The sequence below is a fragment of the Phasianus colchicus genome, chromosome 35 (genome assembly GCF_987193195.1).
Source record: "Phasianus colchicus chromosome 35, bPhaCol1.hap1.1, whole genome shotgun sequence".
NCBI classification, from domain to species: Eukaryota; Metazoa; Chordata; class Aves; order Galliformes; family Phasianidae; genus Phasianus; species Phasianus colchicus.
In genome coordinates this window covers 88,717-205,297 of record NC_143470.1, presented here as the reverse complement: position 1 = coordinate 205,297, position 116,581 = coordinate 88,717, and the positions used below count along the sequence as shown (strand labels likewise).

The 116,581-nt window shown below is 54.7% G+C and overlaps 8 protein-coding genes and 4 long non-coding RNA genes across 25 annotated transcripts; 3 read left to right on the top strand and 9 right to left on the bottom strand.

Moving 5' to 3' along the window:
* Nucleotides 1–12,182: 12,182 nt before the first annotated feature.
* Nucleotides 12,183–14,728, bottom strand: LOC149913642 (uncharacterized). 3 transcript variants are annotated; one of them, XR_016461039.1, is made up of 4 exons: nt 13,719–14,728; nt 13,297–13,640; nt 12,927–13,055; nt 12,183–12,715 (listed from the first exon to the last, which is right to left on the bottom strand). It is a non-coding gene; the product is annotated as an uncharacterized LOC149913642 (long non-coding RNA). The 3 variants fall into 3 exon arrangements; XR_016461040.1 differs by having other exon boundaries at nt 13,297–13,845; nt 13,989–14,728; XR_016461038.1 differs by having other exon boundaries at nt 13,297–14,728.
* A 3,590-nt stretch (nt 14,729–18,318) lies between these two features.
* LOC149913641 (uncharacterized) lies at nt 18,319–20,642 on the bottom strand. The gene is made up of 3 exons (XR_016460996.1): nt 20,609–20,642; nt 19,418–19,507; nt 18,319–18,775 (listed from the first exon to the last, which is right to left on the bottom strand). It is a non-coding gene; the product is annotated as an uncharacterized LOC149913641 (long non-coding RNA).
* Nucleotides 20,643–24,021: 3,379 nt separating this feature from the next.
* Nucleotides 24,022–25,031, bottom strand: LOC149913640 (uncharacterized). The gene is made up of 2 exons (XR_016461052.1): nt 24,864–25,031; nt 24,022–24,339 (listed from the first exon to the last, which is right to left on the bottom strand). It is a non-coding gene; the product is annotated as an uncharacterized LOC149913640 (long non-coding RNA).
* A 36-nt stretch (nt 25,032–25,067) lies between these two features.
* LOC149913639 (uncharacterized) lies at nt 25,068–29,903 on the bottom strand. Its single transcript, XM_090128977.1, has 9 exons — nt 29,046–29,903; nt 28,767–28,828; nt 28,178–28,331; nt 27,716–27,972; nt 27,432–27,517; nt 26,639–26,763; nt 26,013–26,127; nt 25,230–25,703; nt 25,068–25,161 (listed from the first exon to the last, which is right to left on the bottom strand). The coding sequence occupies exons 1-9, from the start codon at nt 29,158–29,160 to the stop codon at nt 25,068–25,070; spliced, it is 1,482 nt and encodes a 493-aa protein (XP_089985103.1). The 5' UTR covers nt 29,161–29,903.
* A 14,277-nt stretch (nt 29,904–44,180) lies between these two features.
* LOC149913638 (uncharacterized) lies at nt 44,181–48,474 on the bottom strand. The gene is made up of 3 exons (XM_090129234.1): nt 46,756–48,474; nt 46,345–46,421; nt 44,181–46,221 (listed from the first exon to the last, which is right to left on the bottom strand). The coding sequence occupies exons 1-3, from the start codon at nt 47,180–47,182 to the stop codon at nt 46,165–46,167; spliced, it is 561 nt and encodes a 186-aa protein (XP_089985360.1). The 5' UTR covers nt 47,183–48,474; the 3' UTR covers nt 44,181–46,164.
* A 10,838-nt stretch (nt 48,475–59,312) lies between these two features.
* On the bottom strand, nt 59,313–64,687 carry LOC149913637 (antigen WC1.1-like). 6 transcript variants are annotated; one of them, XM_090129034.1, is made up of 11 exons: nt 64,453–64,687; nt 64,276–64,332; nt 63,890–64,204; nt 63,685–63,720; nt 63,312–63,449; nt 63,051–63,146; nt 62,702–62,854; nt 62,271–62,489; nt 61,721–61,838; nt 59,504–60,741; nt 59,315–59,399 (listed from the first exon to the last, which is right to left on the bottom strand). In XM_090129034.1, the coding sequence occupies exons 1-8, from the start codon at nt 64,670–64,672 to the stop codon at nt 62,329–62,331; spliced, it is 1,176 nt and encodes a 391-aa protein (XP_089985160.1). In that variant the 5' UTR covers nt 64,673–64,687; the 3' UTR covers nt 59,315–59,399; nt 59,504–60,741; nt 61,721–61,838; nt 62,271–62,328. The 6 variants fall into 6 exon arrangements, with proteins under 6 accessions (XP_089985163.1, XP_089985162.1, XP_089985160.1 ...); XM_090129036.1 differs by having other exon boundaries at nt 59,314–59,399; nt 59,734–60,741; nt 61,721–62,489; XM_090129032.1 differs by having other exon boundaries at nt 61,721–62,489.
* LOC116239312 (T-cell differentiation antigen CD6-like) lies at nt 64,688–72,469 on the bottom strand. 2 transcript variants are annotated; one of them, XR_016460999.1, is made up of 6 exons: nt 67,741–72,469; nt 66,859–67,170; nt 66,345–66,653; nt 65,821–66,126; nt 65,355–65,672; nt 64,688–65,278 (listed from the first exon to the last, which is right to left on the bottom strand). XR_016460999.1 is itself a non-coding variant. In XM_090129038.1 (6 exons), the coding sequence occupies exons 5-6, from the start codon at nt 65,605–65,607 to the stop codon at nt 65,037–65,039; spliced, it is 495 nt and encodes a 164-aa protein (XP_089985164.1). In that variant the 5' UTR covers nt 65,608–65,672; nt 65,882–66,126; nt 66,345–66,653; nt 66,859–67,170; nt 67,741–68,218; the 3' UTR covers nt 64,688–65,036. The 2 variants fall into 2 exon arrangements, 1 of the variants encoding a protein (XP_089985164.1); XM_090129038.1 differs by having other exon boundaries at nt 65,882–66,126; nt 67,741–68,218.
* Nucleotides 65,729–66,967, bottom strand: LOC116239311 (scavenger receptor cysteine-rich type 1 protein M130-like). The gene is made up of 3 exons (XM_090128976.1): nt 66,859–66,967; nt 66,345–66,653; nt 65,729–66,126 (listed from the first exon to the last, which is right to left on the bottom strand). The coding sequence occupies exons 1-3, from the start codon at nt 66,965–66,967 to the stop codon at nt 65,729–65,731; spliced, it is 816 nt and encodes a 271-aa protein (XP_089985102.1).
* A 5,099-nt stretch (nt 72,470–77,568) lies between the features above and the next one.
* On the top strand, nt 77,569–80,616 carry LOC116239310 (ATPase family AAA domain-containing protein 2-like). 5 transcript variants are annotated; one of them, XM_090129226.1, is made up of 6 exons: nt 77,569–77,796; nt 79,033–79,170; nt 79,309–79,499; nt 79,636–79,743; nt 79,826–79,989; nt 80,495–80,616. In XM_090129226.1, exons 1-3 carry the CDS (start codon nt 77,677–77,679, stop codon nt 79,456–79,458), a joined length of 408 nt encoding a protein of 135 aa, XP_089985352.1. In that variant the 5' UTR covers nt 77,569–77,676; the 3' UTR covers nt 79,459–79,499; nt 79,636–79,743; nt 79,826–79,989; nt 80,495–80,616. The 5 variants fall into 5 exon arrangements, 4 of the variants coding, with proteins under 4 accessions (XP_089985352.1, XP_089985349.1, XP_089985350.1 ...); XM_090129223.1 differs by having other exon boundaries at nt 79,033–79,209; XR_016461022.1 differs by lacking the exon at nt 77,569–77,796 and adding an exon at nt 78,657–78,916.
* An 8,933-nt stretch (nt 80,617–89,549) lies between these two features.
* LOC149913636 (uncharacterized) lies at nt 89,550–91,850 on the top strand. The gene is made up of 2 exons (XM_090128975.1): nt 89,550–89,558; nt 89,690–91,850. Exons 1-2 carry the CDS (start codon nt 89,550–89,552, stop codon nt 90,962–90,964), a joined length of 1,284 nt encoding a protein of 427 aa, XP_089985101.1. The 3' UTR covers nt 90,965–91,850.
* Nucleotides 91,851–99,080: 7,230 nt separating this feature from the next.
* On the top strand, nt 99,081–105,458 carry LOC149913635 (uncharacterized). Of its 2 annotated transcripts, XR_016460998.1 has the most exons (7): nt 99,081–99,907; nt 100,244–100,338; nt 100,468–100,708; nt 100,874–100,964; nt 101,865–101,911; nt 103,690–103,989; nt 104,874–105,458. It is a non-coding gene; the product is annotated as an uncharacterized LOC149913635 (long non-coding RNA). The 2 variants fall into 2 exon arrangements; XR_016460997.1 differs by having other exon boundaries at nt 99,081–100,338.
* Nucleotides 105,459–107,568: 2,110 nt separating this feature from the next.
* LOC149913634 (uncharacterized) lies at nt 107,569–111,335 on the bottom strand. Its single transcript, XM_090128974.1, has 8 exons — nt 111,227–111,335; nt 111,009–111,070; nt 110,433–110,619; nt 109,977–110,233; nt 109,690–109,775; nt 109,072–109,196; nt 108,441–108,552; nt 107,569–108,121 (listed from the first exon to the last, which is right to left on the bottom strand). The coding sequence occupies exons 1-8, from the start codon at nt 111,333–111,335 to the stop codon at nt 107,569–107,571; spliced, it is 1,491 nt and encodes a 496-aa protein (XP_089985100.1).
* Nucleotides 111,336–116,581: the final 5,246 nt, after the last annotated feature.

Genomic DNA, 116,581 nt, shown 5'->3' with positions numbered 1-116,581 from the left:
TTATCTGGTTTCCAGTGAAACAAAAGCTGGACCACCTGCCATCTGTGTTCAGGCCCACCAGGCCCTCTTCCTACCAGTTCTCCATGTCAGTCATAAAGCAGCGTGCTCCCATCATAGCCCTAGTCCTGACTTGTAGCAGGTAAGGACCGTTATTCTGCACCATTACTTTTGCTCTGCTCGACGCTGGTGAGGCTGCACCTGGAGAACAGCGTCCAGGTCTGGGCTCCCAGTACAAGAGACAGCTGGACATACTGGAAAGAGTCCAGCGGAGGGCTACCAAGATGGTGAAGGGACTGGAGCACCTCTTCTACCACAAGAGGCTGAGAGAGAGGGGCTGCTCAGCCTGGAGAAGGGCAGCTCAGGGGATCCCACCCACGGCCACCAATCCCTGCAGGGAGGGGCACAGAGGACGGAGCCAGGCTGCATCCAGCGGAGCCCAGCGCCAGGACCAGAGGTTGCCACCACACAAAACAGCGCTCAGCTCCACGGAGCCGGGGCTTTGGAAAACAGGCACGGGAACAACCACTGCACGGGCGGAACCCTGTGGGCTGAACCAGGAGGGAGCAGCGCGCCCAGAGAGTTGATCTGCAAAAATCCTTTTTCCAGAGAAGCCGCGCCGAGTTCCCGCAACACGACGACCGCAGGCATCGCCGCGGGCAGCCGGGCCGGGGCCGTCCGGGGCGCGCGCGCTGATGACGCAATGACGGCGCGACCGCGGGAGGAAACGACCCCGCGCCCAGCACCCGCCCCGCTCGGCACACCGACCAATGGCAGAGCGGAGGAGGCGGGGCCGAGCGCGGGCTCTCCGCCAACGGCGGCCGCGGCCGCGGGCGCCGCCGCCGCCCCCGTCCGTCCCCCGTCGGAACGCAGCCGATCTCGGAGGGGGAACCGCGCCGTCCTCCGTCGTGGCGGCGAGGCGCTGCCGGGCTGCGAGAAGCGGCGGCTGACCGCGAGCGGCGGGACCCGCCCGGTGCCCGGGAGCGGCTCCCGGCTGAGCCGGGCGGCCCCGAAAGAGAGGGAGCGATCCCACGGATCGACTCGCGTTCGAGCCCGGCACGGAGTCCGGCGGGCGCCTTCGCTTCTCGCTCGGCTCCGATCGTCGGCGGCGCCGTGCTGAGCTGCTGCCCCGCAGCTGCCGTCTCCAAGCGCCGCTTTCCGTCTGTCCGTCTGTCCCCGCGCGGAGCTCCCGGAGCTGCGCGAAGCCGACGTGGAGCCGCTTCGTGTTGGCCCCGAGGAGGGAAGCTGTGAGGGGGGAACGATCGTTCGGACGGGAGCCGGCTGGGAATGCGGTCATTTCTCTGTGGGTTGCTCTGCGTGTTCAACGATTAAACGTTCAGCGTTCGTTTTGCTACGTCTCTGCCCGCGGTCGTTTCTGCAGCTCCACGAACCCACCGCGTCCAGTGCCCACCGCTGGGGAAGGACGGGGCGGCGCAAACGGCCGCGTCGTAGGACTGCGACCACCAGCCCCGTTCCTCCCCCCGCGTCCCCTGCCCTCCTCAGCACCGCGTGGGAAATGTTGGGGTGGGATTCTGGGAGAGCTGGGGCGGCTCAGCCTGCAGAAGAGGCTCGGGCAGATCCCGGGCACGGCCATCGGTCCCTGCAGGGAGGTGCGGAGAGCAGGGAGCCAGGCTGCGCCCGGCGCTGCCCAGCAGCAGGACCGGAGGCTCGCGCTGCAGCACAGCAGGTTCCCGTGCAATGCTGCCACCGCCGCGCTGCTGCTCCCTGCTTGCACTAGGCATGCTGCAGAGCACGTGCAGACGGTGCACGCCACAATCCCCCAGTATCCCTGTTCCACCCTTTCTCCAGCTCCAGACCCCGTTTCCACCTCACAGAAGCCCCGCTCACACCTTTCCCCCCGTGGATTCCCCACAACCCCCCTATCCACCCCCGGATTTTCTTTCCATCTCTAGAAGCTTCTCTAACCCCTTTCTCCCTCCCACGACCTCCCCTCTCCACCCCTGGAGTCATGCAGAAGAATCTGGAGATGTGCTAGAGGGGTTTGGGGCGTGCGGGGGGGGGCCCAGGTAGGTCCAGGGAGTCCAGGGAGTCCTTGCATTCATCCAGAAGGGTCTGCAGATGTCCAGGTAGGGTCTTGAGGGTGCCCAGGGGGTCTCCAGGATAGTCCCAGGGATCCCTTGAAGGACCTGGAAGCTCCGAGGATGGGCCCAGGAGTTCCCAGGAGCCACTGGGATGATCTGGAGATGTCCCACCAGTAGAGTCTGGTAGGGTCCAGAGAATCGTCATGTGAGGCTGAGTGGTCCTGGAGTCATCCAGAAGGGTCTGGGGATGTCCCAGAGAGAACTTGGAGGGTCCAGGGGATCCTCACGTTGATCCAGGGAGTCCTCGGATTCATCCAGAAGGGTCTGCAGATGTCCTGGAATGAGCCTGTGGGGTCCACGGAGTCCTCAAGTGGGTTCAGAGGGTCCTGTAGTCTTCTGCAAGGATCTGTAGTCTTCTGAAAGGCTCTGGAGATGTCCCAGAGATGTCTTGAGGTGTCTGGGGCTCCTGGACTCATCCAGAAGGGTCTGGAGATGTCCCAGAGGGGTGTCGGGGTGACCAGAGTGTCCCTAGTGGTTCCTGCTGTGCTCCAGTGTTCTCAAATGGGGATTTTCAGGACAACCTCACATAGTGACATGTTCTCAGTCTGCTCTGTCCCCGTGAGATCGCCACCAAAAATGTCTGTTTCCATTAAAATAAATACAGAATCACAGAATTGCCAGGGTTGGAAGGGACCTCAAGGATCATGAATCTCCAACCCCCCTGCCACACGCAGGGCCACCAACCATTCCACCTAATGCTGGACCAGGCTGCCCAGGGCCGCATCCAATCTGGCCTTGAACACCTCCAGGGACGGGGCATCCACAACCTCCCTGGGCAGCCTGTTCCAGTACCTCACCACTCTCTCCGTAAAGAATTTCCCCCTGACGTCCAACCTAAATCTCCCTTCCCTCAGCTTAAAACCATTTCCCCTTGTCCTGCTGTCACTCACCCTTTCAAAGAGTTGATTCCCCTCCTGTTTGTAGGCTCCCTTTAGGTACTGAAAGGCTGCAATGAGGTCACCCTGCAGCCTTCTTTTCTCCAGGCTGAACAAGCCCAGCTCTTTCAGCCTGTCCTCATAGGGACGGTGCTCCAGTCCCCTGATCGTGGCCCTCCTCTGGACCCTCTCCAACAGCTCCCTGTCTTTCTCGTACTGGGGGCTCCAGACCTGGACGCAGTATTCCAGATGGGGCCTCACAAGAGCAGAGTAGAGGGGAACAATCACCTCTCTGTCCCTGCTGGCCACCCCTCTTTTGATGGAGCCCAGGATCCCATTTGCCTTCCGAGCCGCAAGGGCACGCTGCTGGCTCATGTTAAGTTTTTCGTCTACAATACGTCAATTTTGTTCTATGTTGTTGTATTCTGTTGTATTTTGATGTGGAACAGCATCACGGCTGTTCCACATCGAGGTCACCCTGTGTCACGGTGTCACCTGAAGACAGTGACACTCAGTGCCATCCAGTGAAGGTGACACCACCAACCCCATGTCACAGCCCACGTGTCCCCCGACTGTCCCCAGCCCCCCTCCCTGAACCCCTCCTCGCCACCTCTTCAATGAGGATGTCACCGCGCTGCAGTTGTGCCACCATGGCAGGGGAGACAGCTGGGGACAGTCACGGACAGCCAGGGTGACAGCGTCACCCGGCTCCAGGAGCTGCAGGATGCTGATGGGGCTCTCGAGGTACGTTGGTACGGCCCCGGGTTCCACGGTTACAGTGACAGTGAGAACTTTGGGGACAGGCGGTTGTCCCAGTGTCACCTGGTGGCCTGGGGAGAGTTGTTTCCTTGGTGCCTAGCACAGGGGATTGGCGAGAAACATCCATTCCTGAAAGGAAGTGGGGAAAAAATACAACAAAATTGACATAGCTTATATTTTAATGGAAACAGACATTATTGGGAGCGATCTCATGGGGACAAAGCAGCCCGAGAACGTGTCACTACATGAGGCTGTCCTAAAATTCCCCATTCGAGAACTCTGGGGCACACCAGGAACCACTAGGGGACACTCTGGAGCACACCAGGAACCACTAGGGGACACTCTGGTCACCCCGACACCCCTCTGGGACATGGCCAGACCATTCTTGATGAATGCAAACACTCCCTGGACCCGCCTGGGGACACCCTGCATGCCCCAAACCCCTCTAGGACATCTCCAGATTCTTCTGCATGACTCCAGGGCTGGATAGGGGAGGTTGCGTGGGGGGGAAAGGGGTTAGTGAGGCTTCTAGAGGTGGAAAGATGGTCTGGAGTTGGAGAAAGGGTGGAACAAGGAAACTGGGGGATCTGATGAGCCAGAAGCCCTGTGATGCGGAAAGGGGGCCTGGGGGTGGAGAGAGGGGATTTTGAGGGGGAAAAGGGGAGAAAGAGGCTTCTGTGAGTGGAAAGGGGGTCTGGGGGTGGAGGGGTACATTGTGGTGGGGAATACTATGGAGGGGAACTTGAGGGGTTGAAAGGGGAAGAGGGGGCTTTTCAGGGCAGAAAGGGGGGTCTGGGAGTGGACGGGGGATTGTGAGGGGGAAAAAAAAGGTGAGTGGGGTCTCTACTGGGAGGAAAGGGGGTATAGGAATGGAGAGGGGGTGGCAGGGGAAATCTGGGGGTTGTGGGGGGCTTCTACGGGTTGGAAGGGGAGTCTGGGGTAGACCTCAGGGGAGTACTGGGGGGAGAAGAGGAGAGTGGGTTGCCTATGGGGTTGAAAAAGAGTTGGAGGGGAATTTAGTGGGCTGTGGAAGGGGAAGGGGTGAACAGAGCCTCTACAAGGCAGAAAGTGCATCTGAGGCCGGAGGGAGGAGTGGGAGGAGAGAGCCAGGCGTTGTGGGGGGCTTCTGTTGGGCAGAAAAGGAGTCCGGTTGGGGGGAATGGAGGTCCAAGTGGGGGAAACAGACTCCAGGGGTCAGGGAAGAGTACACGGGGGGGGTACAGGGGGCTCTAAGGTCAGAAAAAGGGGCCAGGAGGTGGGGGGAGAAGGGAGGACACGGGACCCTGGGGGTCAAAGAGAGGGGAATAGGGGAATAATCGGAGACTCTGTGGATCAGAATGGGGGAATTGGAGTGGGAGTACCTGGGGGAGGAGAGGGGATTCTGGGGGTCAGAATGGGGGAGGCACAGAGGGGAGGGGTGGAAGAGGACTACAGTGATCAGAACGGGGGAACTGGAAGGGGAGTAAACAGGGGGGGAGGAGGAGCAACCCCGGGGGTCACACGGAGGGACGGGGGGGTTGTGGGCGACCAGCGGCAGGGGGAGGGGAGGAGGGCAGTGAAACACAGGGGGTGGGGGAGGCGGGGAGACACAGGGCAGCCGCCCCCGCCGAGCGGAAGCCCCGAGCGGCACAGAGACCCCACGGGGCAACGCGGAGCGGCACGCGGCCCCCAACCCCCTTCACCCCGGCCCCCGCCCCGGTGCCCCCCCCGAACGCCCACCCGTCGAAGCCGAGGCGGCGCTCGGAGCCCCGCGGTGCCCCGCACCACTTCCGCACGGCCGCCTCCCGCTCGGGTCGCGGGGCTGATGACGTCACTCGGCGGGGACGGCGCAGGCGCCGCAGCAACGGAGCGGCGCAGGCGCGCTGAGGCGCCGTCGCTCCGGCGACGCCGTCGCGCATGCGCCGTCGCCGCGGGGCCGGCTTCGCGCGCTGCGATGAGGGAGGGCGCGCCGTCGCCACGGCAACGCGGCCTGCACGCACGGCCTGAAGCCGGAGTGGGGCTGGAGGGACGGCGGGGGGCGAAGATGAGTGGGGGGGAACGGAGAACCCTCAGGGATCTCCTGCGGAGCTGGGGGAGGGGAAGGGGAAGGGCGGAGCTCCGGGGATGGCGGCCCGGAGGGAGTGGGGCTGTGGGGTGGGAGATCCGCAGGGAGACGCAGTGGAACGCTGGGATCCGGGCAGAACGTGGAGATATGGGAAAAGGAGCACCGGGATCTGGACAACACGGTGAGAGCTAGGCTGAAAGGAAGCAGGGAAAGGAAGAAAGGAAAGTGAAAAAGAGAAGAAAGAAGGGCAAAGAAAGGGAAGAAAGACAGGAAAGAAAGAGAGAGAGAGAGAGAAAGGAAGAAGGGAGGAAGGGGGGAAGGGAGGGAGGAAAGGGAAGGGAAGGAAGGGAAAGGGAAGGGGAAGGGAAGGGAAGAAGGGGAAGGGGAATCTCCATCCCCTGTTGGACGCAGGGGGGAACGCAGCGAGCAAGGATCCGGATCAGGCTGAGGTACTCAGTGCCTTCTTTGCCTCAGTCTTTCCCAGTGAGGCGGGTTGTTCCCTGGGCACACAGCCCTTTGTGCTGGTAGATAGGGATGGGGAACAGAATAGGCATAACCCACGGCGAGATGGCTTTGGACCTGCTCCGAAAGCTGCACGCCCACAAGTCCATGGGGCCGGATGGATTGCAGCCTGGGGTGCTGAGGGAGTTGGCAGATGTGGCTGCAAAGCCGCTCTCCATCATCCTTCAGCAGCCCTGGCTAAGCGGGGATGTGTCCCTGACCGTCCCTGAATGCGTCCAAAAGACGTCTGGCTGTGGTGCTCAGGGACATGATTTAGTGGTGGGTTGTTAGAGTGAGGGGAGGATGGTCAGGTTGCGGTTGGACTCGGTGATCTTTAATGTTCTGTAGTCCCCCAGGTCCTGCAGGGCGGCGCTGCATTCACTGAGCAGCAAGGCGTGGTGCAGGGGATGTACCGCCTGTCCGGCGTCCGGCAGTTACGCCTGCCAGCTCAATAAAAGCTGTCCCTAAGATGCTGTGCTGTGCAGCTGTGGAGCCACACTGCTCCGCAACAGGTATAATGTGTCCTGATTAAAAAAATAATAATAATAAAATAAAAATTTGGAAATTGGGACAAAACACAGCAGCGTCACTTTAAAATGCAATTTGTGTTTTCATTGCCAGGGGTATTACAGCCCAAAGGTTATAAAGAAGTTCATATAAAGGAGGATAAAATACAGATGTTCCATACAGAAAAGCAAAGAGGAAAGGTTGTGAGGGGTTTCCCAATGAGAGGTAAGATTCCAGAAAGGGACGCGTACAGAGAACCCAGAGGGATACTGAGGCAAAGGTAACAGTGACTGCTACAAAACCAATGGTACAGAGAGAGAATTCCCTGCCAGGAGTAGCTCACAGTCCAGTGATAAAGATTCACAGCACTGGCTGCAAGCTGTGTTTTAATTAAAAACGCTAATTAAAAACAATCTGGATTTCTGAGTTAGCTGTACTTTTAGTAGGGGGGGATGGCTAAACGGTGCTGCAAAAGAGGGGTGCAAGAAGGGGCACAGCAATGGGGGGTTCTGCACAGAGGAAGCGATGCAAAGCCTCATGCAAACCGGAGGGCTAAGGGGGGTGGCAGGCTATTGGGGCCACAGCAACGAAGCGGGGGGGGCACAGGAAGGGAAGCAGGAATGGGAACTGGTGGGGGGAGGAGGAGGAAGGCAATATGGCCGAAGTGTGCAAGATGGGATGGTGTTTTTCACAGCAGGTGGAAGGGTGATGGGCTGTACACGTGTGTGTGGCACAGGGGGTGGAGCCGAGTGCAGTGGCCGAGTCCTAACTGGGCAACGTCAGGTGTCAGCAACAGCAGGAGAACTTGGAGCACTGCCTCCAACGAGAGCAGTGCCAGGATGGCAGCTTGGTGGTCCAAAGCTGCATAGTTTCTACTCTGGACCAGTAGTAGTGCAGCAGCTCATGGAATGTCGCTGGACAAATCAGGCCGTGCGCTCTTTGTCAATCCCTAATTGTGACTGTTTTTTCTTGACTGCAACTAAACTTGGGTGGAGCGGCTGTGGGGGCGGGGCCTCGGGGTGCTCTCTATTGCCATAGGGGATGGGATTGGGATCGGAATTGGGATTGGGGATGTGGGATTGCGATTGGGGTGAGGGATTGAGATTGACAGGTGGGTGATGGGCTTGGGATGAGGGACTGGGAATGAGATTTGGAAGTGGGAGTGGGATGTGGGCTGTAGGATGTGGGGTTGGGATGTTGACTGTGGGCTTGGAATGTGAGATTTGGCACTGAGGGTGCCCTCAGTCCCCTCATCAAATCATTGATGAAGGTGTTCAATAGGAGCAGCCCCAGTACTGAGCCCTGGGGGGCAGCACTTGTGAGCGGCAGCCAGATGGCAAATCCTGCTGTGTGTGTACAGAGTTGGTTGGGTCCCTGTCTGAAGACAAAACTGGCAGGACCCAAACAACGTGGGGGCAGAAGAGCCATGGCTTGGGAGCTATCTTTATGCCTTTCTGCAAGTCAGGCCCTGCTGCTCCTGCTTCACCCCTGCATGGGAACTGCCCCTGTCGGAGTCTCTTCTGGCCAGGGCAATTCCCCTCCGTCTACCCGTGCCTGCTGCCCATCCCCACAGCAATTCATGGTACTGGCAGCACAGGAAGCTGTGTGAAACACCCTCTGCATCCCGCTGCACAAAGGACTGCAGGGAGAGAGGAAGGCTGGGGCTGGTGGTGGCAGCAGAGGGACACGGCCATCTGTGGTGCCCCATCCTGCCCCAGAGGCAGGTATGAGGAGCTGGGGGCTGTGACAGGGCCCAAATGACTGCAGGCAGAGGGACACAGCAAAGGGAACACAAAGCTTTTAATAACGTATCATAGAAAACAAGGAGTCACAGTAAGGACGATAATCCTAAAATTCCCATCCCACAAGAGTTCATTGCCAGATGACGTCCCATCCCACTGCCGCGATGACTCCGGAGGACAGCTTGGTTCTGGAAAGGAGGGATGGGGCCGCTGGCGGTGCCTCTGGAACGCTGCCGCTGCTGCCTGGTGCTGTGGGGCCGGCGAGGAGCGCAGGGTTACGGGTAGCCATACTGGTCGGCTATGGCCATGTCTATCTCCCGCTGCACCAGGAACTGCACGGGGCCGATCTTCATCTGCTGGGCCGCCCGCTGCCGCTCCTCCTGGGCCAGCTTCTTCATGCGCTCCCGCTCGGGCCGCTGCTCGGCTGTGATGGGCAGCGACACCTCCATCACTATGGGTACCGCACCGCCGCCCGCCCGTGGCCCCACGCAGGACACAAAGTCCCCGGGGCGCTGCGGCCGAGGCTGCTGCTGGTGCAGCACTGGTGGTGGTGGTGGTGATGGTGGTGGTGATGGTGGGTCCCTCCGCAGCGGTGAGCTCCTCTGCGGGGACGGGCGCAGGCAGCTCGGCGCCGTCTTCTCGGCAGTGCCCCCCTTTTGCCCCGTGCTGCCTGGAGATGCCGGCGCTGCCTTGTCTGTGCCGCTGTCTTGGGGCCGGAGGGCAGCAGGGCCGGTGCTGGCCGAGGGTTGGGGCTGCGCAGAGGGTGGCTGGCGCACCGGGCCCACCACAGTCACCCTCTGCCCCAGCGGGTGCACGACCTGGATGGATTTACACAAGTGCACGCGCAGCTCGCTGGCAGTGCCCGCTTGCCCGCTGCTGCTGGCTCCTGCGCTGGCCCCAGACAGCTTCGCTGGGCACAGGCGCTTGCGGCCTTTTCTCTCTGCTCTTTCCCTGCGCGGCGGCAGCTTCCTTTTCCTGGCTGGAGCGCTGGTGGTGGGCTGCTCCTGCTGGGAGCTCTCCCCTTTCTGGGGGGTGCCGGCAGGCGCAGGGCGCTTGGCCCGCTTGGTGCTGCCCCTCTTCTTCTTTTCTGCCACCCGGCTGGGGACAGAGCCCGGTGTCGGGGGCGAGTGAGCCTGAACCTCCTGGGGCTCCATCTGCTGCACCTCCTCGGTGGGCTGTGCGCTTTGGGCTGAGGGAGGCGTGGTGACAGCCAGCGTGGTCGGCCGTGGACTGAGCCGGGCACTCGCAGGTGGCGTGATGGGGCGCAGCTGCGACAACCCACACTGCAGCTCAGGCAGGAACCCGGGGGATGGTGGGAGCCCCCAGAAGGGGTCGGCGGGCGTCCCGGAGGCAGGCTGTGTGCTGAGCTCTCTGCTGTCCCTGGGGTTGTCAGGGAGCTCAGCGACGAAGCATCCTGGGGCAGGGCTGCCGGGGTTCTCATGGGGGACCTCTACAGCTCTTGCCACGTCTGAAAATGCAAGAACATCCCCCAGAATGGTGATGATAGCCTTCCCGCACCCACTCTGTGCAAACACGCACCTGCAGCTCTGCAGCCCCCAAACTCACCGTTGATCCAAGACAGCAAACCCTGGATGTCCGTGATGTCCTCCAGCACATCCGAGCTGGTCGCCACTGCAGGGAAAAGCAACAAAATCCCAAAGAGTCAATGCCAGCTCACCCGTACCATGTTCACAGTAAGGGATCTAGGCTAAACATTGGCTTCCCACTATCAATCAGGACAGGAAAGGTAACCGTAAATCCCCGCACCATTCCACAGATGCACTGCTTTTGTCCCTACAACAACAGATTGTATGTTGATTTCACAGACACCAGCAGGCAGAGAAGTAGTGTCCAGTAAGCCCATGTCCCCCCGGGAAGCAGAAAGGTGCTACTTTGATAGCCCAAACACAAACTGACACAAACACTTCTCACTGCCCCTTCCTGCACTCCAAACGGATGCTTACTTGACATCGCCTACAGCACTGCAACTGCAATCTTCAGCTGCCTTGACTCCTGAGTTCTCCTTCTGGACAGGAACCCTACAGAAAGTATCAACAAGTGAAAAGTCACAAGGAAGAAGCATTGCCCAGCTTTCTTCTGCCATGCAATGTAGTCTCTGGAGGAGGGCAATGCTTGGACATCAGCTGGCTGCAACAGCTGCCCATCACTAGCTCCAGCTTGTGTCTGACTGCCATGGCTTCTGTCAGCAAGTGCCCCCCGGTCCCCTTTTCCCCCACAGCTGTGCTGATCGTCCATGTCCACAGCTGAGCAGCTGGCTCTCTGCCGTGACTGCAGCGCGGTGTGGTGAAACACCTGCTGGGTATGGCACACCAAGCAATCCATGGAGCAGTGAGCCACAAGTTGCACTCTGTGAAGTCTGCGCTCTGCTTCCTTGGAAAGGTCTGACATGAAGGGGGGGCTCGGCAGCAGTTTTCCAGGGGAGGAATGACATTTCATCATCCTCACCGAATCGTGGGATGGAATCTCAACAAGAACCCATTTCCTCTGGATACAGCCAGAAGGGCACTGCTGGAGCTGGGAACTCCTCCCCAGCCCAGCTTTTCTGCTGAGACACCTCCCGGCAACCAGCCAGCACCAAACCCAGCTCACCTGGTCACTGCTCAGCCCGAGCTGTGCCCAGCTCACACACACGCCGCAGCGCTGCTTCCAGTGGGCTCTCACAGGGTGATCTCTCTCAAGAAAAGCACAGAGCTCAGTCTCTGCGTGCAGCACGCTCACCAGAGCACCAGCTCTGCTCACCAGCTGTGGCACAAACGCTCCCACCCTGGCACCAACTGTGACCTCAGCGAGTGCCTGCATCGCTTCTGTGCTCTCATCACAGGCAAAGGGAGTGGTCACCTCCTAGACCCACGTTTTAGGAAACCAACGCCAGGGTCACCCAGTGGGGTGAATGGGGGTGATTGAATGGGGGTTAATTGAAGTAAAACAACAGAGAAGTGAAGATGACTCTTGTGCAGCCCAATGAAAACGCAGTATGGCCTCGTAGTGGTCAGAAGAGTCCCAGAGGAAGTAGTGGGAACTGGGAGGAGTGCACAGCAGTATGGACCAGAGAAGTGCAGTGTGGCAAAGTAAAACCCAGTGAGGACCAGTATGGGCTCAGAGTGGTCAGTGGAGGCCTATAGGAATGAGTAGAAACCAGTGGGAAGCACATCTGTGTGCCCCAGGGCCGGTGCTGGCCTCTGCCTCTGGCTTTGGGCCCCAGGGCTGGTGCTGGGCTCTCTGGCTGGAGCTGCAGACTTCAGGGCCGGCACCAGCCTCTCAGGCTGTGGCTTCAGGCCCGAAGCTGGTGCTGGCTTCTTGTGTTGTGGCTTCAGGTTTAGGCCCAGGACTCGTGCCAGCCTCTCTGGCCGGGGCTGGGCTTTAATCCCCAGGGTCGGTGCTGGCCACTCAGGCTGTGGCTTCAGGTCCCGTGGCCAGGGCCAGCCTCTCTGGCTCTGTTTGTAGGCCCCAGGGCCACTGCTGGCTTCTCTGGCAGCATCTTTATGTCCCAGGGCTGGTGCCAGCCTCTCTAACTGGGGCCGTGACTTTAAGCTCCTGGACTGGTTCCTGCCTTTTGGGCTCTGGCCCAGAGTCACCAGGGCTGGTACCAAATTTTAAGAAAACAACACGAGGGCCACCCAATGGCATTATCTGAAGTAACAAAACAGAGAAATTAAGATGCCTCTTGTGTAAGCAGCCTGGCTCATCCTCTCGCTCAGGCACCGCATGATCACACGCAGGAGATGTTGCCCCCAGGCTGCCCCCAGCTTGGAGACTGAAGGATTTGGGCTTCCAAGCAACCAGCAAGCATTTGGATGAGTCAGCCCTCTGGTTTTTGTGAGAACAGACTAGTCCACCCTGAAAAGCCATCTCGGCAAAGGCAGAATAGCTTTGTTCTTGGGCTGCAGCACTCCGTGGCCAGCGCTGCTCAAACACCGGGCCTGCATTTCTTCCTGGGCATCCACACGTGCTGAGTCTCCTGCAGCTTGCTGCAGGGGTTGTGGCTTCCTGCTGAGGAGTTCCTCCCGTTCTTCTGCAACTGCCCCCCAGCATCACTACCGCCTCCTCTGCTACCGTACCGGGAGATGCTTCAGGTCCAGTAGCCTGCACTTCCTTCCTCCCATCAGCAGCTGCTCCTACTGACCTTCATTCACACTGGGATACCGTCCACTTCTAGCGCCAGCTGACCTGCAAGACAGAGGAAGGAAATGTGGCCTTAGCACAAATGCAGAAGCCCAAGGCTGTGCCACCACCATGTACTGCAGCCTTGGGAAGTCAGCTGCAACTGCAAGCTTTGTCAGAATTAAGGCAGGCACTGTAAATGAAGTGTGACTTGTGAACTGAATTGCCACAGTCAGAAATAAATAGTGAAATCGCTTACTTAACTGTAGGTGCTTACCTCTGACCTGGACTTGGAATTGAAGGGTACAAGACAAATGAGGAACACTTGGCAACTCAGGCAAGCTGAACAGTGCAGGGAAGATTGTCGCATTTCTTCTCCTCCCAGCCCAGAAATGAATTTTCCTACCTTAAAATGAAAAGGGAAAAGAGCATGACTTAAAGTAGACACAATACAGCCTCACATCACAGGAAGAAGCTGAGAGCTCTTGCGGCACAAAGCTCACGGCTGTGGAAATTAAGGTGGCCTCTAAGCTTTTAAGCAAGATGAAAGACAAGGTGAAATGCAAAACGTCAGCACTTCCTGCAGAGCACATCACACAGCTGTAGGCACCAGCTGAGAGGTAACAGGTCAGAAAGGAAGACCTTACTATGTGAGCACAGGGACAAGCTACTCTTCTGCTGGGCCTGTGTTCACAGTGAGGCTTTCCCTCAAGAGCGCTGCTCAAGCTGCTGCTGTCTCCAGCTGTTGGTCACTTCCCCCTGCTGGACGCTGTGCCCACAGGTCATTCTGCTTTGGGCAAAGCCTGCTGGCTTAACTCCAAGCCAAGGTCACAGGCCACGCTCATCCAGCTGGTTTGCCTGAAGGGGCTCAGAGGCCACGCGTGGGATCCTTTCTGCTGGTGGTTCTCTCCGGGCAAGAACCTCCACTCTCAGAGCAACAGCCAAGAGCCGGAAGGCAGAAAAAGCTTCCAATCCCCGTGGATGTGGCTGTCTGCAAAGACAACGGCTGCTCTTCAGCAGGGCGATGCTCACCCAGCAAAGCACTCACCCAGCAGATGCCCTTCCTTACACTCAGAACTGTCCCACAGTTGTGCAGCCCTTGGCATTGCATTTCCAACCAAAGTTCACATCCTGTTCCACCTGGACTGCCACAAGTCCGTGGGGCCAGATGAGATTCATCCAAGCGTGCTGGGGAGCTGGGGGAGGTGAAAAGCCAAGCTGCTTTCCATCATCTGTCAGCCTTCCTGGTCAACTGGAGAGGCACTTTGGCCACCACAACCCCAGGCACCGCTATGGGCGTGGGGCAGAGCAGCTGGAAGTCAATGTAGAGGAAACGGACCTGGGGTAATGGGTTGGCACGCAGCTGAACATGAGCCAGCAATGTGCCCATGTGGCCAAGAAGACCAGTGGCATCCTGGCCTGTATCAGAAATGGTGATGGCAGCAGAGCAGGGAAGTGATTGTCCCGCTGCACTCAGCTCTGGTGAGGCTGCAGCTCGAGCGCTGTGTTCAGTTCTGGGCCCCTCATTGCAAGAAGGATCTCAGGGAGACCTCATTGCTCTCTGTAACTCCTGAAGGGAGGCCGTGGTGAGCTGGGGGCTGGTCTCTTCTCTCATGTAACAGCGATAGGACGAGAGGGAATGGCCTCAAGTTGCACCAGGGGAGATTCAGGCTGGACGTTAGGAAATATTACTGCTCCAACAGAGTGGTCGGGTGCTGGAATGGGCTGCACTGGGAGTGGTGGAGTCACCAGCCCTGGAGGTAGTCAAGGAACACTGAGACGTTGTGTTGAGGGACGTGGATTAGTGAGAGCTATTGGTGATTTCAACCCTGGTGATGGTGTGATTCTGTGATTCTGGATGGGGGATTCAGGGGGTACACTGGCGGAGGGGGGGGAAGGGAAGAGGAGCATCAGAATGGGGGAATAGGAGGGGTGGGACAGGGGAAGGGGACGAGGAAAGGCACCCTGGGGGTCAGAATTTGGAATGGGGAGGGAACTGAGAAGGGGGCAGTGAGGTGGGGGGTGGAGGAGGACTGCAGGAATCAGAATGGGGGAACTGGAGTTGGGAGGGTGCTCCAGTATTCAGGTGCGAAGGGGAGCACAGAGGAGAGTGTGACCCTGGAGGTCAGAAAGAGGGACTGGGGGGTTGCGGGGGGACACAGAGCACCTCCTGCCTCCAAGCAGAGGCCCTGAGTGACACAGAAGCCCCACGGGGGCAAAGCAGAGCAGCACGCGGCCCCTGGCTCCCTTAGCCCCAGTCCCCATCTTGGTACCCCCCTATCCCCCCAAACACCCACCTGTAGAAGCTGAGGCGGCGCACACTCCCCATCTGGAGTATCACATCCAGGTCTGGGGCCTTCAATACAAGGAAGGCAGAGAGATGTTGAGAAGGTGCAGAGGAGTGCCACAAAGATGATCAGAATGCTGCAGCACCTCTCCTAAGAAGACAGGCTAAGGGAGCTGGGCTTGTTCAGCTTGGAGAAAAGAAGGCTGTGGGGTGAGCGAATGGCAGCCTTTCAGGACCTAAAGGGAGCCTCTAAAGAGGAGGGAAGTCAACTCTCTGAAAGGGTAAAGAACAGCAGGACAAGGGGAAATGGTTTGAAGTTGAGGCAGGGAAGATTTAGGCTGGATGTCAGGGAGACATTCTTTACTTGCGGTGCTGAAACAGCTGCCCAGAGAGGCTGTGGATGCCCCATCCATCCCTGGAGGTGTTCAAGGCCAGGTTGGATGGGGCCCTGGGCAGCCTGGTCTGGTATGAAATGTGGAGGTTGGTGGCCCTGCCTGTGGTGGGAAGGTGGTAGAGATGATGCTTAAAGTCCATTCCAACCTGGGCCATTCTGTGTGATTCTGTGACTCTATCCTGCTTCTATCAGCGCTCCAGGCCATCCTGCAGGCTGTTGTGCAGAGCGCAGAGCTCTGCTTCCCGGCCCTGTGCTCTCCAGCACTCTCGTGTGAGTTCCACCTCCTCCAAGAATCTCCTGTTCCCAGGAACCTCTGCTGCTCCCTTGCACCCACATCTGCGTGCACATACGTGTGAAGAACCACAAACCCACGTCCAAGACTTCCCTGCACACAAACCTGTGCATTTACACACACATGCAAGCACATCCTTGCACACCTGCATGCACACTCCACCCATGTGCACGCAAATGTGTGAAAAAACACACAGCCGTGTGCAAAGACCTTGATGCACACATCAGTGTTCATATACAAACACGTGTGCAGACCCATCACTTTGCACACCCACATGCAGGAGTACAAGAGCGCAGCTCCAGCCTTACACACAGCCATGTGCACACACACTCATGGAAAACTAAAAACCCAGGCCATTCTATGATTCTATGATCTCTGCACACCCCTGTTTGCACACATACCTGCACTCACAGCTCTATGACCAAATGCCACCCCCACGGCTCAGCCAACACGCAGATGGTGGGAAATGTCAGGAGGAAAGATGCCCCGTTACGCTCCTTCATTCTCCTCTCTTTAATGAAGGCACTGGGGCACAGCTGTAGCCCCATCCTGAGATGAGGGTTGCTGCGGGATTCCTCGTTTGGACGCTGCAGGTTAACCTGGAGCACAGTCTGAGGGACACTCCTCATGTGCTCTGCAGATGGAAGATGTGCCAGGAGCAAAGAAAAGACTTCCACAGGCAGTGCAGGGATGGCGTTCCTGGGCCGGGCGGAGACATACAGAGCAGTGCCCGCTGCCCTGGGATCTGCAGCACTGCAGAAGGGCTCAGGGTGCAGCACTGTGGCACAATTCAGTGAGGACGCCAGGTTCAGCAGCCCCACGTGGGCTGTGGGGGTCCTGGGACGGAGATGGGGGTCCAGTCAGAAACTGTGGGGAGCTGTGAGATCCAAGGGGGTCCTGGAGTGGGTAAGGGAGGTCCAAAGGAGGAAACAGGGAGAGGATAAGGAGGAAGCCCAGAGCAGGGATAAGGGTTGTTGATGGGAACTGTGGGTTGCTGTGAGGTCCTGGGCTGGATGTGAGGGAGGTGTACCAGGTCTGAAGAGGTCCTTAATGAGCTATGGAGATCTGTGGGGGGTTGTATGAATATACATATGGGGGACATGGGATGGATGTGGAAACAGAGCCTGCAGGAGCAGAATGCTCTTCAGGAGAAGGCAAGACATGCGCTGCAGGTGGGACACAGACATATGGGGAGCTATGGGGACATAGAGGGAAGGGTGGGATGTGAGGAGTGGTCTGAGGTAAAAAGGTGGGGCGGTGTTGGAAGGCCTTTATTTCTTCCTGAGATGGGACTGGGGGTCCCTGTAGCCCAAAGGTGGGGCCACGATCCATGACCCCACATGAGCCAAACCCCAAGATGACCACATAACCCTGTGTGTGCGTGACCCCATGGCGGCGCGTGACCCACAGCCCTGTGTGAACCATACCCCCACACGACCCTGGGACTCCCTGACCCTGCCTGCCCCCATCACGCTGCGACCCAACATTTTGTAGCCCCAGAACTCTGGGATCCCTGCCCCCAGCTCACCCCCACCATATAACATTCTGAGACCCGTAACTCCATATCACCCAACCTGACCCTATGTCACGGAATTAACTAGATCAGTTTATGCCCGTGACAGGGGGCAGTAGGCCCCTGCCTTCCCCACCCCCCACCTGGGCCCACAAAATGGGAAGGAAGGGGGAAAAGGAAAAAAACAGCGGCAACTATCTATGGAGGTAAACTTATTTTACTAACTATGATATCGGAATGCAAAATAATACAATATAATACAATCTAATTGAAATTGAGACTAATAAATCAAATAAGATATGAGAGAGAGTTCCCGAGACCGAGTCAAACCTGAAAAAGCTTGGAACGGCTAGGAAAGCACCCTCCAGCACCCACTGCCAGGCAGTAAGAGACTGCCCCCCCCCCGGAAGGGTCAGATCCCATGACTTCCGCAATGTATAGGGATAGGTACGTAGAATTAGAGCATTAACACTTCCAGTACATGATGTTTTGATGTGGAATATTGAAAATCAAATAAGCAAAAACCAAAACCATGACACCAGCACAAAATTAGGACTGCAAAGGTGTTGTAAGGCCACACAGGGAGAAATTAGAAGGGCAAAGCACAGCTGGAGCTTCATCTGCCTTCTGCCATTAAGGACAATTAAAAATGCTGTTCTAAATATATGAGCAACTGAAAGAGGACACAGGAGAATTCTCATCCTTTATGAGATGTGGGGGAAATGCAGGGAGGGAAAGGATGAGGTCCTTAGTGCTTGCTTGCCTGAGTCAAGTTCTGTGAGGATTCTACGATTCCTTGATTTTGGAGTACTTCAAGGGCAATTAAGGGTAATTTTTTTCCTCCATTCTATCACAGTGCTATGTATTTTGACTGTATTTTTAAGATGTAGATGCTATGATGTTTCCACGATCATTCAGTGCTTCTAGATTCTCCAATTCTATGATTCACAGAATCACAGAATTGGAAGGGACCTAAGAGATCGTCGAGTCCAACCCCCCTACTAAAGCAGGTTCTATACAATAGGCTGCACAGGTAGGCATCAGGATGGATCTTGAATACTATCAGAGAAGGAGACTCCACAACCTCTCTGAGCAACCTGTTCTGGTGCTTCATCACCCTTACTGTACACAACTTCTTTCACATGTCTGTATGGAACTCCTTATGTTCAAATTTTAAGCCGTTGCTCCTTGTCCTACCACTACACACCAAGAAGAGCCTGGCCCCTACCATTTGCCTCCCACCTCCCTTTAAATATTTATGAACATTCATCAGAACCCTCCTCAGTCTTCTTCTCCCCAGGCTGAACAGCCCAAGGCCAACCAGCTTTTCCTCATATGGGAGATGCTCCAGGCCCTTTATCATCTTTGTCACCCTCTGATGAATTCCTTCTAGGAGATCCCTGTCTTCTTTGAACTGGGAGCCCAGAGCTAGTCACGCTCTTCTAAACGTGGCCTCCCTAGGGTACAGTAGAGGGGTAGGATCACCTCCCTTGTCCTGCTGGCCACGCTCCTTTTAATGCACCCCAGGATGCCATTGGCCTTCTTGACCACCAGAGCACACTGCTGACTCATGGCCAACCTGTCATCCACACCCCAGGTCCTTCTCCGCAGGGCTCCTCTGCAGCAGCTCATGCCCCAACCTGTATAGAAACAAGTGTGAGAAATACCCAGCTTCAATAATGTTTGTTCAGGCAAAGATTTCAGTGAAGCAGCAAAGTTTTTTTTTATTTGTTGCAACAACAGGCATGCACCCCCTCCTAACAAGGCAGAAAACGCGCACTGATCAGTGAAACACTTCTCATTATATATCCTTTTCTCCCATCAGAGGAGACGCTTTTCTGTTTCCCGCCTGGGTGGGTACTCCAGGCTTATCATCCACACGATGCATTTATTAATCCATTTTTCCATATGAGGTCTATCAGCAACCTATTGTGTTTAGGATCATTTTGTCCATTTCTATGGACATAGGAGGGCAATATTTCTTGACACCGTTAAACCTGTTTTATCCTGTGCCAGGCTTTCCTTTCTCTGCTCTGTATTTTTCCTTTCCTTATTACATATGAAAGCCATGTTTAAGAAGAAACCCAGATTATAAAATATCTAAAGGTTACTAAGCTCCAATTCCTGATTTATGATACCTATTATGCTGTGCTAGCAAGCATAAATAAATAAAAATAAGTTTATTTAGCAGTCTTTCCCATGCATATTCCTTTACAAAAGCTTGCATTGTTCATCTATGATCACAGTGGATATTGCCCAAACTCTCTTGATTAATTTCTTACCACCATCAGGACATCACAGCCTCCGCTCTATCCTGCTGCTCAGCATCTTTACTGTGAAAAACAACCCAACCAGCCATTTATGCAGCCATTCTGTAAGAAAATTGCAAGTTCAGTAACTTGGTACTGGAAGTTTCTACTGCAAAAACACAATCTGTCACGCATGCATTTATTCCTCCACAGGTGAGACACTCTACACTTGCTCTTGCTAAAATTCACCAGGTTCCTCCCTGCCCAGCTCTCCATTCTGTTCAGCACCCACTGAATGGCAGTACAGCCTGCCAGTATGTCAGCCACTCCTCCCAGATTTGTATCAGATTTGCCTCAAGCATAATGGGGTCACTGATGAAGATGCTGGACCGAGCATTGACTCCTAAGGAACCCCCCTAGATGCAGCTCTAAACAAGACTGCCCTGCTGACAACAACCCTCTGAGTTCTACCAGTCAGCTAGATGCCAATCCTTTCACCTATCCCACACTTTCTAAGGTTCATAACAAAGATGTCATGGGAGACAGCGGCAAAAGCCTTGCAGAAGTCAAGCTAGACAACATCCACTGCTCTCCCCACACCCACCAAGGCAGCTCAGAGCCTTCCATTGTGAGAATTTATTTGAATATGCCCTGGCTGAGGAGCATTTGAGAGAGATTTTGCTTTGGGGCTGGTGTAGAGAAAGGGCTTCAAGATAGAGTAGGCTCCCTGTGCAAGTGGGGCAGTGAAAAGCCTGCCAAAGGAAGTTAAAAATCTCTAAGATTCCCTTTTGAGCCTTTTTCACATTAATCGTAGCAGGGGTTGGCGTCAGACTTGGGTACATAAAGGATTTCAGTTCAGGACAGGGTTCTGAGAAAGAAACAGTCCTGCAAGAGAACACGAGGTCGGGAGACGGCCTCCATTAGGCACGCAGACCCCCGGCCGCTACCACTGCCAGACCCTCGTCCCGAGTCCAACAGGAACACCCCAAAAAACAGCCCCGTGCCACCCTCCGCCCCGCGAGACCCCCATTTCCCCCAACCCCCAGCCACAAGCGGCCCCCAAAACGCGCCCAGGCCTTCACAGCTCCAAAGGGACGCCCCATATCCCCACGAGACCCGCATTCCCAGCGCCGCGGGACCCCGTAAGTCCCCACGATCCACAGCCCAGCCCCACAAGGACCCCATTCCCCATCCCGAGCCCCGCAGCCGCTCCCAGCCCCGTACCGCGGCCTCCCCCGCTCACGTGACACGCACCCCCAGCACCGCGCGTCGCCTAACGATGACGTCACGCCGCCGCACGGCCGGCGCCCGGGCTCGCCCTCACTCAACGTGGCGGGCCGGGCGCCGCCTGACGGAACGCGCACGCGCACGGCGAGCTGCCGGGAGCGGTCGCCCGTGGAGAGGAAGCCCGCCCCGGAGTTGAGTGACGGCCGCGGCAGCCAATCGGCTCTGCGGAGACGGCGGGCGGGCACGTGCGGGCGGCCAGTAGCCGCAGACGCCACGCAGCTCCTGGCTCCGCTCCCTGCGGTGCCGTGCAGCGTGCCGTAGGCGCGGCGCTCCCGTCAGAGCCGCCGGCCCGGCCGGGCTGCCCGTGTCCTCTGCCGCCCTCCCGCAGTAAAGGTGCTCGGGGAGGCCGTGCTCCCTCGCGTTCCCTCTGTGACTGCCGGGGGGTGGAGCAGATGATGCGGTTTCCGAGCAGCATCTGCAGGGCGTGCAAATAGAATGATGGAATGGCTGAGGTTGGGAAGAGCTTCAGGATGATCGAGTCCAAGCACAGCCTGACCATCCTACCCTAACTAACAGCCCTGCGCTAAATCACGTCCCTGAGCACCGCATCCAGACGGCTGTTAAACACATCCAGGCATGGTGACTCAACCACCTCCCTGGGCAGCCCATTGCAGTGCCTGACAGCCCTTTGGGAAAGAAGTTTTTCCAACCTGGGTATCCGACCTAAACGTCCTCTTTCACAACTCGAGGCCATTTCCCTCGTCCTGTCACCTGTCAGCAGTGAGAAGAGACCAACCCCGCTCTGCTGCAGTCACCTCTCAGCTGCTGGAAGAGAGCAGTAAGGTCTCCCCTCAGCTCCTCTTCCCCACACTAACCAGCCCCAGTCCCTTCAGTCTCTCCTCGTAGGCCATATTCTCCAAGCCCTTCCCCAGCCTTGCTGCCCTTCTTTGGACCTGCTCCAGCACCTCCATCTCCTTTGTGTACTGAAGTGCCCACAGCTGAACACAGAGCTCCAGGTGAGGCCTCACCAGTGCCGAGTACTGGGGCAGGATGACTTCCGTAGTCCTGCTCACCACACCGTGCCTGATCCGAGCCAGGATGCCACTGGCCTCGGATTGTTTGTGGCAACACCAGAGGAAGGGAAATGTTGCCAGCAGCAGAGGATGTTTAAGTAGTTTGGTGGTGATGTGCGCATTTCGCACTTTTTGTGGAGCTGACTGCTCACTGAAATGAGTTACACGTGCATCTTCAAGGTGACAATCAACCTCCGTCTGCTGTCTCAAACCATAGCAGCATTTGACGAGAGAAATGATGGCAAGCTCTGGTTGTGGCAAGCCATGTTCTGCATTTTGGTACAGTGGCTAAGCACAGTCCTGTAAGCAGCAGAAACTAAGCAGCCTTGCTTTCCGTTATGATAAAGAGATTTGAGAACAGGTTTCAAGATTCCCAAGAAAGGATGAATTTGTAGGTATATTTTTGACTCCATCTTCATTCAGTCAGCACAAAGACATAACCTGCCAGTTTTCAGACGGGATGTATGGAGTTGCAAACACACTGCACGTACAACTCCAAGAAACGTGGATCGTGTGCCTGTACTGAACCATTCTCAGACCTGTATTACCAGAGAACAAATCCCTTTGCTTTGCAGTCACACCTTATTCATGTCAGGCTGCAGCACAGGCCGGGTAAGGCAGCTGCTCAGCTCTCCTCCTCTGTGTGACAGAGGCTGTCCTCTCTGCAGGGCCCTCCCTCTTCTCCCGAGGCTGCCTGCAGCCAAAGAGCTTCTGCCTGGAAGGACCAAGTGCAGCACGGCAGTCTTTGGCTGGTCAGGGTGCGAGGCCAAAGAAGCTGGGAGGCTTCAGGCCAGCCAGAGGATGTCACGGCGCAGGTGGCGTCAGCTGGGTTCCTGGAGCCTGTGTGTTGTCACACCGCACAGCCACGACGATGGGCCCTTCCTGAGGACAGCCGACAGCTGTCCCAGGCACCTCATCTCTGAGCTGCGCTGCCCACAGCCGCTCGCCGTGCCGTGTGCCTGAGAGCTGCCCCGGCAGCAGACAGGAGCGGTGAGGGGGAGCTCTTCCTGCACGGGAGGGATGCTTCAGACCCGCAGAGCCCAGCTGCAGGTTGCAGGCTTAGCTGTGGCATGCTCGAGGGGCATTCGGCACAAGGCTGGCAGTATTGAAGTGAGCAGGAGAAATTGCTGCTGGCCCTTCTTGGTCAGCAGCTGCAACCCAGGTGGTTGCAGCTGAGCAAAGGATAGGCTGGCCTCCTGCCTGGCCCTCTGGGCTCAAACACGCAGGGCTCAGGAAGCAACGCTCAACTGCAGCTTCTGTCAGGGCAGTGCGTCAGTAACACTTCTGCTTTGGAGGCACCTGCCAGCATGGACAGAGCCTGAGTGGGGACCTTGAGACCTCATCATTCACACGGCCTCATCTCAGCCCAGTTCTCCAGCCCCAAGCCCCAGTACTCCATCCCAGAGACAACAGGTACACTGACCATCCCAAGGGTGAGGTGCATTCTGGACATCACGGGGCAGAGCAGTTCCGTGCCCTTCGCCTTTTGGAACTGGGGTTAGTCTTGCTGAAGGGGAACACCCTTGTGACCTTGGGGATAGGCTTTTTGCTAAAGGGGTGCCCTCTTTTGGCCTTGGCGTAAGGCTTGCTAAAGTGATGCACCCTTTTTGCCTTCAGACGCACGATTTTGCTGAAGGATTGCACCTTTTGACCTTGTGGTTAGACTTTTTGCCTAAGGGGTGCCTCCTATAGGTCTGTGGTGTCCCATTGGCCTCACACACACTGGGCATAGGACCTGGTTAGGGGACAATATGCCCACCCCACAGAGGGAAGCACCATGGGCAGGTGTGCCATAGGTGTCTGGAGCTGCTCCCAGTGGCGTGCAATCCATCGGGGCTCTGTCTGGGCTGTGCCAAACCTGTGGAGCCCAAAGGGTCGCCTCTCCTCAGTGCCCGGGGCCTTCAGAGGAGGAATCCTCCCAGCAGCCGTTCGGCGGCTCTGCGCTCCCCATCCTGCTCCAGAGGGGAGCCCTCGTGTTTGAGCAGCTCATCCCTCGTGTTTGAGAACCATCCCTGTCCCTCAGGCTGACGGGCAGCTATCACAGAGTGCCTTGTGATAGCTCACGTCACAGCCACGTGCTGTCACGTCCGTAAGATCACAGGATTCAAAGCTCTCTGTCCTTCCACACTGCGGGCAGCACTGAGACAGCCCCGCTTCCATCCGTGTGTTGGGCCGGCTTCGGAGCCACAGCCCAGCTGAGAAAGCCTTCCTCCTCATTCCCGTGAAAGAGCACTGGGAAGAAATGAAAACTGCACCGTCTATTGCAAGACCTCTGTTTTACTTTTCTCCATCTCTTTCCAGGTGGTCAAATGTGAACACCAGGCACGGACTCGGATGTGAAGGGTGGTCCGAATCATTTATTAAAGATTTTCCAATCACTTAGATACATTTACAAGTTTCCTTTTTTGGCTTTCCCGTCCGCCTTTACAACTTTCCCATCCACCTTTACACATCAACAGAGTATTCCACAAACACTCTCTGTGCATGCATGCGGGCGCTTATCCACTCTGAGCTGTGAGCCGTTCCTTTTGCTTTTCTCTTTTCTAGAGATATCCTTGGTTCTCAGCCTTGCGTTCACATCCTGTTTATCTTGCTCCACAGCATCTGCTCTGATAGTCTTTCTTATATTTTCATGGTTACAAGACCAATTATTTTCTGTAAAAGAAGAGAAACTGTTCTCAAACAATAGCACAGGTCTGGGGAGCAGTTTGCCCACACACAGACCCCACGGGAGGCTTCAGGTCAGGACGCTGAGGGCAGGGCAGCCATTTCACTCCCTCTCTCTACCTGTTCCCTAGCAGGTGTCCAGCTGCAGTGTTTGGCTCCTGAGCTATGCCACCCCCATCCCCAAAGCCCTGCTCTTCCCACCAGGGACCTAGAGGAGCATCGAGCCGGAAAGAAAGTCTCCTCTCTGGCCCCAAGCAGCCTCGCGCTTAGCTGGGCCTTCCAGATGCTGCCAAATCGTGGGCCTTGGTGCGTTGGGTGTGTCCGCAGAAGAGAGCAAGACACTGGAGAAGGAGGAACTCGCCTCTGGTGATGCACCAGCCCAAGGCTCCAGGAAGCGTAGCCGTCCCATCCCTCAGAGCCAAGGGGTCTTGGGAGAGTCCCCGCTGTTCCTCCACCTCTGCCTTTCTACAGGGAGATGGCACCCCGGAATGATACGGATAGGAATCACGCACCTCCTTCGCGCCCTGTCTCGGGCTCGACGTCGCTTGCGGAAGCGTGGTGGTGGCATCAGAAAGTTGGGGTCGTAGGTGGGCTTCTCAGGCAGACTGTGCTCAGAGCTTGATGGTGACTGAATCACTATTTTGGGAATTATCATTGGAGCCTGGGCTCCATGAGGGCCACTCGGCTTCTCTTTGTTTGTCTCCAGCACTGTGCCATCACAGGAGATCTTCTCTGCTCCTCGTCCTTCTCCTCTGATGCTTGGAGATGCCACTGCCTGGGCTCGACCTGCCTCTGGTGCTGGAGCTTTGGCTGGGTATTTGCCCAGGAACTGGTTTGTCAGTGCTGGTTTCACTGCTCCTCTTTCTTCTTCTTTACACCTCTGAGCCTTCATTGCCTGTGCTGGAAGTATTTCTGATGTTTTGTGTGTGATGAGTTTGCCCTGAAACTGGGTGGTGAGCGCCGGCTTCACTGCTCCTTGTTTTCGGAACCATTGAGATTCCACTGCCTGAGCTCGACCTGACGCTTGTGCTGGAGCTTTGGCTGCGTGTTTCCCCTGAAGCTGGCTGGGCAGCACCGGCTTCAGCGCTCCTCTTTCTTCTTGGCACCTCTGAGGTTCCACTCCATGAGTGCGACCTGTTTCTGGTGCTTTTCGTTGGGCTGGAAGTTTGTGCTGACCTTGACTGGTCAGCGCTGGCTTCACCGGCCCTGGTTCTTCTCTGCACCTGTGGGCTTTTGTTGCCTGTGCTGGACCTGTCGGTGGTGCTGAGCTTTTGGTAGTGCCTTCGCCCTGGGTTTTGCTAGGCACAGCCATCTTTTTGGCAGAAGACACCGCTGGGACCACTGGAACTTGACTGAAAGAACAGAGCAGGGGGGGTCCATGTCAGTGGGTGATGGCTTTGGGGCCGCATCCTGCAGCCTTGGCTGTAACGCAGCCTTCCCCACGCAGAGCTCACAGGTTGCGCTGGGGCTCTCCTGAGGGCTGGAGAGGGGTCAGCACTGTGAAATGGGGGGCTTCCGGCAGCCCCATCCCACCTCTCCATCTGCTGCATTCAGTGCTGCTGGGCAGCCCCAGACAGGGACTGTCAGAGGCTGGAGAATGGGCTCTTGCTGGGTCAGTGAAACGCCCCATGAGAATTCCTACCCTGAGCACCCAGTCTCACCTGGACACAGAGCTCTTCTGGTCGACCCTTGTTGTCTTCGCAGAGCATGTGCCCTCCCTGCTGGTAATGCTCAAGCGGCCAGGTAAGGGTGGCAGTTCAGGAATTTTCCCTGGAACTGGGAAGGACAGATCTCGTCAGAGGAGATTCATTGGGAAATTGCTGTCCGTGTGGCATGCAGAGGTGCTCAGGCCTGTCCCAAAGCACTGAAGAGGGCCGCTCCACTTCCCTCACAGACACTCTCTCCGGGGACCTCTGTCCCTCTTGCCCAGCTCCTCCTCTCAGAGGTGCAGCTCTGATTTGGGCCTGCCTTCCTGGCATTTGTTTTGGGAAAGAGGAGCCGGGTGGTGTCACCGGGTGAGGTGACAGTCTCTTTTAGGGGCTCATTTGCTGGGGGGAGGACAGGGCCGAGGATCCCCCATCCTCCTGCCATACCCAGGGATGGGGCGCATGGGAACAGCGCGCCCCGCATCTGAGATGTCATGAGGCTAACATGTGGTTAGGAGAGGCTGTGGCAAGCTGGTGTGAATCTTTTCACAAGTCAGAGCCTTAGGATGGTCACCGAGTGGGCATTTTCCCATCACAGTTTGTCTGTGTGGGGCATGGAAAGGAGCTGGCTGCTGCTTTACCTTTCTTGCTCTGGCCAAGAGGTGGCAAACGCTCTGCTTTCTCGTGCTTGCCCTCACCAGGGACTTCTCCCGAGGCCTTGGATGGTTTCCTGGGAGGTGGTTTGGGGACCAACTCCAACTGAAACCTGTACAAAAGGAGAAGACACAGGGGTGACCCAGTGCTCCAGCAGCCCTTGCTGCTCACCGGGATTGCCTGCTCACAGGCCGATTTTCACACTGCATCAAGGTGCACTATTCTCCAGAGTTGACTGTGCCCTGGTTCCAGGGGCTGTCCTGGGAAATAGGGTCACCCAGCCAAGAAGTCCAGGCCACAATGGGGAGAACATGTCACCTAAATTCCTTCATCTCTCCCATCAGATCTACCTCGCAGAAATCTCTACTCTTCCAGGACGTGTAAAATAGGTACCCAGTGGGAATTCTCAAAATGCCCACCTCTGGAGAGAAGGTAAAATCTCCAAGAGGGAATGCCCTGGATAATCTGTTCCCTAAGCAACGTGACCTGTGGCCTCAGCTGACAGCAAACACCAGGGGAGCCAGATATGCTGACTTTAAGAGAAAGCACTATGCTGATTGTGGAGCTGGGTGAAGGTCCCATGGCCAGATTCGGTGACTGTCCTGCAGGGATGGGGACTTGATGATACTATTGGAGCTGATAAAGGATCGACAGGATGGAAACAGCAGCGGCTGCCCTGAGTCCTGGTGGTAGGACAGCCGTGGTCACAAGGAGTAAAAGATACCGAAGGAGAGCTGAGCAGCTGCGTCGAGCAGAGGCTCCAGCCACAAACATACTCACTCAGGAAAGACGACGACCCGGCCAGAGAGCGTCAGGGAGGCCACCGCTGCCACCCGGGACACCACCATGTCCAGCAGCCAGGGGACCTGCAGGGGAGGAACAGGGAGGTTGTGGAACATCCTTGTGATGGCTGAGGCACTCGGGAGTGGAGGGCCCGAGGCAGGGAGAACTGACAGCACTGCGGCTCTTGCCTGCCCCAGCAGCTGGCCAGGTCCTGGCAGGCCACACGCAGGCAGGGTAAGGGCTGTGGGACTGCCCGGGCCAGGGAGAAGCCAAAACCTCACCTTGAAAACTGCTGTTTCCAGGTTCACTTTCCCACAGACCTTCTCGAGGAAGTCGTAGTAGAATTTCATCTGAGCCCGTGCTCCTTCTAAGATGAGGACTCCTATGTCCTTCAGGACAAAGGCAATGTTCTCCCCCTTCTTCAGGCAGCGGGAGACGAGAGATGTGGTGTTACATATGCAGATCTCCCCTCTCTGCCGGGACACAGATGCAGCTGCGGCCACCTGAGTATACTTGATGGTCTCCGCCTCCTTACGGCCTGGGAAATCACACAAGAGAGTCGGAGTTGGTCATTTAGCAGCCCTCGTGCCCGTGCTTCTGAGTGCTACTCATTGTATTTGCCACCCAGGACAGCCCTGGGTTTGGACTGGCTCCACGGAGGGGGCCGTTTGCTTTGGGCAGTGGAGGCAGTCGTCCTGTTTGCCCCGTCTGTGCAGGCAGCAGGAGTTTAGTTCTCCTCCTACCTGGCAGGAATTCCGCATCACCCATCAGACTGTGGACGTCGAGAAGGTTCCTGGCCAGGCGAAACGCAGGCCACTGCACAAACAGGGTCCCGTCCTTAGTCTGGATCTCTTTGGAGATGATGTCGAAGGAACCGAAGGTGGGAATTCGGACCCCCTGCACGTGGGAGAGAAGGGAAGGGCCAAGGGGTTAAGGCTGAAGGAAAGGACCAGAGGTTGCCCTGTGCAGGGACTGTGCTTCAGGTCCCCTGCCGCTGTCCAGAGGTGCAGGCCAGGGCAGCTGGGAGAGATTTGGGAAGGAGCTGCCCAACCCTCTCCTTCCCACTGCCCTCCAAACTGCAGCACAGCAGTCCTGGCAGAAGCAGCCTCAGGGAATCCAGAGGCCTCCAGCGACTGGGATCAGCCCTGAGATACAGCACCACCTGCCCCAAGCGGTACCGCGCCTGTGGGAGGCCCATTGGTGCTTCGCAGGGACTTTGGGGGGGAGTTTCGTGCTTTCCGGGGAGGGGAAGAGTCAGTGCACGGCGTGGCCCAGGGCCAAGGGGACTGCCCACCCCTCCAACAGAGCAGCGGGAAGCGGGTGCTGACCCACCTTGTGCAGCAGGAGGTGTTGTTGCACACAGACGGCCACCGCGTCCCAGACGGCTACTCGCTCTGCAGGGCAAAGGAAAAGCAGGTCACACTCTGCGTCTGCCACTTCTCAGCACTGCGAGTGCCTGAGAGCGGCAGTGAGGTGGCAGATGGAAAAGGTCACCGCTGTCCCCGGCCCCAAACAGAGGCGGTCCCGAGGCAGTCAGAGTGCTGGCTCTGGCCCACTCGTTGCCAGGACCCGGTCGCAGCAGTGCCCTGTGGTGGCTGTGGATCCCGGTACCTTTGGCGGTGACATCGGGACTTCTGGAGGCACGCTCCGTTGCGGGGCCATCCTCCCAGAAGCTTATCTTCTTCCGTATCGCACGTGCAGATCGCTCCTTGTTGGCACCAGCCATGTGGGAGCTGATCCCTTCCAGACGCTTCCAGTCGTCAGCCAGAAGCTCCTTCAGGATGCAGCACCCACCACTGTGCAGCCGCTTTTATAGTGCTCCTGGTGCCGTGTCACAGAGCACCCATTGTGACACCGTAGCAACGGGGCCAGTGCTGGCCGTTGCCCATTATGACGCTGGCACCAGCAACCTTCTGCCTGCCCTGACGCTGCAGGAGCCCAGCTCTGAGGGTAGGAGGCCCTGCAGAGGGATCTGGATAAGCTGCAGCGCTGGGCTGGGGTGATGCGATGAGGTCCAACAAGGCCAAGTGCCGGGTCCTGCGCTTTGGCCACAACAACCCCATAACAAAATATGCACCTAGGGCAGGCTGGCCTCAGAGCTCAATGAAGATGAAGGGGCAGGTTTTGCTTTCTTTGACATGGGACTCGTTCTCAGCCTAAATAAGTTTAGAAAACTGTAGGCTCCCAGCCCTGACACCTCCACAGTGCAGAAGAGAAATGACCTGCAGCGCTCTTGGGAATTGCTGGGAGCTGTCACAGTTCTTCACTGCGGGAAGGGGACTGCTGGAACCAATCCATTCATCATCAGCATCAAACAAATTGAGTTTTGAAGTTCAGCTTGGAACTGCTTGGGCTTCCCCTCCTGTCCTGCAGAAGAAGAAGAGTCAGAAATACCACTGTTGGTTAGTAGGATCCAGAAAATAAATAATATATCCCTCTGTATGAGATATACTGAGACTGCCTTCAGTAGTCACAGAAGAAGACACACAGATTCCAAAACTTACCAATTTATCCTTCTCTTTAGTGTAAACAGTGGGTTGCTGTGCTATTTTCTGTGACGCTTGAAAATGAACTGAGCCCATCACTAGTACACAGACCTAACCCCCAAAAGACAACAGTTCTTGGGTACCTGCCCTGGGAGGGTGTGGGGATGCTGTTGAGAATTCAAAATCTCTCTGGAGAAAAGCAAAGTGCTCCTAACTGTGCCCAAAGGAGGCAATGGTAGGGATCGTGCATGCAGTTATCTCCAACAGAGAAAAATATCTTTCAGGAGGACTTTGGGGGTGCTATCCAGTATTCCAGTTTACTCAGGAGTTGGTCAAAACTTACAGTAACTTTCTGTAACTCCTTAACAAATTTATTTAAGAAGTCATCTGGAATGGCTGGTAATTAATACTGCAAACATGCAGAGGCTCACCTTCTTCCAGTTGCAGAGCCTATGGTAGGAAAAAATGAACCAATTTCAACAAGCATAATGTGAAACAAACAGGTGGCCTGACAAATTAATACAGAAAAAAAGTAATCTCCAACAAAAAATGAGGTATTGAGCATGTGCATCTTATCCAGGGAAGACCACATTTCAGCTTTCAGCTAAGGATCAGCAAACAGCTGGACTGAAAAGGGCTGACACCAGCCATCTGCCATTTTACATGGCTATGGTCTTACAGAGCAGCATCACTTCTGTGTGTAGTCTGGGCCATCTGAATCACTGGCCATTGCCAGGCTTTCCTGAACTGGGATAACTGAAGGTCAGAACTGCAGAGCAGACAGGAAGACAGCTTGTTTCCCCCCTAGATGAGTGACATCCACGCACGTGCTCAGAAGGAGTCTGAGGCATCATGATTTAGCTGCGTGTAGACAGATGTCATCAGTGGCTCTTCCCTTGTGCACTGATGCAGTGACACCATCAGAGGAGGCCACCAGGTTGGCCAAGCAGGATTTGCCCTTGGCGAAGCCATGCTGGCTCTCCCGTATCAGCTGAGACTTCAGTCTCACCGAAGACTGTCACTAGGGATGTGAGTGTTCTCTGAGATTTTCCATCTGAGCCTGCAAACACTCGCACACCTCTTGGAGCACTGCTGGCACCTCTCTCATGGCCAGGTGTCTGTGTGGGAGCAGCTGACCCCCCTGAATGCAGACCAGGGGCTCAGGGCGGGGGATCCCATGCAGGGAACTGCTCTGTGCACACCTGAGATGAACCAGGGGGAATCCCAGCTCCTGTGGGTGTGGGTTGCATGGGGAACTGAATTGTGCTTCAGCGGAGACCTTGCAGCTGGGGGTGAGATGGCTGCATCACGTCTCCTGAATCAGTGCTCTGAGCAGGAGAAACGCGCAGACCCCTCTTTTCTTCTATGTGTCCTTTCATTCTGGATGTGCAGAGGAGAACATCCACACCTCACACAGACAGACACACGTTGCTAGAACAAATCATGCTGCTGGAATCGGTCTCTGTCTACGCTTTAGAGAAGAGCAATTGTTGCTTACTTGAGCCTCCTTCAGAACCAGCCCAGGGCTGTCCTGCAGAGCAGGTCCCTGCTGTGCCCCAGGGCTGTGTGCTGGGGCAGGGACTCTGCTGCCTGCCGGGCTTAGCACTCAGCCTGCCTGGGGAGCTGCCCAGGGAGCTGTGGGGAGACGTGTGGGGGGAAGGAGCCCCCCGGCAGGGCAGGGGCCTTCTGCTGACAGAGCTGCTGCCTGGGGCAGGGGGCTTACAGCTTACGGTGCTCCAAGGCACAACCAGGGGACTTTCCTACAGCAGAAATAGGGCAGGACTTATCTGCTTCAGTGTGGGATCTCCATAATCACTGGTTTTAGTTCTGCTCCTTCTGATCGGCCAGTACAGACTCACCCATCTACGGCCAAACTGCTCCAAAGAGGGAGGCAGGGCGGTAGGAACTGATCTGGGATTGAAAATTCCCAGCAGATGCAAGCATGACCAGGAGCCTTCTGATCTTGTGGCTGTTCCTCAGTGCCTGTCCTGACTGTGGCAATACCCCAAATCTTTTCCCTGGACAAGATTGTGTGGGTGCTGGGGGCAACTGGAGCAATGTGCACCATACACAGGATGACCCCTGTGCTGGGGGCTCTGCGGGGCTGCAGCTCTGTGAGCCCACAGGAAGAGGGAGCAGGCAGAGGTGATCCTGGGGCCCCTTTGGAGCACCTCATGCCCATGGGGCCCTTGAGCAGGGTGCTTCACAGAAGGGATCCAGCCAGCTTCCTCTTGCAGGAGCAAAAAGGAGACGTTGCCCAAGGAAACAACCACCATTCCTGAGCCTTAAGCCTGTAGTTCCCAGCAGCAGACTCTCACCTCGGACTGCTGAGGGCTGATGGCTGAAATGGGAGCCCTCCATGCTCTGACCGGGCTCAGTGCCTGCACTGGGGAATGGGCAGCCCAGCCCGGTCCCTCTCCCACTCCAGAGCTCAGCAGAGCCCGGAACAGGGCTGTCCAGGGCTGGTGGGGAAGACTGCTGGAGTAGAAGTGCAGTGGTGAGCTGGGCAGTTTGGGCTGTCAGGGGCCACCCCTGTGCTCAGAGAGCCTTGTCCAGGGCAGTGTGTTGGTGCTGGCCTGGCTGGCTGCTCCTGATTTTCTCCCTGCGCTCCTTGCAGGGCCACGAGTTGGCAGAGCTGCTCTGCAGAGGTGGGGGCTGCGCTGCCCTGGGCCCCAGGATGACCTTCCCTGGCTGTGCTGCTCCAGGGAGAAGCAGACTCAGCCAGGTGGGGATCTCTGCTGCTGAGTCCCTCTCCATCTGCCCTGATAAATCAGCAGCCAAGGATGGTGCTGGGCAGGACCAAGGGGTGCCTCTAAGGGCTCAATAGGCAACTGAGCAATACAGTAAGTCATAGAGTGACAGAATTATACAATCATTTGATTTGAAAGAGACCCTTAAAAGTCATCTAGTCCAACTCCCTGCAATGAACTGGGACCCCTACAGCTCGATCAGGTGCTCAGAGCCTGCTCCAGTCTCCAAGGATGGAGCTTCCAGCACCTCTCTGGGCAACATGTGCCAGTGCCTCACCACTCTTCTCATGAAAGACTTTTTCCTTTAATGCAATCTAAATCTCCCTTCTTTCACTTGGACACCATTTCCCCTTTCATTACAACAGTTCCATCAGGGAGGCCAGCTCTGGCACAGCGGTGCACACTGCCTGCCTGCCTGCAGCCACAGGATGATGCTGTAGAGACAGCAGGGCTGTCACTGAGGTACACCACACCTGAGGGCTGTCACAAATTCAAGGGCATATGAGGAGGGCATACAAGTGTAAAGAGAGAAGCCCTGACAAGCCACTCCCTGCTGCTGCTCATGGCCACGGCTCCAGGAAGCAGCAGCCCTGACTGGAAGACAGCAGAGAGGCAATGGCCACCGGGCAGTGAGGGGCTGCCCCACGGACACCAGGGCTGCAGCTCCGTGTGGCAGCTGGGCTCCTGGTTCCTGCACTCCCCACACCACGTGCTGGGGCTGCTCTGCTAGCTCCAGGGGAGATGGGAACCAAGATAAATGATGTTCTGCTGCTGTTCTCCCTATTCAAAGAGCCTCAGTCCTTACATGCAATATGCTTGTAAGAGGTAAAAAGGAAAGGATTCCGAAGAAGACTGGTTTATAATAATATTTAATTGGAATTACAGTTATCATAAGGACAACAAACAAATTTAACTTGAAAACAAATAAACAAGAAAATAAAAAAGAGAAATTCAATGTTGTCAATTGTAGCATCTGCACAGACTTGGAGATGCTGAATGTGAAGATGATGAATGTGTTGCTGATGCTGAAGCAAGATGTATTTAAATAATTCCCTAAGGGCATCCTTGAGCTCCTGGTTCCTCATGCTGCAGATGAGGAGGTTCACTGCTGGAGGCACCACCGAGTACAAAACTGTCAGCACCAGGTCCAGGGGTGGAGAGGAGATGGAGGGCAGCTTCAGGTAGGCAAAAAAAACACTGCTGAGAAACAGGGTCAGCACAGCCAGGTGAGGGAGGCACGTGGAAAAGGCTTCGTGCCGTCTCTGCTCAGAGGGCATCCTCAGCACAGCCCTGGAGATCTGCATGTAGGAAAACACAATGAAAACAAAACATCCAGACGTTAAACAGACAGCAGTCACAACAACCCACGTTCCTCTGAGCTAGACGTTTGAGCAGGAGAGCTTGAGGATCTGGGGGATTTCACAGAAGAACTGATCCACAGCATTGCCTCGGCAGAGTGGCAGTGAAAATGCAGTGGCAGTGTATAGCAGAGCATTGAGAAACCCACAGCCCCAGGCAGCTGCTGCCATGGTGGCACAAGCTCTGCTGCCCAGCAGCGTCCCATAGTGCAGGGCTTGCAGATGGCAACGTAGCGGTCATAGGACGTCACAGTGAGAAGGGAGTACTCTGCTGTCATGGAAAAGAGAAACAGAGAGCCCTGTGAAATACGTCCAGCACAGGGGATGTTCCTGGTTTCCCAGGCCAGCACCAACACTCTGCCCTGGGCAAGGCTGTCTGGGAACAACACCATTCTTCACAAAGGGATCTAATGCCTGTGTGCCACCTGAAAAACACCAATAGCATGGTGCAGATGCAAGGCCCATGCATGGAAAATCCAATGATGCTTCTGGAATGGGATGAATTCTGAACGGCCTTTACGGCAATGAACACAGCAAAAGAAGAAAAATGATGAGCTGGAAATCTGTGCAGTGGCAGGGCTGGGGTCCTGACTGGATCACAGTGACATGGTGGGATGGCTCCCATGAGTGGACTGATGCACAGGAGAGGTAATGCTCTTTATGATAGGTGGGAGATAAGGCAAGGAGAGGCTATTGCTCAGTGTGAGGGAATGCACTGAGCTCTTCATGATAAATGAGCCAGATAAGAGCTAATGGAATAGGCTTAAAGAAGAAGTCAGCATTGTCTCTTCCTGGTTTCCTGGTCAGCAAGAACAAGTCCTGCATGAATGGAAAAAACCAACCTGGTCAAATCCAGATACAAAACAGAAGACTGGCAACAATGTACGTATACGTGCATGGGTGAATTCAGGACAGCTGGAGCTCAAAAGCTACTGGATGTGCCTGGACATGTCAAAAACAGCGAGGGCTTCTGGAAAGATACAGGTGACAAAAGGAAAGATAGGGAGACTGGGTGCGTGGCTGAACGGAGCAGGGTACCTGGCAAGGCAAAACATGGAAAGTGCTGTGATACCCAATTCCTGCCTGATCTCACTCCTTTTTAGCCTGCCTGGTCTTCATGGAATTCTGAGTGCCAGAGACTGGGGGAAAATTTTAGCACAAGGCAGATGTACCTGTGGTGGAAGAGGAAGCGATCAGGGAATGCTCAAGCAAACAGGATGCAGGGAATCCTGATTTGGAAAGGAACCACACGGGTGATGGAGTCATTGAATAGCTTGGATTGGCAGGGACCTTCAAGCCCATCAAGTTCCAACCCCCGTGTCATTGTCAGAGTTGCCACCCAGGAAATCAGGCTGTCCAGGGCTCCATGGGACCTTGCCTTGAGCATGGGGCATCCACAGCTCCTCTGGGCAATCTGTTCCATTGCCTCACAACCTGATGTTAAGAACACTAGGAATTCCCTCCTAACATCTAATCTTATTTTCTCTTTTAGTGTGTAACCATTTCCCTTGGGCCTATCACTGTCAAAGATGGTTTTTTTTAATGTTGTTCTGTTTTGTTTGCTTGTTTGTTTCTTTTGAGGCTGTAGGTGTGAAAGATGTTATGTAATGTCAATAATACTGGAACAAATAACTGAAGAGAAAGATCAGATCAAAGAAAATGTGCCAACACACCTCTCAATTTCTAAAATGCTTTGGGGCCTGGTTTCTCTCCTTATTGGAAATACCAGTCTTTGAGGAGATTTATTGTGTCACTGTTTTCCAGAACTGTGTTTGGAGGACACAAAAGCATTCAGGTGCTGGGACACAGGCAGCTGCTAGCCCTGCTTGGTCTCACCTCTGTATTTCATCTCCCTCTCCCTGCAGGTGTTTCCAGCTCTCCTGAATAAATGACCATGGCTAAGGTCGTGTTTTCTGCAGGCAGTGTGGGCATGTGCCCTTCCCACTGCTCTCCAGATTTCCCCCTCCCTTTGCTCTTTGTTCTTTCAGATACCTCCCAGCTATCTGGTTACTCTAGGAGCTTCCATAAGTTGGAAACTTGGGCCATCTCAGAAGTCTAATGAATTCTTTACTCAACTTCTTATTTGTGTTTGTATGTACTTTCTCTGTCAAAAGTTCTTCTGTTGGCACCGAAATTCCCCCTGGAAGGCAGACAGCTTGAACATGGCATCCAGCTGAGGAGAGTGTTTTACTGTTCATTCAATTGCATCATGTTGATTCCCATTTGTTGGCAACAAGGAGGAATCCCTCTGTGCCCATGTGCAGCTGGTTCTCTGAGGAAAGCAAGTGGGAGTTGATGCAAAGGAAAAGCAACACTGAGCTGCAAATTTCAAAGAAGACTGATGTGAGGAAAAGGGATGAAAATCCCACGGGGCCAATGTGAGCAGTAATGGGCTTGGGGAGGCAGAGGAGAAAGACTGTCCACACAGTGAAAGAGCAAACCTCATTAGGAGACGCCTTGGATGATTACTGTCTGCAAAGTGCTGCCTTAATTTGCTTTTAATACTGGAGAAAATATAAATAAATAAAGAGACTCGTTAAATGTACCTTAGGGTCCTCCTCTGTAAGTGCACTCCTGATAGCTCTCCAGTTAGCTGTACAGGTTCTGAAGACTTGAGGAAGATGTCAGGAAGGCACAAAGCACTTGAGGGCTCTTGGGGTTGTACTGGTCTCCTTGGGGTGTTTGGTGCTGAGTCCATCATCCTCCAGTGCTGAGAGAAGATTGCACAAAGTGCTCAGGAAGATAAAGTTGGAAGGAAGTTTCTGGGAGTATGAATGGGCCCCGCTGAGAGCCATTGCCAACACGGCCCCCAGGGACTTGTTAGAGCAGATCATTGGAAGCCATGATTACAGGGAGACAAAGGCGCTGTGCTGGTGGCTGTGATGCTGAGAACAGCATCCTTTGCCTTATGGAGCAGAAAGGCCAAACCCTGATGCCCGGGCCTTTGGAAGGGAGATCCTGTCCCCTATGCAGGATCGAGACTATTCCTGGGGCAGTGGGAGCCTTTGCATGGGGCACAAGGAGGCCACGAGAGCCCAGTGCCACGAGGACAGCGTGTCCCCTCACGGTTCTCTGTAGCACAGACACCATCTACGGCCTGCTGCACAAAGACCGTGGCTCTGTCAGGGCCTTCCAGCGTTGCCAGCCCCTCAGCCATCTCCACCACGTGCTGTCCTACACTGTCCCATGCAGTCTGCACCCGTTTCCCTGCAGGACGTCGGCACCAAGACTGCTTCCCACCACAGCATCTCCCTGCCTGGACTGCTGCCCCTGACCTCAGTGGCTGTTCTTTGGAACACACAGCTGTGGGCTGATCACAGAGTGACTCCGGGTGACCTCAGGCATCACAGCACTGCCCTCAGATCCCACATCCATATTCCCACAGCCCAGTCCCAAATCTCACATTCCAAGCCCACAGTCAACATCCCAACCCCACATCCTACAGCCCACATCCCAATCCCAGTTCCAAATCTCATTCCCAGACCCTCATCCCAAGCCCATCACCCACCTGCCAATCTCAATCCCTCATCCCAATCGCAATCCCACATCCCCGATCCCAATTCCGATCCCAATCCCATCCCCTATGGCAATACAGAGCACCCCGAGGCCCCGCCCCCACAGCCGCCCCGCCCCGCCCCCGGCCTCTCATTGGTTGGGTGCACTTCCGGTCCGTTCGCGCCTCTCATTGGTCGGCGGCAGTTCCGGCCCGCCTCCGATCTCGGATTGGTCGGCGGCAGCGCCGCCGGCTCCGATTGGCTGAGGCGCCGAGCGCGGGAGCGGCCGTTGCCTCCGGCTCGGAGCCCGCCGTCTTTCCTCTCCGACGCCGCCGGTCCCGCAGGCGCAGGCGCTGCGCGCCGGAGCTGTGCGGGCAGCACCGAGACGGAGCCGCGGCACGACGGGAGCGGTGCTGAGGAAAGCGGCACAAGCCGGAGGTGTGCGGGAGAACGGCTTGGGCCGGGGCCGGGGAGAGGAGCCGTGCGCGGGATGCGGGGCTTTGGGGCGGCTGAAGAACTCGGGGCCCAACCGCCGCAGCGCTGCTGCCCGCATCCGGGCCGTGCCCCCCCGAGGCCTCCGGCGCTGCTCCCGGTGCCCCCCGGGGCTGAGGTGAGCTGTGGGTCCGGGGGGCGGTGGGGGAGATCCGGGGGGATGTGGGAGTTTAGGGGCTGTTTTGGCTACAGGGGGGCTGTGGGGTAATATGGGGTTTGGGGGGGTATGGGGTAATGTGGGGGAATATCGGGGATGTGGGGGAGTGTCGGGGGATGTGAGGGTATAGGTATTGAGAGGGGAATATTGGGGAATATGGGGTTGGGGGGCTATCAGGAGGGATGTGGGGCTATGAGACGCTTTAGGGGGGCTGCAGAGGGATATAGGGCTGCGTGGGTTATAGGAGGGTATGGGCTCTAGGGCCCTGGGGAGCCTTAGGGGTGGATATAGGGGTACATGGTGCTATAGCGTGCTTTATTGTGGCTACAGGGAGATTTGGAGCTATAGAAACCTGTGGGAACTCTAGAAGTGGTCTGGGGGATATGGGAGAAAAGGGGGCTATGAGGGGGATAGAGGGGGATATGGGGCTATAAGGCACTGGGGGGGCTTTAGGGGGGTGTTTTAGGGCTATAGAGGGATATAGGGTGCTATGGGAGCTGGGGGGGCGTGGGACTGTCGGTGGCTATTTGGGGAGCTATACAGTTGTAAGGGAAGATCATAAGGGGATATGCATGGGCTATCAAAGTGTTACGGGGGATATGGGAGTATAGGGGGCTTTATTGTGGCTATAGGGTGATATGGGGCTATAGGAAAATGTGGGGGGACTATAGGCGGGTTATAAGGGGATATGGGAGGGGTATAAAAGACTGGGGGGCTCTTGGGGGAATCTATAAGGGGTAGTGGGATGGCTATAGGAGAGTTCTTAAGGGATATGGGACTACAAGGGGGTGTATGGGGGATATGGTTCTCTAAGGGGCTGTGTGGGGCCATAGGGTGATAGGGGGCTCTAGGGTGGGCTCTAAGGGCTGTGGGGCTAGAAGGCTCCCCCCTTCCTTTCATAGAATCACCAAGGTTGGAAAAGACCTAAAAGATCATCCAGTCCAACCGTTCACCCACTACCAATAGCTCCTACTAAACCATGTCCCTCAACACAACATCCAGTCTTTGCTTGAACGCCCCAGGGTCGGTGACACCTCCATGGGCTGTCCATTCCAGTGCCTGATCACCCCTTCTGAGAAGTAATACTTCCTAATGTCCAGCTTGAATCTCCCCTGCAGAACTGAAGTTTGATTGGAATAGAATAGCATTGTTTTGTGGTCTTAAATCTGACACGTGTTTTCTCCTTGGGCTTCAGGTACAGATATAGTTTCATAATGGCTTTGGAGAAGGTTTCACTATCCAGTCTCCTGATGAGGAAGAAAGAAAGTTTTTGGAGGACTTAATCACAAGTGGAGCTGCTGCTGAACCTCCACTTCCAAGAAGAAGGCAGGTGAGGACGTTGTGCATCTCAGCCTTTCCTCACTGCAAGGTACCAGCGACTCAGTCTGTGCTGTGTGGTGATTTTCCATCAGCACTTCTGCTTGTGCCTGAGCACCAGGCATCCAGGCATCTGTATTTCCTCCCTCAGACCTCCCTTACCAGCTCCACAGCCCCCCTAGGATCTTGTTCCCCCTCCAGCTGGTTCTGAAGAGCCCTTCCATTTTTGAGAAGGCTGCCGGTTTAGTTCAGCATCTCCTGATGTGTCACAGAGATTCAGGGCGTTCAAGAAGACGCTTCTTTAAAGTGCTTAAGATGGTGAATTCTGCCAGACAGAGCGCTTGTCTAATTAACCCTCTTAACCGCAAGGTTTCTTCTGTAGGTCCCGATGATGGCACAGGCATTAAACAGCACAGAGCTCGTCGCTGGGGAGAGGCTGTGCATTGTGTATGAAGGGAGAGATGGAGGAGGGGTTTGAACAGCATTGTGCAGGAATGGAAAGCTGGTAAGAGAAGAGGTATGTGTTGTGAGAGCAAGGGCTGTACAGCTCATCTCTGTGTTCCAACAGGAAATGCACGGCAGAGCTCTCTGCTCTCTGTTCTTTCTTGCAAGGTTACTGCCCTTCAAAGTGCGCTGTGGATTGGCATCACAATGACAACCCAAGGATAGCAGCAGGAGATGCAGCACAGCCCTCTCCAGTAGCAACGTGCATTGATTCATCTTGCTAATTCTCAAAGGAGAAGGTGTGTTTAGCTTCCAAAGTTGGTGGCAAGATAGCATCTTTTGAAGGCTTTGGGGCTCTTCCTCTTCCGCATCCTAAGGCAGTGAAGGAGTTCCCTTGCTGTGTGGGAATGGTTCCTGTGCAAGGGCACGGTCGTCAGCCTGTAACAGATACTGAAGGTGATGGTTTTGTGTCTGCAATTATGGAGTTGGCTTTGTAGTGGCAGTTGCACCCACTAACATGCAGCTCTTTCTGACACAGGCAGCAGAATGGGCAGCGGTACTGCAGCTTCTCTGGCAGTCTTGCAGCTACGTCAGGAAGTAGCAGATGTGGATTTGAAAGAAGAACTCAGTTCCTGGGACGTTCCCCTGTTCTTCCCCTAGCTGTCCCCTTGCCCCAGCCCAGATTCCCCTTGCATTCCTGTAGGTGTCCCTTCCATCCCCCATGGCTGCCCCTTGCTTTCCCCAAGATAACCCATTACCTTTCCTTTACAGCCCACCCATAGTTCCCTCAGAGCGAGCCCCAATACCTCCCTCTTCCCTCAATACTTTCCCTGCAAGACCCCAGTAGCCACCCTACAGCCCACCACAGAACCCATTGCCCCTTAATGACCTCCTCAGACTAGGAACTTCTCCACTACAGCTGGCCCAAAACCTCAAACACCTCCATAGTCCCAAGCAGCACCCCATATTCCCCACTAGACTCCATCTGACCCCCATTATTTCCTCCCTGAGATCTCCCTAATTGCCTCCAGGGCTTCTTAGCAACCTCAGAGACCCTCACAGTCCCTGACAGGAACTCTGCCACTATTCCAGGACCCCAGTAGCCAACTTGGGCCCCTCCTCACTGCCTTCTCCCTCCAGAGAGCACAGAATTGATCAATTCTGGGGCAGGGGCAGCTGCAGCAGAAGAGGAATGCAAAGCTGGAGCAGGTGCAGGGCACAGATATGGTTGTGAGTGATGAGGGGGGCATGGGGATATGGGAGCAGAGGAATGTGGGAGGATATGGGGATATGGTACACAGGCTGCAGGAGCAGAGTGCTGCGCAGGAGAAGGCAACATGTGAGCTAAAGCTGGGACTTGTGGGCGTGGGAACGTGGGGTGGCATGGGGATGTAGAGGGTCTGGGGTCATGTGGGGAGGGGTTTGGGGTGAGAATGGGGGATGTGGGGTGGTGCTGGAATGCATTTTTTGATTTCTTCCTGAGAGGGGGGTTGGGGTTCCCTGTGGCCCAAAGGTGGGGCCCTGATCCATAACCTCTCATGACCCCAAAACCCCATAGAACTCAGCGTGACCCCAAGGCTCCACATGACCCATATCCCTGTGAGCACCATAACCCCGGATGAGGCTGTGGACAGTAATGGGTCTGTTCTGGGGTCGTTCAGGGGACGCTACAGGGTGGCTCTGGGGTCGCTGTACATCAGCTGCCTATAACATCTGCTGACCCCCGGCTTGCCCCCATCTTGCTGGGCAAGCTGGGAGTCCAGGGGCAGCGGGGGGCTATGGGAGAGGTTCCATGATCAGAGCAGATTCACCACCAGCTCTGTGTGCGGGAACATCAACCCCACTGAGCTGTGGCTGTGTCCCATAGCTGCCCCATTTCATAGCAGCCCCAGAGCCATCCTAGAGCAGCCCAGAACAGCCCCATCACTGCCCACGGCCCGTGGCCAGCAGCAGTTCCACCACCAGCAGTGTGTTGGGTAAAGGCAGCTCCTAGGTGTGGCTGTGCCCCATAGCTGCCCCAAAGTGCCCCTTTGGGGTCCTCCCATCCGTGTCCTTTGGCTGTCCCACAGCTTTGTAGGGCTTCCCCCATCCCAGCAGATCCCCTCAAGTGCCCGTGGGCTGTGTGAGAAACGCTCTCATCACTGCTCTTCCATCAGGCACAGCTCTCCCTGCAGCAGCAAAGCTCATCTGTTAATGCTATGGCTTCTCTGCACTCTCCCTCCTCGTGGTAAGGGAGAAAAGGCGCAGCTGCTCACTGAGCTCCTTCTGCTCCTGTAGCTCTCCTCCCTTGGCAGTCCCTGCTCTCCTGTTCCCTCTTGGCTGGGGACTGCAGGCTCACAGTCTAGGCCACGCATCCGCTCTGCTGTTTCTCTAGGTGACGTCTGTGGCCAACCTGGTCCTTTTGGTGTGATTGCTTTCCTATGCAGACAGGCAGGCAGGATTTCTGACAGCTGTTGCCATTGCTGTGTCTCATGCTCTGTCCTGCACCTGTGCCTTCCCTCGTGTGCAGTCTCCACCTTCCTTTGGTCAGAACATCCCGGCCCTGCTGTGCTCTGCTCAGCATCTGTCTGCTGAACAACAGCACAGCTCTCACTCTGATCCTACCTATCCTGCTATCCCTGCAGATGTTAGGATGTTTCCTGACCGTAACAGCTCAGATGATTGCCAGCAGCACCCAGCTGACACACACAGCCGTGCTGACCACAGCAGGGTGCAGCTTCTTGTTGCAGAGTCCCGTAGCGGTGGGTGACCGTGCAAAAGGGGAATCCCACCGCTGCTGTTCTCCATCCTTCTCCTGCACCACCATGCATTCCTTCCTCCTCGTGCTGCGCTGCCATCAGAGCTCTTTGTCCATTTCTCGGGGTCTTTGCAGCAACTGCTCCAAGACCTGATGTTGGAGCCATTTCTTTACCACTGTCCCTACTGCTCCAACGTCCCCAGTCTGGGACGCCTTTTTGTAAGGAGGTCTGCTGTTCCTTCTGCAGCTGACTTGGATTTCTTCTCCCACTGTCCCCATTAAGGAGTTGATTTCCTGCAGTCCATCCCAGCTCCATCCCTGGTTCAAGTCTCCCTCATTGCCACACAGCACTGCAGCACCCAAGCTCCTGTCCCTTCCTCAGTCTCGGTGGGATCGCTTTGCCACCAAACCTTGTGACAGGTATTTCCCTGCAGAAGCATTCATGTCCTTCTTCTGGCCCTTTTGGACAGTTCCCATCTCTCCAAACTGAGAGAAACGGCTGCAGCCCACCCCATGTCTTTTTTGGGGCAGCTCTGGGGCAGTCCCACCCTGAGGAGTAGATGCCTTTTCCCCACACACAGCTGGTTCTATGGCCACATGGGGTGAGGTCACGGGGTTGTGGGTGATGTGGGGGTCCTGCAGGTCACAGAGTTATGGGGTGACGTAGGGTCAGATGGCACTGCACAGAGTTATGTGGTCAGATGGGGTTCTGGGTCACAGCAATGGGGTCAGAAGGGATGGTAGGGTCAGGTTGGGTGATAGGGAGTTACGGGTCTCAGAGTGTTATATGGTGGGGGTGAGGTGGGGGCAGGGATCCCGGAGTTCTGGGGCCACATGGCAGTGGGTCGCAGCGTGATGGGGGCAGGCAGGGTCAGGGAGTGCCAGGGTCGTGTGGGGGTATGGTTCACACAGGGCTGTGGGTCATGTGCAGCCATGGGGTCACGCACTTACAGGGTCATGTGGTCATCAAGGGTATAGCTCATGTGGGGTCATGGCTCGTGGCCCCACCTTTGGGCTACAGGGACCCCCAGTCCCCTCTCGGGAAGAAGTAAAAGCACTCCAACACCGCCCCACCTTTTTGCCTCAGTCCACTCCTCACATCCCCCCCTTCCCTCTGTGTCCCCATAGCTCCCCATATGTCTGTGTCCCACCTGCAGCACATGTCTTGCCTTCTCCTGAAGAGCATTCTGCTCCTGCAGCCTCTGTTGTCATATCCATCCCATGTCCCCCACATGTATGTTCATACAACCCCCCACAGATCTCCATAGCTCATTAAGGACCTCCTCAGACCTGGTACTCCTCCCTCACACCCAGCCCAGGACCTCACAGCGACCCACAGTTCCCATCAACAACCCTTATCCCTGCTCTGGGCTTCCTCCTTATCCCCTCCCTGTTTCCTCCTTTGGACCTCCCTTACCCATTCCAGGACCCCCTTGGATCTCACAGCTCCCCACAGTTTCTGACTGGACCCCCATCACCGTCCCAGGACCCCCACAGCCCACATGGGGCTGCTGAACCTGGCGTCCTCACTGAATTGTGCCACAGTGCTGCACCCTGAGCCCTTCTGCAGTGCTGCAGATCCCAGGGCAGCGGGCACTGCTCTGTATGTCTCCGCCCGGCCCAGGAACGCCATCCCTGCGCTGCCTGTGGAAGTCTTTTCTTTGCTCCTGGCACATCTTCCATCTGCAGAGCACATGAGGAGTGTCCCTCAGACTGCGCTCCAGGTTAACCTGCAGCGTCCAAACGAGGAATCCCGCAGCAACCCTCATCTCAGGATGGGGCTACAGCTGTGCCCCAGTGCCTTCATTAAAGAGAGGAGAATGAAGGAGCGTAACGGGGCATCTTTCCTCCTGACATTTCCCACCGTCTGCGTGTTGGCTGTGCCGTGGGAGTGGCATTTGGTCATAGAGCTGTGAGTGCAAGTATGTGTGCAAACAGGGTTGTACAGTGATCATAGAATCATAGAATGTCTGGATTGAAAAGGACCACAATGATGATCTTGTTCCAACCGCCTGCTATGTGCAGTCTCGCAAAACACCAGACCAGGCTGCCCAGAGCCACATCCAGGCTGGCCTTGATTTTCTTCAGGGATGGGGCATCCTCAACCTCCTTGGCAACCTGTTCTAGTGCCTCACCACCCTCTGGGTGAAAAACTTCCTCCAAATATCTAACCTAAACCTCCGCTGTCTCAGTTTAAAACCATTCCCCTTGTCCTATCGCTATCCACCCTCATAAACAGCCGTTCCCCCTCCTGTTTATAACTCCCTTCAGGTATTGGAAGGCCACAGTGAGGTCTCCCCAGAGCCTTGTCTTCTCCAAGCTAAACAATTCCAGTTCCCTCAACCTTTCCTCGTAGGAGAGGTGCTCCAGCCCTCTGATCATCTTAGAGGTGGTGTTGAACATCAGAGCATGCATTACACGTGGCTGTGTGCAAGGTGTTTTCAGGTGAATTAGTTTTCCTTGTGTGCATGTGTGCACATGGCTGTGTGCAAGGCTGCAGCTGTGCTTGTGTCTTCATGCATGTTGGTGTGCAAAGGGATGGGTTTGCACATGTGTGTGTGTGTATGAACGTGGGTGTGTGCATCAAGGTCTTAGCGCAATGCTGTGTGGTTTTGCACACATTTGCATGCTCGTGGATGGAGTTTGCACGCAGATGTGTGCAAGGGAGCAGTGGAGGTTCCTGGGAACAGGAGACTCCTGGGAGGTGTGGAACTCACACGAGAGTGCTGGAGAGCACAGGGCCAGGAAGCACAGCTCTGCAGCTCTGCGCTCTGCACAACAGCCTGCAGGATGGCACCGATAGAACCAGGACACAGCGTCATACCAGGCGCTCCAAAGGAAACAGTTCCATCCCAGCCAAAACAGGGACAGGCTGGCAGGCACTGGCGAGGGCTGCACGACAGAGGGACGCCTTCTGAGTGACATCAGGAGAACCTGCAGCGCTGTCTGTAAGCAGAACAGTGCCGGGATGGCAGCTTGGTGGTCCTAAGCTGCAGAGATGCTGCTTTGGACCAACAGTGTCATTTTTTGAGAAAACACTGTCCTTTTGGTGAACTTTGCTCATTATACACTCATCGTAAAAGCAAAAAACACTCGGTGCTGCCCTGGGAAACTCAGCAATCTCTATGACATTGTTCTCTCACTTAGCACGCTCGTGGCCAGGCTTTGTTACTCGCAGCTCTTTGCACGTGCTCTGCAGACAGTCTGACTGTGGGCAGTGCAAAGGACTGCTGCCTCCGCTGCATCAGTAGACAGCAGCATTTGCTGATGGAGCTGTGGAGTTCTGAGCGAGCGCCGCGAGACGAATAACAAGGAGGTGGTGCAGCAGCTCACTGAGTGCCGCTGGGCAAATCGGGCTGTGTGCTCCTTGTCAATCTCTAATTGTTACTCTTTTTATTGATTACATCCAAAGTTGGAGAGCCGAGTTGGGCAGCACTCAGAATGCTGCCCTGTAACGCCGCGCACTGCAGCCGCTGCCTTCTGATGCTCTTCCTCTCAGTCCTTCAGCTGCAGCTTCTGCATCATCTCCACAAGGCTGTTCAATGCGGAGGACTGGAAAGAAACAAAGCGAGTGTAGAAATAGGACACCATTTCCCTCGGGAAATCTCCTTCATGTCTGACAGACAGAGGCCCTGGGAACAACAGGAGCCGTGTCTGTATTCACCAAGGACTCACCTCTGCACGTGCAGCAGCAGCTCTCAGAGAAGCCTTCTTCAGTTCCATGCTTCTCTCTTTTCGTCGCTGTCTTCTTGCTATAAGGCAAGAAAAAAGATGAATTTGTTTTGTCAACAGCAAAACTGCAGAAACATGGGTACCATAAAAGCAGATGGCAGAAAAAAGGCAAAGGAAATTGGACTGGGAAGCCTCTCAGTGAATGACATTTCCATGGGCCGTGCAGAAGACCACCATGGAGCCAACGGAAAGAGACGGGCTTGCGCATTCTGGCGCCTCACTGCCTTTGGGCTTGGTAGCCTTCAACCCATTTCCCCTCTTCAGAGGAAGAAAAAGCAAAGCAAACCCTAAGCAAACTCAGGGTGCTTGGAAAGGGAAGCAGCTCAGCACGGCGGTACCACAGCACCTGCTCACCTCTTTGCCTGGAGCTCCGCGCTGCGGCAGGCCCAGGCTGTGCTGCTGGAGCCGGCACGCTGTCTCCGCTCTGACCCCTCGCTCTCTTTTTGGCAGGCAGCTGCGCTGCTGTTGGTCTCCCTTCTTCCAAGCCCTTGCGTTTACATCCAGCCTGGGCCTTGGAGTCGGAGTGGGGGCACACGGCAGGGGAAGGTCTTCCCCCTGTGCTGGGACCTGCTCTTCTGGGAAGCCCTCCAGCCTGGAGAGGAGCTTCAGCTGCTGCTTGGTGACAAGCTCTCTCAGAACACACCTGCTGCACCACTTTCACACAGATATTGCCATTTGGCTCAGCACCAATCTCTGTTAAGAAAGGAGAAGCAACAAGATTTAGCAAGAGCCCAACGCTACTTTCATCTGCAAAATGGGCCACAATGCTAGGACATCTCATCTGGAGCGTTCATGGTCATGGATCTTAGGATCCCGGGTGAACTGTGGGTTCACATTTCTAATCAGTGCAGGAATGCTAACTGTGATTAGGACCACAACCAACACGCAACGACAACAGTCCCAGGAAGGGACAGACAGAAAGCCTAACTAGAAAGACGGTGCACCAAACCCCGATGCCTGTTGTGTGTCTGTACCTCTCTTGGGTGCCATGTCACACTCGGTGCTCCTCCTCTGCCTTTCCGCATGGCTGCGCTTCAGAGGAAGGCCACTGGCATCAGCTTCTGACAGAAAGAAAACAATAAAGTCATGAAGAGCATCTCCTTGGAGAAAGACTTCAGCACAGTCAGCCACAAACTTCTGGTCCTCAAGTGTAGTTTCTTCAATTGGCCTTTCCGCTGCTACAGCACAGAACTGCAGTGCCCTTTACTCTCCCCTCCATCACACACTGCCCCTCATGCAGCCCTGCTTAGAGGCAGGTACCCACACCACAGCTCACAAGAGCTTCTTACCTGCAGAGGCTTTCCATTTCCCCCCATGCCCAGCACCATTCCACGGACGCGCAGCCTCCATCCCTACAACAACAGATCGTGTGCTGATTTCACAGACATCAGGAGCAGCGTTGTCCTGTTAGCCCATATCCACCCCCCAAAAACCATAAGACACCGTTCTACAGCCAGAACAGAAAATGATGTTAGAATTGCAATGCACTTACACAGAGCATTACTGCTCTCATTCCTGCTCAGATGGCAGCGGAGGAACCCCAGTCTGCCTGACAGCTCTGCATTCTGCAGAGCAAAGGTGCACCAGCAAAGAGAAGGTGCAAAAGTTGAGGAAGGTATTTTTTGGCCCTAAAAGGAATTCACTCCACTTAAAGCACCATTGTTGATACACAGACATCTGTCTCACTACTGCCCTCCACTCCCACTGCTGGCATCTCTAATGCTTTGACAGTGGTTACTTGACATCCCCTGCAGCACTGCACCTGCCCAGCAGTAATACTCAACATTCATTCCTACATACTTCATGACACAGGACTGACGAAACTCACTTTTGTGTGGCAGTAAGGACGGCCCGTCCCCATCGCGTCCCTCTGTGCGCTGCAAGGCGCTGTTGGGTCTCTGGCAGCCTGCTGGCTGCTGATCCCAAACACGGGAAACCGCGCCGCTCTGCTTCTGAAGAGAGAAAGGAAGAAACGTTGGTGGGAATGGGCAGCCAAGGTTTGCAGAGACGTTCCAGATCGTGCCAGAGATGGGATATCAGAGTGCTGGGACGTTATTTATCACTTAGGGAAAATACAGCCTGAGTCATGGCCGTGCCATTAGCCCAGGCTGTCAGCAGCCAGCACAGAATCCAACTGGTTCCTGGGGTCACAAAGGACCAGTAGGGCTGCCCCTGCCCCTGCTCCCTCCCTTCCCTTAAAAATGAGAAAAAGGAAGAAGAACCAAGCAAAAGAAACCCAGCCATACCTTTCCTCTCACAGAGCAGCAATTGGAACTGCGGTCGTCCCCTTGCTGAGACATGATGCTGTCTCAGAGGAAGCTGAAGTTCCGAGGGCTCTCTCCACAGGAACTTCTCTGCTCTTGGAAAGAGCTGGCTTCAGTCTTCCTGAGACTGCCTCAATCTCTGAAATCTTTTGGGCAGGAACCCTGCAGAAATTATCAACAAGGGAAAGACCATGAGGAAGAAGCATTTTCCCAGCTTTCTTCTGCCATGCGATTTAGTCCCTTGAGGAGGGCAATGTCTGGACATCAGCTGGCTGCAAGAGCTGCCAACGCCAGCTCCAGCTCTGACTGCCATGGCTTGTGTCAGCAAGTGCTCTTCTCCATCCCCTCAATAGCTCTGCACCCAGCCATCCGTGGGGCAGTGAGGCACGAGTTGCACTCTGTGCAGTCTGCACTCTCCTTCCTTTTCAATGTCTGACACGAAGGCGGGGGCCCAGCAGTGGATTTCCAAGGCAGTAATGACATGTCAGCGCCCTCATCGAATTGTGGGATGGAATCTCAACAAGAACCCACTTCTCCTGGAAACAGCTGTGCTGAGGGGCACTGCTGGAGCTGGGAACTCCTCCCCAGCCCAGCTTTTCTGCTGAGACACCTCCCGGCAACCAGCCAGCACCAAACCCAGCTCACCTGGTCACTGCTCAGCCCGAGCTGTGCCCAGCTCACACACACGCCGCAGCGCTGCTTCCAGTGGGCTCTCACAGGGTGATCTCTCTCAAGAAAAGCACAGAGCTCAGTCTCTGCGTGCAGCACGCTCACCAGAGCACCAGCTCTGCTCACCAGCTGTGGCACAAACGCTCCCACCCTGGCACCGACTGTGACCTCAGCGAGTGCCTGCATCGCTTCTGTGCTTTCATCGTAAGTGAAGGAAACGGACGCCTCCCAGACCCAAATTTTAGGAAACCAACACCAGGGTCTCCCAGTGGGGTTATGTGAAGTAAAATAACGGAGAAGTGAGGATGACTCTTGTGCAGCCCAATAAAAGCCAGTAAAGACCAGTATGGCCTCACCGTGGTCGATGGAGTCCCAGGGAACCAGTAGCAGCAATAGGAACGCACATCTGTATGCCCCAGGGCCGGTGCTGGCCTCTCACTGTGGCTTTAGGCCCCAGGGCCGATGCCGGCCTCCCAGGCTGTAGCTGTGGCTTTCAGCCCCATGGCTGCTGTCAGCATCCCCAGGCTTCAGTCCTGGGGCCAGTGCCGGTCTCTCTGGCTGCGTTTTTAGGCCCAGGGCTGGTGTTGGCCTCTCAAGCTGTGGCTTTGGGCACTAAAGCTTGTGCCAGCCTATAACAACATGCATTTGAAAATAGTTCATGTAAGTAACTGAAAGCAGGAGAACACTGAGCTCTTCTGGGTATCTCTAGAATTGGGATAGAGACAGGAGAGTGCGCTCAGCCATGTGTGCTTGGTTGTAGGCAGCAATGTCTACCCCATTTGTAAACATCATTAAATCCTTGTTATCCTGCTTTACAGGAGTAGGGTGTGACAGGAAGTCAATGACTCAGTTTACGGGAGGTCATGAATTTAAGCAGTCCCCCTTCTTCTTCCCTTGGCACTTAGCTTACAGAGCTCTCCTACTCCATGTGCTGGTGTCATACCTCTAAGCCACAATATATGGGTGGCCACAATATGGGTTCAGCAAAGCTCACCTCAACAGGCTTTGGTCATCCTCAGATCTTCGTGATGAGAGAGACAAAACGAAAAAAGTACAAGGTAACAGTCACTTTTTTTTCTTCTAGGCAGCAGGCCATAACTAAACCTTCCATACTAAGGCTTATATCTTGATAGGGATGCTCCCTTAACCTCACACCTTTAGCACAACACCTTCTGTTGAGATTCCCACCGGTGAAGAAGTATTAGTGCCACTCCTTGCTCCTTGCTGCTAGGATGGGGTATTTGAAGACCGATGCACGGGCCGTGATCAAATCTCTTGCAGGAATAAAGTGCTGAGCAAAAAGAATGTTTGGGCCAGAACCTCAGAAGTCTGGCTGTTCTGGATGATGGCAGCTGATGGAAACAGGTAATGTTGTGACTGATCAGCTTTTAACATGAGTCAGGTGTGCTGTAGCAAGAACCATTAGGCTCTGAAATGCCTTTAAACACGCACACTACCTGTTTCTCTCCTGCCGTGCCATCTTTGTTTCTTTTTGATGCAGGAATTTTTACTAGCATGTATTGGGCTTGTTCCCTTGTAGAAGGAACAACGTTACGTGTAGTTTTCACAGAGAACTTCCGTCATGATTTCTTTATGATTTTAATCCTAAATATCAGGAGTGCTGCAAGAAAGGGCCCTGCCAGTGCCAGTAAGTTCCAACTCAGCTCTGCATGACGGACCCCATGTGGAGGGAAGCGTAAAGGATGGCAGTTCAGAATCCTCTCTTGCCAGCTTGACGTATCCTGATAGGGATGAGTGTGCTCTGTCTTCCTAAGGTGTTCCCTTCTGTTTCAGAGGAGAAGGGCTGCAGGGTGATATTTCTCTTGTGGCTTGCAGATGTGCTCCTTGGCACAGACCTCTCTCGGCCTTCAGCATAGTTTCCTTGTGCCAGACTATTTTGCAGACGGTGGCTGTCCCAGATTCAGCCTTCTATTTCTCTAGTCTAACAAATACTTTACTTGGAGGAGGAAAGAGAGAATGTAGTTTAATGAGAATAACATTTGAGTGCTAATGCAGCGAGGTGAATGAGGTGTTGCCACAGGGGCAACTTGGTGCTGCTGAAGCACTGCCCAGCGACCAGGTCGGAGGTAACACCTGCTGGCAGATGAGGATAATGCTTTGGGACCGAGGTGAGGAGAGAATAAAACACCATGACTGAGCTGCCTGCAAAGAGCTGCTGGGGGAAGTTTGGTGCCAACTCTCAATTTGATGTGGTAACCTCCTGTGCACGTTCTACGTTTATTCTACCCTCCATCTCTCCCACAGCCAGACACGGGGCTCTGGGCAGCGGACGTTTCTGTTGCTGGGGGTCCTGCTGCTACCTCGAGGTGTGGAGCCAAACTGCCACCTGCTGTGTGAAACATGAGGAAAAAACGCAATTCTGAACCTGCAGCACCTCGAAGTCCCCTCGAGAGCCCCCAGCTACTGCCCTGAGCCCCCCAGTTTTCCCTTCTGCCCCTTAAAAACCTCAGGAGTGCCAGCAGCACCTCGTGCCTTAGGATGCCCACTGGATTTCATGAGGATGCACTCATCTCCTGCACCGTGATCACTGGCAAAAATATCCAACGGTGCTGAGCCGAGCTGGGGGCTCAGTGGTGACGTACAGGGAAACCTGCTGTGCTGCAGTGTGAGCCTCCGGTCCTGTGCTGGGCACTGCTGGGTGCAGCCTGGCTCCCTGCTCTCCGCACCTCCCTGCAGGGACTGATGGCCGTGCCCGGGATCCCCCCGCGCCTCCTCTTCTGCAGGCTGAGCCGCCCCAGCTCTGCCAGAATCCCACCCCAACATTTCCCACGCGGTGCTGAGGAGGGCAGGGGAAGCAGTGAGTTAGGGGATGAAGGGTAAACATGGCCTGGCTGTAAAGGAAGCCAAGAATGTAACAAGCAGGATGAGATAATAAGCTGAGGAATGCAAGATGTAAGGGTCCGTAACATTGCCTGGTTTTGCTAACTCAAAAGAAATTCGCAAATAGCATCGCTTAATTTAACCTCTTGCTAGCTCAAGGGGAACTTATTGCTTAACCTTTTGCTAGCCCAGACACATTCTCAAAAGGGAGCCTTCTCCAGTCAGCAGGAAAGGGCCCCTAAGAAAGCAAGGGGGAGGAAAGATAGGCAGAATTAGAAATTGCTGAGGTACGCAGGGCAGGAGAAGAGCTCAAAACTGGGACAAAGGTCGAAAGGACATGATGAGGAAGACGTCTGACTTCATCCCAGAACGACCACCAGAGGGGGAGGAAGACGTCGAGCCTTCATCCAATAGAAGCTACTGCACATGCACTGGGGAGGGGGAGAGTATGTAAATGAATTCCCGGAAAAGTAACGAATATGTTAATGGCTCTTGGGTAACACTTCTGAATATGTATGGATTGCCTTATAAATGTATTGGGATCCTATTCTCTGGTGTGCAAGCTAGGAAGAGCGATCCCCCTTGCACCTGACATGTGGCGCAGCGCTGAAATAAAGACGTACCTGCTCTTATCACCTTACGTGGGTTCGAGAGTTTGATTCCGCAAATCAATCTGGCACCCCAGATGGGACCATCTCTGTTCGGCTGCAGGACCAGTTGAGGAGGGGGATGCCGAGAATTCTTGGAAGGACTCCCCCTTCTCATCCGATCACTGCGGGGACAGACAAGGACCATCTGGCAGCGGCCCAGGTACGTTTAAGGGAAGGCTCCGTAAGGCGTACGCAGGAGCAGGGGACTCCGTAAGACGTGCGGGGACGCCCCACGCGGGAGGGTTTTACCCTGAGGATGGACTAGTCCAGAGGTACGGGACGGGAAGGTAATTACCAGAGGGGCAAGTATCGTAAAGCACTATATCTGATTCCAGGGATTGTGGGTTCGAGTCCCACCTCTGGCTAGCACTTGGAAGCTAGACTAACGCTTGGGCATCAGTAATCGCAAGTTCATAACAGTCTGGAACTGACGCTAATTCTAGAGATTGTGGGTTAGAGTCCCACGCGGGGTTAGCGAGGTATGGTGCTGACACTGTCAAATGATAACCTACATCACTGTAGCCGCGGTGGTAGGAATGGTAATCTGCGCAGTTGTTGTCATCTGCTGCAAATGTCCAGCACTGTGTGTTTGAACAACTGTTACTGATATATTTGGGATATCCTTTAAACATCTGAGCTGAGACGGTACCTGGGCTAGCAAAACCAAGTGTCAGAGTGAATGTGGTGTGACTGAGACGTAGCTGAGCTATGGAGCGGAAGAGGAAGTCGTCAATCGTTTTGTCTGTCTATACAATTCCCCTGTACGTGTTATTTTTGATACATTGGGAAAAAGAGGGATCTGGATGGTTTTTAGTGTAAATGCAAATGAATTTTTTGGAGTGGGATGAACATGGGAACTCACGTGTCATAAATTACAGTGACGGACTGGAAGAAAGGTGTATGTTTCACAGAACAGATGTGTGCTGCCCAGTTTATGTTATGCTCTGTTTAGCTTGTAAAGAGATATATCAGGGGTATTGGTGTTATTCGTGCTCGGAGTGTGAACAAGAGTGTTGGAACGATTGTTTTGGGGAAACTTTAGGGTAAAGGAGTAATTTGTGGAAACATCAGTAAACTAATAAAACAACGGCATAGTGCTATGGGAGGGTCACAAGGGAAAGAAATACCTAAAAGACCCCCCTGGGTTGTATTTTGGCTCACTGGAGAAACATTGCTGGTGAGCCAGGAGGGGCAATATTGAATAAGAAACCAGGAACATAAATGGAATATTGGGACCAGTTTTATAATTGAGTACCCTAATCATGAGAGACCAAGTGCTGGGCGTTTGTGGAAGCTGAAGAACTGTATGGTTTGATTTGTGAATTTTGAAAGGAATGGGACAAACTGTTTTGATGGTACAAGAAAGGTGATTGTTAATGGTATACAGAAATAGAATTGAGGGTATGTGGAAGTGTAACTTAGGGTATGAATAGTGGAAAAATGTACAAAGGAAAAGGGTTAAAGAGGAAGTGAGTTTATCTGTGCTGGCATGAGAGCAACCCCCCCCGCACCGTTCCCCCGTGAGCAGAACTTGGTGTGAGAGAATGAGCTGCAGACGGAGACTGCTGCTGTAAACAACACTGCTTGCAAAGGGGAGACGCAGAGGATAGGGCACTGAAGTGAGAATAACCTCTGCAGAGACCTAGGAAACCCGAAATCTCAGTTTTAGCACTGGAAGCCTCCGGAGACAGAGGAGAAACTGAAATATGATGTTAGTTGTTTAAGTAATGATGAGAGTTTGGAAAGTGAAAAGTTTGGAAAGAACACAGGCTGAGGAAGGCAAAGATGAGCAGGGTGTGATAGGGATGTCAGAACTGAAGAGAGGGAAGCAGGATCAAGAGGTTTATCTTTTGGTGGGCATGGGTGCCTCTTGCCACCCGTAGGTGACTTTGTAATAGCAGTAGGAGCTAATGCCCAATAAGAAAAGGCTTAGTTTTGGGATTAATTAAATATAGGCTGAGAAAACAAGTAGGAATACATAAAGTATTGCGTGCACTTAGGAGTGGGGGTAGCAGGGATACCTGGCAGAGTCAAAAATGCAGCCCTAAATAGAAGTTAAAAACAAGAGGTAGCCCAGTCAGGGTAAAGCCCTTTGAGGATATGTGACTGTAGAGGGATAAAAGAAATAATAGATAATTTTTGGACAAAAAATTAGAAAGCAAATGCTACAGTTTGGAACAAGATTTGAGGGCAAGTAATAAAATAATTGAACGCATACTCTCAGTGGTGGGAAAAAAAAAAAAATCCATACACTTTAATGAGTAAGTGGAGTTTACCTTCTGGATTTGAAGGATGTCTTTTCTGCCCGATTTGCCCAAAGAAAGCCTAAGGTTATTTGCCTTTGAATAGGAAAACCCCAATATGGGAAGAAAGGACTTAGTTAATCTTAACAGTGTCATCAGGGTTGTGAGAACAGCTCAATTTTTGATTTTTGAGAGCTGGTCAACTTGTGAACCAGAGACTTGGGTTTCTCCATCCCAGGGTGGAACCTTATTGCAGTACGTGGATGTCACAAAAACAAAAGAGGACTGTGTGCAATGGACTGTGAGTTTGCTGAATTGCTTGGTTTAAATGATTGTCAAGTTTCTCAACAGAAAGCACAAATAATTCAGCAGCAAGTGAGATATTTGGGATATGAGATTACAGCTGGACTTCAAACCTTAAGGACTGTCAGGAAAGAAGCCATCTGCCAAACCCCCGAGCCACAAACTGCCAAGGAACTCCGTACGTTCCCAGGAATGGCAGGATGATGCTGACTGTGGATACACAACTACGGACTGTTGGTAAAGCCAAAATATTATATGAAATGGGGAGGCAAGGTGGGCATTCCCTCAGCTGAAACAAGAACTCATGAAGGCCCCTCTGCTTTGGGGCTACCAGCTCACATTAAAAAAAAAAAAAAAAAAAAAAAAGGAATGCCCCTGGGAGTCCTTGCCCAGAACCTTGGACCTTATTGAAGAGCAGGGGCACGCTTCTCCAACCAGCTTGATGAAGTGAGTAAGGAATGGCTGGGCTGCTTGAGGGTGGTGGCTGAAGAAAAGGGGGGCATTGGCTCTCACCCCTGAGGTTCCTGAAATCCCCGGCCATCCTGGTAGAACAGGATGATGTAGAAATAACTGTAATATTATCAACCTAGTATCTTTCCTTAGTGGAACTCCTGGAGAACCAGTATTTCATGACAGCTTTGAAACAACTGAAGCTGCGCATTCCAGCCGGTTGGACCTGAAGGGCGAACCCTTAGAAGATGCAGAAGACACCTGGTTTGCTGATGGTAACAGTTTTGTGAGACAAGGAAACCGTAAGGCAGGAAGTGCAGTAGCTGCAACTGATAAGGTAATCAAAGCACAACCACTACCTGAGGGGACTTTCCCTCAAAAGGCCTGGACAAGAGTCTAAATTATATGGACAGATGCTAATTATGTTTTTGGGATGCTACACATTGTATTACCATCTGAAAAGAACAAAGATTGCACACACGAGGAAAACAGCATGTAAATCTACCAAAGAGCATGGCTATTATGCATTGTAAAGGACATCAGAAAGGTAACACTGTACGGGAAACAAAATAAGATGAGGGGTCAGGTGGCAGGACAGGTAGTTGAGGAAGGCTTTAATTCCAGATGGTAAACTTAAAATCTTTAAACCTGAGTCAGAACCTGTAAAATATTCTAGTGAAGATAGGAATCTAGGTAATGATTTTAGAAGTAACAATGGCAAATTGACTTCTCAAAACTCCCAAGAAAAGGGGGGTGTCTCTGTATGTTGGTACTAACTGATACTTTTTCTACAAGGAAATACCTCTGGCTTCTGTGGAACTAATAAGGCACGTGGAGTAATTTAAATGTTGTGAGGTTATTCCAAGATGCTGAGGAACTACTTGGTCTGTCAAGGAAAGGGCACTGTCAGAAGTTAAAACTCATAAAGAAAAGATGAATTTGTTACTAAGTTGCTTTATTTCAGGGTGATGTCTCTGGCAAGCTGATGTTGTATGCTGTTGCATTTTGTATTTTGGTTGTAATAGTACTAGGTTTTGTGCTATATTTATTTATTTGTTATTGTTGAATGTGTGATTATCACTCTTCTCCCTTCTATTTGGATGAACCTTACATCTCTATACTTCACAACAGCCTCTATTAAGAAAGTAGTAACACTCTTATGGAAGTAATATAATGTTCATCCAGGATGAACAGATCATCCTGGATGACATGCTTGATCACATGAGGAAAGGGCGTGTGATCTGTGACAGCCAGCACGGCTTCACCAGAGGAAGGTCATGCTTGACCAATCTGGTGGCCTTTTATGATGGAGTGACGGCATCGGTGGGCAAGGGAAAGGCGACCGATGTCATTTACCTGGACTTGAGCAAGGCCTTCGACACGGTCCCCCACCACATCCTTATCTCCACACTGGAGGGATGTGGATTTGATAGGTGGACCACTCGATGGATAAGAAACTGGTTGAAAGGTCGCAGACAGAGGGTGGTCATCAATGGCTCCATGTCCAGGTGGAGGCCGGTAACGAGCGGCGTCCCCCAGGGGTCTGTCTTGGGACCAGTGCTCTTTAACATCTTTATCAATGACATCGATGACGGAATCGAGTGCACCCTCAGCAATTTGCTGACGACACCAAGCTGAGTGGTGCGGTCGACACGGTTGAAGGACGGGATGCCATTCAGAGGGACCTCGAGAGGCTAGAAAGGTGGGCCCGGGTGAACCTGATGAGGTTCAATACGGCAAAGTGCAGAATTTTGCACTTGGGCCGGAGGAATCCCAGGCATCCCTACAGACTGGAAGGAGCGGTCCTTGAGAGCAGCCCTGTGGAGAAGGACCTGGGGGTCTTGATGGATGAAAAACTTAACATGAGCCAGCAGTGTGCCCTTGCGGCTCGGAAGGCAAATGGTATCTTGGGCTCCATCAAAAGAGGGGTGGCCAGCAAGGACAGAGAGGTGATTGTTCCCCTCTACTCTGCTCTTGTGAGGCCCCATCTGGAATACTGCGTCCAGGTCTGGAGCCCCCAGTACAAGAAAGACAGGGAGCTGTTGGAGAGGGTCCAGAGGAGGGCCACGGAGATGATCAGGGGACTGGAGCACCTTCCCTATGAGGACAGGCTGAGGGAGCTGGGCTTGTTCAGCCTGGAGAAAAGAAGGCTGCGGGGTGACCTCATTGCAGCCTTTCAGTACCTAAAGGGAGCCTGCAAACAGGAGGGGAATCAACTCTTTGAAAGGGTAGATAACTGCAGGACGAAGGGAAATGGTTTGAATTTGAGGGAAAGGAGATTTAGGTTGGACGTCAGGGGGAAATTCTTTACAGAGAGTGGTGAGGTGCTGGAACCAGAGAGGCTGTGGATGCCCCATCCATCCCTGGAGGTGATCAAGGCCAGATTGGATGGGGCCCTGGGCAGCCTGGTCTAGCATGAGGTGGGAAGGTTGGTGGCCCTGCATGTGGCAGGGGGGTTGGAGATTCATGATCCTTGAGGTCCCTTCCAACCCTGGCAATTCTGTGATTCTGTGATTAGGTATCATGTGGGTAAAGGTTTCTGGTGGTTGAGCAGAGATGGGAAAGCTCAAACTCCCACAAGGCATAGTGAGAACTATTTGGAACCAGTATCAAAATCCAAGGAGGGTTAAAAGGGTAAAAAAACCCCATTGGTAAGGTATAATACAGGATACTTTGAGAAGCCCTTGTCCTGGTCTTAGGAGTAGCTCAGCTGGAAAGGGCCATCGTGAATATCTATGCAACTCTAGAAATAGTAGAAGATGCCACAACAAACGCATTAATCATTACCCTTGCTGGGACCAGAACACAGAGGAAGTAAGGGATCAGGTTTATCCTGGGGTGTAGACAGCAGAATCCCCAGGTAGGGCTAAGAATGCAGCACCAATAGCACCCAGAATAAAGCGGGGAGATCAGCTGGTTCAGATTAAACAGTACCCCTATGGAATAAAGGCCCTCTATGCCCTTTTGAAATCCTGTCCATACAGGTTGAGGAAGGCAAATAAGAGGAAGGTTACCTTTGACAATTAGACACGGACTCTCTTGTTGGTGCAGAACAAAAACTTTTATTGCGTGCGATGAACTTGAACGACGTGCACTTGGTCAAGTGCCTTATTAAACGTGACTCCCTTGTCACGTTTGGCAGCGCTGGACCTTCCCTCCTGCCTCGAAGCAGATGGCGCTGGAGCTGGGCTCGTCCCTCGGGTGCCGTCCCACGGCGCCCAGTCTGCGTTGGTGCGAGTGCCGGACCGAGGCACCGGCTCAGTCAGCCTTATCTCAAGTCCCTGGTACCTCAGCGGCGTCTCCCAGTGGTAGGCGATGAGGTCGTACAGGCTGCCGAATACTTGGGTGTCAGTCAGAAAGAACTTGTGGCCGGTAGCGTCCTGCCGCCAGTGTATGCGGCAATGCCGCACCTTCTCACTGTGCCAGATGGATAGGACGTAGTCCCCAACGTAAGTCCCGCTCTCCCTGACGAGGAAGGAGCCATCGGGGGCCTCCATCTCGGCGCAGCGCTCCGTCAGCAGCCGCTCAGCGATGTGCCGCCCATCGCGCCCTGCCCCCAGCCTGCCGTGGAACCATTCCTGCGCGAGATGCAGCTCCATGTTGGCGCTCACCTCCTTCTGCGCAGGTCGTCTCCTCTGCCTGCTGCCGGTCAGGGGAACGTAAAGCGGGTTCCATGCGTAACTGGTGGGTTCTTCTGTCATTTGGCAATCCGCTGTCTGCTCCTTCGTCACACACGAACCCATGGCTCCTTGCCACTCGCCTCCACCAAGCCACCTCAGTTTTGGCAGGGCTTGCCGATGGTCTTTATAGCATCTGCTGACACCCATGGCAGGTGTGCAAGCTAGACGTCTCGTGATCATGTCAAGAGGGTGTGTCTGGCAGGAATGGTTACAATCTTTAACTTGTTTGTACCTCCGAAGGTCTTGTGCTAGTCCAAGCAAGAATATCTTGATTTTCTCCCGACAGGATACAGGTTAAAGGAATCGAAGTAAGGGACCTGGGCAAATTAAATGAGGGGGCCTGGAAATCACACAGAAACAGGGATTGTAATGAAGGACAGAAATGGAGAAGTACAGTAGGCCTCGAAGGACCCAGGATGAGTTTTGCCCCAGTTGACTGAATGCAGTTCACAAGAAAGTGGGAGTTATTCCAAAACTTCTCCCAGATGGAGTAATCTAGCAAAGGAATTTGCTAGGTTCAAGAAAAAGGGGGAATGGTTGTGCGTGCTCCCATTGCAGCTCACGGAAACCACGAAAAGAACGATGTCAGGATGTGAAATGATGAGAAAGACTGAAACCAGCCTTGAAACGACCATGAACTCGTAATGATTGGGATTGTGTGCTTCTTATTATTTGGTTTTGCTTTGTAACCTGTTGTATTGCAAAGAGCAGCAGTAGTGGTGGTTGTTGTGTGGGGTTTTTTTTATTTTTAGCATTAGATTGAATGTGAATTAACAGGATTTAGTGGTACCAATGCTGAAATCTATGGAGATAGCTATTTTAATGTATTAGTAGTGCTAAGACAAAACCTGGAAAGGAATCCCACTGGGAGAGAGGAGAGCGAGCAAAAAGCTGGGTGGGGTTCTGCTGCCTGCCAAGTTAAACCACAACACCCAGTGAGTTGTTTCAGTGCTCCTGGAAGGTGCCTGGGTGCCCCTGGTTACTGCTTGGGTACCCTGGGCACACTGTTGTTTTCCATGGCTTGATGTGGCTCGTGTGCCAAAGCAGTTGCTTGGGTGCCCAGAAAGGCACCTGAGTGCTGTGGGACGTGGTTGTTTGCCCTGGAAGAGGCTCCTGTCCCCCCGGTTGCACCAGGAAGAAGAGAATGGAACAAAATAGAAAGGAATGCAATGCAATAGAATTGCTGAAAGTGGCCTTCAAAGGTCACCTGGTCCAACTGTCTCACTGCTGTAGGGATAGCCTAAAGTTAAAAAGTTAAAGCATATTACTGAAGGCATTGTGCAAACGTCTCTTGAACAAAAACAGGCATGAAACATTAACCAACTCAGTTGGAAGCCTTTACCCTCAAGTAAAGAAATTTTGTGTTGTGCTGAGGATGCACAGGAAGCTGGGAGGGAACAGAAATTTAAACTGGCCAAAGGGACATGCCTTTTCCAACCTTAGTGATTCTGTGTTTCTCTGATTCTCTGATTCTCCAATTCCCTACCCTGTGGCATCATGCTGAACAAGGAAACTGGGATGAGGTGACTGAGGGCATTGCCATTGCTCGATGAGTGGTCAGGCACTGGTAAACTGGCGGCGAGCAACTGCATTGTGCATGACCTGTTTTGTTTTATTCTTTTGCTGTCCGATAACAAGGAAGAACAAGTGTAAGATGCATAAGCAGGTGATTGAAAGAGGGTGGCTCAGTTTTCTTTTTCACTGTGAGGATGATGTGGCACTGGAACAGGCTGCCCAGAGAAGTTGTGGATGCCCCATCCCTGGAGGTGTTCAAGGCCAGGTTGGAGGGGGCCCTGGGCCACCTGGTCTAGGACTTGATCTAGTGATTGGCAACTCTGTCTGCGACATGGGGAGTGGCTCTTAATGATTCTTGAGGTCCCTTCCAACCCAAGCCATTCTATGATTCTGTTATTCCATTATTCCAAAGCACAAGTTAGCCACTGGTCTTCACAAAAAGGTTCCTGTTGTTCTACATGACTCCATCCTGCTTAAATGAATGAACCCACTCTCATGATAGACTTCTTGGGAGAGGTCTGTGGTATACATTAAGTAGTTAGTCATCTAGCCTTCCATGGATTACTTATTCTGGTTCATCAGCATAAAATGGAGTACTCTAGCTTACATAAAGCTATACTATCTTTTAGACCTTCCTATATGTATAGCTCATTTTTTTCCATTTGGGTGAATTGTTTTTTTATTCACCCCACTGTCTGGCATACCTGGTAGAAGAACTGGAGTGGGGCCCTTCTGCAGGCCAGGGGCTTCGCCATGACCGAGGGCTGCAGCCCACGTCTTGTGGGGATGATTTCTGTCCCTCTGTCCTCTGCTTCCAACAATCTAGAAGGAAAGATCTTCCCATTCTTGAAGTCCACAGGCTCCAAGGCAGCAGGAGTCAGTCCCTGCTACTGGGGAGCATCGTGGGACTTTGTAGAGGGTCACATTGGCTGCCCTGGTTGGAGTAGATTCAGCAGGAATACTTCCCAGGCACCATGGCCCTGAGCCCAAGCCCACTGTCCCCAAGAAGTGCCCCAGCCCAACACTGTGCCCCTGTGCTCTGCTTATCCAGTCAGCCTCAGAGAGATGTCCCAGAATATGGGCAGGGAAGCAAAAGCTCTGGGTCAAAGCTCTCTCAGGGTTTTAATAGGAACCAATACCGATGCACAGCATAAAAGCAGAGGAATAAAACTTGGAGGAATTGCAAGGCTGTTTTCACAGGATGCCCCTGTGAAAAGAGCTCCTGGCACTCACGGCTCTCCCAGCGGCACTGACCTCTCCTTTGTGTCTACACCCAACTTCATGGCAGGGACAGAATCTCTTGTCCCAGAACTCAGGCATCCCAGTGCTCTGGTGTCACAGCCTTTGTGTCCAATGGGGTTATGAGAGACATCTCATCAGCATCATCATAGCCCGTGCTCGCAAGGGACAGAGGTGAGGTGTCTCCATCAACTTCAGGGGCTCCAGCACTTCTCCAGAAGCGCAGACTCTCTCCTGCCAGCAGCAAAGACAACTGTTTGCCCCATGGGGGGCTCCTCCTGGGTGGTCCATCACTTTTCTCCTCTGTGGGACGTTCAGCCTGTTCTCCCAGTCCCTTTCTCCCCATGAAACCTCCCGAGGAAAGTTCCTCAACCCATGAGGTGTGGCTCTCATTACTGCACCAGGGATGGCACCCAGCAAGCTGCAGCACTGCATTTCCTTCTCACCTCTGGCAGCATCCCCGGGTCCCTCTCCCTCCTTCTGTGCCCTAGGCACTTGCCAGTCTCCCTGCCCTGGGACAGGATGCTCTCCAGGGTCAGAAACCTCCCCAGCATCATCATAGCCCTCCACTGGGGAATCACCGGGCACAACAGGGATGTCTGTAAGAGAGAGGAGAGCAGATAACAGTGATAAGATCCTCCTCCTCACATTTCCCGAGGTAGGGCTGCAGTTTGGTCAGGGAGCACTCCGAATAGGAGCCTGGAAAGAGGCGCAGCACGTGCTGTGGTGTGAGCTGTGGGCTGTGGGCTGGAGAAAAGTGTTGTCAAATGTGTTCCTGCATGGACCTGCACCCACCTGAGAAACTGTATCTCATTTTCTTCTCCCTCACTGGGCTGTACTCAATCTCTTCATACACGGCTTCAGAGAAGGGCTCCCCAGATCTCCTGGAGTCTGGGGACGGAGACAAGACCCTGCTGTGCTTCCCCAGCCTCCTTCTGCCACTTCTCCCCTCGCTCCACCATGAACTCCCCCACCACTGGGCTCTCTCTATTGCTTGTTGCTGGATGCCAATGGAGTGACACGGCACATCCCACGCACTGCTGAGTCAGGACCTACCTCTGCGCCGAGCTCTGGCGCTTTGCATCTGCCTTGCCAGGAGGGCCAGGAGTAGGCAAATAAGGAGCCCCAGGATGATGCAGATGATGACAGGCACCGAGACTCTCCTGCTAACGGTCGCATAGCTCAGGATGGGCTCTGCAAGGAAGGAATGTGGCAGGAGCAGCACCCGGCACGTGCGTGAGAGTTGGGGGCAGTAAGGGATAGAGGGCCAGGGAGTGGATGATGGGGAACCTCCCAGCGCATTGGGTACATGATGGCCCTCCCCATATATCCACCAGCCTGGTGCCTCTTCCTGGGCATTTCATATCCCAGTAAGAAGCCCCAGTTCTGGGTCGGGGGGAGACCCAGCTCCAGTGGGAGGAGATGTTACCTCTTTGTGGGGGGGAAGCTGTCATCCTGGGTGCAGCTGCAGAGAAAAGCTGAGCTGAGAGGTGGGTTTGTGTACCAGGCAGACCACTGGCTGATATAGCCAACACATCCCACCCAGATTGTCCCTTCCTCAAGGCCAGAAAGCAGCCCAGAGCTCTGCTTAGCTCTGGGCGGTGAGCAGAGCCTGAGTAACCCCAGCTACTCACCCGAGCAGTTCACAGCTGCATCTTCCTTATGCCGGCAGGCACCGCCACCCGCAGTCTGGGCCCAGCAATCCTGCAGAGATGGCTCCGTGCCCCTGCACTCCACCTGCTCCAGCCAGATAGGTCCTGCCCCCTCCCCAAAGGCAGCCTCGGCCAGGGCAGACAGCGCAGGGCCACAGCCCAGCTGCCTGCATGCCACCTGGGCGTCCTGCATGTCCCACGAGTCGTCGCACACAGTTCCCCAGGAGCCACGGTGCCAGACCTCCACTCTGCCCGAGCACCCGTCCTTGCCTCCCACAGCACGGATCTTCTCCCTGTCTGCAGAGGCAGTGACCTCCCATGGCACCGGCACAACTGGGCGAGAAGTCACACGGAGAAGGAGCTCCCACCTGTGCAGCTCGTGGAATTGGGGCACGCAGCTGCCGGCGTCCTTTCCGGCTTTGTCCCTGCAGAAGGAAATGTAGCAGTGAAGGAAGCTGTGCAGGGCGGGCCTCTGCTTGCACCTTGCTGTGACACCTTGGTCGTGGTGAGGGAAGCAGGATCTTGTGCCCAGGTGGCTCACTTACCACTGCAGGTGATGCTGGCCTCTTCTCGCACATCATCGTAGGACTGCAGCTGCCAGGGATCAGAGGGACACTGCCAGAAGGAGCTGTTGCTCTCCCCACACTGCACGCGATCCAGCCAGGCAGTGCCATTCACCCTGCTGTAGTAGATGCTCGTTTCCAGGGTCCCTGTGTCCCCGCAGCCCAGCTCCTTGCACACCAGTGGCGCCGTGTAGGGAGTCATCAAGTTGGAGCAAACGCTCCCCTACATCCCATTGAGCAGCCATCGCTGTTCTCCAGCCTCAGGGCCGTGAATTCTGGAAGGAGGAAAGGCTCTGGGGGAAGTCGCTGGTTGGGGGCTGGAGAGAGGAAGCCCCCTGTGCTCCCTGCTCAGTATCAGGGTGGCCGTGCTCCCCACTGCCCCCAACCACACTGGTGGACGGGGTGTCCCCAGGCCAGGCTCGGGAAGCGGCCTTTGGTGGCCTCAGCCCCCCGGCCTCCCCGTCCTGGGCTCCCAGCACAGACCTGAGCTGACGACTCCCGCATCCTCCTTGTGCCCGCAGTCGTGCTGTCCCCAGGCCTCAGCAGAGCAGTTCCAGAGAGCAGATTCAGCCCCAGAGCAGTTCACGCCATCCAGCCAGATGTGCCCGGAGCCCTCCCCAAAGCGAGCCGAGCCGGCCGCCTCCACGGCCCATCCGCAGCTCAGCTGGCGGCAAACCACGTTGGCGTCGGCCGTGTCCCAGGCACTGTGGGGCATCGTCGCAGACCGTGCCCCACTGCCCCCGGTAGTAGATCTCCACTCTCCCTGCACATCGCCCAGCCCCGTCCACCAGCCGGACCTGGCGGCTCCCTGCAGCGGGGGGAAGCCCCGGCTGTCAGAGGCCGGCCGCGCGCCCGATCCCACATCCAGGGGACGCGCTGCTCACCCCGGCACACGGCCCCCACGTCCTCCACGATGCCCGCGGCCTCGGGCAGGGAGGTGTTGCAGAGGCTCAGGCCGGCCTCGTGGCCTGCACACCGCACCCCGCGCAGCCCCACGGGGCCCGTCCCTCGCTCGGCCCTCGGCACAGTGTAGGCTGCCTCTGCCTCCTCGCAGCGCAGCTGCCGGCACACCACGCTCGCGTCCTCCATGTCCCACTGATCATCCAGGACTCTGCCCCACGTCCCGCGCTGCAACATCTCCACGCGCCCGTCGCACCGGCTCCCTGCACCCACCAGCCTTAGAGATGCGCTGTGAGGCGGGCCTGGGGGGAGCAGAAATGCCAGGAATGCACGCTGCAGGATTGCTCCGGGGACGGGTTCAGCCTGGTGATGCCATGGGATCCCAGGGGACTTTTGGGTGGCTGTGTGGCACACGAGGCGCAATTCCTGCAGCGTTATCCTGACACACACCTGAGCAAATGACGGCAGCATCGTTCTCATGGGAGCGCACAGAGGCCCCCAGGGCGCTCACCGGGCACTGATCCGGGCTGCTCTCAGTCCCCTCACAGTGGAACCAGTCATTCCACACCGGGCCACTTCCTCTCCCAAAATGCCCTCCTCCAGGAACGGACACCGCAAACCCACAGCCCAGGTGATGACAGAGAACGTGGGCGTCCAAGAGGTCCCAGCGGGAGGCACAAAGGCTGCCCCATGTTCCCTGCACCTCCACTTCCACCCTGCCCACGCACGCCGTGCTGCCATTCACCAGCCTGAACCCTGTGGATTGAGGACAGAGGAGGATGGAGGGGGGGATTTGTGCTCTGGTTCCCTCAGGACAGGGAGGAGAAGCCAAAGGGACAACACGACGCCACTTCCTTCAGCACTACCTTGGGGATGCAGAATACCACATCACTCTCCTGTCCTCACACTCGGCACAGCCCTGTCCCTGTCCCTGGCATGCAGTCAGTGTCCAGCAGCCCTCCCTGAGCCCTTACGTGTGCAGGTGACAGCAGCAATGCTTGTCTGGGTGCAGGGCTGGTCCCGAGGGGTTCCCGTGGGGCAGGAGGAGAGGGTGGATTCGTTCCCCACGCACCGCAGCTCTCTGTCCCAGATGGCACCGGTCCCTGCTCCAAAGGGAGTTGCTCTGGGGACGGGCAGGGCTGTGCCACACTGAAGATCTCTGCAGACCACATCAGCAGCTTTGGGACCAAAGTGTGAGTCACAGACAGATTTCCACCCATCCCCATCATGGATCTCCACCCGTCCTGAGCAGCGGCTGTCCCCTCCGACCAGGCGGACAAATCCTGGAGTGAACAAAGGCACCTGTGGGGTCCCAGAGCCCTCTGGCAATTCCATGTCCCTCCTCACCTCCTCCTCAGCTGGGGACCAAGCAGGGCCCAATGGCAATTCCCCAGGGACCAGCAATGGTAGCACAACTGGCCACATATGATATCTATTTATTGATCACCCAAATCTGACCACAGAGGTCAGGAATGACTAGTCCCTCACCTGTACATGTAACTGCAGCATCATCACTGTGATCGCAGTACTGTACAAGCTGTTCGCGTTCGCAGTCAGACAGGGCAGACTCAGTGCCTTGACAGCGGACATTATCCATCCAAATGGGGCCAGATCCTAGCACAAATCTTTCATTCCGTGTATTGCTGATTGCTGACCCACAGCCCAGCCGCTTACAAACCACCGCTGCATCTTTCTTGTCCCATTTGTAATCACACACGGTCCCTCACTGCTCCTGGTGTTTCACTTCCACTCTCCCATCACAGCGCCCGCTGCCGTCCGCCAGCCTGATCTCTGCTGCCCCTTCAAACATCAACATGGGATCTGTCAGGAGAGACCCAAGCCCCACACTGGGAGACCCCAGATCCCCAGGCAGTCACAGTCACAAGAGTTGGGGTGGGAGACATCGCATTGCCTGTTTCTACATCACCAGACTCACTACCATCCCCAGGGCTTTCCATGTTCCCAGGAAGCACCGAGCTGATCCTGAGGATCACCCCAACCCAGAGGATCAGACCCTGCTCGACCAGGGTCCCCAGGGATAACCCTGAGGAGTCTGGCTGTGCTCTGGGGATTTCTGTGTGCCACCATTACCAGCTGGGCCACCGGCACAGCAAGAGCACTGTGCTGGTGAGCAAGGGGTCACAGAAGGATGCTTCATTGTCTGGAAATATAACCAGGGCTGCCATAAACTCAATAGTCCTGGAAAATGATGATACACTCATCCACCGAGAGAGAGGGTCCATATGCTTCAGCACCTTCTGTCCTTGTTTCAGTGGCACTTAGAAAGAATTCTCCTTCCCATGGGGTCCCAATGACCATGAGTGCTCGCTGGCCAGGCCTTGACTGCTGGTCAAGGCAGCTGGCACTTACCTCTGCACGGCTGCACCCAGAGGAGGAGCCACAGCACCTGAGGGCATAGGAGTCCTTCTGTCCCCATCCTGAGCCTCCCGTCCTGCTGGCACAGCCCTGCGGCGCCCAACTCCCTGCTGCAGCTCCTGAGGGCTTTGGGGACAATGACACCAGGAGAGCAATATAGCTCTGCAGCTGATTACGCAGATGCAGAAGAAGCCAGTCAAAGCAGCAGTCTCCTTTTAAGACCTTCTCAGAAGTTGTCTCCCCTCCAAGGCAGCCCAGCCCTCCAATGAACTTCTCCAGAGCTCTTCATGACCATATATGAGGGACGGCTCCGCTGTGGGTTCCACGTCGCTGTGACGGGAATCACCGCGTTGGCTGTAGGAGGACGTGGCTCTATCACCATCTCACCACTTGCACTCTGCAGGAGCGCTGAGCATCTCTTGTGCCGGGAATGCCCAACAGACCAAGATGGGAATGTCCAGCTGGCCCCATGCTGCAGGAACCGCAGGGTTGGGACCAGGGCTGTGTCCGTAAGGGAGGGGAACAGCCCCTAGGCCTGCTGCAGACCCTGCTGTACCAGGAGCAGTGGCTGGGAAAGGTCCTTGGGCAAGGTCAGAGCCCCATACTGGAAGTGCTGGCTCACCCATTCCTCCTTGGTGGGCGCCATGTGCGTCCCCAGAAGGAGCTGGAGCTGGGACAGATCCTGCCCTGGCAGCAGACTAGGATCTGCAGACTGAGTCTAGGGGCTCAGAAGCGTCCCCAGCACTCAGCGTGTCGCCCAGGGGCCGTTATTCCTCACAGAGCACTGGGAGTTGGAGCCCACCCACTGCTGCAGGTGCACAAACCACAGCCCCGTGTCACAGCGCTCAGGCAGGAAGACGGTGGTTTCCTCCTGGCTCTGTGCCCAGCACGTCACTGCCGTGTCCCCGAGCCGCCTTCACCACGGCTGCACCAGCCAGGGCTGCGGGGCTGCTCCTTCGGCCTCACGGGCACGGGGCAGGGTCCTGACCCCTGGGACATCCCACTGACCACAGCGGCCAACTGCGCTGAGACACATGGCCACGGGGGAACGGCAGTGATGTGGCACAGCTCATGCTGAGAGCTCGTGGTTATAGGGATGGTATAGAAAACACTTGGTATAGAAAGGTATACAGATGGTATAGAAAGCACTGCTGCAGTGGGCTGCGGTGGGGAAGAGGACAGCCATCCCAGCCAGACCCAGAAGGCATTAAGCACTGGTAAGAATTATGTCGACTGCTTGACAGACACTCTCTGTGTATGTCCTGCATTAATGACCAAAGGATATGGAGCTGTCTTCATGTTTATGAATTCAGATCTACGTTCCATCATGTTTACTTCCTGGTTTTTCCTTATTGTGCCACTTCTGAAGACTTCAATCAGACAGCTCTCCAGAAATTAACATTCTCACACTCCACGTGTCCTTGTAAATCAATGAATCTGCCACTTTTCCAGACACTCTATCCTTTCATCCATGTTACCAGTGAATGTGCTTTAGCAATATAGGGCCCAGCCTCTCCTGGATTTCCTTAACAGGGCTTGGCCCCAGGTTTGGCTTCAGGAAGTGACCCTGGTGTTTGGTTTTGCCGTGAAACTGGTGGTGGACTTATAAACCCCAGCAAAGATAGGAGTACCTTCTGGATATGAGGTGCATAGACGGACAGTCCTGAAGGAATTCCCACCTGCCAGTGTGTTACCAACAGGCTTCCTTGTCAATTTTGCTGTTAAGGATGAAGAGAACCAGGCTTGGGTCAGGCCACAGCAGAAGTGTGTAGTGTTGTCCCCCAGGGCTCTTGAAGTGCCGGGACATGGGAAAATGAGAATGGAACTGCAGTTTGTAGCAGGAGGCTGTCCTTTTCCCTGCCTTCAAAGCCTCTTGACGCTTCCCACCCAAATTTCCTAGGACATTCCCCTGTTGGAGTTGTGGTCCTTTTACTGTCCATGGCAGCCTGTCTTCTCTGCCCAGTGCCTCAGAGAAGGACATGGGACAGAAGATGGTCACAGCAATGCCAGACATCACCCTGGGACTTCTGGATGAATTTTTAGAATGGATGAATGCAGCTTAAGCCAATTTTACTTTTGCAGGGTTTCAATTCTTATTCTCATCGACATCTGCTTGCTCTGAAACCGTTTGAGATGTAGTGGTGAAGACATTGCCAAATACAGTCACCAGGTAGATGAGGAGCAAGAAGAGAAAGTGAGCCTGGTATGAGGGACAGATTCCTGACAGGAGGAACTCTACCAGTGATGTCGGACTCTCCCCCTTCCCTTCCTCTATGCCATGGACTTTGTCTTCTTCTGCAGACTTTCCAGAGAGGGGAACTACAAGACAGAACGGGCAGTGCTCAATTTACCTGAGGACCATGGAATAATTCCAGTTGGCAAACAGTTAGCAGCAACAGCCCTACCACAATCTCCTCTCTAGCTGAGCAGGATGGAGAAATGTTAGTGAGATATGTAAAATATACATATATGCTACATGTATTTGTCTGTCTGTCTGCCTATATGTCTATCTATTTGTCTATCTGTCTATCTATCTAGGTACATACCTTTAGCAGCTGGGTTCAGACTCTCAGTCTGTCCAGCATCTGTCCCAGGGTTCCACTCTGGGCCCCAGCTGTGGGCACCTAGATATATAAGCCTCCATGGCCATAGCTGCAGTCCAGCTGTGGGCACAGACCACCCCAGTCACACACACACCTAAATTCATTCCGTCCCCACCTTGTTCTGTCCAATGGCTGCACTGCCACGTACACGTCATGCAGAAGAGAGAACTTCACTCAGCAAAGAGTAGAAATAGCGTTTAATGGAAGACAGAAGAATAGAGTGAAATGGAAGACAAGACAAAGTGTGCAGATCAGGTGCAGAGCAGTACCAGATAAATGTATACTTGACAAGCCCTTTCCATCTCCTAACCCCTTGTTTTTTTCCCACACTTGTCGCACTTTACGTCACCTTAATGCCCAGTTTTCCTGCCTTTGGAACCTCCCTAAAATCCCTTAAGAACACTTCTGCAATCCAAAGATGCTTCTCCTCTACATAGTGTGTCCTACACCCCAGCAGCATTATATACAATAGCAGATAATTCAGATTGCTGTCCAGAAATGCATCACGACTGAGGGAAAAGCTGCGCTCTTGCATAGGCAATGGCATCCTTCAGGACCAGAGCCACAAGCTTGTTTCTAAGGCTGTAGATGAAAGGGTTTAAGAACAGGTACAGGACAGTGTTCAGTAAAGCCACAATTTCGTTGGTCTCCAAAGAAGCATGTTCTGGGGGATGTGAATAGAGATCAAGGCAGCTTCCAAATGCAATGGCCAATGAGACGAGATGGGAAGAACAAGTAGCAAAAGCTTTTTTCCTCCTGGAAGGCATGTGTAGAATACAGAAAAAGATGCACACGTAAGATGACAGAGTTAAACACAGTGAACCCAGCACAATGAACAGGATCAAAACGGAGTCTATTCTCCACAGCAAGTTGGTGTCAGAGCAGGACAGCTGGAATAAGGGGGAGTTGTCACAGAAAAAGTGCTGGATCTTGTTTGAACCACAGAAAGTGAGCTTTGAGAGCAGTATCAGGTGGTAAGTCATGAACATGAAGCCTGAGACCCAAGCAGCAGCAACCAGGAGGATGCAGAGCTGCTGCGTCATGATGGCAGCATAGCGCAAGGGCTGGCAGATGGCAAGGAAACGGTCAAAGGACATGAGCACAAGGAGAATGAACTCCGTACAACCCAGGGCAAAATAGAAATAGGACTGGGCAAAGCAGCCGCTTACAGAGATTGCTCTCCTGCCAGAGCTCAGAATCACCAGCAACTTGATGCTTGTGCAGGAGGTAAACCAGATTTCCAGGAATGCCAGGTTGCCAGTGAAAAAGTACATAGGGATTTGCAGGCGGCTATCCACACACACGAGGAAAACGATGGTTGTATTCCCCATCACTGTCGTCAGGTATATGAGTAGGAGGACCAGAGAGAGGAAGAACTGCAGCCTTTGATTAAGCCCTGAGAAACCCTCGAGGATGAATTCAGTAACGACAGTTTCATTTCCTTGTCCCATGGCCAACTCCAGTTCATCCTGCTGAGAGAGGAACCCGGCACAAAGAAGTGCAATGATCTCACAGTCTGGATGCAAGACTTTATCCTTCCTTCTCTTCTTCTCCCTTGCTGGCAGGCCTCCTGTACATCACAGACAAAGACACTGCAGAAGTGGATCTGTCACACGCTCTCACCTGCTGCTATTCTGCACAGAAATGCAGTAGTTTCCAAAGAGTTTCTAATTGTTATCACTACCAAACATCCTAAACGCCTTACATTTCTGAGGGGAAATAAAATTCACCGTAAAATTCTTAAGGATGGTCCAGGTTAGAAAAAATAGGAGGAGGCTCGCAAAAGGTACTGCTGTGCAGATACTTCAGGCTGAGCAAGTTAACTTCCTCCTATGCAGTCAGTGCAGAGTGAGAGAAGAGTGAAAGAGACGGATAAGCTTTGTTTTGCAGGGCATCTATAGGCTGGCTCTTTCTCTTGTCTCCATTGACTGGAGAGCAAGCTTGGGGAAAACAAATTCTCACAAGCACAGCAGAGAAATAGATGAAACTCATTACTGAAGTCTCAAATCTGTGGTGTCATTGGTAAATTACTCTCTTCTGAAAATCAAAATAAACATTTAAGAGAAGGAAGCAGATCTAAAACATAGGCAGTCAAGCCTGACTTTTTCTCCGTTGCCTTTCAGTTTTTTAGACATAGAAAGAAGTGCAGCAGATGATTGCAAAAAGAGAACTTCTCAAGATGCAAGGATGGAGCAGGAGGAGCTGTGAGGGGATAGTGCAGTGATAACTCAAGTTATAGCAAAAAGATCCGTGCATTTTTATGTTTGATAAACACAGACCTGTGAATAGTGGAAAATACGCAGCTGTTCTTTCAATTTTGATAAGAAATTTGAGAGCAGTTTCAAGACTCCTGAGCAAATAATCAAGTTTTGGTATATTTGAAACTATGTTCAGTTTCATATCAGATAAATACACCATCTGCAAATTTTCAAACGGAATGTATAGAAGCTGGACGTGAGCCAGCAATGTGTCCTTGCAGCTCAGAAAGCCAACTTTACCCTGGGCTGCATCAAAAGAAGCGTGGCCAGCAGGGAGAGGGAGGTGATCTGCCCCTCTACTCTGCGCTGGTGAGGCCTCACCTGGAGGGCTGTGTCCAGATGTGAAATCCTCAGTGCAGGGGAGATATGAACCTCTTGGAGGGCATCCAGAGGAGGGCCACAGAAATGACCCGAGGGATGGAACACCTTCCTTATGAGGGCAGTCTGAGAGAGCAGGGGCTGTTCAGGCTGTCGAAGAGAAGGCTCTAAGGAGACCTGAAAGCAGCATTTCAGTAACTAAAGTGGGTCTCAAAGAACACAGTGGACAGATTCTTCAGCAGGGTCTGTTGTGACAGGAAAAGGGGAATTGGTTTCAAACTAAATGAGGGGAGATTTAGATTGGATATAAGGAAGAAGTTTTCTACAATGAGGGTAGTGAAACGCTGGAGCAGGTTGTCCAGAGAGGTTGTGGTCCCTCCTGGACACAACCAAGGCCAGGCTGGACCAGGCTCTGAGCAACCTGATCTAGCTGTAGATATCCAGGTTCGTTACAGGGGTGTTGGCCAAGGTGACCTGTAAGTGTTCCTTCCAACTCAAACAATTCCATCATTCTTACACAAACTCTCTTCCTCTATGGGTCCTGCCAGGTGCTTAGGCAGAGGGAATCCCGCAGTCAGCATGCCAGCCTTGCACTTCTGTTGGCCTTTCAGGCACACTGTCAAGTGTGATCCTTAATGCACAGATCCCAGCCACGAGGGATCTCATGAAGCCCCACAATTCCTGCCCTGTCCCAAGGAGACAAGCACCCCAAGTTTAGGGGTAGAAGAAGGGTTGAAGATGTGGAGAGTAGAACGCAGGAACAGGGTCTGTGAGTGTTAGATATTCAGGTTGGGAATTAAAGATTAGAATTTACCTTCCAGAGGATAAGAAAAGGTTAGTGAGAAGGTTTGGTGTTCTTCTGCTGAGGCGTTCAGGTCAGTGTTAGGGAATGGGCAAGCTCTGTGGGCTGGGGTTTTGTTTCGGACTGGTGTGAGGGTTAGCATTCAATATTCCATTTGAATGCTAGCAAGAAAAGCTAGGGTTTTGAATGAGCAAGAGAGTAGAAGTAAGGCGAAAGGACTATGAGTTTGAGTTCTGGCTTTAAGGGAAGCTTTGAGGCTCAAAGTCACTGTAGTGCACTGCTGTCAGTGGCATTTAGGGGTGGAAATAAGGCTTATGGTTAGTGGTTTTCACAGTCAGTCACAGCAGCAGCAGCATTACTTGAACCCTTCTTACCGCTTCAAAATCTTTCTTTTCTGCTGGCCCTGCCTTTCTTGTCTCCCCCAGATAGATCTCTTTTCTCTGGGCTTTTGCTTATCTCCCAAATCAGCCATCATATTAGCAGAGCCTTCTGATATCTTTCATGATTTCAGAGCTTGTCTCTCACCTCTGTTGGCCACTCCGTTGCTGACACAGAAGTGGCATCTTAGTCAGGAGGAGGAAGGACACCAAGTTCTGTTAGAGGACCCTGCACCACCTTCCCAGCAGCTCTGCCTTGCCCCAGAGGTGCTCTACCTACCTACCAGTCCGTGTTCCAGAATGGCTCCTATAGGTCCTGTGTGACTTTTCCCTGGTCCTCGTGCATGCTTCAGCTACACCGGGGCAGCTTGGAGGCAGCGGCTACTTCTGCATAGAAAACAGAAAGAAGCCGTGAGGGAAGAGTTGAAACTTCTGGTATGACAGTCCATGTTCAAGACTTCTTCTTGAATGAGGTCTCTTAGGAATTGAGGAAGAAGGGATCCCATGGTTGGTTAACGGATCATCAGAAGACAGTGGCAGATGTGAGCCTAAAAGCACAGATCCCAGCCAGGAGTCAAAGGATGACTTGTCAGCTATTCCAGAAAGCAGCCACTTCACAGCCTGCTTAACAAACACATGATTCCAACTGAGTCATGGGTTTCTGAGGACAAGTGACCTCGTAACCACATACCTACCCAACAGCCCTCTTTTTCGTTAAGGACTTGACCAGATAGAAGTCAGCTGGTTATGATCCTTCAGGCCCATGGCAGCTCCTGATTCCCCCAGAAAAATCCATTCTGCCGTCAGCCCCATCGCATCCTCTATAGCCCCAGGCATCATGACTCTAGGAACTGGAGACCATTGACCATGGGCAGCAGCAATCATCATGAAACTCCTGAGCCAGCTCTGAAGACATAACAGACCATTCTGGGACGCTGATCCCATCACACTGATCCCACAGAAAAGAAGTGTCCTGGTTCCAGGTGGGACAGATTATTTTTTTTTTTCCTAATGTCTGGCATTGTGCTCTATTGTGGCTGCAGCACAGAGCACAGCCCTGAGGGCTCCGTGTCCCATGTCGGCTGCAGGCTGTGCAGCCGGGGGTGCAGCCGGGTGCCCAGGGCTGTCCTGCAGAGCAGGTCCCTGCTGTGCCCCAGGGCTGTGTGCTGGGGCAGGGACTCTGCTGCCTGCCAGGCTCAGCACTCAAATCCATGGAAGGGGAAGCCAGGCAAAACATCACAGGTCCTGCATGAGTGGGAAAAATCAACCTGATCAACCCAAAACACAGAAAGGAAGCATGCAGCCAGTGGAAACTGGAAGAGCTACATCGGCAATCACACGGAGACTTTGTCCAAGTACACATGCAGAGATGAGGTTAGGAAAGCTAGAACTCAGATTCAGTTAAATCTTCCCAAGCATATAAAAGGCAACAAGGAAGGCTTCTAGAAATGTAGGAAGGAAAATGCTAGGGAAAATGCTAGGGAAAATGTGGGGCCATTCTGAATGGAGCAGGGTTCATGGTTAAGGAGGTTATGGAAAAGGGTGTGATACTCAGTTCCTCCCTGAAGTCCTTCTTTATTAGCCAGGCTGGGCTTCATGGAATCCTAGGTGCCTGAGATGGTGGATATATTTTGATGCAAGGCAGATGTACTCTTGGTGAAAGGGAAAGTGATTGGGAAATACTTAAGCAAAGAGGATGTACAGGATCCTGAGTTGGAAGGATCCAAAAAACCCAGGAATCATAGAAAGGCTTGGATTAGAAAGGGCTTTAAATCCCATCCAGTTCCAACCCCACTCCGTACATCAGGATGCTCAGTGCCCCGTCTGAGCTTGTCTTGAGCATTCCCAGGGATGGGACATGTGCAGATGCTCTGGGCTACCTGTTCCCGTGCCTCACCATGTGATGTGAGGAGTGTTAGCAATTCCCTCCTAACATCTACTGTAAAACTCTTTTTTAGTTTAGAACCAGTCTCCCCTTCTCTATCTTTATCAGACTGTGTAAAAAGTCGGCCTACATCTTTTTTATGATCTGGGGAACTCACACTACATCCTTTTGTATGATGGAGGGAAGACACTGCACAAAACGTGGCCTCCAGATTTCAATTCCCCAACACAGGAAAGATGTCAGCGAGCCAGAGCAGGTTTGGGAAGGCACATTCAAGGTGACTGGAGCTGGAGCACTACACCTGTGCGGAGAGGCTGAGGACCATGGCTTATCATAAAATCACAGAACTCTTTGAGGAGGAAGGGATCCCTAAAGGTCATCTAGTCCAACTCCCATGCAGTATACAGGGACACCTACAGCTAGATCAGGTTACGCAGAGCCCCGTCCAGCCCGACCTTGAATGTCTCCAGGAATGGGGTTTTGTCAACAGCTTAAGGGCCGGTTTGGCCCGGTTCCATGACTGGCGGGGTGGAGCAGGTCCAAAGAAGGGCAGCAAGGCTGGGGAAGGGCTTGGAGAATATGGCCTACGAGGAGAGACTGAAGGGACTGGGGATGTTTAGTGTGGGGAAGAGGAGCTGAGGGGAGACCTTACTGCTCTCTTCCAGCAGCTGAGAGGTGATTGCAGCAGAGCGGGGTTGGTCTCTTCTCACTGCTGACAGGTGACAGGACGAGGGAAATGGCCTTGAGTTGTGAAAGAGGACGTTTAGGTCGGATACCCAGGTTGGAAAAACTTCTTTCCCAAAGGGCTGTCAGGCACTGCAATGGGCTGCCCAGGGAGGTGGTTGAGTCACCATGCCTGGATGTGTTTAACAGCCGTCTGGATGCGGTGCTCAGGGACGTGATTTAGCGCAGGGCTGTTAGTTAGGGTAGGATGGTCAGGCTGTGCTTGGACTCGATCATCCTGAAGCTCTTTCCAACCTCAGCCATTCCATCATTCTATGATTCTACGATTCCATATCCACTCCAAGTGCATCCCATATCCAGAGCCCATCCCATACATATCCCAATTCCTGATATGCCATCCGACATCCATATTCCCACAGTCCAGTCCCAAATCTCACATTCCGAGCCCACAGTCAACATCCCAACCCCACATCCTACAGCCCACATCCCAATCCCACTTCCAAATCTCATTCCCAGTCCCTCATCCCAAGCCCATCACCCACCTGTCAATCTCAAGCCCTCATCCCAATCGCAATCCCACATCCCCAATCCCAATTCCGATCCCAATCCCATCCCCTATGGCAATACAGAGCACCCCGAGGCCCCGCCCCCACAGCCGCTCCGCCCCGCCCCCGGCCTCTCATTGGTTGGGGGCACTTCCGGTCCGTTCGCGCCTCTCATTGGTCGGCGGCAGTTCCGGCCCGCCTCCGCTCTCGGATTGGTCGGCGGCAGCGCCGCCGGCTCCGATTGGCTGAGGCGCCGAGCGCGGGAGCGGCCGTTGCATCCGGCTCGGAGCCCGCCGTCTTTCCTCTCCGACGCCGCCGGCGCTGCGCGCCGGAGCTGTGCGGGCAGCACCGAGACGGAGCCGCGGCACGACGGGAGCGGTGCTGAGGAAAGCGGCACAAGCCGGAGGTGTGCGGGAGAACGGCTTGGGCCGGGGCCGGGGAGAGGAACCGTGCGCGGGATGCGGGGCTTTGGGACGGCTGAAGGACTCGGGGCCCAACCGCCACAGCGCTGCTGCCCGCATCCGGGCCGTGCCCCCCCGAGGCCTCCGGCGCTGCTCCCGGTGCCCCCCGGGGCTGAGGTGAGCTGTGGGTCCGGGGGGCGGTGGGGGAGATTTGGGGGGATGTGGGAGTTTAGGGGCTGTGGGGGCTACAGGGGGGCTGTGGGGTAATATGGGGTTTGGGGGGGTATGGGGTAATGTGGGGGAATATCAGGGGATGTGGGGGAGAGTCGGGGGATGTGAGGGTATAGGTACTGTGAGGAAAATATTGGGGAATATGGTGTTGGGGGGCTATCAGGAGGGATGTGGGGCTATGAGGTGCTTTAGGGGGGCAGTAGAGGGCTATAGGAGGGTATGGGGCTCTAGGGCTTCGGGGGCCTTAGGGGTGGATATAGGGGTTCGTGGGGCTATAGGGTGCTTTATTGTGGCTACAGGGAGATTTGGGGCAATAGCAAGCTGTGGGGACTCTAGAAGTGGTATGGGGGATATGGGAGAAAATGGGGCTATGAGGAGGATAGAGGGGGATATGGGGCTATAAGGCACTGGGGGGACTTTAGGGGGTGTTTTAGGGCTATAGAGGGATATAGGGTGCTATGGGGCTATGGGAGCTTGGGGGGGGCATGGGACTGTTGGTGGCTATTTGGGGAGCTATACAGTTGTAAGGGAAGATCATAAGGGGATATGCATGGGCTATCAAAGTGTTACAGGGGATATGGGAGTATATAGGGGGCTTTATTGTGGCTATAGGGTGATATGGGGCTATAGGAAAATGTGGGGGGACTATAGACGGGTTATAAGGGGATAGGGAGGGGTATAAAAGACTGGGGGACTCTTGGGGGAATCTATAAGGGGTAGTGGGATGGCTATAGGAGAGTTCTTATGGGATATGGGACTACAAGGGGGTGTATGGGGGATACAGTTCTCTAAGGGGCTGTGTGGGGCCATAGGGTGATAGGGGGCTCTAGGGTGGGCTCTAATGGCTGTGGGGCTAGAAGGCTCCCCCCTTACTTTCATAGAATCATAGAATCACCAAGGTTGGAGAAGACCTAAAAGATCATCCAGTCCAACCGTTCACCCACTACCAATAGCTCCTACTAAACCATGTCCCTCAACACAACATCCAGTCTTTGCTTGAACGCCCCAGGGTCGGTGACACCTCCATGGGCTGTCCATTCCAGTGCCTGATCACCCCTTCTGAAAAGTAATACTTCCTAATGTCCAGCTTGAATCTCCCCTGCAGAACTGAAGTTTGATTGGAATAGAATAGCATTGTTTTGTGGTCTTAAATCTGACACGTGTTTTCTCCTTGGGCTTCAGGTACAGATATTGATTAATAATGACTTTGGAGAAGGTTTCACTATCCAGTCTCCTGATCAGGAAGGAAGAACAAGATTTTTGGAGGACTTAATCATGAATGGAGCTGCTACTCAACCTCCACTTCCAAGAAGCAGGCAGGTGAGGACGTTGTGCATCTCAGCCTTTGCTCACTGCAAGGTACCAGCGACTCAGTCTGTGCTGTGCGGTGATTTTCCACCAGCACTTCTGCTTGTGCCTGAGCACCAGGCATCCGCTAACGTTGTCTGCTGGCTTTAGGCTGGGCAGACACGGGAAGCACTGCCTGCAGCAGCACCGGCTGAGCTCCGTGTGCCAGAGGAAGGAACGCGGCGTCTGGAGGAGCAGGAGGAGGAGAGCCTGCGTGACTCTGCGTGTTCTGCAGGGCCGTTCCTCACAGACTGCCGCTGACAGACGTTTGGGGCACTGCAGAGCCTGTTGGTGCAGAGGAGGTAAAGCGGTGTTGGTCTGTAATGCCATTTGATCTGTGTGCATGCAGAATTTCCCCATGTTTGTATTTCTCAGTGTTTGTGGCCCTGCTTCTGTTCAAAGATGTCAGACCTCCGTGCACCTTTCTTCCCCCTCCAGCCTTCCTCCTCAGTTGCTCGCATCCTACAGCAGTGAAGGACTTCCCTTGCTCTGTATGAATGGTTCCTGTACAAGGGCACGGTCATCAGCCTGTAACAGATACTGAAGGTGATGTTTTTGTGACTGCAATTATGGAGTTGGCTTTGTAGTGGCAGTTGCACCCACTAACATGCAGCTCTTTCTGACACAGGCAGCTGAATGGGCAGCGGTACTGCAGCTTCTCTGGCAGTCTTGCAGCTACGTCAGGAAGTAGCAGATGTGGATTTGAAAGAAGAACTCAGTTCCTGGGATGTTCCCCTGTTCTTCCCCTAGCTGTCCCCTTCCTCAGCCTGGATTCCCCTTGCATTCCTGCAGGTGTCTCTTCCATCCCCCTGGCTGCCCCTTGCTTTCCCCAAGGCTGCCCTTTCCCATGACACCCATAATTCCCTCAGAGCACCAGTAGCGCCCTCAATATTTCCCATCCAGGACCCCTGTAGCCACCCCACAGCCCCCCACAAAGCCCCATAGCCCCTCCAGGGCCTAGTAAAACTCCCCCATAGCTGAACCAAAACTCCACAGAACCCGATAGTCCCCATCAGCACCCTGTGTCCCCCATTGGGCTCCCTCTGAACCTCTGTATTTCCTCCCTCTGACCTCCCTTACCAGCTCCACAGCCCCCCTGGGATCTTGTTCCCCCTCCAGCTGGCTCTGAAGAGCCCTTCCATTTTTGAGAAGGCTGCGGGTTTAGTTCAGCATCTCCTGATGTGTCACAGAGATTCAGGGTGTTCAAGACTCTTCTTTAAAGTGCTTAAGATGGTGAATTCTGCCTGACAGAGCGCTTGTCTAATCAACCCTCTTAACCGCAAGGTTTCTTCTGTAGGTCCCGATGATGGCACAGGCATTAAACAGCACAGAGCTCGTCGCTGGGGAGAGGCTGTGCGTTGTGTATGAAGGGAGAGATGGAGGAGGGGTTTGAACAGCATTGTGCAGGAATGGAAAGCTGGTAAGAGAAACGGTGTGTGTTCTGAGAGCAAGGGCTGTACGGCTCATCTCTGTGTTCCAACAGGAAATGCACGGCAGAGCTCTCTGTTCTTTCTTGCAAGGTTACTGCCCTTCAAAGTGCTCTGTGGATTGGCATCACGATGACAACCCAAGGATGGCAGCAGGAGATGCAGCACAGCCCTCTCCAGCAGCAACGTGCATTGATTCATCTTGCTAATTCTCAAAGGAGAAGGTGTGTGTAGCTTCCAAAGTTGGTGGCAAGATAGCATCTTGTGAAGGCTTTGGGGATCTTCCTCTTCCGCATCCTAAGGCAGTGAAGGAGTTCCCTTGCTGTGTGGGAATGGTTCCTGTGCAAGGGCACGGTCGTCAGCCTGTAACAGATACTGAAGGTGATGGTTTTGTGTCTGCAATTATGGAGTTGGCCTTGTAGTGGCAGTTGCACCCACTAACATGCAGCTCTTTCTGACACAGGCAGCAGAATGGGCAGCGGTACTGCAGCTTCTCTGGCAGTCTTGCAGCTACGTCAGGAAGTAGCAGATGTGGATTTGAAAGAAGAACTCAGTTCCTGGGACGTTCCCCTGTTCTTCCCCTAGCTGTCCCCTTGCCCCAGCCCAGATTCCCCTTGCATTCCTGTAGGTGTTCCTTCCATCCCCCATGGCTGCCCCTTGCTTTCCCCAAGATAACCCATTACCTTTCCATTACAGCCCACCCATAATTCCTTCAGAGCCCTGACACCTCCCTCCTCCCTCAATACTTTCCCTGCAAGATCCCAGTAGCCCAGCACAGACCCCATTTCCTCTTAATGACCTCCTCAGACTAGGAACTTCTCCACTACAGCTGGCCCAAAACCTCACAGACCTCCATAGCCCCCAGCAGCACCCCATATTCCCCACTAGACTCCAGCAGACCCCCATTATTTCCTCCTTCAGATCTCCCTTATCGCCTCCAGGGCTCCTTAGCAACGTCAGAGACCTCCACAGTCCTTGACAGGACCCCTGCCACTATTCCAGGACCCCAATAGCCAACCTGGGCCCCTCCTCACCCCCTTCTCCCTCCAGAACCCATACAACCAAATAATACTGGGGCAGGGGCAGCTGCTGCTGGAGAGGAATGTGGAGCTGCAGCACTTCCTGCACAACACAGATGTGGGTGAAAGTGATGTGGGAGCACTGGGGATATGGGCCACAGGCTGCAGGAGCAGAGTGCTGCGCAGGAGAAGGCAACGTGTGAGGTAAAGGTGGGACTTGTGGGTGTGGGGACATGGGGTGGCATGGGGATGTAGGGGGCCTGGGGGCATGTGGGGAGGGGTTTGGGGTGAGAATGGGGGATGTGGGGTGGTGCTGGAATGCATTTTTTGATTTCTTCCTGAGAGGGGATTGGGGTTCCCTGTGGCCCAAAGGTGGGGCCCTGATCCATAACCCCACATGACCCCAAAACCCCATAGAGCTCGGCATGACCGCAAGGCTCCACATGACCCATATCCCTGTGAGCACTACAACCCCGGATGAGGCTGTGGACAGTGATGGGTCTGTTCTGGGGTCGTTCAGGGGACGCTACAGGGTGGCTCTGGGGTCGCTGTACATCAGCTGCCTATAACATCCCCTGACCCCCGGCTTGCCCCCATCTTGCTGGGCAAGCTGGGAGTCCGGGGGGCTATGGAAGAGGTTCCATGATCAGAGCAGATTCACCACCAGCTCTGTGTGCGGGAACATCAACCCCACTGAGCTGTGGCTGTGTCCCTTATCTGCCCCATTTCATAGCAGCCCCAGAGCCATCCTAGAGCAGCCCAGAACAGCCCTATCACTGCCCACGGCCCGTGGCCAGCAGCAGTTCCACCACCAGTGGTGTGTTGGGTAAAGGCAGCTCCTAGGTGTGGCTGTGCCCCATAGCTGCCCCAAAGTGCCCCAAGTGTCAGATGGGGTTAGAAGGGATGGTAGGGTCAGGTTGGGTGATAGGGAGTTACGGGTCTCAGAGTGTTATATGGTGGGGGTGAGGTGGGGGCAGGGATCCCAGAGTTCTGGGGCCACATGGCAGTGGGTCGCAGCGTGATGGGGGCAGGCAGGGTCAGGGAGTGCCAGGGTCGTGTGGGGGTATGGTTCACAAAGGGCTGTGGGTCACACGCTGCCATGGGGTCACGCACACACAGGGTTATGTGGTCATCTTGGGGTTTGGCTCATGTGGGGTCATGGCTCGTGGCCCCACCTTTGGGCTACAGGGACCCCCAGTCCCATCTCAGGAAGAAGTAAAGGCATTCCTACACCGCCGCACCTTTTTGCCTCAAACCACTCCTCACATCCCCCCCTTCCCTCTATGTCCCCATAACTCCCCATATGTCTGTGTCCCACCTGCAGCGCATGTCTTGCCTTCTCCTGAAGAGCATTCTGCTCCTGCAGGCTCTGTTTCCACATCCATCCCATGTCCCCCACATGTATATTCATACAACCCCCCACAGATCTCCATAGCTCATTAAGGACCTCCTCAGACCTGGTACACCTCCCTCCCACCCAGCCCAGGACCTCACAGTGACCCACAGTTCCCATCAACAACCCTTATCCCTGCTCTGGGCTTCCTCCTTATCCCCTCCCTGTTTCCTCCTTTGGACCTCCCTTACCCACTCCAGGACCCCCTTGGATCTCACAGCTCCCCACAGTTTCTGACTGGACCCCCATCACCGTCCCAGGACCCCCACAGCCCACCTGGTGCTGCTGAACCTGGCGTCCTCACTGAATTGTGCCACAGTGCTGCACCCTGAGCCCTTCTGCAGTGCTGCAGATCCCAGGGCAGCGGGCACTGCTCTGTATGTCTCCGCCCGGCCCAGGAACGCCATCCCTGCGCTGCCTGTGGAAGTCTTTTCTTTGCTCCTGGCACATCTTCCATCTGCAGAGCACATGAGGAGTGTCCCTCAGACTGCGCTCCAGGTTAACCTGCAGCGTCCAAACGAGGAATCCCGCAGCAACCCTCATCTCAGGATGGGGCTACAGCTGTGCCCCAGTGCCTTCATTAAAGAGAGGAGAATGAAGGAACGTAACGGGGCATCTTTCCTCCTGACATTTCCCACTGTCTGCGTGTTGGCTGTGCCGTGGGAGTGGCATTTGGTCATAGAGCTGTGAGTGCAGGTATGTGTGCAAACAGGGGTGTGCAGAGATCATAGCATCATAGAATGTCCTGGGTTTTTAGTTTTCCATGAGTGTGTGTGCACATGGCTGTGTGCAAGTCTGCAGCTGCGCTCTTGTACTCCTGCATGTGGGTGTGCAATGGGATGGGTCTGCACACGTGTGTTTCTATATGAACACTAATGTGTGCATCAAGGTCTTTGCACACGGCTGTGTGTTTTTTCACACATTTGCATGCACATGGGTGGAGTGTGCATGCAGGTGTGCAAGGATGTGCTTGCATGTGCGTGTAAATGCACAGGTTTGTGTGCGGGGAAGTCTTTGCACATGGGTGTGTGGTTCTGCACACCTATGTGCACGCAGATGTGTGTGCAGGGGAGCAGCAGAGGTTCCTGGGAACAGGAGATTCCTGGAGGAGGTGGAACTCACACGAGAGTGCTGGAGAGCACAGGGCCGGGAAGCAGAGCTCTGCGCTCTGCACAACAGCCTGCAGGATGGCCTGGAGCGCTGATAGAAGCAGGATAGAGTCACAGAATCACACAGAATGGCCCAGGTTGGAATGGACTTTAAGCATCATCTCTACCACCTTCCCACCACAGGCAGGGCCACCAACCTCCACATTTCATACCAGACCAGGCTGCCCAGGGCCCCATCCAACCTGGCCTTGAACACCTCCAGGGATGGATGGGGCATCCACAGCCTCTCTGGGCAGCTGTTTCAGCACCGCAAGTAAAGAATTTCTCCCTGACATCCAGCCTAAATCTTCCGTGCCTCAACTTCAAACCATTTCCCCTTGTCCTGCTGTTCTTTACCCTTTCAGAGAGTTGACTTCCCTCCTCTTTAGAGGCTCCCTTTAGGTCCTGAAAGGCTGCCATTCGCTCACCCCACAGCCTTCTTTTCTCCAAGCTGAACAAGCCCAGCTCCCTTGGCCTGTCTTCTTAGGAGAGGTGCTGCAGCATTCTGATCATCTTTGTGGCACTCCTCTGCACCGTCTCAGCATCTCTCTGCCTTCCTTGTATTGAAGGCCCCAGACCTGGATGTGATACTCCAGACGGGGAGTGTGCGCCGCCTCAGCTTCTACAGGTGGGTGTTTGGGGGGATAGGGGGACACCAAGATGGGGACTGGGGCTAAGGGAGCCAGGGGCCGCGTGCTGCTCTGCTTTGCCCCCGTGGGGCTTCTGTGTCACTCAGGGCCTCTGCTCGGAGGCAGGAGGTGCTCTGTGTCCCCCCGCAACCTCCCAGTCCCTCTTTCTGACCTCCAGGGTCACACTCTCCTCTGTGCTCCCCTTCCCACCTGAATACTGGAGCACCCTCCCAACTCCAGTTCCCCCATTCTGATTCCTGCAGTCCTCCTCCACCCCCCACCTCACTGCCCCCTTCTCAGTTCCCTCCCCATTCCAAATTCTGACCCCCAGGGTGCCTTTCCTCGTCCCCTTCCCCCGTCGCACCCCTCCTATTCCCCCATTCTGATGCTCCTCTTCCCTTCCCCCCCCTCCGCCAGTGTACCCCCTGAATCCCCCATCCAGAATCACAGAATCACACCATCACCAGGGTTGAAATCACCAATAGCTCTCACTAATCCGCGTCCCTCAACACAACGTCTCAGTGTTCCTTGACCACCTCCAGGGCTGGTGACTCCACCACTCCCAGTGCAGCCCATTCCAGCACCCGACCACTCTGTTGGAGCAGTAATATTTCCTAACGTCCAGCCTGAATCTCCCCTGGTGCAACTTGAGGCCATTCCCTCTCGTCCTATCGCTGTTACATGAGAGAAGAGACCAGCCCCCAGCTCACCACGGCCTCCCTTCAGGAGTTACAGAGAGCAATGAGGTCTCCCTGAGATCCTTCTTGCAATGAGGGGCCCAGAACTGAACACAGCGCTCGAGCTGCAGCCTCACCAGAGCTGAGTGCAGCGGGACAATCACTTCCCTGCTCTGCTGCCATCACCATTTCTGATACAGGCCAGGATGCCACTGGTCTTCTTGGCCACATGGGCACATTGCTGGCTCATGTTCAGCTGTGTGCCAACCCATTACCCCAGGTCCGTTTCCTCTACACTGACTTCCAGCTGCTCTGCCCCACGCCCATAGCGGTGCCTGGGGTTGTGGTGGCCAAAGTGCATCTCCAGTTGACCAGGAAGGCTGACAGATGATGGAAAGCAGCTTGGCTTTTCACCTCCCCCAGCTCCCCAGCACGCTTGGATGAATCTCATCTGGCCCCACGGACTTGTGGCAGTCCAGGTGGAACAGGACGTGAACTTTGGTTGGAAATGCAATGCCAAGGGCTGCACAACTGTGGGACAGTTCTGAGTGTAAGGAAGGGCATCTGCTGGGTGAGTGCTTTGCTGGATGAGCATCGCCCTGCTGAAGAGCAGCCGTTGTCTTTGCAGACAGCCACATCCACGGGGATTGGAAGCTTTTTCTGCCTTCCGGCTCTTGGCTGTTGCTCTGAGAGTGGAGGTTCTTGCCCGGAGAGAACCACCAGCAGAAAGGATCCCACGCGTGGCCTCTGAGCCCCTTCAGGCAAACCAGCTGGATGAGCGTGGCCTGTGACCTTGGCTTGGAGTTAAGCCAGCAGGCTTTGCCCAAAGCAGAATGACCTGTGGGCACAGCGTCCAGCAGGGGGAAGTGACCAACAGCTGGAGACAGCAGCAGCTTGAGCAGCGCTCTTGAGGGAAAGCCTCACTGTGAACACAGGCCCAGCAGAAGAGTAGCTTGTCCCTGTGTTCGCATAGTAAGGTCTTCCTTTCTGACCTGTTACCTCTCAGCTGGTGCCTACAGCTGTGTGATGTGCTCTGCAGGAAGTGCTGACGTTTTGCATTTCACCTTGTCTTTCATCTTGCTTAAAAGCTTAGAGGCCATTTTAATTTCCACAGCCGTGAGCTCTGTGCCGCAAGAGCTCTCCAGCTTCTTCCTGTGATGTGAGGCTGTATTGTGTCTACTTTAAGTCATGCTCTTTTCCCTTTTCATTTTAAGGTAGGAAAATTAATTTCTGGGCCGGGAGGAGAAGAAATGCGACAATCTTCCCTGCACTGTTCAGCTTGCCTGAGTTGCCAAGTGTTCCTCATTTGTCTTGTACCCTTCAATTCCAAGTCCAGGTCAGAGGTAAGCACCTACAGTTAAGTAAGCAATTTCACTATTTATTTCTGACTGTGGCAATTACTTCAGTTCACAAGTCACACTTCATTTACAGTGCCTGCCTTAATTCTGACAAAGCTTGCAGTTGCAGCTGACTTCCCAAGGCTGCAGTACATGGTGGTGGCACAGCCTTGGGCTTCTGCATTTGTGCTAAGGCCACATTTCCTTCCTCTGTCTTGCAGGTCAGCTGGCGCTAGAAGTGGACGGTATCCCAGTGTGAATGAAGGTCAGTAGGAGCAGCTGCTGATGGGAGGAAGGAAGTGCAGGCTACTGGACCTGAAGCATCTCCCGGTACGGTAGCAGAGGAGGCGGTAGTGATGCTGGGGGGCAGTTGCAGAAGAACGGGAGGAACTCCTCAGCAGGAAGCCACAACCCCTGCAGCAAGCTGCAGGAGACTCAGCACGTGTGGATGCCCAGGAAGAAATGCAGGCCCGGTGTTTGAGCAGCGCTGGCCACGGAGTGCTGCAGCCCAAGAACAAAGCTATTCTGCCTTTGCCGAGATGGCTTTTCAGGGTGGACTAGTCTGTTCTCACAAAAACCAGAGGGCTGACTCATCCAAATGCTTGCTGGTTGCTTGGAAGCCCAGATCCTTCAGTCTCCAAGCTGGGGGCAGCCTGGGGGCAACATCTCCTGCGTGTGATCATGCGGTGCCTGAGCGAGAGGATGAGCCAGGCTGCTTACACAAGAGGCATCTTAATTTCTCTGTTTTGTTACTTCAGATAATGCCATTGGGTGGCCCTCGTGTTGTTTTCTTAAAATTTGGTACCAGCCCTGGTGACTCTGGGCCAGAGCCCAAAAGGCAGGAACCAGTCCAGGAGCTTAAAGTCACGGCCCCAGTTAGAGAGGCTGGCACCAGCCCTGGGACATAAAGATGCTGCCAGAGAAGCCAGCAGTGGCCCTGGGGCCTACAAACAGAGCCAGAGAGGCTGGCCCTGGCCACGGGACCTGAAGCCACAGCCTGAGTGGCCAGCACCGACCCTGGGGATTAAAGCCCAGCCCCAGCCAGAGAGGCTGGCACGAGTCCTGGGCCTAAACCTGAAGCCACAACACAAGAAGCCAGCACCAGCTTCGGGCCTGAAGCCACAGCCTGAGAGGCTGGTGCCGGCCCTGAAGTCTGAAGCTCCAGCCAGAGAGCCCAGCACCAGCCCTGGGGCCCAAAGCCAGAGGCAGAGGCCAGCACCGGCCCTGGGGCACACAGATGTGCTTCCCACTGGTTTCTACTCATTCCTATAGGCCTCCACTGACCACTCTGAGCCCATACTGGTCCTCGCTGGGTTTTACTTTGCCACACTGCACTTCTCTGGTCCGTACTGCTGTGCACTCCTCCCAGTTCCCACTACTTCCTCTGGGACTCCTCTGACCACTACGAGGCCATACTGCGTTTTCATTGGGCTGCACAAGAGTCATCTTCACTTCTCTGTTGCTTTCCTTCAATTAACCCCCATTCAATCACCCCCATTCACCCCACTGGGTGACCCTGGCGTTGGTTTCCTAAAACGTGGGTCTAGGAGGTGACCACTCCCTTTGCCTGTGATGAGAGCACAGAAGCGATGCAGGCACTCGCTGAGGTCACAGTCGGTGCCAGGGTGGGAGCGTTTGTGCCACAGCTGGTGAGCAGAGCTGGTGCTCTGGTGAGCGTGCTGCACGCAGAGACTGAGCTCTGTGCTTTTCTTGAGAGAGATCACCCTGTGAGAGCCCACTGGAAGCAGCGCTGCGGCGTGTGTGTGAGCTGGGCACAGCTCGGGCTGAGCAGTGACCAGGTGAGCTGGGTTTGGTGCTGGCTGGTTGCCGGGAGGTGTCTCAGCAGAAAAGCTGGGCTGGGGAGGAGTTCCCAGCTCCAGCAGTGCCCTTCTGGCTGTATCCAGAGGAAATGGGTTCTTGTTGAGATTCCATCCCACGATTCGGTGAGGATGATGAAATGTCATTCCTCCCCTGGAAAACTGCTGCCGAGCCCCCCCTTCATGTCAGACCTTTCCAAGGAAGCAGAGCGCAGACTTCACAGAGTGCAACTTGTGGCTCACTGCTCCATGGATTGCTTGGTGTGCCATACCCAGCAGGTGTTTCACCGCACCGCGCTGCAGTCACGGCAGAGAGCCAGCTGCTCAGCTGTGGACATGGACGATCAGCACAGCTGTGGGGGAAAAGGGGACCGGGGGGCACTTGCTGACAGAAGCCATGGCAGTCAGACACAAGCTGGAGCTAGTGATGGGCAGCTGTTGCAGCCAGCTGATGTCCAAGCATTGCCCTCCTCCAGAGACTACATTGCATGGCAGAAGAAAGCTGGGCAATGCTTCTTCCTTGTGACTTTTCACTTGTTGATACTTTCTGTAGGGTTCCTGTCCAGAAGGAGAACTCAGGAGTCAAGGCAGCTGAAGATTGCAGTTGCAGTGCTGTAGGCGATGTCAAGTAAGCATCCGTTTGGAGTGCAGGAAGGGGCAGTGAGAAGTGTTTGTGTCAGTTTGTGTTTGGGCTATCAAAGTAGCACCTTTCTGCTTTCCGGGGGGACATGGGCTTACTGGACAATACTTCTCTGCCTGCTGGTGTCTGTGAAATCAACATACAATCTGTTGTTGTAGGGACAAAAGCAGTGCATCTGTGGAATGGTGCGGGGATTTACGGTTACCTTTCCTGTCCTGATTGATAGTGGGAAGCCAATGTTTAGCCTAGATCCCTTACTGTGAACATGGTACGGGTGAGCTGGCATTGACTCTTTGGGATTTTGTTGCTTTTCCCTGCAGTGGCGACCAGCTCGGATGCGCTGGAGGACATCACGGACATCCAGGGTTTGCTGTCTTGGATCAACGGTGAGTTTGGGGGCTGCAGAGCTGCAGGTGCGTGTTTGCACAGAGTGGGTGCGGGAAGGCTATCATCACCATTCTGGGGGATGTTCTTGCATTTTCAGACGTGGCAAGAGCTGTAGAGGTCCCCCATGAGAACCCCGGCAGCCCTGCCCCAGGATGCTTCGTCGCTGAGCTCCCTGACAACCCCAGGGACAGCAGAGAGCTCAGCACACAGCCTGCCTCCGGGACGCCCGCCGACCCCTTCTGGGGGCTCCCACCATCCCCCGGGTTCCTGCCTGAGCTGCAGTGTGGGTTGTCGCAGCTGCGCCCCATCACGCCACCTGCGAGTGCCCGGCTCAGTCCACGGCCGACCGCCTTGGCTGTCACCACGCCTCCCTCAGCCCAAAGCGCACAGCCCACCGAGGAGGTGCAGCAGATGGAGCCCCAGGAGGTTCAGGCTCACTCGCCCCCGTCACCGGGCTCTGTCCCCAGCCGGGTGGCAGAAAAGAAGAAGAGGGGCAGCACCAAGCGGGCCAAGCGCCCTGCGCCTGCCGGCACCCCCCAGAAAGGGGAGAGCTCCCAGCAGGAGCAGCCCACCACCAGCGCTCCAGCCAGGAAAAGGAAGCTGCCGCCGCGCAGGGAAAGAGCAGAGAGAAAAGGCCGCAAGCGCCTGTGCCCAGCGAAGCTGTCTGGGGCCAGCGCAGGAGCCAGCAGCAGCGGGCAAGCGGGCACTGCCAGCGAGCTGCGCGTGCACTTGTGTAAATCCATCCAGGTCGTGCACCCACTGGGGCAGAGGGTGACTGTGGTGGGCCCGGTGCGCCAGCCACCCTCTGCGCAGCCCCAACCCTCGGCCAGCACCGGCCCTGCTGCCCTCCGGCCCCAAGACAGCGGCACAGACAAGGCAGCGCCGGCATCTCCAGGCAGCACGGGGCAAAAGGGGGGCACTGCCGAGAAGACGGCGCCGAGCTGCCTGCGCCCGTCCCCGCAGAGGAGCTCACCGCTGCGGAGGGACCCACCATCACCACCACCACCACCACCACCACCACCACCAGTGCTGCACCAGCAGCAGCCTCGGCCGCAGCGCCCCGGGGACTTTGTGCCCTGCGTGGGGCCACGGGCGGGCGGCGGTGCGGTACCCATAGTGATGGAGGTGTCGCTGCCCATCACAGCCGAGCAGCGGCCCGAGCGGGAGCGCATGAAGAAGCTGGCCCAGGAGGAGCGGCAGCGGGCGGCCCAGCAGATGAAGATCGGCCCCGTGCAGTTCCTGGTGCAGCGGGAGATAGACATGGCCATAGCCGACCAGTATGGCTACCCCTAACCCTGCGCTCCTCGCCGGCCCCACAGCACCAGGCAGCAGCGGCAGCGTTCCAGAGGCACCGCCAGCGGCCCCATCCCTCCTTTCCAGAACCAAGCTGTCCTCCGGAGTCATCGCGGCAGTGGGATGGGACGTCATCTGGCAATGAACTCTTGTGGGATGGGAATTTTAGGATTATCGTCCTTACTGTTACTCCTTGTTTTCTATGATACGTTATTAAAAGCTTTGTGTTCCCTTTGCTGTGTCCCTCTGCCTGCAGTCATTTGGGCCCTGTCACAGCCCCCAGCTCCTCATACCTGCCTCTGGGGCAGGATGGGGCACCACAGATGGCCGTGTCCCTCTGCTGCCACCACCAGCCCCAGCCTTCCTCTCTCCCTGCAGTCCTTTGTGCAGCGGGATGCAGAGGGTGTTTCACACAGCTTCCTGTGCTGCCCAGTACCATGAATTGCTGTGGGGATGGGCAGCAGGCACGGGTAGACGGAGGGGAATTGCCCTGGCCAGAAGAGACTCCGACAGGGGCAGTTCCCATGCAGGGGTGAAGCAGGAGCAGCAGGGCCTGACTTGCAGAAAGGCATAAAGATAGCTCCCAAGCCATGGCTCTTCTGCCCCCACGTTGTTTGGGTCCTGCCAGTTTTGTCTTCAGACAGGGACCCAACCAACTCTGTACACACACAGCAGGATTTGCCATCTGGCTGCCGCTCACGAGTGCTGCCCCCCAGGGCTCAGTACTGGGGCTGCTGCTGTTGAACACCTTCATCAATGATTTGATGAGGGGACTGAGGGCACCCTCAGTGCCAAATCTCACATTCCAAGCCCACAGTCAACATCCCAACCCCACATCCTACAGCCCACATCCCAATCCCAGTTCCAAATCTCATTCCCAGTCCCTCATCCCAAGCCCATCACCCACCTGTCAATCTCAAGCCCTCATCCCAATCGCAATCCCACATCCCCAATCCCAATTCCGATCCCAATCCCATCCCCTATGGCAATAGAGAGCACCCCGAGGCCCCGCCCCCACAGCCGCTCCACCCAAGTTTAGTTGCAGTCAAGAAAAAACAGTCACAATTAGGGATTGACAAAGAGCGCACGGCCTGATTTGTCCAGCGACATTCCATGAGCTGCTGCACTACTACTGGTCCAGAGTAGAAACTGTGCAGCTTTGGACCACCAAGCTGCCATCCTGGCACTGCTCTCGTTGGAGGCAGTGCTCCAAGTTCTCCTGCTGTTGCTGACACCTGACGTTGCCCAGGGAGGACTCGGCCACTGCGCTCGGCTCCACCCCCTGTGCCACACACACGTGTACAGCCCATCACCCTTCCACCTGCTGTGAAAAACACCATCCCATCTTGCACACTTCGGCCATATTGCCTTCCTCCTCCTCCCCCCACCAGTTCCCATTCCTGCTTCCCTTCCTGTGCCCCCCCCGCTTCGTTGCTGTGGCCCCAATAGCCTGCCACCCCCCTTAGCCCTCCGGTTTGCATGAGGCTTTGCATCGCTTCCTCTGTGCACAACCCCCCATTGCTGTGCCCCTTCTTGCACCCCTCTTTTGCAGCACCGTTTAGCCATCCCCCCCTACTAAAAGTACAGCTAACTCAGAAATCCAGATTGTTTTTAATTAGCGTTTTTAATTAAAACACAGCTTGCAGCCAGTGCTGTGAATCTTTATCACTGGACTGTGAGCTACTCCTGGCAGGGAATTCTCTCTCTGTACCATTGGTTTTGTAGCAGTCACTGTTACCTTTGCCTCAGTATCCCTCTGGGTTCTCTCTACATGTCCCTTTCTGGAATCTTACCTCTCATTGGGAAACCCCTCACAACCTTTCCTCTTTGCTTTTCTGTACGGAACATCTGTATTTTATCCTCCTTTATATTAACTTCTTTATAAGCTTTGGGCTGTAACACCCCTGGCAATGAAAACACAAATTGCATTTTAAAGTGACGCTGCTGTGTTTTGTACCAATTTCCAAATTTTTATTTGATTATTATTATTTTTTTAATCAGGACACATTATACCTGTTGCGGAGCAGTGTGGCTCCACAGCTGCACAGCACAGCATCTTAGGGACAGCTTTTATTGAGCTGGCAGGCGTAACTGCCGGACGCCGGACAGGCGGTACATCCCCTGCACCACGCCTTGCTGCTCAGTGAATGCAGCGCCGCCCTGCAGGACCTGGGGGACTACAGAACATTAAAGATCACCGAGTCCAACCGCAACCTGACCATCCTCCCCTCACTCTAACAACCCACCACTAAATCATGTCCCTGAGCACCACAGCCAGACGTCTTTTGGACGCATTCAGGGACGGTCAGGGACACATCCCCGCTTAGCCAGGGCTGCTGAAGGATGATGGAGAGCGGCTTTGCAGCCACATCTGCCAACTCCCTCAGCACCCCAGGCTGCAATCCATCCGGCCCCATGGACTTGTGGGCGTGCAGCTTTCGGAGCAGGTCCAAAGCCATCTCGCCGTGGGTTATGCCTATTCTGTTCCCCATCCCTATCTACCAGCACAAAGGGCTGTGTGCCCAGGGAACAACCCGCCTCACTGGGAAAGACTGAGGCAAAGAAGGCACTGAGTACCTCAGCCTGATCCGGATCCTTGCTCGCTGCGTTCCCCCCTGTGTCCAAGAGGGGATGGAGATTCCCCTTCCCCTTCTTCCCTTCCCCTTCCCTTTCCCTTCCTACCCTTCCCTTTCCTCCCTCCCTTCTTCCTTTCTCTCTCTCTCTCTCTCTCTTTCCTGTCTTGCTTCCCTTTCTTTGCCCTTCTTTCTTCTCTTTTTCACTTTCCTTTCTTCCTTTCCCTGCTTCCTTTCAGCCTAGCTCTCACCGTGTTGTCCAGATCCCGGTGCTCCTTTTCCCATATCTCCACGTTCTGCCCGGATCCCAGCATTCCACTGCGTCTCCCTGCGGATCTCCCACCCCACAGCCCCACTCCCTCCGGGCCGCCATCCCCGGAGCTCCGCCCTCCCCCTTCCCCTCCCCCAGCTCCGCAGGAGATCCCTGAGGGCTCTCCGTTCCCCCCCACTCATCTTCGGCCCCCGCCGTCCCTCCAGCCCCACTCCGGCTTCAGGCCGTGCGTGCAGGCCGCGTTGCCGTGGCGACGGCGCGCCCTCCCTCATGGCAGCGCGCGAAGCCGGCCCCGCGGCGACAGCGCATGCGCGACGGCGTCGCCGGAGCGACGGCGCCTCAGCGCGCCTGCGCCGCTCCGCTGCCGCGGCGCCTGCGCCGTCCCCGCCGAGTGACGTCATCAGCTCCGCGACCCGAGCGGGAGGCGGCCGTGCGGAAGTGGTGCGGGGCACCGCGGGGCTCCGAGCGCCGCCTCGGCTTCGACGGGTGGGCGTTCGGGGGGGGCACCGGGGCGGGGGCCGGGGTGAAGGGGGTTGGGGGCCGCGTGCCGCTCCGCGTTGCCCCGTGGGGTCTCTGTGCCGCTCGGGGCTTCCGCTCGGCGGGGGCGGCTGCCCTGTGTCTCCCCGCCTCCCCCACCCCGTGTGTTTCACTGCCCTCCTCCCCTCCCCCTGCCGCTGGTCGCCCACAACCCCCCCGTCCCTCCGTGTGACCCCCGGGGTTGCTCCTCCGCCCCCCCGTTTACCCTCCTTCCAGTTCCCCCGTTCTGATCACTGTAGTCCTCTTCCACCCCTCCCCTCTGTGCCTCCCCCATTCTGACCCCCAGGGTCCACCTGTCTGCACCTTCCCCCCCGATCCCTCCCCAGCCCCCCGTTCTAAATCCCTCGTGTCCCCCCACCCCGTCACGAGTCTCCCCATTCTGTCCCCTAGAGTTCCCCCACTTTCCCAGTCCCCTCTATCTGACCCCCAGAATCCCCTCTCCTCCCCCAGGTACTCCCACTCCAATTCCCCCATACTGATCCACAGAGTCTCCGATTATTCCCCTATTCCCCTCTCTTTGACCCCCAGGGTCCCGTGTCCTCCCTTCTCCCCCCACCTCCTGGCCCCTTTTTCTGACCTTAGAGCCCCCTGTACCCCCCCCGTGTACTCTTCCCTGACCCCTGGAGTCTGTTTCCCCCACTTGGACCTCCATTCCCCCCAACCGGACTCCTTTTCTGCCCAATAGAAGCCCCCCGCAACCCCTGGCTCTCTCCTTCCACCCCTCCCTCTGGCCTCAGATGCACTTTCTGCCTTGTAGAGGCTCTGTTCACCCCTTTCCCTTCCACAGCCCACTAAATTCCCCTCCAACTCTTTTTCAACCCCATAGGCAACCCACTCTCCTCTTCTCCCCCCAGTACTCCCCTGAGGTCTACCCCAGACTCCCCTTCCAACTCGTAGAAACCTCCCACAACCCCCAGATTTCCCCTGCCACCCCCTCTCCATTCCTATACCCCCTTTCCTCCCAGTAGAGACCCCACTATCCTTTTTTTCCCCCCTCACAATCCCCCGTCCACTCCCAGACCCCCCTTTCTGCCCTACAAAAGCCCCCTTTTCCCCTTTCAACCCCTCAAGTTCCCCTCCAAAATATTCCCCACCACAGTGTACCCCTCCACCCCCAGATCCCCTTTCCACTCACAGAAGCCTCTTTCTCCCCCTTTCCCCCTCAAAATCCCCTCTCTCTACCCTCAGGCCCCCTTTCCACATCACAGGGCTTCGGGCTCACTACAATTCCCCAGTTTCCCTGTTCTACCCTTTCTCCAACTCCAGACCCTGTTTCCACCTCATAGAAGCCCCACTCACACCTTTCCCCCCATAGATCCCAGAGATGTCCCAGAGGGGTACTCTATGTCAATGTCATACTGTGTCAGTTTTGTTGTATTTTTTCCCCGCTTCCTTTCAGAAATGGATGTTTCTCGCCAATCCCCTGTGCTAGGCACCAAGGAAACAACTCTCCCCAGGCCACCAGGTGACACCAGGACAACCACTGGCGGTGCCAGCACTGGGACAACCACCTGTCCCCAAAGTTGTCACTGTGACCGTGGAACCCGGGGCCGTACCAACGTACCTCGAGAGCCCCATCAGCATCCTGCAGCTCCTGGAGCCGGGTGACGCTGTCACCCTGGCTGTCCAAGACTGTCCCCAGCTGTCTCCCCTGCCATGGTGGCACAACTGCAGCGCGGTGACATCCTCATTGAAGAGGTGGCGAGGAGGGGTTCAGGGAGGGGGGCTGGGGACAGTCGGGGGACACGTGGGCTGTGACATGGGGTTGGTGGTGTCACCTTCACTGGATGGCACTGAGTGTCACTGTCTTCAGGTGACACCGTGACACAGGGTGACCTCGATGTGGAACAGCCGTGACGCTGTTCCACATCAAAATACAACAGAATACAACAAAATGGAACAAAATTGACGTATTGTAGACGAAAAACTTAACATGAGCCAGCAGCGTGCACTTGCGGCTCGGAAGGCAAATGGGATCCTGGGCTCCATCAGCAGAGGGGTGGCCAGCAGGGACAGAGAGGTGATTGTTCCCCTCTACTCTGCTCTTGTGAGGCCCCATCTGGAATACTGCGTCCAGGTCTGGAGCCCCCAGTACAAGAAAGACAGGGAGCTGTTGGAGAGGGTCCAGAGGAGGGCCACGAAGATGATCAGGGGACTGGAGCACCTTCCCTATGAGGACAGGCTGAGGGAGCTGGGCTTGTTCAGCCTGGAGAAAAGAAGGCTGCGGGGTGACCTCATTGCAGCCTTTCAGTACCTAAAGGGAGCCTACAAACAGGAGGGGAATCAACTCTTTGAAAGGGTGAGTGACAACAGGATAAGGGGAAATGGTTTTAAGCTGAGGGAAGGGAGATTTAGGTTGGACGTCAGGGGAAATTCTTTATGGAGAGAGTGGTGAGGTACTGGAACAGGCTGCCCAGGGAGGTTGTGGATGCCCCGTCCCTGGAGGTGTTCAAGGCCAGATTGGATGGGGCCCTGGGCAGTCTGGTCCAGCATTAGGTGGAATGGTTGGTGGCCCTGCGTGTGGCAGGGGGGTTGGAGATTCATGATCCTTGAGGTCCCTTCCAACCCTGGCAATTCTGTGATGCTGTATTTATTTTAATGGAAACAGACATTTTTGGGGGCGATCTCACAGGGACAGAGCAGACTGAGAACATGTCACTATGTGAGGTTGTCCTGAAAATCCCCATTTGAGAACACTGGAGCACAGCAGGAACCACTAGGGACACTCTGGTCACCCCGACACCCCTCTGGGACATCTCCAGACCCTTCTGGATGAGTCCAGAAGCCCCATAGACACCTCAAGACATCTCTGGGACATCTCCAGAGCCTTTCAGAAGACTACAGATCCTTGCAGAAGACTACAGGACCCTCTGAACCCACTTGAGGACTCCGTGGACCCCACAGGCTCATTCCGGAACCTCTGCAGACCCTTCTGGACGAATCCGAGGACTCCCTGGATCAACGTGAGGATCCCCTGGACCCTCCAAGTTCTCTCTGGGACATCCCCAGACCCTTCTGGATGACTCCAGGACCACTCAGCCTCACATGACGATTCTCTGGACCCTACCAGACTCTACTGGTGGGACATCTCCAGATCATCCCAGTGGCTCCTGGGAACTCCTGGGCCCATCCTCGGAGCTTCCAGGTCCTTCAAGGGATCCCTGGGACTATCCTGGAGACCCCCTGGGCACCCTCAAGACCCTACCTGGACATCTGCAGACCCTTCTGGATGAATCCAAGGACTCCCTGGACTCCCTGGACCTACCTGGGCCCCCCCCCGCACGCCCCAAACCCCTCTAGCACATCTCCAGATTCTTCTGCATGACTCCAGGGGTGGATAGGGGAGGTCGTGGGAGGGAGAAAGGGGTTAGTGAAGCTTCTAGGGGGGAAAGGTGTGAGCGGGGCTTCTGTGAGGTGGAAACGGGGTCTGGAGCTGGAGAAAGGGTGGAACAGGGAAACTGGGGGATTGTGGCGTGCACCGTCTGCACGTGCTCTGCAGCATGCCTAGTGCAAGCAGGGAGCAGCAGCGCGGCGGTGGCAGCATTGCACGGGAACCTGCTGTGCTGCAGCGCGAGCCTCCGGTCCTGCTGCTGGGCAGCGCCGGGCGCAGCCTGGCTCCCTGCTCTCCGCACCTCCCTGCAGGGACCGATGGCCGTGCCCGGGATCTGCCCGAGCCTCTTCTGCAGGCTGAGCCGCCCCAGCTCTCCCAGAATCCCACCCCAACATTTCCCACGCGGTGCTGAGGAGGGCAGGGGACGCGGGGGGAGGAACGGGGCTGGTGGTCGCAGTCCTACGACGCGGCCGTTTGCGCCGCCCCGTCCTTCCCCAGCGGTGGGCACTGGACGCGGTGGGTTCGTGGAGCTGCAGAAACGACCGCGGGCAGAGACGTAGCAAAACGAACGCTGAACGTTTAATCGTTGAACACGCAGAGCAACCCAGAGAGAAATGACCGCATTCCCAGCCGGCTCCCGTCCGAACGATCGTTCCCCCCTCACAGCTTCCCTCCTCGGGGCCAACACGAAGCGGCTCCACGTCGGCTTCGCGCAGCTCCGGGAGCTCCGCGCGGGGACAGACGGACAGACGGAAAGCGGCGCTTGGAGACGGCAGCTGCGGGGCAGCAGCTCAGCACGGCGCCGCCGACGATCGGAGCCGAGCGAGAAGCGAAGGCGCCCGCCGGACTCCGTGCCGGGCTCGAACGCGAGTCGATCCGTGGGATCGCTCCCTCTCTTTCGGGGCCGCCCGGCTCAGCCGGGAGCCGCTCCCGGGCACCGGGCGGGTCCCGCCGCTCGCGGTCAGCCGCCGCTTCTCGCAGCCCGGCAGCGCCTCGCCGCCACGACGGAGGACGGCGCGGTTCCCCCTCCGAGATCGGCTGCGTTCCGACGGGGGACGGACGGGGGCGGCGGCGGCGCCCGCGGCCGCGGCCGCCGTTGGCGGAGAGCCCGCGCTCGGCCCCGCCTCCTCCGCTCTGCCATTGGTCGGTGTGCCGAGCGGGGCGGGTGCTGGGCGCGGGGTCCTTTCCTCCCGCGGTCGCGCCGTCATTGCGTCATCAGCGCGCGCGCCCCGGACGGCCCCGGCCCGGCTGCCCGCGGCGATGCCTGCGGTCGTCGTGTTGCGGGAACTCGGCGCGGCTTCTCTGGAAAAAGGATTTTTGCAGATCAACTCTCTGGGCGCGCTGCTCCCTCCTGGTTCAGCCCACAGCGTTCCGCCCGTGCAGTGGTTGTTCCCGTGCCTGTTTTCCAAAGCCCCGGCTCCGTGGAGCTGAGCGCTGTTTTGTGTGGTGGCAACCTCTGGTCCTGGCGCTGGGCTCCGCTGGATGCAGCCTGGCTCCGTCCTCTGTGCCCCTCCCTGCAGGGATTGGTGGCCGTGGGTGGGATCCCCTGAGCTGCCCTTCTCCAGGCTGAGCAGCCCCTCTCTCTCAGCCTCTTGTGGTAGAAGAGGTGCTCCAGTCCCTTCACCATCTTGGTAGCCCTCCGCTGGACTCTTTCCAGTATGTCCAGCTGTCTCTTGTACTGGGAGCCCAGACCTGGACGCTGTTCTCCAGGTGCAGCCTCACCAGCGTCGAGCAGAGCAAAAGTAATGGTGCAGAATAACGGTCCTTACCTGCTACAAGTCAGGACTAGGGCTATGATGGGAGCACGCTGCTTTATGACTGACATGGAGAACTGGTAGGAAGAGGGCCTGGTGGGCCTGAACACAGATGGCAGGTGGTCCAGCTTTTGTTTCACTGGAAACCAGATAACTCCATGGGCAGCAATGTGGAGAAATGTTCTCCATGTAGTTGTGTCCCTGTGGCTTCTTTCTGATGTGCTTGGAAAGTCCCACTAGAATAGGCTGCTGCGTGAGACAGAAGCCTGATACATATCACTTGTGTGGGTGGAGTTTGATCATCTCTGTGTTCATCTTTTATGTTTGTTTTTTTTCATTTCAACTCTATGTGTGCATCGGGGCAAGCCTTCCTTTGCTAAATCCTTTTCTTGTGGCCTTAGGCAACAATCAAGGGGGTCTCAGGTTTCAGTGCTGAGCAAGAAGCGCAGGCTCTCAGGAAGGCCATGAAGGGCTTTGGTAAGTCGATCTCCCTCCCTCCTCGGGTCAGCTTTTATTTTTTCCCCAGCACTGGGAATGGCTGCTCTGGTGGTTTGTTAGAGGGAAGCGTAGCTGCTTGCATTGCTCTGCTGCACAACTGCCCTAAAGATGTTTGGAAAGTGGAAACAGAACTGCCCTTCATGTCCCGAAATGCAGCTGCCCTGGAGGTGTGGGTCCTGGCAGCTTTGTGTGCATAGCTGTAGTCCTGGGGCTGTGGAGAGCTGGCTGTGTAGGGGACTGGAGGTGGCACAAGAGCAGAGGGCACTTGTGATTCTTGTGCAAGCAGCCTGACTAGCTTCCATTTCTTTCTTGCAGGCACGGATGAAGATGCCATCATCGACGTCTTGACCAAACTAAATGTTTCCCAACGTCAGTGAGTTCTGGTCACCTCTAAGAGCACCAGTGGCAGGGTAGGTGGTCTGCAGAGATGTGTGAACGTGGTTGTGTCACTTGGGTGAAAAGCGAACAACGACCCAATCTCCCTAAGAGAAAGGTCAGCAGAGACTTTACCTGACCAAGGTTGTTTTGTTCTTGTTCAGTTCAGAGCAGTTGTTGATGCAAGGAGGGTTGGAGCCTGAAGAGGAGTGGTGAACAGCTCAGTTCCTTCTGTCCTCGAAGGCCGTACCTTCTGCCAACTCCTTTCTCCTCTCTTGGCCTTTGATTTTTTGATTGATGACTTGAAGTGACTTGAAGCTGAGTGGGAGTTTTGAGAGAGTGATCACTGGGATGATGACTGCCACCACCATGTATGACGTGCACACACTAAGGAGGGCTGTGAAGGTTTGGAAGCCTTCCTTTCGTATTGCTTAAGTTCTGGCCAAGGACTTACTGCTTTGTTATGTATGTCTTCTTATTTATCATTAACCTAAATTATTATTAAAGGAACCTGGTTGCACGTCACGAGCAGTTGCTGGTATCTTAAATCTTGCCTTGGTGATTCCCTAGGGAGCAGGAACAGATGAAAGTTGCCTGATTGAAATTGTGGCTTCTCACACCGATGAAGAGATTCGTCACATGGATGAGAACCACAAGCTTTGTAAGTAGAGCAAAAGGCCAGGCCTTGTCCTGCTGTCTGACAGTCAGTTTGTGTGTGTGCAGGCAGACGTGAAGAGGAAGGAATCTGGGGAGCTTTTAGGTGTGACACACTGGCCAACGTGGCTGTTGCTGTTTGTCCAGAGAGAAGCTAGACTAGAATTTCACCAGCAACTGAACTGGTATAAATAAAATGGGGAGGAGCATTCTGTCTGTCAGCGGGACGTGTGGCTCTCTTGCCAGTTTCCTACTGTCTGTGCTTCTTAATTGGAGACTGCATCACTAATGATGATGGCTGGAGTGCTGCAGTGATGCTGAGAGCCCTGGGCCCAGTTCTGTACTTAGCAGGTTATGGCTGGTAAATGCTGTGGGCAGCACCCAGGTGGTGGCCCTGCTCCTAATGGGTGCTGTGTGTGTGTTCTTGCTGGAATCTGGCTGCTCCCTTGAGGATGACATCGTATCTGACACATCTTCCATGTTTCGAAGGGTCCTCGTGTCCCTCGCAGCGGTGAGCCACGCTGAGGGGAGGAGGGGATGAATCTTCAGAGCTGTGGGCACAGCTCTGCACTCAGTGGTGAGGAGCTCCAGGCTGGCTTTTTCTCTCCCTGTGTGTCCCATGGCCTGCTCCTCAAACCCAGCTTCTGCAGGGAGGAGACTCTGACTCTGGGTGTGCATGAGTGCTGTGGGCCCTTTTTTAAACGTCCCAGTAAAGTGGGTTGCTGCTTGTTTCAGAAGGAAGCCCGAAGCACACCTGAGCTGTGTTTCACTGTGTTTGTAAGCTAGTGTTCCCTTTGGTGCACTCCATTATCCATCTCCAGCAGCTGTTCCTGAATGGGGACTTCTCAGGAGTTGTTTCCAGTAGATGCTCTGGTGAACTGAGTCTTCTATCCTTGTGTCTTTGCAGGCAAACAGAGATGAGGGAGTGATGCCTTTGCTCAGCAGGATGCTCAGGTGTGTAAGTAACATGAAGTAATGTGCTTCCCAATCTATTCTTGTGCATGTGATGCGTGGTGAAGAGAAGCCAACCTGTGAAATGGGCATAATGGTTCTAGTCTTGTTTGCAAGTCTCTAATGAGAGGTCTCTAGACAGGCTGGTTACTTGGCAGGGGCAATGACATTTTGGTTGTGGGTTGCCGTGCCTGGTTGGTGCTTGTTGGAAAATATCCATGATGTAGACAAGTTACGGGCCAGCAGTGCTCTAGCTCCAAGGAATTAAAGATCTCCTGTACACCCAGTCTTCTCCATGAGCCTTACTTTGTCATCCATGTCTGTAAGTGCCTATACGAAGTGGGGGAGAAGAAATGGGGAACAGATGAGGTGCAGTTTATGTCCATCCTCTGTACACGGAACAGGGATCACCTGCTGAGAGGTAGGACCCCTCCCCAGTGTCCTGGGTTTTTCTTTCCTTCCTTGTTTGTGTGGGATGCTTTTGTAGGAGCTCCATAGCTGTTCAGGAGATGGGAACTCTTCTGAGGCAGCAGGTGTCCTAGAGAGAGCCCCATTGCATCCATTGCATTTGGGCTGTGTTATTCCCTCCTGAGACTGAAAGGGGCTTCAGAAACCTAAGTACAACTGGCTGCTGCTCCAGCATGGAAGGCAGAGATCATGAAGTGATCTCCACGTCCTTGTAAAGCTCCAACTTGTCAAACTGCTGTCTGAGTGTGGAGCACGACCAGCCGTGCTGCGCTTTGTGTGTACGTTGCCTGTAGGGCTGGAGGTGGGGAAGCTGCCCCAGTGACTGCAGAAGGAACTTGAGCTGCACTGTGCCTGGTTGCAGGTCAGCCTCATAGTCTTGGTCTGTTTGCCCTGACTGGGGGGAGTGTAAACCATCAGGTGTGTGTGTCAAGCCTTTGCTCTCAGTTAATTGCTGTCATGGAATGGTACCTATGAAAGAATGACTTGTCCATAACGCACATCTCATCAGCTCTGCCTGATGCCTCATGCTGAGCTGCCTTGTGCTGGGGTCACGTACCAAATGTGCCAGCACCTCCTGCTGGGACTCCTGGATAGCACTGCCGTTAGAAACTCTGCTGGTGCTGCCTTCATGATGTGAAATTCTCTACCAACCTCTGAGATACAACTTCCTCCCAAACCCTACGCTCCTGTCTGCTAAGCTGTGCGTTCTTATCGCTACAGGACGTGGTTCCTGTTTGCTTTTGCAGGTGTTTGTAACTGTTGGTGATGTTGGAAGTATCCAAATAATTTTCCAGGACGGTATCTCTGATAAAGCAGATTTTAGTTGCAGTTGCCATGTTGGGCTTCCTGCAAGCAGGAGCGCACAGAAAACAGTGCTCCACCTTTTATCCCCTATTGCCCAACGCTGATCTCTTTCTGCCCTGATTCCTCACTGGCTGAGTACTGGCATCCTGACATTGCCACAGCGTGGGACAGTTCTGCTTTGTGTAAAGGCCCTGGCTCCTGGAAAGCTTGTTAAATGTATTTCGCGTTTGCTGGCTTACCAGTCTTACAATATGTTTTCCAGTTCAGAATACTATACCTACATTGTTTAAAAGATTTAAGACCTATTGCAACTTTGTAAGGAAGAATTTGTGGCATAGCTCAGTAATTATGTTTCTAAAAGATGTTACTAATATGTACATGATATTTCTACTTTTCACACCAGCTGCTCCTAAAGACAAGCTACAGAATACAAACGCGTTATGTTCCACTTCTTTAACTCAACTGTCCATCTCAATATCCAGTGCAGAAACAACATGTCTCTCCCACAGCGAATAACACTGTGAAGGCATCACAGAGCGCCTGCTTGTCTCCGCAGTGCTCAGGGGCTTTTCTGAGCTGCAGGCCCCGCACTGCAGCCCCACGGCACAGCCTCACAGCTGGTGACGGACTGAAGCTGGAGAATCCTGGCAGCAGAGGACGCTCCTGCCCCACAGAAGGGCCGGCAGCTCCAGCGCAGCTCCAGCGCCCTCAGTGCTGGAGAGGAGGCTGAGGTGCCTCCAAGCGATGGATGCGGTCCATCCAACCTTCCACCTCGTGTGGTTCACCGTGCAAGGCCAGCAGGAAGAAAGGTGGGCACGGGTAACACGGCATCCAAAGGGACTGCAGAGCTCTTGGGCTGGGAGTCCAGGGTGTGGGGGCCCAGGGGTGCTGTGGGACAGGGGTGAAAGGAGGTGGTGCGTGCCAGTCCTTGGCTGCAGGACTGGTGCTGGTGGCAGGGCCTTGGGTTCTGTGTCTGCAGCACCTATTTGCGGATTGGTGTCTGCTTGGAAGGGATGGGACCCACCTCCCTAAGGGAGGCGAGGATATTTTTGTCAGTAGGATGGCAGCTTCACAAGGGAGGCTTTCAACTAAGAATGGGGAGGGCTGCTGAGCAAAGGGATGGGGTGATGCAAGGGAGAGGGACCAGAAAATGAGCACTTGCAGGAGAGCAAGAAAATGCCTGAAGGCACCATTCTGGGGAGATCCCCAAAGCTCCAGAGGAGGTTCTGGTGGGTAACAGGGGGAGGCTGCTGGGACAGAGGAACAGATGGACAGAGGGACCAATGGAGGAGAGAACTGTTGGAGGGAGGGAGGGAGGGATGGAAAAACAGATTGAAGGATCACTGGATGGATGGAACGATTGTTGGATGAAAGGATGGATGCAAATACAGGTGGATGGAGGGATCAACAGGAAAATATGATTTCTGCCTCAACGAGCAGCGTGCCCCCAGGCCCCACTCCCTCCATGGGGACCAGTGGGGGTGGCCTCGGGGGTACAGGACCCACATCCCATTGTTTGGAGCAATTCCCTTGGCTGCTAAAGACCCTGGAACCTGTAAGAGAAGTTACGCTGTAAAAGGAGGTCTCTTCCCAGGCTAAAACACCTCCCGTGTACATTGAGATAAAGCAAATTAGTAACCAACTCATCTTTTCTTTATGAGTTTAACTTTCAGCCCTGCACTTTCCTTGACAGCGCAAGTAGTTCCCTGGCATCCTGGAATAACCTCCTGCAACAACACTTCAGTTACCTCCTGTGCCTTATTAGTTCTACAAGGGAATGCCTGCAGCCACCCTAAGAAGCTACCAGTACCAACACACAGCAATACCCCCCTTTTCTTGGGAGTTCCGAGAAATCAATTTGCCATTGTTGCCCCAGAAGGCTCCCTTTCCCAATAGCCCCACTTGTGCCCTGTTCCTGGTACTAGGATTGTCCTTTGTAGTGTCTGTTCCCCGAGTACGTTTTGTCATCTTCCTTGGAACCCACTCCCATAAGATACTGAATGGCATAACAGTGTGTCCATCTGGGCGCGCACCCCTCTGTCAGCTTGCTCTCTTCCCTCCTAAATCATTAATTAGATTCCTGTCCTCTCTGGAATATTTTACAGGTTCCGCCTCAGGTTCAGAGATGTTAAGTTTGCCATCTGGAATTAAAGCCTTTGCCAACTGCCTGTTCTGTCACCTGGTCCACCGTCTTATTTCCAGTTTCCTGCCCAGAGCCTTGTCTTGAGTAAGATTACTTTTAGTAGAGCAAAAGCTTTGAATCACCCTTAAAATACAGAGAAACAAATAATACTGTATTATCTTTTGTTTTATTTTCATATTGTTATTATCAGGTAAAGAGGCAGACAAGTCACATCTCAGAAACAACTTGATTTCAGTGGCCTTAAACGGTCCCTCTGTGATGGTTATTTTCTTATTGACTCGCTGTCAAACACAGCCAGTGGATCTCTGTACGTGCAGTTTAGAGTTCCTAGCTAAAATGAATTGCATAAATGCAGATTACAAATATTCTTATCTCAGCACACTTTTTTATTTATTACCTTGCCTAGGTAGAAAGACAGTGCTACAGCACTACAACTCACAGCATGTTCTTACCCAAAGGGGCTTTCCCTTTCCCCCATTCCACAGTACGATTCAATCAAACCCCAGGCTCCTCCCCTAAAATGAGCTACAGTTAATCCATGCCACAGAAACCAGTTGCCAATACAAGGCTTGGGCTGTCACCTCACGGCCACCAACAGTCCCTCCAACACAGCATTTCCACTGCCAAGCCTAACTAACTTCTCAGCTGCAGTGCGCTTTCAGAAGGCAGTACTAGTCTCACTGCTGCTGGGAGAGTGGCAAAGGAACCCAAGTCTGCCTGACAGCTCCACATCGCTCACAGCAAAGCTGCACGAGCAAACAAAACGCTCTCAGCTGCAGAAACGGAGAAACATACTTCACTCCTGCCTTGCACAACTAGAAGCAGAAGGACCTCCACGCCGCTTGGCCTCGCCAAGGAATTCACACAGCTCTAAGCACCACCATTCACACACACACTCAGATCACTCTACAACTAACAACTGCCACTGACTAATGCTCAAAGCCAGAGACCCTCAGGGGCCTCCTGAGACCCAGCCCACAAACTCCAAAGAAGAACCTTCACCCAAAACAACAACTGGACACCCAGGCAACAGCAGACACAGCTTCTCGTTACCCCCAAGAGGCAAAGAACTCAACCCGAACACAAAGACAAAACTGCTTAACCCACTCGGAAGATCAGGGCACACAGAACACCAACAAAGAACACACCTCCATGCTGACAGCCCTCACAGCTGGCAGCCAGCCCCTACGTGAGGGTAGGGAGGGCTGGAACCAGGCTCCACCCTTTGCCAGACAAGTGAATTGCTTCCACCTGTCCTCCACAGCAGAACAAGGCCTAATGAAGATCAAAGGCCAGTCGGCTGGGGGCAGCCTGCCAGGCCTGCTCTTCTTGGTGCTCTGCCTGGGCAGTTGGAGTGCTCCACGAGGCAGCTGTGGCAGCCTGGATGGTCTGCCTTGGGGCTGCGTGGAGCGGCTGCACTCAGGCCTTGAGGGAGATCCGGAATCTCTGGTGAAGCTGGCTGACTGGCTGGGGAAGCCTTCCGAGGCCTGAAGCCTCCTGGCCGGCCAGTTGGGCCAGGCCGAAAGCCGGCTGGCCGTTCAGGGGAGCACTGCCAGGCGAGAGGTGGCTGGCCGGCTGGCCCATGGAGCTCTGCATTTGCAGACCTCTCCAAGCCGGCCAAAGGGGCCCTGCCAGGCCAAAAGCCCGTAAGTTGTGATCCAGATAAGACAGAAGAGACTGTGCTGGATTTCCCTGGGCATCAAAGCACCGTGAGACGCTCTGATGCCCTCTCGCAATTCTTTCTCCCTCCACCAGCACAAGAGCTGGCGTCAAAAGGCGCAATGACACTGTCACAGGCGTTCTGGAGGTTTTTAAAGGGTAGGCCCCTGATAAGGCTTTATTGATGGTTTTGCCCCTCTACATTTCACTCTAGATCTCCTTGTTGGCCTGGAGAAGGGAAGGCAGCGGGGTGACCTCCTTGCAGCCTTCCAGTACATAAAGGGAGCCTACAAACAGGAGGGGAGTCAACTCTTTGATGGTGTAGCTAATGGCAGGCCAAGGGGAAGTGGTTTTGAGTTGAAGATTGGATGCCAGATTGGATTGTTCTTTCCAGAGAGAGTGGTGGGATACTGGAACAGGCTGCCCGGAGAGGTTGTGGATGCCCCGTCCCTGGAGGTGTTCAAGGCCAGGTCGGATGGGGCCCTGGGCAGCCTGGTTAGTATTAGATGTGATGCAGATGGGATTGACGCATCTGTTTTGCAGCCTCCAGTGGAGCTGTGTGTGTCGTGGGCACCCCATGCCCGCATCAGCGTGGGTAGGGTGTGGCCTTCCTGCGGACTGGGGGTTTGGTCTTTGGAGGCTGGCACTCGGGAGACCCCGTTTCTTCTTTTATGGGTGGCAGCAGTCCAGGTCGGGTGATGGAAGACTCCTCAGGCAGCCTGGACTCCCCACGAAGTGGTGATGCTGCCATCTGCCCCAGTGCATCCTGCACTGGCCTGATCTTCCTTGCCCTCTGCCTGAGAAGTTTAACTGAGTCACATGTCAGTGGGAGCCTGGATGGTCGGCCTTGAGGCTCTGTAGACTCAGCCCTTGAGGAAGATCTTCTTGAGTCGCTTCTGAAAGGTGTTGCTGGCCTCAAGGTGATCTGAGGGGGTGCGGCCTTGGCTGTCTGCAATTTTTGCACCGCATCCTCACGATGGGCTTTTCCTGCTTCCTGCACTTCATCAAGGAAGCTCACGTGTTTGGTTCCCAGTGTTCGGCGCTGGTCTTGTTTGCTTGATGGTACTGCCTCCCCCTGCAGCTCGCAGGTCACCGGCTGCTCTTGGGCTTCAGACGCCCTCCGGATGGGTGGCAGCGGACTGAAAGGACAGAGCGGGAGGGGTCCGCGTGAGTGGCTGATGGCTTTGGGGCCGCATGCTGCAAGCCTGAGCCAGGAGCCTTGGCTGCAACGCAGCCCTCCCCACAGACAGCTCAGCGGCTGCCCCGTGACTCTCCTGGGATGCGGAGAGGGGCCAGCCCTGTGAGCCGGGGGGCTCCTGGCGTCCCCATCCCAGCACGGTGGGTGCTGCTGCGTTCAGCACTGTTGGGCGGCCACCAACAGTGACCCTTTGGGGCTAGGGAACGGGCTCTCGCTGTGTCACCCCCATGCACATCCCAGCCCAGAGCCTCCAGCCTCACCTGGCCTTGGAGCTCTCCTTCAGCAGTGAGCTCCTTATCCTTCTGAAGTGCTCTCCATCAACGCTGTCTATGCTCAACCGTTTGATATAGGTTGGAGTGTCAGCAAATCTCACTGGAATGGAGAGGCAGAGGAGATTCACCGTAAACCCTTTGGCTCACTCACAAGGGGCTCTCAGGCCTGTTCCCAGAACATCTGAGAGGGACGCTCTGCTCCCCCCACTGCTGACATCTGCACCGCCCTCGGACCCTTCCTGACACCATCCCTGGCCCCACTCCTCCTCTCTGCAATTCAGCTCTGTTTTGGGACTGCATTAGTGACGTTGGCTTTGGGAAAGAGGAGCTGGGTGGTGACGATGAGGTGGCAGGGTGGCTTTTGGGGACCATATCCTTCTGCTAGGGAAGGGCGGGGCCTAAGATCCACACATCCTCCTGCCATAGCCAGGGATGAGGGCACGTCACACCCAGCACCTTAGTTTGTGAGAGGCCAACAATTCCTTAGTTTGGGAAGAGGCCGTGCTGAGCTGGCGTGAAGCTTTGACACAAGTCAGAGCCCTTGGCTGATGGTCAGCAAGGGATTTCCCATCTCAAGTATGTTGCCCGTGCCGCGGAAAGGAGCTGGCCGCTGCTTTACCTTTCTTGCCCTGGACAAGAGGTGGCAAAGTGCCTTCTTTCTTTGGTTTCTCCTGACCAGGGATGCTTCCTGAGGACCTGCGTCTTATTGTGGGCGGTGGTTTGGGTACAAACTCCATTTGAAACCTGTACGAGAGGAGAAGACAGCGACCGGTGTGACGCAGCGCTCCAGCAATCCTTGTTGCTCTCTCTGATTGCCTGCTCCCAGGCACATTGTCATGCTGCATGAAGCACACGACTTTCTAAAGTCTTTAGCAGGGTCAGTCGAGATAGGTGAAGGGGAAAGAGTTTCAAACAGCAGGAGGGAAGATTTAGATTGGATATAAGCTTTTGACAGAAGGGTGGCAGGCACCGGAACATCTTGCCCAGAGAGGTGGTGGGTGCCCGGACGGGCATTCAAGGTCGGGCTGGACCAGGCTCAGAGTTACCTCATCTGGCTGTAGGTGTCCCTGTTCCCTGCAGGGGAGTGGGACTAGGTGCCCTGTCAGGGTTCCTTCCATTCTATGATTCTGTGACATATGCTCATGGGCAGGACACTCATGGACACAAGGAACAAGCGCTCCAGAACGAGAGCTGAGCAGGTGCATCAAGCAGCAGCTACAGCCACCAACATACTCACATGGGAAAGACGACAGCGCAGCCAGAGAGCGCCATGGAGGCCACCGGTGCCACCCGAGACACCACCGTGTCCAGCAGCCAGGGGGCCTGCAGGGGAGAAACGGGGAGGATGTGGGACGTCCTCGTCACGGCTGAGGTCCTGGGGACACGAGGAGCCCAAGGCGGGGAGAGCTGACAGCAGCACAGCACTTGCACGGCCCGAGCAGCTGGCCAGGTCCTGGTGGGCCGTGTGCGGGCACAGCAAGGGTCACGGCAGTGCCTGGGCCACGGAGAAACCACACAGCTCACCTTGAAAACAGCTCTTCTGAATGTATCTTTCCCTGATAGCTTCTCGAGGAAGTCAAAGAAGAATTTCATTTGGAACGTCAGTCCATCAATGTGGAGGACGCCGATGTCCTTTAGGACAACAGCAACGTTCTCCCCGTTCTGCAGGCAGCCGGAGAGCAGGGACACGGTGCTCTGGATGCAAGTCCTGAGTGTCTCGCAGCTCAGAGAGGCAGCTGCGGCTGCCTTGCTGTATTCCAGGGGCTCCACCTTCCTATGGACTGAAAAATGCAAGGGACAGAGTTGATGATACGGGTGGTTTTCCACAGGCGCTTGCCTAGAAGTGCTTCTGGTGGACATCAGCCAGAACGGCCTCATGATTGGACAGGCTCCTCAGAGGAGGAGGTTTGCTTTTGAGAATGGAGGCGCTGGCCGTTTGCCCTGTCCATGAAAGCAGCAAAAGTTGATCCCCCCTCCTACCTGGCAGGGACTCCCTGCGGGCCTTGAGGTGGTGCGTGGCTATGAGATTTGTAGCCAGGTGAAACACGGGCCACCGCAGAGTCAGGGTCCCATCCTCAGTGCGGATGTCTTTGGAGATGGTGTCAAAGGAGCCGAAGGTGGGAATCCAGACCCCCTGCAAGTGGAAGAGAAAGGAAGGGCGGAAGGGTTATGGGACGGCTGGAGGAAGAGCCAGAGGGGTCCAAGGTAGGGACAGAGCTCAGGTGCCCTCTGCCGCTGTTCAGAGGCACAAGCCAGGGCATCGGGAATGGCTTTGGGAAGGGGCTGCACAGTCCTCTCCTTCCCCTTGCCGTCCCAAATGCAGCACAGCAGGCAGGGCAGAAGCAGCCTCGTGGGATCCAGAGGCTTCCAGAGACCGGGATCAGCCCTGAGATAGACAGTGCCCGGCACAAGTGATCGTGCAGGATTTGCAGGAAGCCCGTAGGATGCCCAGGAGAGAAATGTGGGGGCAGTTTCCTGCTTTCTGTGGAGGGGAAGACTCAGAGGAAGTCCAGGCTGAGCTGGACAGGGAGAGGAGGAACCCGACATCCAACACACCTTCCGCAGCAGCAGCTGCTCCCCTACGTAGGCGGCCACCGCATCCCAGACGGCAACTCGCTCTGGAGGGCAAAGGAAAAGCAGGTCACACTCTGCATCTGCCGCTTCCCGGCACCGCTACCGCTGCCAGGCAGGAGCGAGGTGGCAGATGGAAAGTGTCATCTCGTGCCAAGGTTGGCTGCAGCACCGCTCCTGTGCTGGCTGTTGGACCCGTGTACCTTCGGTGTCGGTGCATGTCGGTCTGGAGGCACGCCTCGCTGCGGGGCCGACCTCGCTCATCCCGTTCCGCCTCGTGCCGGCGGCTTGCTCCTTGTTGGCGCCAGCCATGCCGGAGCTCATCCTTCAGATGCGTCTGCTCTCTGCCAGATGCTCCTTCAGGATGCAGGACCCACCAGCGTGCTCTGCCTACATACCCCTCCCGGGTGCCCGTGTCACAAACGTCACCACGGTGACACGATGACAGCATGGCCAGTGCTGGCCGCTGCCCATTGTGACGCTGGCACCAGCAGCCTGCTGCCCGCCCTGGGTGGGAGCGCTCACCCCTCTCTGTTTTCTCTCTCTTTTCTTTGCTCTCCATGCGGTATTAGTCGTTTTCCTTTAGTGGCCGTTGCCTGAAGTGATGTTCAAGTAGGAGATACGGAAACAAGTACTGTTCCAAAGTACTCTACCCGTAACGCTGATGACCTGTGGTCAGAAAGTTGCTTAGTTTTGCCTGGAAGTCGTTGATTCCTTGTTAGAACGCTCCATAACTTACCTGGCATTGATCCTCTGTGTCACAGTCATGACTCCATGGCTCCCGCGACCCAGCCGGGCAGGGAGTGCTTTGTTTGGGGGATCCCAGAGATTTGCTTTCCTCACAGCCTTCCAAGCGGGATGAGACATTTCACATGGACATTGTGGGCAGGATCACCTGAAGGAAGGAAGAGGAACGAAGAGGGGATATCGGCTGAGTTAAAAAAGCGGGACGTTGGATTGGATGACATCAGATTTGTGAACAGAAAGTAGAACCCGGGATCGTAGGGGTTGGAAGGGACCAGCGGGGGTTCACCACGTTCACCACCCCTGCCAAAACAGGTTCCCAGCAGTAGGTTGCCAGCTATCACTTGTCTTTGTACAATTTCTGAGCGGATGTCACTCTGTGGTGTCTGTGGGAATGGAATGTTGTTTCTGCATTAGATACTAAAAAGGGCAACTGGTTTGAAGAAGAACTTTCCTCCTTCCGAGCTTATCTCTATGCAAGGGAGGTCAAGCAGATATCCAGAAACAATAACCAAGTGTGGAGTGAGGGTCAGACGTTAATTAATTAATTAGAAGTTTACACTTAGCCAGCAGAGATCTATGTTTGTCCAGTGTTTGTATGTTTAGTGAAGCGTTGAGAAGATTGGGAACCTAAAGTATTCAGCCAATGAGGAACTGGGGGAGAAAGAGAGAAGCATCGGGCAATAGGGAATAAAAGATGTAACGCTGTTTTCTGAGTGCTGTCCTGCTTGCAGGAGGCCCCTCCATTGCAATTGCAAATAAAATCTGCTTTATCAGAGATACCGTCCTGATAAAGTATTTGGATATTTCCAACATACATCACTGAATAGCTTGGATTGGTAGGGACCTTAAAGCCCATCAAGTTCCAACCCCCGTGTCATTGTCCTTGCCTTGAGCATGGGGCATCCACAACTTCTCTGGGCAATCTGTTCCATTGCCTCACAACCTGATGTTAAGGACATTAGGAATTCCCTCCTAACATCTAATCTTATTTTCTCTTTTAGTGTGTAACCATTTTCCTTGGGCCTATCACTGTCAAAGATGTTTTTTTTTCTGTTGTTTTGTTTGTTTGTGTGTTTGTTTTGAGGCTGTAGGTGCGAAAGATGTTATGTAATGTAAAACTGGAACAAAGAACTGAAGAGAAAGATCCAAATCACAGAAAATGTGCCAACACACCTCTCAGTTTCTAAACTGCTTTGGGGCCTGGTTTCTCTCCTTATTGGAAATACCAGTCTTTGAGGAGATTTATTGTGTCACTGTTTTCCAGAACTGTGTTTGGAGGACACAAAAGCATTCAGGTGCTGGGACACAGGTAGCTGCTAGCCCTGCTTGGTCTCACCTCTGTATTTGATCTCCCACTCCCTGCAGGTGTTTCCAGCTCTCCTGAATAAATGACCATGGCTAAGGTCGTGTTTTCTGCAGGCAGTGTGGACATGTGCCCTTCCCACTGCTCTCCAGATGTCCCCCTCCCTTTGCTCTTTGTTCTTTCAGATACCTCCCAGCTATCTGGTTACTCTAGGAGCTCCCATAAGTTGGAAACTTGGGCCATCTCAGAAGTCTAATGAATTCTTTACTCAACTTCTTATTTGTGTTTGTATGTACTTTCTCTGCCAAAAGTTCTTCTGGCACCGAAATTCCCCCTGGAAGGCAGACAGCTTGAACATGGCATCCAGCTGAGGAGAGTGTTTTACTGTTCATTCAATTGCATCGTGTTGATTCCCCTTTGTTGGCAACAAGGAGGAATCCCTCTGTGCCCATGTGCAGCTGGTTTCTGAGGAAGGCAAGTGGGAGTTGATGCAAAGGAAAAGCAACACTGAGCTGCAAATTTCAGAGAAGACTGATGTGAGGAAAAGGGATGAAAATCCCACGGGGCCAATGTGAGCAGTAATGGGCTTGGGAGGCTGAGGAGAAAGTCTGTCCACACAGTGAAAGAGCAAACCTCATTAGGAGACGCCTTGGATGAAGATGGACTGCAGAGTGCTGCCTTAATGTGCTATTAATGCCGGGGGAAATATAAATTAATAAATAGACTCATTAAATGTACTTTGGGCTCTTCCACTTTACATGCTCTCCTGATAGCTCTCCAGTTAGCTGTACAGGTTCTGAAGACTTGAGGAAGATGTCAGGAAGGCACAAAGCACTTGAGGGCTCTCGGGGTTGTACTGGTCTCCTTGGGGTGTTTGGTGCTGAGTCCATCATCCTCCAGTGCTGAGAGAAGACTGCACAAAGTGCTCAGGAAGATAAAGTTGGAAGGAAGTTTCTGGGAGTATGAATGGGCCCCGCTGAGAGCCATTGCCAACACGGCCCCCAGGGACTTGTTAGAGCAGATAATTGGAAGCCATGATTACAGGGAGACAAAGGCGCTGTGCTGGTGGCTCTGATGCTGAGAACAGCAACCTTTGCCTTATGGAGCAGAAAGGCCAAACCCTGATGCCCGGGCCTTTGGAAGGGAGATCCTGTCCCCTGTGCAGGATCGAGACTATTCCTGGGGCAGTGGGAGCCTTTGCATGGGGCACAAGGAGGCCACGAGAGCCCAGTGCCACGAGGACAGCGTGTCCCCTCACGGTTCTCTGTAGCACAGATACCATCCACAGCCTGCTGCACAAAGACCGTGGCTCCGTCAGGGCCTTCCAGCGTTGCCAGCCCCTCAGCCATCTCCACCACGTGCTGTCCTACACTGTCCCATGCAGTCTGCACCCGTTTCCCTGCAGGACGTCGGCACCAAGCCTGCTTCCCACCACAGCATCTCCCTGCCTGGACTGCTGCCCCTGACCTCAGTGGCTGTTCTTTGGAACACACAGCTGTGGGCTGATCACAGAGTGACTCCGGGTGACCTCAGGCATCACAGCCCTGCCCTCAGATCCCACATCCATATTCCCACAGCCCAGTCCCAAATCTCACATTCCAAGCCCACAGTCAACATCCCAACCCCACATCCTACAGCCCACATCCCAATCCCACTTCCAAATCTCATTCCCAGGCCCTCATCCCAAGCCCATCACCCACCTGTCAATCTCAAGCCCTCATCCCAATCGCAATCCCACATCCCCGATCCCAATTCCGATCCCAATCCCATCACCTATGGCAATACAGAGCACCCCGAGGCCCCGCCCCCACAGCCGCTCCGCCCCGCCTCCGGCCTCTCATTGGTTGGGGGCAATTCCGGTCCGTTCGCGCCTCTCATTGGTCGGCGGCAGTTCCGGCCCGCCTCCGGTCTCCGATTGGTCGGCGGCAGCGCTGCCGGCTCCGATTGGCTGAGGCGCCGAGCGCGGGAGCGGCCGTTGCCTCCGGCTCGGAGCCCGCCGTCTTTCCTCTCCGACGCCGCCGGTCCCGCAGGCGCAGGCGCTGCGCGCCGGAGCTGTGCGGGCAGCACCGAGACGGAGCCGCGGCACGACGGGAGCGGTGCTGAGGAAAGCGGCACAAGCCGGAGGTGTGCGGGAGAACGGCTTGGGCCGGGGCCGGGGAGAGGAACCGTGCGCGGGATGCGGGGCTTTGGGACGGCTGAAGGACTCGGGGCCCAACCGCCGCAGCGCTGCTGCCCGCATCCGGGCCGTGCCCCCCCGAGCCCTCCGGCGCTGCGCCCGGTGCCCCCCGGGGCTGAGGTGAGCTGTGGGTCCGGGGGGCGGTGGGGAGATCCGGGGGGATGTGGGAGTTTAGGGGCTGTGGGGGCTACAGGGGGGCTGTGGGGTAATATGGGGTTTGGGGGGGTATGGGGTAATGTGGGGGAATATCAGGGGATGTGGGGGAGAGTCGGGGGATGTGAAGGTATAGGTATTGTGTGGGGAATATGGGGTTGGGGGGCTATCAGGAGGGATGTGGGGCTATGAGGCGCTTTAGGGGGGCTGTAGAGGGATATAGGGCTGCGTGGGTGATAGGAGGGTATGGGGCTCTAGGGCTTCGGGGGCCTTAGGGGTGGATATAGGGGTTCGTGGGGCTATAGGGTGCTTTATTGTGGCTACAGGGAGATTTGGGGCAATAGCAAGCTGTGGGGACTCTAGAAGTAGTATGGGGGATATGGGAGAAAAGGGGGCTATGAGGGGCATAGAGGGGGATATGGGGCTATAAGGCACTGGGGGGGCTTTAGGGGGTGTTTTAGGGCTATAGAGGGATATAGGGTGCTATGGGAGCTGGGGGGGCGTGGGACTGTCGGTGGCTATTTGGGGAGCTATACAGTTGTAAGGGAAGATCATAAGGGGATATGCATGGGCTATCAAAGTGTTACGGGGGATATGGGAGTATAGGGGGCTTTATTGTGGCTATAGGGTGATATGGGGCTATAGGAAAATGTGGGGGGACTATAGACGGGTTATAAGGGGATATGGGAGGGGTATAAAAGACTGGGGGGCTCTTGGGGGAATCTGTAAGGGGTAGTGGGATGGCTATAGGAGAGTTCTTATGGGATATGGGACTACAAGGGGGTGTATGGGGGATATGGTTCTCTATGGGGCTGTGTGGGGCCATAGGGTGATAGGGGGCTCTAGGGTGGGCTCTACGGGCTGTGGGGCTAGAAGGCTCCCCCCTTCCTTTCATAGAATCACCAAGGTTGGAGAAGACCTAAAATGTCATCCAGTCCAACTGTTCACCCACTACCAATAGCTCCTACTAAACCATGTCCCTCAACGCAACATCCAGTCTTTCCTTGAACACCCCCAGGGTCGGTGACACCTCCATGGGCTGTCCATTCCAGTGCCTGATCACCCCTTCTGAAAAGTAATACTTCCTAATGTCCAGCTTGAATCTCCCCTGCCGTAGCTTGAAACCATTCCCTCTGGTCCTATCACTAATGACACGAGAGAAGAGGCCGACCCCCAGCT

Coding starts and splice junctions, on each gene's coding strand:
- LOC149913639 (XM_090128977.1), bottom strand. CDS start 29,160: ATGGCTGGTGCCAACAAGGAGCGATCTGCACGTGCGATACGGAAGAAG. Junction 27,518..27,715: donor TGGAAACAGCAGTTTTCAAG/GTGAGGTTTTGG, acceptor CCTCCCCTGCAG/GTCCCCTGGCTGCTGGACAT. Junction 26,764..27,431: donor CGGGTCGTCGTCTTTCCTGA/GTGAGTATGTTT, acceptor CCTTTTGTACAG/GTTTCAGTTGGAGTTGGTCC.
- LOC149913637 (XM_090129037.1), bottom strand. CDS start 64,672: ATGACTCCCTACACGGCGCCACTGGTGTGCAAGGAGCTGGGCTGCGGG. Junction 64,333..64,452: donor GGCCAGCATCACCTGCAGTG/GTAAGTGAGCCA, acceptor TTCCTTCTGCAG/GGACAAAGCCGGAAAGGACG. Junction 62,855..63,050: donor AATGAGATACAGTTTCTCAG/GTGGGTGCAGGT, acceptor TCTCTCTTACAG/ACATCCCTGTTGTGCCCGGT.
- LOC116239312 (XM_090129038.1), bottom strand. CDS start 65,607: ATGTTGCAGCGCGGGACGTGGGGCAGAGTCCTGGATGATCAGTGGGAC. Junction 65,279..65,354: donor CGTGGGGGCCGTGTGCCGGG/GTGAGCAGCGCG, acceptor CCCCCGCTGCAG/GGAGCCGCCAGGTCCGGCTG.
- LOC149913634 (XM_090128974.1), bottom strand. CDS start 111,335: ATGGCTGGCGCCAACAAGGAGCAAGCCGCCGGCACGAGGCGGAACGGG. Junction 111,071..111,226: donor GACATGCACCGACACCGAAG/GTACACGGGTCC, acceptor TTTGCCCTCCAG/AGCGAGTTGCCGTCTGGGAT. Junction 108,122..108,440: donor AAGGAGAGCTCCAAGGCCAG/GTGAGGCTGGAG, acceptor CTGTCCTTTCAG/TCCGCTGCCACCCATCCGGA.
- LOC149913638 (XM_090129234.1), bottom strand. CDS start 47,182: ATGAGATGTCCTAGCATTGTGGCCCATTTTGCAGATGAAAGTAGCGTT. Junction 46,422..46,755: donor GCGGAGCTCCAGGCAAAGAG/GTGAGCAGGTGC, acceptor CTTGCCTTATAG/CAAGAAGACAGCGACGAAAA. Junction 46,222..46,344: donor CTGCTGCTGCACGTGCAGAG/GTGAGTCCTTGG, acceptor GTTTCTTTCCAG/TCCTCCGCATTGAACAGCCT.
- LOC116239310 (XM_090129225.1), top strand. CDS start 77,677: ATGCGGGGCTTTGGGACGGCTGAAGGACTCGGGGCCCAACCGCCACAG. Junction 77,797..79,032: donor CGGTGCCCCCCGGGGCTGAG/GTGAGCTGTGGG, acceptor CTTGGGCTTCAG/GTACAGATATTGATTAATAA. Junction 79,210..79,308: donor CAGCCTTTGCTCACTGCAAG/GTACCAGCGACT, acceptor TGCTGGCTTTAG/GCTGGGCAGACACGGGAAGC.
- LOC116239311 (XM_090128976.1), bottom strand. CDS start 66,967: ATGGATAATGTCCGCTGTCAAGGCACTGAGTCTGCCCTGTCTGACTGC. Junction 66,654..66,858: donor TGCTGCAGTTACATGTACAG/GTGAGGGACTAG, acceptor TGTTCACTCCAG/GATTTGTCCGCCTGGTCGGA. Junction 66,127..66,344: donor TGCTGCTGTCACCTGCACAC/GTAAGGGCTCAG, acceptor CTCAATCCACAG/GGTTCAGGCTGGTGAATGGC.